Source organism: Trematomus bernacchii, unplaced genomic scaffold (genome assembly GCF_902827165.1).
Source record: "Trematomus bernacchii unplaced genomic scaffold, fTreBer1.1, whole genome shotgun sequence".
Lineage (NCBI taxonomy): Eukaryota > Metazoa > Chordata > Actinopteri > Perciformes > Nototheniidae > Trematomus > Trematomus bernacchii.
In genome coordinates, this window is record NW_022987876.1 from 2,372,857 (window position 1) to 2,517,035 (window position 144,179).

Below are 144,179 nucleotides of genomic sequence, written 5' to 3' on the forward strand. Positions count from 1 at the left end.
GATAAAAACTGATCCAAATTTGAACACTGTCCTGACGTCAGGACGGTGGCGCTACGGCTATTGGGCCAACTCCACCAATCAGGAGGAGACAGCCACGGCCATTGCCGTTCGAAAGCGCTGGAGACGCTGTAGTACATATGCCAGGCCTGTAGGTGGTGCTGTTCTCACTGAATCTGCCCAGAGCTAAAACATGTCAAATTGAGCAAAATGAGGCATGGCTAAAATGCATGATCTGTTTGGTATTTTGAAAACAGAAACGTATAAATATACCTTATATAGGTATGGCCCTACAATATATCATTTAAATATACCATGATAGGTCCACTTTAAGTTATGTGAAGGGATATAAGGGATGCACTGTACTTCACTTTCATTAATAATGTATGATGAAAAGCGTATATATATTACAGCACGATTTTTTGTTGAATAGATTTGAGTGGTTCAAAATTTCGGGTCGCGATTTATTGACAAAGGAACAAGTGGGTCCCGAGGCCTGACCAGTTGAGAACCACTGGTTTAAAGTCTTATTCAATACAGCATGATGTTCATTTCTTAAATTGAGATCACATTTACAGTTAAAAAAACGAAAAAACAGGGGATGCTTTTGGGCCGAGAAGGTGACAGACAAAATGTCGAAGTTGAGCACACACCAATTGGAGACGTCACAGTGACTACGTCCATTTTTTTTTTTATATATACAGTAAGGTCCTCAATCTACCCACATGAGAAACATAGATATAACTATAATAACTTTTACTTGTAGGTTTGTTTACTTGCTGTAAAGAGTTACATTATAGTGACATCATGTTTGAAAGCAGTGTTAATGTTTTGTTTTTTGTTGAAACTAAAACACTTCGTAGAGTTGAAGCGATACTAAGATAAATGATAATTCTTTGGGTGTTTGTCACTACAATAAACCCTTTCACATTACACATATTTGATACTGTACATAGATATTTATGATCAGTGCAGCTTAGATACTGTATGATCCTCATATTTCTGTCGGCAGCTGCAGGTCATTATCGCCTAGTTGTGGATACAGAACATTTAGCAGACAAAGTTCTGTGTGTGTTTCGGGCTGGGTTTCGCTGTCTCGCAGACGGCCACTGGGCTCATAGGGAGGGGGGGGGGGGGGGGGGGGGCAGGAGCTCCAACAAGGCGTTTAGGACAGAGAGTGAATACACATACTATACAGAGATGCTGTATGAGAAACCAATGTGAGTTTGGAACATTGAACAATATAAATCTATTTTAGTAGACCTCAACAATGGAATTATGATCAGTAGAAATGGCCACGACATGGGACCTTTAAACTTTAATGAGGTTCATTATATGAGTAGCTGAAGTGGCAGTGTTCAGGGAATACCTGTGCACCTCATGGTTACATTAATTATTTAAGCTGTTCTCCACACTAGAGAGGACACACACTAGAGAGGACACACACTAGAGAAGACACACACTAGAAAGGAGACACACTAGAGAAGACACACACTAGAGAAGACACACACTAGAGAGGACACACACTAGAGAAGACACACACTAGAGAAGACAATCACTAGAGAAGACACACACTAGAGAAGACACACACTAGAGAAGACACACACTTGAGAAGGCACACACTAGAAAGGACACACACTAGAAAGGAGACACACTAGAGAAGACACACACTAGAAAGGACACACACTAGAAAGGACACACACTAGAAAGGACACACACTAGAAAGGACACACACTAGAGAAGACACACACTAGAAAGGACACACACTAGAAGACACACACTAGAGAAGACAGACACTAGAAGACACACACTAGAGAAGACACACACTAGAGAAGACACACACTAGAAAGGACACACACTAGAAAGGACACACACTAGAGAAGACACACACTAGAGAAGACAGACACTAGAGAAGACACACACTAGAGAAGACAGACACTAGAAAGGACACACACTAGAAGACACACACTAGAGAAGACACACACTAGAGAAGACAATCACTAGAGAAGACACACACTAGAGAAGACACACACTTGAGAAGACACACACTTGAGAAGACACACACTAGAAAGGACACACACTAGAAAGGACACACACTAGAAAGGACACACACCAGAGAGTCTCAGAGTCTTTTGAGGACACTTCCCGCAGAAGTCCCCCTCTATCAGGTTGCATTTCTTCATTTCTGGCACACTTCTCACCAAACTCCCAAAGCCATTGTAGTTGTTGTTCCTTGGCATTGCTAATCCAGCCAAGTGAAAAGAGAGTCATCACTGCAGACGTGCAGGGCTTCATTAAACACACTCACATTCACACGATGCATTTTGAAGGACACTACAGATTAGTCTAATTGTATTACATTATTGGCTAACTCACATTATGCGGTTCTTACATTATCGATGGTTATGATGTCAGTAAATGCTACAAGGCTTTACAAATAAGTGCTTCTGGCTACAGCAGAACATTTTCTTTTGTGCATTGTCACTGCAGCAATTATGTAATATGCAATAAAAATATGTCTACTGTAGGATCCATTGGTGGCCCCTTGAGTTAGTGTTATTTGATTGTAGTGTCATTATCTTCCCTAATGATCCTGCTGCTATGTGAGCCTGCCATCCTTTTAGGAAAACAAACGAGTACATTAAAGTGAACACATTGTTACACATCTATATCTTTGGAAGATAATTCAAGAAAGCCAATTACTAGCAAGGCTTATGATGGAAGAAATATTGATTTTTCTTTTTTGTTGAAGCAAACAATAATACAAGACCATATATAACTATGCATGTCACGGGGGAAGAAAATCAATGTTACTGAGCAGAGCGCTGTCATAGTTAGGAGCCCGAGGAGCTGCAGCAAACTGTGTAGGAGGAGGAAGAATACATTATCAGTGATATGGAGGACATTGCTTCATTAAACAAAAGTGAAACAACCTTTTGCATGCATTCACTTAGTTTTTGTCCACTGGGGGGCAGCAGAAACGAGCTGTGAACACAATACTGACATGGCAAACTTGTTAGCAAACAACTAAATACAACACTATTACACATATTACAAAGAGTTATTTAATGGATTGTTAAAGGGGCCCTATTCTGCATATTTTCAGGTTCATATCATATGTAGTGTCTCTACTTTAAAGAGTCCTCTCCTGCTGATGTTCAGGTGCATATCAGTATGTAGTGTCTCTACTTTAAAGAGTCCTCTCCTGCTGATGTTCAGGTGTATATCAGTATGTAGTGTCTCTACTTTAAAGAGTCCTCTCCTGCTGATGTTCAGGTGTATATCAGTATGTAGTGTCTCTACTTTAAAGAGTCCTCTCCTGCTGATGTTCAGGTGTATATCACTATGTAGTGTCTCTACTTTAAAGAGTCCTCTCCTGCTGATGTTCAGGTGTATATCAGTATGTAGTGTCTCTACTTTAAAGACTCCTCTCCTGCTGATGTTCAGGTGTATATCAGTATGTAGTGTCTCTACTTTAAAGAGTCCTCTCCTGCTGATGTTCAGGTGTATATCAGTATGTAGTGTCTCTACTTTAAAGAGTCCTCTCCTGCTGATGTTCAGGTGTATATCAGTATGTAGTGTCTCTACTTTAAAGAGTCCTCTCCTGCTGATGTTCAGGTGTATATCAGTATGTAGTGTCTCTACTTTAAAGAGTCCTCTCCTGCTGGTGTTCAGGTGTATATCAGTATGTAGTGTCTCTACTTTAAAGAGTCCTCTCCTGCTGGTGTTCAGGTGTATATCAGTATGTAGTGTCTCTACTTTAAAGAGTCCTCTCCTGCTGATGTTCAGGTGTATATCAGTATGTAGTGTCTCTACTTTAAAGAGTCCTCTCCTGCTGATGTTCAGGTGTATATCAGTATGTAGTGTCTCTACTTTAAAGAGTCCTCTCCTGCTGATGTTCAGGTGTATATCAGTATGTAGTGTCTCTACTTTAAAGAGTCCTCTCCTGCTGATGTTCAGGTGTATATCAGTATGTAGTGTCTCTACTTTAAAGAGTCCTCTCCTGCTGATGTTCAGGTGTATATCAGTATGTAGTGTCTCTACTTTAAAGAGTCCTCTCCTGCTGATGTTCAGGTGTATATCAGTATGTAGTGTCTCTACTTTAAAGAGTCCTCTCCTGCTGATGTTCAGGTGTATATCAGTATGTAGTGTCTCTACTTTAAAGAGTCCTCTCCTGCTGATGTTCAGGTGTATATCAGTATGTAGTGTCTCTACTTTAAAGAGTCCTCTCCTGCTGATGTTCAGGTGTATATCAGTATGTAGTGTCTCTACTTTAAAGAGTCCTCTCCTGCTGATGTTCAGGTGTATATCAGTATGTAGTGTCTCTACTTTAAAGAGTCCTCTCCTGCTGATGTTCAGGTGTATATCAGTATGTAGTGTCTCTACTTTAAAGAGTCCTCTCCTGCTGATGTTCAGGTGTATATCAGTATGTAGTGTTTCTACATGTCTCCATGCTTTAATGTTCAAAAAGCTCTTTATTTTTCTCATACTGCCTGTGCTGCATCACCTCTTTTCACCCTCTGTCTGAAACCAGAGCCCAGTCTGTTGTGATTGGTCAACCGCTTAGAGATGTCCCACCCCTTAACCTCACGTATAAATTGGAGCGTTAACCAATAGTAGCGCGAGTGTTACATCGTGATGTCACTATGAACACAGGGATTCTAGCTATTGCAGGACATTTACATGCAAGGGCTGTGTCAAAATAATATTTGTTGCGGGCTTTGAAACTCAGTGAACTGTCACATTTTCCCGAAACGTATGGTCATTATTTAATTATTTTGAACTGTACTTTGCTAATATTGTGTAAAAAGTTACAAGGACAAAAACATTTCAAGGATTTTTTGCATTTTATTGATACGTCAAGGCAACCAAATATGCTAATAGCATATCTTAAAGACACAGTGAAAGCCCCAAGAAATTATTGATTGAATGAACAAAACAATATGAATAGACTATAGCCTATGCCAGGGGTCGGCAACCTTTTTGATATGAAGTGCCATTCAAAAGCAGTGTGTGGACCTGTCAGCGCAACTTACATGATGCCGAATTTAACAAACACATTGAAATAATTGGTTTAAACAGCAATCAATAAGGATGATCGTCCGTTCTGTGATTCTCCAGAACACACAGATGGCCAGTCCGCCCCTGTGTAGCATGTTATTTCGATGAGAGATGAGCAGATCGCCACTGGGCTTTCAACTAAAGACACAGCCACGCAAAAACTGCGGCATTTGTAAAGCTCCTTATGGGTACTGCAATTTGTGAAGTGCTTTCCTCCGTGGTGAAACGATCAGCACTGCACCACGGAGGAAAGCGGCAGAAAGTCGCCTGGAGTTAAAGAGAGCGGGGCTGCGTTGCGTGCATGGCAGGTAACGGGGAGACGCGCTCTGGCGGCGGTCTCGTTCAGGATCCGAAAATAACATTTAAATATTTTTGCACACTTATTCCACTTATTCCTATAGTGTGCCACTGGTTACGGTGCCAGGGGTTGCCGCACACAAACACACGCTATTCATCTGAGAAAGTATAATGAATAATGTGGAATAACTAGTGCCTAATTAATGAACTATTTGGACATTGTTTGGTTAATGCGTAAGTAATCAATTCTGAAAAGTCAAAACAATTATGGATTTGAATAGTGATTCAACAATAATTTCAGCAACAAAGGAATGTTTTTGCACAGAGTATTTCTTTTAGAAAACGGAAATGATGCTCTCGGTGGGTGATTTGCATATACATATAAATCGTCTGAATAAGGGCATTAAAGCAGCTAACCCCTCTGGGTAACATGTGGTGCCCTGGTCACAGAGAAAAATAACCAGTGTATGTTTTCCACTTATATTAGTATGCGAGTAAACAGCCAAATATGTTTGAATATGGAAATGTACAGAGGTGAAGCCGCCTCCACAATCCCCACCGACCGAACCGGCTGATATATAATTCACATCCTGGGTCTGGAGCTTTCAAATGATAATGACCTCTGAGCAGATGTACCACTCATGTGATCTTTGACAGCAGACATTGTCTTTATTTGTTCTTTAGAGAGTTCGTAGCAATAATTGGCAGAACCAGAATTCCTTTATTTGTCCCACAACGGGGAAATGTACATTATTACCACAGCAGAAGTATAGTGCAGATAAAGGGAAGAGAATAGACTTGCATATTGCGGGTTGTAAATAAATTGAGAGAAACAAGAAAGCATGAGGGTATAATGCACATGCTATATATTGCACAAAGTTTTATATTTACAGGCAGTGTATCAGGGGTACCAGAGTTTGTGTGTGTGTGTGTGTGTGTGTGTGCGTGCGTGCGTGCGTGGATGTAACGTCTGACCACTGCAGGAAGGAAGGACCTGCCGTATCTCTGTTATAGAACGAACACACACTCAAGCTTGCCTGTTTGATTTGTTTCTCATATGTTTAGTTTTTTTGTGTTTCCAGGAGTCTGAATGAACTGCGGGTGTTACTCCTGGAGTCTCATCGCCACTCGCGGGACATGGAGAAAGATCTGACCCGGGAAGTGCACAAGGCCGAGTGGAAGGTGAAGGAGCAGAAACTTCAGGAGGACATCAAGACCCTGCGCGAGAAACTGCTTCTGCTGGTGAGGAAGTGTGATGAACGCTGCTTCTGAAACTGCTGGGATTACTTTTGATTTCCCATATTCTAGTAATGTTGTGGTTGCTAAATCCCCAGCTAGTTTCATGTAACGTACACAAAAGCGTTGCACGTTCTACCCTAGAAATCTATTATAACTTACCAAGGTGAGTCAGTACATCATAGATTAATTGGGTGAGGAATAGGGAAGTCTTACTGGACACAATCAACATTAAGCTATCCTCCTGGTTCCAGCTTCATATTGAATGGATAAAGAGATATATCAAACTAAAAAAGAGAAGCCTCACCCTGGCCTCAATGCCTGTCATGATATACAAAATACTCTAGCAACTCTATACATAATGAAAGATGGGAAAATCATTACTTTTTAAATGAATAGTGAAAGTCAACGCAACAGATGCTAATATTGTATGGGTAAAAATCCCAAAAATGCTTGGTCCTGCATTCCCCAAAAAGCAACTTGATGGCATCTTTATGTCATACCGTGCCAAATAAACTCAACACAGACCATTGCTACATATGTGCTCAAATATATTGCCAAAAAGATTTGTATAACGTTAAATATTTACCACCAATACACAGACATTCTATCACTGTTTTCTCGACAATGACTTAGCCTCCCAATACATCATTTGTGACTTTTTTTCAACCTTATTCATGTTTCATTTTTGTAGCTGGAATGGGGTTTCTCCAGATTACAGAGTAGAGTGCTGTTTCCACAGACTGCTGGAAGGCAGCTGTTGGTTAATGTAATCACTGCTTAATCAGTGGCAGCTGAGATGATCCCTCAGAGGAAGTTCATTTGTTGAAATGTGAAAATCTGGGTAGCTTGTGGTAGGAGATTGAGGTGAGATTATTGTCACCCATGTATGTTATATGCGCAGTAACTAGTCTGCTCACATTTGAGTACGTATGCGGGCGTATTTTGTATGTATGTTATTTCAAGGCTTTTATTGTCATGTGTGCATACTGTAGCTACAGTGTAGTTATGACAATGAAAGTCTTAGGTCACAGGGTCCTCCAACAGTGCAACATAATATAACAGATAATTAAATCAAATCAAATAGAATATAATAGAAACAGAATATAATAGAAACTGTTTAAAAAAATGACAATAAAAAAAAAATATATGAAAATCTGCTCTTTACCATTTTTTACCAACATACTGACTCACTCCTGCTCTGTGTGTTTCAGGGTCGGGAGCGGTCCTCCCCGGACCACCGGCGGCACTCCATGCTGGACCCCTCGATGCTGGACTCGGAGATGAGCCGGCTCCGGCAGCGGCTGCTCGGCACAGAGGACGCCCTGCGGGGGGCCATGGAGCACAACCAGCAGGTGGACCAGCTGGTGCTGGCCATGCGCAGACACCCCGAGAAAAGCCCGGTAAAACCTCAACTCCACTTCATAATAATAATAATACATTTTATTGGTAAAGCACCTTTCATTGCTAAAAGTAATCCCAAAGTGCTACAAGGGGCGTAATAGAAAAAAGAAACACAAGTTTAATCAAAGGCTTTTTTTAAAACATGTTCAAAGCATGGAAATAGTTTGGATGTGAGGCAGCTTGGGAAGAAGCCTTTAAAGATTCAAAGGCAATGTTGGCGATGAAAATCTTAAGTCCCTGGCTCTCAAACAGTGTAGATATAGACATACATGATACTTGAAAGTCACGTCCTTAAAAGAAAAGCGATATACTTAAGCTACGTACATGTAAAATAGAATATGGAATAATTTGACTCTGCTATCATTTTCAATGTATGGAATAAATTAACGTTAGCTTAGTTTATCACAAAGACTGAAAACAGGAAAACAGCTAGCCTCGCTCTGACTAAATTAAAAATATCTTATTACCCATGCTCCTCTCTAAAGCGTATCCTACCTCCCTGCCATCAGAGTGGTTACAATCTCCACATCTGAGCTCAGCGAGAGCCAAAAATGGGTTGAAATAGTCCTTTATGTTAATGTAACTCACAACACAAAGACAATCATGTTCAGAATTGGCTTTAACCCTCCTATTGTCTTTGTTTCCCCCCTTACTTTGGTGTTCGCGGTCAAATTTGACCGGTCCTGTTTGAACTGCTATTACATTAACACAAAAACCATTAATCATCACCACATTTCATTGAACACCCTTTCAAACTGTACATATTGTATCAGACTACTGGTATACATGAACAACTGCAGTACATATACAAAGAACAGACACTGAACATGTATTGCGTGTGCCAGGTGTGATCCATGTGGGGGGATGGGCACATAAGAGCGGGAAATGTGTCAAATTGTTGTGTGTGTGTGTGTGTGTGTGTGTGTGGTGTGTGTGTGTGTGTGTGTGTGTGTGTGTGTGTGTGTGTGTGTGTGTGTGTGTGTGTGTGTGTGTGTGTGTGTGTGTGTGTGTGTGTGTGTGTGTGTGTGTGTGTGTGTGTGTGTGGTGTGTGTGTGTGTGTGTGTGTGTGTGTGTGTGTGTGTGTGTGTGTGTGTGTTTTATCTGATCCGGATGGTTACTAATTCCTTTTCTTTGTGGCGGACCGGGAACACCATGGGTGTTACAAAGTTGACTAAATCATCCAAAACTCAATGAAAGTGTTGATCAGCAATTCTCTATGTTCAAATATCTACTGTGAAGGATATCATAAAGCCTTAATGCAATCGAATGTAAAACAAAAAAGTTATGATTGATGAAAGTAGTAAATCGGTCAGATTTGACCCGAACACAACAGGAGGGTTAATCATCAATTGTTTACTGTGTTTTTCAGGTGCATGGTGTAAACTCAGCCAATGGGATTCATCATCAGGAGTCCGGCAGTACTCGAGATGTTAGTACTATTTCATTACACTTAAAACCATGATATGATTGTGGCAATATTACAACATCTGTCAGTGCTAAGACATGTTGTTTCCTTTCTTTTCAGGAGCAACACTGATATGAGCAGAAGAGATCAGACTGAACTGGGACATCTTAAAGAAAAAGCTGGTCCGACGTTTCCTCCTGACCCTTCGATGGACGCCTGAAGAAGATTTCAGTTTACACTCCAAACCAAAACAGCGAATCTCCATCTCCAGTGATTTTATGTGTTGTTGCAGAAAGCACCTATTAGCCAATCATGACGACCGCTTAAAGTACTATAAAATATAAACAGGTAATGGGACATGAAGAGATATTATCGGTACAAACTCTGTGACAATTCCTAATTTTGAACCGGAAGGCAAAACGGCTGATGGACAACGACGTGAAGAACTGAAGATCTCAGTCCCTCTGTTTGTTTTATTTATTGCTTTGACTTTGATTGAATCCTGTATGAGTAAGCTGTGTTGGCCAGTGGTACTCAGAGCAATGGCTGACTTTTATTTTAGGGAGTTTGGCTCATGTGTCACTTTACTTCATATCTAATGAGAAGTGTTAGAAACCTCATTACGGTCAGCTCTGTCCAGTGTTCACGCTGCCGCTTTAGTGTACAATATGATCAATAACTGTGGAATTAAAAAGGATTGTTCAAGTAATACTCCACCCCAAAATCTGTCTTTTATTGATAAAACACAAACACTGTTCAACCCTTCTTCGATTGTAATCAGGGCACATTTATTTATAATGGATATCAATGTCGGACAGTTTTTTGTTTGGATTTTTCTTTTTTAAACAGTCCCCGACACCTTATATCCCACTTCCTGAAACATAATCCACTTCTCCTTCACTCACCAGGGTACAGCAAATACTCTGCTTCTGTTTCAGTCATCACAAACCATTTGATACTGAAAATGTGTCTTTTAAAGCATTTTCAGTCAGACAACTCACGTGTTTCTTAATATACAGAAGCAGCATATAGTTTGAGTTTGGCGTCTAGGCTCGGGCCTCATCACTCCACAGATTTACAAAGAACATTGAGTGATGATTAGATAACTATCCCCCCGAGCCTACAGGTGGAAGCTGGGGTGGAAGCTGGGGTGGAAGCTGGGGTGGAAGCTGGGGTGGAAGCTGGGGTGGAAGCTGGGGTGGAAGCTGGGGCTGAAGCTGGGGTGGAAGCTGGGGTGGAAGCTGGGTTGGAAGCTGGGGCTGAAGCTGGGGTGGAAGCTGGGGTGGAAGCTGGGGTGGAAGCTGAGGTGGAAGCTGAGGTGGAAGCTGGGGTGGAAGCTGGGGTGGAAGCTGGGGTGGAAGCTGGGGTGGAAGCTGGGGTGGAAGCTGGGGTGGAAGCTGGGGTGGAAGCTGGGGTGGAAGCTGAGGTGGAAGCTGAGGTGGAAGCTGGGGTGGAAGCTGGGGTGGAAGCTGGGGTGGAAGCTGGGGTGGAAGCTGGGGTGGAAGCTGGGGTGAAAGCTGGGGTGGAAGCTGGGGTGAAAGCTGGGGTGAAAGCTGGGGTGGAAGCTGGGGTGAAAGCTGGGGTGAAAGCTGGGGTGGAAGCTGGGGTGGAAGCTGGGGTGGAAGCTGGGTTGGAAGCTGGGGTGGAAGCTGGGGTGGAAGCTGGGGTGGTGGTGGGGCAGGCGAGCAGCAGCAGCAACATGAAACACAGCAGCAGGAACATGAACGCAGCAATAGCAAGTGAACACAACAGTGGCAGCAGCATGAGCGAGGCAGAGGCAGGACGACCTGGCAGCTTCAATAGAGCGGCATGTTTAGGAGAATGTGTTTGGTTGGTTGTAAGAGGGACGAGGTGCGCCACGTGTTAATGTATCATTGGTGCTCGAGTTGACTGCCTGAACTAGCTCGCAGGCTTCGCCACATTTTATGTAATTTACAAAAGCTTGCAAAACCCTGTAGGAGCGAGTTACAGTTCTCCCAAAGTGTCTTGAATGAAAATCGTATACTCTGAAATTGTTCCACGTCTAGATCTGGGTCTTTAAAGTAAGCCATCAAGCACAACATGGTGTCTTGATATAAGAAATAAGAAAGAGAGAGAGTCTTGTTGTTCCCTCTGGCAGCCTTTGAGTGCATTATCACGCTTATATAACAGCCACTTCTAAAATAAAACATTAAAGGAAAATCTGATTCCCTACACATCAAGTTAAAATCAAACAGTACATTCTGACATATGTGGCCTCCATGTTTACTTCAGTCAGACAGCAGAAAGTGTATTGTTCCTTTTTAACGTGGTACAGTTCAGCCGAGTTGACCCTGGAATCGGATTTTAGCCGCTTTTTAAACGTTGTTATCCAAACCAAATAAGTAAATAATCCCAACTGAGGACTTTGACATGCATTGTGACACTGACAACTGTCGATTATACATTTAAATCACCAATGTGCACTCTAAAGTTATCTGTAAACAGGACTGAAAGGTGTCGGGTAAAGTGGCTTTTGGACCAATATTCCTTTGAAATAGTCATTTGTTTTGCCATGTGCAAAGGACTTCTTGACAGGGCTTCTCCTAAATGTATTTCTGATTTATGTTAAAGAATGCTTAAGAGATTACAGTTAATTATTCAAGACTTTTGTGTTCTCTTATATCAAAACACATCTTAGCAGTATCAGCTTTTTTTTTTACGTATCAGCAGGGCCGTCCCTCCCTACAGGCCAATCATGCAGACTGCGTGGGGCCTCACCTTGCGGAGGGGGCCTCACCTTGCAGAGGGGGCTTCACCTTGCGGAGGGGGCCTCACCTTGCGGAGGGGGCCTCATCTTGCAGAGGGGGCTTCATCTTGCAGAGGGTGCCTCAACTGAGCCGAAAATGTGGCGCACCTATGCGCTTATGTGGCGCAATTAGTGAGGCGCGGCACGGTTTCGCCGCTGCGAGGCTCCACTAGCACCCCCCCGTCGACGCTCGTGAAACACAGGGCCTCATCATATAATTTTGCGTGGGGCCTCATGTTGGCCAGGGACGTCCCTGCGTATCAGTACAGACTCCATCCATACACGAGTATTAACTTATTAAATATGTTACAAACCAGTCTTATTTGATGCTGTATCTAAATGTACTGGATTACTTGACTGACCTTTTGTTAAGTAGGGCTACTGAAGGGCTGCCACAGGAGCTAAAACCCAAACAATGTGTAAAATGTTACTCTCATCATTCCCCAGGTTAAGAACATCTGGATTTTATTCACGAAAAATGTCCAAATATTGTTTTATCCATAAATTCACTCTGAGATCCTGTTTGTATTGGTCAGAGGGAACTGTTGCTGTATAGGAGACATTAATCCTGGGCAAAACATGAAGGGCAGACGCTGGTCGGCGACAATAAAACTTACATTTTCCATTGGATATTGTACATGGCCTTTTATGCTGGAGGGTTATACCCTTTGGATTATTGCTGCAATGGTTTCGGAGATTGAATCATTAAATATTAACAATGTGGGCAAAGACTGGTGGTGTTTTATTTCACACTCTTTCATACTACCGTCTGTTTTTAAGGGCAAAACATAGCATATTTCTACAGATTCACACAGAATACCACTAAGAAGTTGGTGGTTTGGGAAATTCTGCCAGTAACCATGTATCCATTCCTAAGCAAAACACACAGAAGACACAATAAATCCTGTTAGAAATCTCTCGTCTCAGGCAAATATTTGGTATTAAAGTGACTTGATGAGAATAGTCGGCAATAACTGAAATGTGTGGAAAGATGGGCTTACCCTCCTGACATGCAGACATTGCATGTTTATTTACAATTTCTGGATTTATAACCTCCACACATATCACTTGTACTTGTCGGCCTTGGCAAATGTCAGGTCTTATCCAAACGTCCCAGTTTTTTTGCTAAAGGGCAGATGGGTTATGCTGGTGACATTTGAATAAATAAGTGATCACTTTTTTGGCAGAAGCAGTACAAAAAAAGCACAGGCACAAATCCATGTGTTACTCTTGGTTTAACTAATTATTTCATAGCAGTTTAGGGGTGTATCAATGCAACCAGAACTAACCATATTATAGTGATATAGTGGATTATATACCATTTATGATTGGGTTTAATATAAATCTGACTGCATTTATTATAAGATCACTTTTATTCCCCTTTCACTAGGATATGAACTTTCCCCTATATTAAATTGACAAGCTATTTTAGGCACAAGAGCTATGGTATTACAGTAATTACCAGAAGATCAATGCTGTATCCACTTTGGACTAATCCTTAAACATAATTTGCATACTATCATGTCAAACCACTTTCATGCAGTCTGAAAGGATTTTTTTTTGTGTAAACCAAAACTGACAGTGTGTGAAGTTGCAGCCAAAGTGGCAGAGAGGAATTTAATCAGTCACACTAATAAAATAAAAAACAATATATCCCCTCTCCATGTAAATGTAGTTCCCCGAGGGTATTTCCAGAGGTTCCTCCGCTAATCCTGTATGTAAATTGCAGCCAATAGATGCTGTTGTTGAGTTGGGCTTGGATTAGCAGGAGGCGAATGAGTTTCAATTTTACTAGATTACAGAACAAAGAAAGGGGAAAGGGACACCCTGCTCTGTTAAAGGGAAAAACAGACATAAATTTAGATTAAATACATATATAGTAGACTGTAAAACGTGTCATTGAAGTCCACAGTGTGATGTTCCGGATTACGACGTTTTAGAGGACATTGTGGATGAGAATTGCGAGTGTTTCTGATGGATTAAAACGGGGGAATAAACCTATTCCGGGATTGACAGCAGCAACAAGGCTATTTAATCGCTAATTAAGGTGAGATTTCGCTATCCCTTTTAATATTCATGACGAGTTACATGGCTTGCTTTCATTATACGCGTAGTTTTGTATTACTGTGCATTCAGAAATTACAGATTATAACCTAATTTCTGGACTGGGGAGGAGGAGATGAAAGGAAAGTGCTAACGCTAGGTAGCCACAGAGCTAACGATAGTAAGCTAGCTAGTTAGCTAACCCAACGGTTATTATGATACCTTTAGCTAATTAGCCAGCGTTGATTAGTTTGACATAACGTTACGGTGAGTAGCGAAGAAAGGGTTATAGTTATTTAGGAGTTAAGTTAACCTCAGAGGTACGTCTCCATGTAACCTTGTGCTAGCCTGTGTTTATGATTAGGACACTGCTTGCTAAATTATACCCCATATATTGCTATCACTGATAAGGTTACCGAGCTACTACAACAAAGCCAGCTAGCTAACGTAGCAAGTGTAAAGAAAAACAACACATGTGAAGTTCAGAAAAGCTATTTTAATATAGAAAGCTTTAACTATAAGCCTTGCTGAGTTAATTACAGCCGTGTTACACCCTATTAAACTGCAGTAAACAATGGGTTACTCATTACGTTATTATTTATTACCAGTGGTGAGTAGTAACTAAGTACATTTACTGAAGTACTGTACTTTTACTGTACTTGAGTATTTGTTGTTACTTTGTACTTCTACCCCACTACAATTCAGAGGTAAAAAGTGTACTTTTACTCCATTGCATTTCAAAGATCCATAGGTTTTATTGTCATAAACACAGTATCTACAGTGTAGTTATGGACATCCTTCAACAATGCTACATAGATATATATATAAGACATAAACATTACAAATTGTGCAAAAAGAAACAGATAAGAAATAAAATAGTGCAAGAGAATGCTGCAAGTGAGAAGTAATCTATCCACATGTGTTTATTTAATATATATAGTTAGGCTACTGTGCAGATTTGGATTAATGTTGTGACATATAATCTTTAGTTACACCTGGAGGACAATTCACAAGCTACCCAAATGAATTAGCTCCACCTTTAATTATTTTTATAAGATACTTGAATGCATCAATAATTATAAACAAAACATTTACTGCTTATAATTCTTAAATGGGACAATCTGACAATCTTGCAATCTGCAATATTACAATACTTGTAACAGAGTATTCCTGCACTCTGGTGGTTCTACTTTTCCTTAAGTACAACATCTGAGTACTTTTCCCACCTCTGTTTATTACAGTTTCTACTAAAAGTGAATATGTTAGTAGTGTTTCCTAAACTAAAAGACACTGGATCTAAAACAGACATGAATTTAGAGCAATCTCAAAGGTGTTTGGTGTCTAAATCTGAATCGAGACTTTATTTAAACTGTTAATTTCTTGTTGTTCATTCTCTCAGCTGTTTTATAAGAAGTTATAAAAATGGTGACTAGCCTTAAACTTTGACAGCTGCATCTGTCAGGCGGATTTAATTCACAAGAGACATTTGCACACACGCTCATTTCCTGTGGAAGAACAGACCCTGACTTTATTTATTGCACCCAGGTCTCATATCCTGTGGTTTCATGCTTTATCTCCTGGGTCCAGCTTGTCAAAGTAATGCCTCTCCCCTCTCATGTGATGTGAACTTAATAGTAGATATCGTGCCAGAATTGACCAGCATGAGAAGCTCTCCCCACAAATCCTGGCCCTGTATGTGCCTTAAAATATCTTGTATGAATGCAATGTCGTGCCAACTATATTCAAAATATGCAAGTGTAAAGTTACTCTGTTTGCAAAAATACACAAGATGTACAGTATGTCCTTTGACCAGATATATGTTCTCCATATATAATTATGTCCAAAGATCCCAAGTTAAATATTGCCTGTAAATGACCAGGATCAGAATATAATTATGTGTGATAATCCCATCTAATTGTTGCATGTTATGACACAATTACTCTTATTATAGCCTTTGAATCATACAATATTAGTGTATAAAAGGATAACTCACTGTTTTGCATGATTAGTCCTATTAATTGATCATGTCATATACAATATTGGCATACAGTATGTTAATTGTATTATATCTAATCCTGTCTGGGAGGGTTAGACCCTTTTATTCCCTCATATGTAAATCTTTTTTTTGACATTGTATCCTGCTTTGACTTCCAGCAGTTAAACATTATATCATCAGTAATGATTTATGAACATGGTAAACAGCCTCAGGCACACAGTGTAAACAGAGATTATGTTGTTGTATGTTGTATTGATTAATTAGACAGTAGCTGAGAAACCACACCCTGACTTCCTGGCAGTTGTAGATATGTAAAAACTACAGTCATACTTCTACTTCTTTCAAGACATAATTATGTAAAACATTGATGACATTGTGTGGAATGTAAACAAACGTACACGTGTACCAACAGCATGATAAACAACCTACAGCCTACTTCATATTGCTTGTCATGGCTGAATCCAAATGATAAATGTACTAGAGATTAAATGAGAGCCTGTGAAGTTATCTTGTCAACAAACACATTTTCAGTTTACACTCAGTGCTACTCACCAACTGTCAAAGCTGTTGAAACATTAGCAATGCTGTCTCTTTGCACCTTACAGCCACCTGTTGATCCGAAGAAAAGTTTGAAACCTTTGGCAGCAATGTGTATTGTGTCACCTGCATGCAAACAAAGTAGGTATCACTCATTAAATCATGAGAAAAAGTCATTTTTAAAGCTTAACGCAGCTACCTACCAACTTTAACCTAAGTAAAGGGCTAGTTAACCAGACTAAATGTTATGGCGCTTTTCCACTGCAGGGCCTCGCTCGGCTTAGTACGGTATGGCTAGGCCTCGTTATGCCTTGTTAGGACTGGCTCACTTTATGATGCGTTTCCATTACAGTTTAGGAACTGGGGCAGTAACTATAGTAACGCAGCGTAGGCGGAGCCGTGACGTCATCTTCAATGCGAAACACAAAACCAACATCAGCCGTTAGCTGTTAGCACTCAGAGCTCACAGCTCCTCATATCTGTTCAGAAACTAGACAAAAGTTAAACAAGTACAAACCACAGACTGCCTGTGTCATGGCGAATACAGTCGCTGGTTTATTTATGTCTGTATAGGCCGTTGTTGTGAGTGTGGACGGTCGGAGCATATACTGCGTTAGCTTAGCCGATCTCCATTCAGAAAACACGCATTTTAAAAGTCTGCAGACTTGTCAAAGCATTAATTCATGGTTTTTACTAACCGGTATCAGTATGTTGTTACTTCGGCATCATTTTGAAACGTGTATTACAATTAAATCACGGTCAAATATGTTCATTTTGTTGTAGTTGCCAGCGATTCTCTCACTAGTTTAGCATACTCAGAAAACTGTGAAAAAGTACCCGCTAGCCGGAATTGCGCCTAGTGGAAACGCAACCAAAAAAGGGCCGGGCACGGCACGGCACGGCACGCTTAAACTGCGCTCCGTGCTGTAGTGGAAATGCGCCATTAGTGTGCAGAGAATTTGAATGCCAATAAACATCTTGAAATGCTCGAACGTCCTGTGAAGCCATGTACTGTATGGGCTATGGTGACCTTGTCTTTTACCACGATATCATGTTTTCGAGGGTATGCACTAACATGTATATTACAAGCACATCGTGTCTGAAGTAAAAGCGAGACACAAATGTTTGGCCATCAAAAACACAGATTTGACCATGTGACAAATGCCCCATTTACTATGAAAGCAGACTTCATGTGTAGTAATTTGACAAAAGAAGCATAGTAAGAGGTTAACTTCTTAATCGTAGTAGAGTATTAATATGTAAAGTTTAAATTCTTCCCAAAAACAATAGCATAAAACAAAAACCTTGGTTAGTTGCTGGTGTAAATATAGACTTTTTTTTACTTTCCCCCTGTTTCAGAACTCCAAAGACCCAGAAATCCCGACATAAAGCTGTTATAGCGTTTCCTAAGTGAACATAAACCTTCATTTGGTCACCTTCACTGACTCCAGTAGATATTGATATTTTTGGAGCCAAAGTAGCCCTCTGTCAGCAAACAGCTTCATCGCATTACAGACCCCTTTTTAGGTCCTCTGGTTTAATCCAGTTCCTGAGACAATTTAAATTCACTTTTAGAGGTTAGCTCCAAATGGCACTCCGGCAGAGTGCCCAGGATCTTAAGATGCAGGAGAAACCCTGCAAGATGCACACATCGTAAAAAGACATCAGTAGGAATGTTGAAAAGACGAAGCAGCTTCTAGTTCATCTGTCTTTCTAATCATCTTCCTAGCAAACAAGTTTCACGTCAGCAGGTAGTAGACACCAGACAATCCATTAGACTATTAGTTGGCATGTCACTCTCAACAACTGCAGGATTTGCTTAGACGAAAATTCGTTTTTCTTTAGTGTTGTGTTTCGAGTAGTTTTTGCATACTGAATAGTTTAATATTCACAGAGAGTAGGGCCGTGACATTGTGCCTCCTCGACTTGGCATTATTCTGAGCTGATGCTTATCCCCACCTTCCTCCTCCTCCTCCTCCGCCTCGCTACTTCCTTTGCCTTTTAAATATGTGAGGGAAAGAGGCCATCTATTTCGAGGCCGCAATCATTTAGGAGGGAGGGGGGCTAATGTTTGCTGTGGCCCCAGGGGACGCACATTTAGATGGCCAATAGACTTGGCATGTTGAGACTGGTGCAGCTGAACCCACCACACCCACCCTCCCCTCCGTCTATCTCTCTCTGCCTCTCTGTCCTCTCTCTATTGAGTCAGTGGTGTGGGGCTGCCAGAGGCGAGTATAATGGTTCTCAGTGTCTGGAGAGATTAAAGGCCAGAGCCGCATTGTTCAAATGCCCCGAGATTAGTTTCCAAGGAGACGGGTTTCAGTTGCCATGAGAACATAGTGCCTGGCTTTAGCCGAGCAGTATTTCATATCTGTTTGCTTCTTAATATACATAGAGTGTCTTGTTATTTGTAGTTATATGTCATTATGTTCTTTGACAGGCAGTTTAAATGTATGATGTTAGCTAAACCTTGCCTTAAGTGGTCATGGAAACTTAAGGACTTATCTAGATAATCTAAAGTCAATATCTCTTTTTCTGGCGCCATCTGTCAGCGAGGGAAAAACAGGATGTAGGGGCTCATATGACATCATTTGAGTGCTCTAACAAACCCCAAATGACACACATAAGAGCATGAAACCATAGGTTGCTGAATACAGATGGATTAGCAATGCTAGAAGTGTGGCTGTAGGGATGTTGGCCAGTTCATTGCTTTGGTCGAGAATACCTGAACAACTATTGACTTTCCGTTGCACCAGCAGCTCAAAAGTCTTTACTTGTCTAGTAAAATATCTTAACTACTACTGGAGGCATTGACATAAAGTTTTATAGCAAAGAAGGGTGAATCCCAAAGATGTTGTTGAACTCCTGATTTACCCTCTGGCGCCATCATGACATTCACATTTGTTGTTTTTAACGACCTGTCACGACGGCTATTGGATGGATTCTCAAATGATGTTCAGTAATTGCATTATCCCCCCCAAATAGAACTTTGGTTATCTCTTCATACTTTTTGGAGCGCCATCATCACGCCATAAGTGTCTAAAACTATAGTTTAGACCTAAAAAAACAATATATAAACCTATAACTAAAGGTCATGCATTACTAGTAACACCGATGGTTTAAAACGGTTTACACTTCCTATGCTGTCTTGTGTATTTATTACACAGCTAACAAACATATTTACCATTATACATATTAGTAAGCTTGGTCTATTGCAAATTTGAGTTGATGTTAGCTCGTGAAATATTCACTCTGTTGCTAGACTTCATGAGATTTTAATCCCGAGACAGAAAACCTCACCGATTGGTCTCTTACTAAATTACTTTTCTGTCCATATAACTATACAAATGTCAGTTGGTTTAGTTCTTACTAGTTGATACCCTTATGCAAACATTACATGCAAAACATCACCACGTTAACAACGTCATTAGGAGCTCCTAAGTAATGCAGAACAGAGCTGTTAGCTTGGCTGTAGAATCTGCCTGTTAGTAGATTAAAAAATGATCCCTGAGATAATAAAAGCTTGATCCCTTGCTTCCTTTATTCATCTCCTAGTCTTGGATCGATGCCTTGAATACATGCTAATATTTGCTTAAAGTCAAACACAATGGAGTCAGCAGAAAGTACTTTGAATGCAGGTCACCTCTGCGTGTGTTTATGGATGCACGCTCACGTCCGTTTTTGTTCTTCCATGTCACGTTGTGGCTGCCTGTCTAAACTGTGTTAATGTCCTCTCCGCAGAGGCATGGCTCAGATGAGGAAGCTGGCCTGTGATGGCATCAGGACCAACTCTCGGGGGGGCGACTCCACGGCCCCGCTGGTGTCCGCCCGACAGGAGATCCTCACCAGCCTGGTGTCCGCCCTCGACTCAGTGGTACGTCCCACGAGACGCCTCACACAATGACTTAAAAAGCATACCAACACAGCCTGCTAAATGTATCACATATCCAAATATCAAAGTACCACAGCAAACTACACCAGAGACAGGAAGGGAACATCACAGAGGGAGAGCATCATCCATGGACACTATGTCTTTTCTATTTGGAGAGCTTGTGAAAATCCACCCTGAAACATGATGCTGAATGCTTCTTGTTTTTTTTTTGTAATACTCTTTTTATTGTCATTTTTGTAAACATTCAGACATAACATGCATACATACAACATACACCCTCAAATGTGTGAAGAATAGTTACTGCACATATAACATACATCTCTCCATGGGGGACAATAATCTCACCTTCATCATGTAGCAAGATATCTATGCATATCTCATCTTAAATACCAATTACTGAAATAAAAGCACAGAGAGAAAATGAATATGAATAATACATTATAATCTTAATGGCCTGAGGTGTGGCCTCATTACAATGAGAAACATCAAGAATGCTTCTTGTTTATATGAATATGCATTGATAATGTGCACAACATCGCTCAGTCATGTCACTCAAACAGGGATATTCACAGTTATCTCAATAATGGCAATTCACCTTGATATCGCTATAATTTTTATATATTAAATTATAGTTATTTTAGTAATGGTCTACATTGCTTCTTAATTTTTACAATGTCATATTGAGGGCTCAGTTATCTCTAACTGACAGGAACTATACTTCCTTTGTTATTCGTGGTTATCAGATTGAATTTTTGAACAGAGTTTCCCTTTAAATTGTATTGTGAATGTTGAAATGGTCCTTTTTTTTTTTAAAGAAGCAGCAGGATTGAATTACTGAGTCCTATTTCCTCCTTTAGTGGGGTAGTATATTTGTTTCACAGATAGAGCATAATGTGTTATTGACAGCTAGGTTAAACAAAATGCATCTTTAAAAAACGTATAAAGTGTTACATAGAGAAAAACAAACTTTTGATTGGTATTAATATCTGCAAATACTCAAGGTGTCATTATCGGACTGGAAAAGTGGTGTCAAGCCATCCCTAGAATACCTTGTTCCATCCCAAGAGAAAACACAATGCAGCTCTTCAGTTTTCTTAATAGACTCTTGAGTGGAGCTCAGAGTTTATGGTAATGCCTTGAGAGTAACCGATGCCTCCTTGTGTTGCAGTGCATGGCGATGTCTAAACTCAACGCTGAGGTGGCGTGTGTCACCGTACACGAAGACAGCGTGATTGCAGTCGGCACGGAAAAGGGCCGAGTGTTCCTCAACTCCAGGAGGGAGATCCAAACAGACTTCTACAAGTTCTGCCGTGAGTTTAATGGTGAATGTTGAATGGAGTATTGATTAATGTCGTTATACCGTACCTACAGCTGTTAGCCAGTTTCATAAAATGGCACTGATTGTCCCTGTAGGATTTGGAAGTTATGTCGTTGCAGAATTGCAGATTCAGCCGAATGCTTCAATAATTTTAGCAGCTTGCAGATGTCAGGTTATTTCCACAGAAAACTAAGTAGTTGCAGTTTCACACATTTTATCACATAAAAAAAGATATCAACAAAACATATTGTCACATTGGATGAGATACGTTTATGTAACAACTGCTCACAGTCATATGAAATGCTTATTAAGATTAAAATCAACTTTTTTACGTTACTTTTTAAACAGTAAATTTGTCAGAGGCTTGTTTAGGAAAAAAAGTATTCCGTCCACACGGATACGGCTCAATAAACGTGTCCCTTCACACGAGGCCGCTCGAAAGCGCTGGAGACGCTGTACTACATATGCCGGGCCTGTAAGTGGCGCTGTACTTCCGCCACAAAATACACCAAAAGCAGCGAAGAAGACCCCCGAGCATGGTTGCCCTTCTGTTTATTCTCCGCGGTGTATTTAGCAACATGTAGTTCATGTAGTTCTCCATGTCCACTTGTTGCTGATGGTTGTGGTAGAGGACCTGTAGATGTTGCACTAACATCTGTAGCATGGTCAGTAGCTACTGACAGTAGCTACTGACCATGCTACAGCAGTGAGCAGCAGAGGCGGGGCTATGGCTTCATCGTTATCAGGAAATGATCGTATAGGACGTACACACGGAGACGTTTGGCCCCCCAGAGCGTTCCGTTTGCAGATCTATCCACCTTGGGACCCATTATCGTTTTAGGGGTCCGTTTCCGCGGTTCCGTTACGGCCTCGTGTGAACGAACGGGCTATACGAAAGAGAAAAGTAGCGGATACAACCCGTTTCGTTCCCGTGTAAACAGCGCCTTAAACAGTACGTTTGTCAGAGGCTTATTTAGGAGGAGATTAAGGCCCCGGCCCCACGAGGACGTTTGCGTTTACGCCGCGTATGCGTTTAAAAAAAGTCTTCCGTTCACATGCATTCGATTCATTTAACGTGTCCGTTCACACGAGACTGCTGGAAACGCTGGAAACGCTGTAGTACATATGCCAGGCCTGTAAGTGGCGCTGCTGCCGCCACAAAATACACCAAAAGCAGCGAAGAAGACCCCGCCCCCGGAGCATTGTTGCCATGGTTGCCCTTCTGTTTATTCTCCGCGGTGGACGGCGTGTGGAGTCCACCGGTGTTCTTCATCTGCTGGTGGACTAACCAGTCCACCAGCAGATGAAGAACACCCACCTCTCCGCCTCTTCCAAGGGACGAGGGGACCATGCGGCAGAGTTTCCGTTTACATTTTTTTTCGCCGGTCAACATGTCCGTTAAAGTTTAAATCTGAGCAGGAGACGTGGGGAGAGGGAGGCGGGGCTATTTCATCGTTATCAGAAAATGATCGTATAGAGGCGATTACACGGAGCCATTTGACCCCCCAGAGCGCTCCGTTTGCAGATCTATCCACCTTGGGACCCGTTATCGTTTGCGGGGTCCGTTCCTATCGTTTTGTTTTACGGCCTCGTGTAAATGAAAGGGCTATACGCAAGAGAAACTATGCGGATACAACCCGTATCGTCCTCGTGGGGCCGGGGCCTAAGTGCATTGTTGTAATTAGGAGGTTTAAAATCAAGTGGCCTCTCGTTCACACAAACACTCACTTCCAGTATACATCTTACACAAACTGTAAGCCTTAATTTCCTTCAAACAAACGAGTATGCAAGTTTGTAAGCCGAGCTGTGTTTAAGAAAACAGCCTAAGCCCCACCTATTAACACTCATTTGAGGGCAGGTTGATTTCATGAGGCTGGTTATTCAAGGGGAATGAGTTTTAATGCAAGTTACAGGGAACAATAGCTCCACTTCCTCTTGCTCAGTAAAGAAATACAACTGATATTTAGGGCTGAATGGTCTGATGATGCGCCATGACCACAGATAAAGATGAGACTAATATTATGAATTGAATTAGATTCCCGTGGTGGTTATGTTTTTCAGATTGTTTGACTCAAAGATTTACAATAACTCCAAACTATTTTGAGTCCAAACATCAACATTTATAGACAAATAAAAGATTAAGTAATCTCCAAGATTACCAAGATGTTTTTATCTGATCAAAGATTCTGCTTCAATTTATATTCGTTGGCTTTTAGACTTTCAAAAGAACATTTTCACTGCTGTCTAAAAAACGTTTTTCTCCTGCTTGTTTTACACAAAGGTAGGCATGTCATCGAACAGCACCATGAATAAAATATATATGTTTTTAATTAAGGGTGACGCGGTAAGGAAATAAATAGAGTGTAGAAATATAAGTATACATATTTAATCTATTTAAGTTGTGTAAGTTATTGGCCCTTAACTAAAACACATGATGAGTATTTGAACAGAATGCCTTCACCAATTGTTGAAGATACTTAAAGAGACCCTATTGTGCTTTTTTTGGATAACATGGAACTTTTAAAGTCAAAGCGATGACTCAGTTAGAGGCAAAAAGTTAAAGTGGACCTATCATGCTATATTTGAATAACATAGTATAGGACCATACCTATATAAGGCATATTTATACTTAAAAAAAAAAAAAATACCAAACAGATCATGCATTTTAGCCATGCCTCATTTTGCTCAATTTGCACTATTTTACCCCTGCTTTAGCAAGGGCTGATTCTGTGAGAACAGCACCACCTACAGGCCTGGCATATGTACTACAGCGTCTCCAGCGCTTTCGAACGGCAATGGCCGTGGCTGTCTCCTCCTGATTGGTGGAGTTGGCCCAATAGCCGTAGCGCCACCGTCCTGACGTCAGGACAGTGTTCAAATCTGGATCAGTTTGTATCAGATCCGTTGCAGCCCCTTTTTTAGAGATTTGGGTATGGAGGAAAATAGAGAGGGTTGTGTTTTCTGACACTTGGTGAGTTCCCTGGAACACCGGGGACACATATTCATGTAGAAAAGACGTACAAAAGTGCATTTTGCATGATAGGTCCCCTTTAAGTTGCATTAACTATTTGTTAAACTAATACTGCAGGTCATCTGAACTAACAATCATATTGGATGTTCTTGTTCACTTATTATGTGGCTTTTGTCCTTTTGTCTTCAGGGGGGCCCTGTCTGCAGAATGTCCCCTCAGCTAACGCCCATACCAAAGAGCAGGAAGTAGATCTGAGCAAACTGAGTAAGGACGGAGATCACGGGAAACCCAGAGCTCCGTCAGAAGCTCAGTCCAACATCTTTGTTCTGAGGAAGATGGTGGAGGAAGTCTTCACCGTTCTCTACAGTAAGTGTGACTCAGCAGGCCTTTATGTGCCATAACACTCTTAAAGGTCCCATGTCATGCTTTTCTGGTTATTACCCGTCCCCTTGTGTGTTATGTAGCTTTTTCTGCATGTGAACGGTCTGCAGAGTCACAAACCCTCAAAGTACACCCTGTAGCGAGTAAAACTCTAACACAGAGAAGACCTGTCTATGCTGCCCCAGAACGCCTCGTTGGACATTTCTCTTTTTCTTCCTGGGTACAGTGACGTATTTGGGTATAGTGACATAACGTAACGTAACAGCTCCGCAGATTGGTCCGCGGACTTCCTCACACACACACACACACTCGGCGGGACGTTGCGAGGCTCGCTGCTGCGAGGAGCGGGACACTGTGAGCGGGCTCACTGGTGTGGGGTCGGCGAGACACCGCGGAACTCAGCCTGGGCACACACACACACTCCCAGCCAGGCTGCGGGTGTGTGTGTGTTTCGGGCTGGGTTTCGCTGTGTCTCGCTGTCTCGCAGACGGCCACTGGACTCACAGGGAGGGGGGGGGCAGGAGCTCCAACAAGCCGTTTAGGACAGAGAGTGAATGCACATACTATACAGAGATGCTGTTTGAGAAACCAATGTGAGTTTGGAACATTGAACAATATAAATCTATTTTAGTAGACCTCAACAATGGAATTATGATCAGTAGAAATGGCCATGACATGGGACCTTTAACTTAATGCATGACTTACATCTTTCTCGACAAGCGAAAATGTAATATTTATCTTACCCAATCATAATAGGATTTTATGTTCTAGTCTGCACCATGTAATGTTGTACAAGATATAACACAGTAGGTTGCAAATGTCCTGAATGTTTGGGGTAGAATCTAACTAGCAAAAACTAGCATAGGGTGTCAACGAGTTTTAAATGGTGTACTTCGCTCTAAGCTTACCCACTGAAATATCATACAAATATGAAATATGTTAATTTTAGTAATATAATCAGAACTCACATGAGACTCAGTAGTGATGGAAGAACATGGCGAACATGTGATGATGCTGAATGCCATGCATGATTTAAAATTCACTTTAACGGCCATCAGTTTAAACCGAAACAGGCCTTAAGACTAGTAATGCTTTATATGTGTTTCCCAAATAAATTCACTATAAAAAGGTACACATTTTAAATTGAAATTAACTATTACATGTTCATGAGTATGATGCCAATACCACTTTACCAAACGTACACTTTTAACACTTAACAAGGTACAGTACAAATTATGACGGTGATTGTAGTTACGTGTGAAATGTGTTTCAACCTCAAACAGATACACCTTAAACATTATTTACTTTAATATATGGGGTGCTAATGACATACTTATAATAAAGAATGCCACATGTTTCACTTGGATGATTCATATATTTATAGAAACAGCTGCCATGTGAGCCAAAACATACTTACTGTCACTACAAAGCCTAAAAACATTGTGCAAAATGTCCACAATCCCCCCCTTGCTTAACATCCTCCTGGTGGTCTCCGCAGGTGAAGCTGTGGGGAAGAGCAGCCTGGTCCCTGTGCCTTATGAGCGGATCCTGAAGGACCCCGGCTGTGTGGTGGCCCACGGTCTGCCTGAGGGGGCCTCGCTGAAGAAGCCCTCTGAGTACGACACCAAGACCCTGATGAAGATCCTGGAGCAGAGCCACCGCATCCAGTTCACAGTGAAGAAGTGAGGAGGGGGGGGGGGCTGTGTGGGGGGGGCTGTGTGTTGTTCTTTCTGTTCAGGCAGCAGTGCTTCTATCAGATTATGAAAGCAGCTGTTTCACATTACATCGCTCCAGAACGGGAACATAGGAAGTTTGGCCGAGATATATGCATGTGTGAATGAAAGAACATTCCTGGCTTCTTAATAGCTGGTTATTGTTATTGTGTGTGTGTGTGTGTGTGTGTGTGTGTGTGTGTGTGTGTGTGTGTGTGTGTGTGTGTGTGTGTGTGTGTGTGTGTGTGTGTGTGTGTGTGTGTGTGTGTGTGTGTGTGTGTGTGTGTGTGTGTGCCAGGTGTGATTCACATGGGGGGATTGGGCACATAAGGGGACACACACACATCTAGAGTGTGTGTGTGTGTGTGTGTGTGTGTGTGTGTGTGTGTGTGTGTGTGTGTGTGTGTGTGTGTGTGTGTGTGTGTGTGTGTGTGTGTGTGTGTGTGTGTGTGTGTGTGTGTGTGTGTGTGTGTGTGTGTGTGTGTGTGTGTGTGTGTGTGTGTGTGTGTGTGTGTGTGTGTGTGTGTGTGTGTGTGTGTGTGTGTGTGTGTGTACCAGGTGTGATTCACATGGGGGGATTGGGCACATAAGGGGACACACACATCTAGAGTGTGTGTGTGTGTGTGTGTGTGTGTGTGTGTGTGTGTGTGTGTGTGTGTGTGTGTGTGTGTGTGTGTGTGTGTGTGTGTGTGTGTGTGTGTGTGTGTGTGTGTGTGTGTGTGTGTGTGTGTGTGTGTGTGTGTGTGTGAACAACTGTTAGGTCAGACTGTTCTGTCTTTAGTAAGAGTTACGTTGATGCGGGGGTGACAATGCAGAGTTATCTTGCAACAAAATCGGATGATGTTTCAATTAAACAAACTGTTTTTCAAATGTTACAATCAATCTAAATGTTATCCAAATTGAAGCATGGACTAGTGCAATATCCAAATTGCAATAAGCACAGTATTTGGTAAAGGCAAAATACGGGAAAATATCTGATTGAAGTATTGCTGCAGAGATATTCTAGAAATAAACCGTATTCTACAGACCAACAAAAACATCCTTGTTCCTTTATCTTTCAATAAAAAGGCACATTTTGGTTTATAAATGGTCAATCCCTCAGTCATGGTGCAGCTCCAGTGCAGATGTGTTTGTGGACTGTGGCTGGTGGTATTTGTCGTAGGGCTTCAGGTTAAGTCAACATTTATTTTGGAGGTCAGCGTATCAACACAGCATAATAAACAGGTGACAGCAGGGAATGTCATGCAGTGTTTAGACTTTGAGCCTGTTGACAGCCACGATGCTCTGATGATGTTATTGTGAGGACAGGAGAGGGTTGGGATGAAATAGACGGGTCAGGGTCATCAGGGGGGTATACTACGAAGCCGGATTTTCGCTTAGCCGGTTGACTTCAGGGAAAACTCGGGCTTTCCGGTCCTACGACGCTGGTTCTCTTTTTAGCGGGCTAGATCTCCATGGTAACTTATGCTGAGCGGCTAACCTGGTCCGGAGCAGGTTAGGTTGCAGGCTAAGAGATCAACTCAGTGAAAGCACCGCCTGCTGACCAATCAGAGCTCCGTGTGCGGAGTTTAAAGCGATCAATTCATATTACAGGATAGAGGAAATACAGAAAAACTGCCGTTGCAGGAGAGACGGCCGGCAAAAATCAACTGACTGTGTGAACGTGAAAATGAATAGAATATCCCCTCCCATCTTCAGAGCAATCTGACTATTATAATATTAGCGTTAAGAAAGCTTACTTAAATATCTGCCACAACATAAGTAACCGGATCAGAGTAACATTAAGTACAGTCCGCGGCACTGTGAGTGCAGACGTAGATGTGTCCCATTATCATTCATATCACATCACATCATAATGTATCATATATTTCCTTATCTGAGTCAGCTGAGCCGTATCTGGCCGTGCAACACTCACAGTGTCACATACTGTATGCAGAAGTATTATTTTAAGCAACACATTAAGTTGACGAAACACTCGAGTCAAATGTAATTAAAGTCAGATCCACTCGTGTCTTATACGGGGCAGTGATATCATAAACCTGTTAATGTACGCATTCAAACACTTTTTCTGTTACCAGCTGTATTCACCTTGCAGGTGCAGCTATGTGGCTTTTATCCTGGATAAAGTGTTTAAGTCATGGATGTTTAAAGTTTAACTTCTTCATATTTGACTAATATTAAAGATCACTTTTCATTCAGGAAGTATGACGCTGCGCTGTCAGTAGCCTACGCTTGTCCGTGTTTGTGATTGGTCGAATGCTCCAAATACCACCCCTTTCATGTGAACGCGCACCTAACTAGATAGGACACGGCTGGCTTGAGCGATCCACTTGATAACCAGCGTCGTAGGACCGCTTAGCGAGAGCGCGTATGTTTTGGATTGGGCCAACCGGCTAACTCAAACATATCCAGGTTAGGAAAATCCGGCTTCGTAGTACAGGCCTCTGATTAGGCACGATCTGAAAACATCCTGCATCTAAATGACTATTGTTTTATCTATTTGTTCATTTAGTTTTGCTTCTCTGTAGTTGGAAAACTGCTTGTGTCTGCTCCATTAGCTGCCACTGCCACATGTCTTTGCCCAGAACAAATTGGGGGGTTTTCCTGTGTCTAAAACGGCGTAATACAATTTAAATATGATTTGTGTTTGGTATGTTGTTCTCAGTAAAGCACATAATGAGAGATAGAGAAAACTAGGGCAGGGTACCATTCACATTACAATCTGGTATTTGTTACAGATAGTAACTAATCCCATTTGTCTTTGAGTGACTTCTTCTCTAAGCCAGCAAGAGGATGTCTTAATGGAACAAATACATTTGCTCTCCTCTGAAAGAGTTGTTGCAGCTGTACATGTCGATATAAGCAAGGAGACACTTGGCAAACACAAAGCTTGATGTCAGGCCGTGATGAATGTCCCCCTCTAAATTACTTTCCTCTTGATTTTGTGTCTGTGTGCAGGCCAGCAGAAGATTTGTCTCGAGAAGCCAAGTCCAGCACTGACGTTAATCACAACTGCACGGCCCCTCTGACCCCAGGGAGCCACGGATCGGGGAAGACGTCTTCTTCACAGGGGGTCTCCTCCCCGAGCCCCGCCTCCTCCAGCAACTCTGTGCTGTCCAACTTCCTGTACGGCATGCCCATGTCCTCCAAACCTCACCCCGATGGGAAGCTGGACTTCAAACCCATGTCCCTCCTCAACCTGGGGACAGACCGGCTGAACAACTGGACCGCAGGGACGGACAAGATGGCGTCGGTCAAAGACTGTCCAAACAACGGTGAGATGTGTGGAGAGTGGGTGTTATGTTACATTATCCAATCCAACTTTATTTGTATAGCACATTTAAAAACAACCAATAAATATATATAAAAGCAGCATAAATATATTAAAACAAAACCGATAGGACAAAAAAACAAATGTAAAAGCACGAGACAATAAAACAGAGTGAAAAACTCTCATACAGGATGTAAAAACATTTTAAAACACAACAAAATAGAAAACCCCAATTGAGAAAACAGAGACTGATACGTCTCAAGGTCCTGACACACCAATCTGACACCAAAGAACACGTCCAGACGGACCCTGACTGTTGTGTCGCCTCACGTCTCCTGCGTCTTGGCCATGTGTCGCACTGGAACACACCGCAAAGACTTCAGCCGACGGCCAAGAAGCACGTACGAACTGCGCATGCGTGAGTGGCAATAACTCTCCTTACCAGCAGGCGGCGGTAGTGTGTCTTCATCATTCAAAAGAGGCAACAACCGGAAGACAGACTGCGTGGTACACCGAGAGAAGAAGAACAGACTGCGTGATATAAACAAACAACAAATAGCGTGTGCGTTCCATGTTCACTCTACAGCGAGAAGCTCATGGGGCTTTCCCCAACCTGTGTCGAGAGCTGGAGTTAAATGAAATCTCACATTTGCCTTCTTAATCGTTTGTTTGGGTCCCTCACTTACGTTTCGCTTCTCATGCACTGATTCGCTAAGCTGATCAGCCAATCAGAGTGATTTCTTTTACCGACAGCCTCCCGATTCAACATGTTGAATTGGCGGCGGAAGGTGTCGGCACGGCCGAAAAGACACAACGGGGCGGGACACACCAATCTGACCCTAATAACGGAGAGTAACATCTCTATATGAATCAAAGTATTTCAGACTAAGTGCTTTGAAGGCCGATTATTACACCGCTAATTATTTCATTCAAAGCAGCAATTTGCCTTGATAGCACATTTCCTTCGTATACTCATATCTGCAAATTAGTCATTTAACTCACAGCCACTAGTAGTCAGCTGGACCTGCATACCTATAATTAAAAAGTGTTATAAAAGAAAGAAAACAACTGCAGACAAGACCAACACATAGTCGTTTTTCCATCCTGGTACTTTTGTGTCTTGGACGTTACTTAGATCAGTTAGTGTATCTGGTTACTGAGTGATAGTGCTTGATGATTCGGAAAGAATTACACATTTTGGCTGATATTCAACTTGAGATATGATTCACGGTATTTGATGAATTCATAATTTTTACATCATCAGGATCTGTACCAAACAAATATCTTTGTATAAGTCATTCAGATGAATATTTACACATATTTTGTGTAACATAACCGTGCGGCAGAGTTTCCGTTAGAAATGTTTTTCGCCGGTCAACATGTCCGTTAAAGTTTAAATCTTCCGGCCAAAATTAGAAAAGTGTCGGTCAGAGGTCTTCTTTGTTATTTATTGAGCTTTAAGACAAATTGATAACGACTCTATATAATAATATAAGAATACAAAACGGACCCTCTCTTTTCCTCCCCCTCCCCTGACAGCCCAGCAGCTGATCTCTGAGCAGGAGAGGTGGGGAGAGGGAGGCGGGGCTATTGCTTCATCGTTATCAGGAAATGATCGTATAGGCCAGGGGTGTCAAACTCAAGGCCCGGGGGCCAAATCCGGCCCGCGACTTCATTTAATGTGGCCCCACAAGAGCTCTGAAAGAATATAATACGTTTATTATACGGTTACATGCCGATTTACAGAAGCACGTTGCCCATAAACTACATGTCCCACAATGCATCTCAAATATGAATGTTGTTCAGAATTTGACTTTTTTCTCAGAATTCGACTTTTTTGCTTCAAAATCTCACATTTTTTTACATTTTCAAATTTTTTCCAGAATTTGGCTTTAAAAAAAAAATCATTTTGTGACATTCTCACTGAAGAGACTTCCAATTATTTGCCCTAGACTTCTGCTTTCAGACGTAGTTAATTATTAAGTTATTACCCTATCCCATAATAATCCAATGCAGAGGAAGGAAATATTGTAATATAATACATACGTTTATATATATTAAATATTGATATATGTATTTTTATATAGTCTTAAAGTTACAACCGGCCCTTTGAGTGCAACCATAATGCTGATGTGGCCCGCGATGAAATTGAGTTTGACACAGCTGGTATAGGCGTAGGCACAGAGCCGTTTGCCCCCCCAGAGCGTTGCGTCCCCAGATCTACCCACCTTGGGACCCGTTATCGTTATCTGCGTTTCCATGTCGGCCTCGTGTGGCCGAACCGTCTATATCAGCGGTTTTCAAAGTGTGAGGCGCGCCTCCCCTGGGGGGCGCCAGAGAGCTTCAGGGGAGGCGCAGCTTGAGAAAAAGAACAACGAGAAAAAGACGAGTAAAGTGACACTTGCACACTTTTGGCTGTCTGTGGAGACCGAGTTCCCCCACCTCGCCAAAAAGGCTGTAAAAGTGCTCATTCCCTTCACCTCCACCTACCTGTGTGAGTGCAGGTTTTCCGCATTGACTTTGATCAAAAGCAAGTGCCGGTGAAGGCTGCAGCCAGAGGATGATCTGCGTTTATTCCTGTGTGCATCAAAGACGCAGACTCATTGTTCCCACTAAAGTAGGGGTGAGTGTAATAAGGAGGCAAAGTTGACGTTCAGTGTGTTGCCGGGAGCATATAAGGATTTATCCACGATGTTGAAAATGTTAATTTAAAAAAATATATATGTGTTGAGAACACCGTGCGAAAATATACGGGTCGTGCTGCAGCTAGATTTGCCTGTCCTCTGTAAGAAGGTGTCGGCGACTGACATGCAAGGAAGAACGGCTGTCCACAGGCTGTTCCAACTTTAACAACTTTATTAACTTCCATGGTAGTGAATTGAACATGCTATTGTAATTGGGTGTGTGGTATATTTTCATGCACGCACACGCATGTTCCACAACACACTGAACAACACTCAATTGTCCGATCGCTACCAGTGTCCTTGCGATCTTGTTATAAGTTGAGACCATTCGGGCTTATTCTAGAGGGGTGCAAGGAATAGTCCAAGTAGTGGGGGAGTTTTATACAACATGTTTAAAACATAAAGATAAAAATGTTTTAAAAAGTTATTGTTTAATGTTTTAAGGAGGTGATGCTACTCAGCCAATCATATCGGTGCACTCAGTGAGTCAGCACGATAGATTCAAACACACACACAGAGACGAGACAAGAGGAGAGAAACAGTCTTCATTTTCTCTTACTGGACCTCTTTGAAATGCAATTGAATACCCCTGCATTATAGCAACAACAACAATAATAATAATAATAGCAATAATAATTGGGAGGGGGGGCGCCGCTGTTCTTATGTTCTCTGAGGGGAGGCTCACCTTCCCACACTTTGAAAACCCCTGGTCTATATGATAGAGAACTGTAGCAGATACGACCGTTACCGTCCTCGTGTGGCTGCAGCCTCAGTCTACAGCTGAAAGTGCTCCGGTAGGAAACCCGTGTGGCATTGAACTGATTAAAGTTTGGATGTTTTGCATTTTCAGACGAGACAACGAGACTACCTGGGGAGCAGGGGCAGAGTCCTCCTGGCGTCCACATCTCCAAGAGGCTGCTCTTCTCCATCGTGCATGAAAAGTCAGGTGAGATTCAACATGCGACCAGTAAGATCTACTTTGCTTCATTCAAAATGCACATCACAGACTTATATCTATTAGTCATTAGAGACAGACTGAGAACATCTACTACCTTCACATTTTTTATCTTAGACATCAATTGTATATTTGGATTTATAACTTATATTATTACATTCAATTACAGAATATTTTGTCCTTGCTTTGAAAGTCATCACTAAAGAGCAGCACTTCAATCATATTTAAATGTGTCTTTGACACAGATTGTAACGGCACAAACCCTAAAGTTCCTGATATTCGCCTCAAATTACCTCTTAATTGGCTTCAAAGTTAAACACACCTACATTAAGTTCATTTCTCAGTTTTAAGCACTTTTTTTTAATAGTGCCTCAAAATATCAAATGGGAAAATGTGTAGATTTATTGTGCAATAAATTAATTGAATGGTTGTCATATTTGACATTGCATAAAGGTAGTTCAATTATAATAAATGCCTTTTACTGCATATATAGCTCTGTGGACTTACCTAGATAACAACCTGTCCTTCACCGCAAACATCGCTGCTACAACCCGCTGCTGCAGATACACTCTTTACAACACCAGGAGGATACGTCCCCTCCTGACCCAGAAAGCGACCCAACTTCTGGCCCAGGCTCTCGTCATCTCACGCCTAGACTACTGCAACTCCCTCCTGGCTGGTCTACCTGCATGTGCCATCCGTCCTCTGCAGCTCATCCAGAATGCAGCGGCTCGTCTGGTCTTCAACCTTCCTAAATGTTCCCACACCACGCCGCTCCTCCGCTCCCTTCACTGGCTTCCAGTAACGGCTAGAATCCACTTCAAGACACTGGTGCTTGCGTACCATGCTGTGAATGGATCTGGCCCTTCCTACATCCAGGACATGATTAAACCATACACCCCAGCACGTGCACTCCGCTCTGCATCGGCCAAACGGCTCGCTGCACCAGCACTGCGAGGGGGACCCAAGTTCCCATCAGCAGAAACACGTGGGTTTGCTATCCTGGCTCCAAAATGGTGGAATGAGCTCCCCATTGACATCAGGACAGCAGAAAGCTTACACATCTTCCGGCGCAGACTGAAAACTCATCTCTTTCGACTCCACTTCGAGCGATACAATTGCTAACAAAGCACTTATATACTAATAAAGGACTGGCTTATCTAAAGCCTGTTGAGTAGCACTTGAAATGTTTTGGCTCTATTGGCGCATTTCCACTACAGCGCGGAGCTCGCTTTAAGCGTGCCGTGTCGTGCCGTGCCCGTTTTTGGTTGCGCTTCCACTAGGCCTAGTTACGGCCCGGCCCGGCCCGGGGCCACTTTTTCACCTCTTTTCTGGCCCGACAAAATTGTGGTTCTATCGGGGCCAACAAACAGGGCTGAGTCGGGCTGAGTATGCTAAACTAGAGAGAGGAGCGCTGGCAAGAGGGCTACAACTACAACAAGATGGACATATTTGACCGTGATTTAATTGTAATACACGTTTCAAAATGATGCTGAAGTAACAACATACTGATACCGGTTAGTAAAAACCATGAATTAATGCTTTGACAAGTCTGCAGACAGACGGCAGGCGAAAAACCTTTTAAAATGCGTGTTTTCTGAATGGAGATTGGCTAAGCTAACGCAGTATATGCTCCGACCGTCCACACTCACAACAACGGCCTACAGACATAAATAAACCAGCGACTGTATTCACCATGACACAGGCAGTCTGTGGTTTGTACTTGTTTAACTTTTGTCGAGTTTCTGAACATATATAAGGAGCTGTGAGCTCTGAGTGCTAACAGCTAACGGCTGATGTTGTGTTTCTGGAGTTCTCATTGAAGATGACGTCACGGCTCCGCCTACACTGCGTTACTATAGTAACTACCCCAGTTCCTAAACTGTAATGGAAGCGCAGCATGAAGTGAGTCGGCCCTGTTAAGGCCCAACGCGGCCAAGCCGTACCGAGCGTGGCCGAGGCCGACCGTGTAGTGGAAATGCGCCATAAGAAACCTCATGTTCTTCTATGATTCTGTTTTCTTCAAGTTTGTATCTTCTTGGTCGAATGCACTTATTGTAAGTCGCTTTGGATAAAAGCGTCAGCTAACTGCAATGTAATGTAATCTAATTTAACAATTTGTATTTTTAAAACATATAAAAAGTGTAATTAGTCAACTTTAGAGGTGATGATTTTGGAGGCGTGTGGCGCAGTGATAAGAGCGTTGGTGTTCGGATCAAGCGAGCACAGGTTCAAACCCCACTGCAGTCAGCATGTCGTTGTGTCCCTGAGACACTTCACCCCAAATTGCTCCTGTGGGGATTGCCCACAGTATTGAGTATGTAAGTCGCTTTGGATAAAAGCGTCTAACATGTAACATGTAATGTAATGATTTTATCACTTTTGCACAGATTTATATTTACAGACATCAGTGGGGTTTAAGTCTTCTTATTAAGTTGTTGTTTTTCATAAAGTCTTTATCACAAATAAAGTAAATAACACAATCTTAGGAATCTTTATCCAAAAATAAGGGTTCCTTAAGGATTTTGGTTTCAGGATCAGCCGTTAAAATTCTCAATAAGTCTGTCTATAATATTTTCGTTATTAATGAATATTCTAAATAACGCTAGAAGTTCAAATCTCCTTTCCCTGAGGAGTTTGTTGTGCATTTATGTTCCTCCGTGCTCTCCTGTGCCCTGCTAAGACTCACACACAGTAGCCAAGCATTGTTTACCAAACAAAGGCTAAACTATAATAAACCTGAACCATTAACGGCTAAGCTACTAAGACGTCAAGAGTAATCCTATAAGAAGATTGCGCTTATTTCCCAAGTTGACATTGAGTAGATGGAGAAGATTAATTTCAGCACTTAAATGAAATGAAGCTCATTTGAATGTTAAAGCTCCAAAAAACTTTAATAAAAAAAAGCAGGTTTCTCTTTCATTGTATGTAACGCATTGACAGGAGTTTCTATTCTGCAGAAAAATGGGATTCTTTTATCCGGGAAACTGAAGACATCAACACGCTAAGAGAGTGTGTTCAGATCTTGTTCAACAGCAGATACGGTGAGTCAAGCCTCTCTTTGAATTCATATTTTCTATCACATATAGGCAGTGATTTTCAAAGGTATCCCTGCCTCCTCGAGCTATTGTTCGAGCTCCGTGATGTTCTGAGCTTATCTGTGGATGCTGATGGATTGGGGTCAGTGCCGTGGTTTGATCGCCTTCTCCTCAGGGATGCACACGACACGCATTTGTAGCTGCAGTACACGGAAAAAAACCTACAGAAAAATGTCTGAAGACAAGCTCAACCAGAGGAGTAACACAGCTGATTAAAAGGAAATATGTGCCACTTATTTGAAGGTATTCAAAAGATGCATGAAAGCAGGCATTCAGTGGATACTGTGGCTACAAGCAGACTGTACACGTTACGACTCATTGGATCTGTTTCCGGAGTTTTAATCAAATCCCACAGCATCGATTATCATCCCCTCAAAGTTTAAATTCTCATTTAGCTGGAATTATACTTACTTTACATTGGGTGTGCAATGCATCTGCTTCTCCTTATGTAAATGCATGAATGAATAAACTATAGATACACCATTTGCAGTTTGATTCCAGTCCGATTTCAATATCTTAAAAGTCCTAACCTTTTTTCCAGTCCAATGCATCCTAAACCCTTTTCATTCAAATCCTACTTGTTAAACCCTACTGGGACATAGCGCGTCTATATGTGTGTGTTTTCAAACCTCTTATTGCCAATGACTGCAATTCATCAAAACGTTCTCAATTTGTACTGATTCTTTTTCACTTCATTCACGGTAACAATGTATAATTTCAGGATTGAAGTATTCCATGTAAGGTTGTTTCTCCATGGCTTATTTTTTCAGCTTGCAGGCGTTAACATAGGGCGATTTATGTGTCCTAACCTCGTGCTGAGAAAACGTCCACACTGATGACTTGTATGTGTCGTTAGTGACGTTACTGTCATATGGCACGTGTGTGAATTCCCTGCATCAGTGCATCTCTAGAAAGACCAACTATAACCTACAGTTAAAGTGAATATTTAAGTCAGGGGTGTCCAAACTACGGCCCGGGGGCCAAATGTGGCCCGCGGGACACTTTGAAACGGCCCTCAGCTAATTCAAATAGTATAATGAAATATGGCACACAAATTAAACTTGTCATATATTGTACTAATTCAATATATATATCGCAGTATTCATGTGTGCCCACTTTTCAAATAAATTACCCAATAACTTATTTTCATAACAAGCTTGAAATATACCCTTTCTATTTCCTGTTATTATAAGCACTCTGAAGTTTCTGTTTTAAGGCATGAGCTCTAAATAAATGAAACCCTCTGGAGAGCTGGCTGTTGTGTTTCTAATAAAGGATTTTCAAGTATCAAGAATAAGTTACCTACATTTGATAGATATTTTCCAAATTATAACTTAACTTATAAGGCGATATTAATCACCTCTATAAGTCTGATTCTGATTCTGGTTCTGGTTCAGATTCTGTCACAGTCGCATCACAAACTATATTAAATGATATATTCTAATAATCCTGTTTTCCCGCCTGCAGCTGAGGCCCTGGGTCTAGATCACATGGTGCCTGTCCCCTACCGTAAGATAGCATGTGACCCCGGGGCCGTGGAGATCATCGGGATCCCCGACCAGATCCCCTTCAAGAGGCCGTGCACCTACGGAGTCCCCAAACTCAAACGCATCCTGGACGAGCGCCACGGCATCCGCTTCATCGTCAAACGGTAAACTACGCTTAGAGAGCAGAAGCCATATTTAATAATGTGTGTTGTTATAGCATGATGGACATTAATCGTTGGGATGAATTTAAAGTATTCAGCTCAAGTAATCCGCAGTCTAGATGTTCAAGGACATACAACTTTATGACTTGATTATATTTGTTGATAAACTATGAGTTTTCAACTATATAAAAAATAGTTTTCACAATAGTTTTCGACATATGTTATGAACCAAAAAAGATGCTACATGCTATGCTATGTCTTTTCACATTACAAGATGACATTGTTCACTAGCTATGTCATTTTTTAATATATTTTTTGGCACATACTATATACTTAACCTACTAAACAATTTCATTAATACTTTTTTGGACAGTCAATACTAAGACTTTTTAAGATTGTTCACAATATGTTTTGCCTCCTGCCTGATGTATAATGAATTCTACTTTACCCACCGAGTGCCAATCATAATTTACAAACTTGGAACTTCCACAAAACTACAGTATGCATTTGCCTCTCATACTTTTATTTTGAAAAGATAATTAAATAAGCAGTCAGTGAGCGATGCAGCGTTCACCATCTGTCTGACGAACGTCTGTTTCCGCATCCCGCTGACTGGGAAACCGTTCCCACTCGAGTCCCAAATGACTTCCCTTTGCAGCATATTGCTAACGGCTGCTCTCCCAACCATTTGCTTTTCGCTAATTTAAATGAGCCACCATGCCTTGTTTGAGATAACACATCTCTTAACCAATCCTGCAGGCAGCTCATTAGTGTTAATAGAATTATAAAAGATTGAAAATGCGATTAATTCAGAATTACATAACATTGTCGCTGAGAGACTTTCCAGATGTAGGCCCTGATGTTTATTTTTTGGCATGTTCCCTGTTGACAGACTGTGCTCGGTTTGAATTTAAGTAATTGGTAATTATAACTCTTGGCAGCTTCAACTGGAGACACATTTTTTCATTTAAAGCCTCAGACAAGCTACTAATTATGCCACGATCACATGTAATAAGATCAAATAAGTCCAAGTTATAGGCCAAAAATGTAACTATACGAAAGTAAATAAACACTTGCTGGCTTTTGTAAAATTAAAAATCTAATTTTTATTTATTTTTTGGTTATTTTTGGTCCAGAGTGAAATATCTTGATAAAAAGGATTGGACATTTTAATTAAATTTGACATAAATATTCATTTTAAGTGGCTGCAACTTCCACTTTTCCAACACTTCATGCCATCAAAAGAAATCCTTTTAGCCTCAGATGTGCTTTCAGTTAAATGCTTACATACCGTAGGACAAGTCAAAGCAAACGTGGCACTAAGGTAACAATACTTAAGGCTAAGCTGTTAAAGTATGTGAGTTCTTATTGGCAAGAATACACGAAAAAAGGTTGTTTAACCTTATCTCTCTAACTTTTCAGATTTCTCCGTATCTGACTGTGTCACGAAGCCCTAGAGCTGCAACAGTGAAATATAATCAACAACTATTTTGATAATGGACTAGTTGTTTAATAGATTTTTCGTTCTAACATTTCAAAATAAATACCGTGTTTAGAATCTCAAATATGGAGATTTACTGCTTCTCCCTGTTTTACATCATATCAAATTGAATATATTCGGGTCTTGGATTGACAAAACAAGACATTACGGAGCCCCTAAAGGTTCATGGAGAAGAAAAAAAAGTATCTCGTGCGCACAATATACTTTCTCGTGCGCACTAAATACTTTCTCGTGCGCACGAAATACTTTCTCGTGTGCACGAAATACTTTCTCGTGCGCACGATATACTTTCTCGTGCGCACAATATACTTTCTCGTGCGCACAATATACTTTCTCGTGCGCACTAAATACTTTCTCGTGCGCACAATATACTTTCTCGTGCGCACAATATACTTTCTCGTGCGCACAATATACTTTCTCGTGCGCACTAAATACTTTCTCGTGCGCACAATATACTTTCTCGTGCGCACGAAATACTTTCTCGTGCGCACGATATACTTTCTCGTGCGCACGAAATACTTTCTCGTGCGCACGATATACTTTCTCGTGCGCACGATATACTTTCTCGTACGCACTAAATACTTTCTCGTGCGCACAATATACTTTCTCGTGCGCACGAAATACTTTCTCGTGCGCACGAAATACTTTCTCGTGCGCACGAAATACTTTCTCGTGCGCACGAAATACTTTCTCGTGCGCACGATATACTTTCTCGTGCGCACGATATACTTTCTCGTGCGCACGATATACTTTCTCGTGCGCACGATATACTTTCTCGTGCGCACAATATACTTTCTCGTGCGCACTAAATACTTTCTCGTGCGCACGCAAGTTACTGGTGCGCCAAGTAGGAAGTGGAGCACACAGGAGACAACCGTTTCATTGCAGACTGTTATGTTTATGTGGAGAAATGGCAGTGCATACATTATTTGAGATATATTTCAACTCGGACTTCATTTAGGGACATTTTGGCCAGGGGTGTAGAGCTAGTCTCTGTAAACCAGTCTGCTTTGATATATGAATTCATGTCCGTGACTCACACACACACACACACACACACACACACACACACACACACACACACACACACACACACACACACACACACACACACACACACACACACACACACACACACACACACACACAGGCGACCGGACATCTTCTTCATAAAACTAATTATTTAGCGTAATAATCGGGCAGTTCGATGTGCCTAACCATAAGAAAGTATCTCGTGCGAACGAGAAAGTATATCGAACGAGATACTTTTTTTTTTTCCATGAACCTTTAGGGGCTCGTAAGACATTAAAAGACATAACCAACTTTTCTTGCAGCCTTTCTCAGCCCCAAGCTTATTAATTCCCACTAAAGATATACATCATTAAAAACAGGTCACAAATGTATAGTTTCCACTAAACAGCTGGACACTGAAGTTTTTAGCAAAAGTTATTAAACAATTTAAACTGGGACTACTTTCAGCGGCACATTAATCAATATGTGTTGCCCTGGAGATTATCCACAGCAGATGGACGGTGTTTGTTACATTACATTACATTACATGTCACTTGTTAGACGCTTTTATCCAAAGAGACTTACATACTCAATACTGTGGACAATCCCCACAGGAACAATTTGGGGTGAAGTGTCTCAGGGACACAACGACATGCTGACTGCAGTGGGGTTTGAACACCAACGCACAACCCACTGCGCCACACGCCTCCCTGGCCTTTGAGGGAAAAGCTACAGTTCCCAGGTTCATCTTAAACAAGAAGACATTTCCCAGTGAGGCTTGTTGATGGGTGGAGTTTCCAAACAAAAAGGCACAGAGAAACTAGAGACCATATTGCAAAAGGATCAGAGGGGCGTTATTTACACGTTTTTATTGATGTTTTCGAGGAACTTTCAAACAATTAACATCCAAAAAAACACATTACATTTTTTTAATAATAAAATAATAATAATAATAATAATAATATATTAAATAAATAAATAAAAACAGGAAAGCACCCATAAACAGTACTCTTCAAGCTCAATTTTTATATATTTCCACTTTAGTTTTTATTCATATTTTCTGAATTTTAAAACTAATAACAACCAAAAAAAACACATTAAAATGTTTAAATAATAAAATAATAATATCTAAAATAAATAAAAACAGGAAAACACCCATAAACAGTACTCTGTAAGTTCAATTCTTTTTATTTCAACTTGAGTTTTTATTGATGTTTTCAGAATTTTAAAACAAATAACATTAAAATAATAAAATAATAATAATATATTAAATAAATAAATAAAAACAGGAAAGCACCCATAAACATTCTGTACTCTGTAAGTTAAATTCTTTATTTAAAGGGGACCTATCATGCAAAATGCACTTTTTGATGTCTTTAATACATAAATGTGTCCCCGGTGTGTCAGGGAACTCACGCAGCGTCAGAAAATAAAACCCTCTCTTTTCCTCCGTACCCAAATCTCTAAAAACGGGGGAACAACGGAGCTGATCCAGATTTGCGTCTGATATGACGTAATATCTGAAATGTGGACCCACGGCCCTATCAGAAACGTTGCTATCAGAAACAATGCCCGACTGTTTTGGACGTAATATGGTCGGTGTTTACATTAGCATCGCTAACACTCAGAGCTAACCTGTACTGGAGAGCATGTGTGTGAAGAAGCAGGAAATAAAAAGGAACTCACCTTGTGGTATAACCGGCAAGAGAGAAAGCCTTTGAGCTCCATACTGTTTCAGAGAGAATCCTTGATAATCCATGATATGGCGTTTCATCACGGCAGTATTTAGTTTAGACAGTAGCTGCCGGGTCCCGCATGAGCTCAGCCCCCTACTTTTTTATTTATTAAAGCTTTATACCCCAAATCAGCACTTTTAAAACAGGAAGTGAAATAGAGGGATATGAGGCATGGCTAGAATGGGTGATCTGTTTGATATTTTGAGCAAAACACTTCATAGACATGTTTTTTATATTATATATCTGAGACCTATGCTATTGCCTACAAATAGCATGATAGGTGACCTTTAAGTTTTTATTGATGTTTTGAGAATTTTCAAACAAATAACATCCAAAAAAAACATATAATTTGTAAATAAAAACAAGAGAGCACCCATGTACAGTACAGTGTAATCATTTTCTATCCACATAGTTAATAACCTAGCCTCAGAGAAATAGCTGTGATCAAAGATGAATTTGGCTCACAGCAGGAGAGGAGCATGTCGTCTTTACTTCACTTCCTCTCAGTTACTTTCAGTTTCTTCAGTGCTAACAGAGCAGCGAGTCATTTGCTGGGTTGCTGAACGGAGACTGATTGTTTGAAGAGGAGTTAATGTGCTTATAAATCTGTTAATGATGACTTGTGCACATGTACACTGCTTGCATCATGCATTTAGCCCTGAGAGCTGAGTGAACTCTGTGTGACTAATGGCCTGTTTCCTCTCTGTGTTTCAGAATGTTTGATGAGAGGATTTTCACCGGTAAGAGTGGGATTCATTTTGCTTTCTTTAGCATTTTCTTATGCATATGAGCTGTGATTTGGCCTCGTTTATAAAAACTGCTGAACTGAGTGTTTATGGATTTCACACCATTGCTTTTATCCAAAGCGACTTGCATACATTCGATACTGTGGACAAATCCCCACAGGAGCAATTTGAAGTGTCTCAGGGACACAACGACATGCTGATTGCAGTGGGACTCGAACTTGGTATCCCCTGATTCGAAGTCCAGCACACTATCCACTGAGCCACAGTTGTTCTTACAATTCATAATGATAGGAAAATAAATAAACAACTTGTTGGGTTGATAATTAAAATTCCATTTGTCCTTCAACAAACTGAAAGTTCTATATAAATGGATGGATATTTAGATTACAGTTAGCAATGATATTTATTTACAGAAACTTCAGAATTTACACTTTTCCATCACTGAATGCCATCAAAAGTAATCCTATAGGCCTCAGCTGTACATACGGTAAATGCTAATATACTATGAAATGTCAAAGTCAACATGCTAACAATCTTAAAGGATAATGTTGGTGCATATATATATATTTTTTTCATACAAAAATGTCATAAAAAGCTGTTTTTGTTGGACTCTCAAATATGGAAATGTCCTGCTTTCCTCTATTTGACATCATATCAAAGTGCATATTTTTAACAAAAGTTGTAATTTTGCATCAAAATGTGCCAGTCTTTGTGGAGTTACATGTTAAAGAAATGGTGGCAGCAAACAGGGAGGAGAGATTGATTTTTTAAAACTTTATTTTAAAGGGATTTCTATGCCTTCACCTGCTAAATTCATCACATTAGCATACAAGTGTGTAGGGCTGTGCGATTATGGCAAAAATCATAATCACGATTATTTTTGGTCAATAATTGATATCACGATTATTAAAAACGATTATCCATTTACTTTGAAAACATCCATATATTGAAAAAAATATAACAGTTGATTACCCTGAACTTTAAGTATAATTCGACTGAAAAAAAAAAAAAAGAAATTACATATATATATTTTTTAATAAAAATAATAGTCGTTTTATTTCGATTACATTGTTTTCGTAATCGTTGCAAGCCAAAATCGTAATCGAGATTAAAATACGATTAATTGCACAGCCCTACAAGTGTGTCTTCATTGCACTTACTATCCCTCCCTTTCATTATGTGCACCTACCTGGAAGTAATGCAGTCTAATTAGACGAAACCCCAGCTCATTTGGATCAGCGCCTGCATTTCATTCAGATAACAAATGATCTTTTAAACGGGAGCTTTGTGTAAAATGTTATTATTTAGTTAGGATTTGACGTGTGCTTTGTGTGGAACCTGAGCCAGACATTAAGCCGCACAATATTTGTCAGAATACTTCCAATTAATTACAGTTACCGACTAACAGAAAGTCTTTATTTATATATTTACACAGCCCACAGATGTTCTCCGCTAATGGGATGCTCTGTTTGTTTATTTTCTGTGTCTTCTTGTTTGTCGAAGCTGCTGGCAAGATAGCGAGAGAGGAGGGGAAGCTCGACCCTGGATCGCTGCCAGAAGACGGTTTCCTGGACAACACCGAGGGGGGGGGCCGAGACCCTCACTGCAGCAGGTCAGACACACACACACACACACACACACACACACACACACAGACAGACAGACAGACAGACAGACAGACACAGACACAGACACAGACACACACACACACACACACACACACACACACCACAGACACACACACACACACACAGACACACACAGACAACACCCACACACACCACACAGACAGACAGACAGACAGACAGACAGACAGACAGACAGACAGACAGACAGACAGACAGACAGACAGACAGACAGACAGACAGACAGACAGACAGACAGACAGACAGACACACACACACACAGACACACACAGGAAACACACACACACACACACACACACACAGACACCACACACAGACACACACACACAGACACACACACAGACACACACACACACACACACACACACACACACAGGCACACACAGACACACACACACACACACACACACACACACACACACACACACACACAGACACACCACAGACACACACACACACACACACACCACACACACACACACACACCACACACACACACACTGAGCATCACCCTGCAGACTTGGCTCATAATGTGGAAATATGAGATAGTGGCCCGCTCAGAGTGTGCACTGAATCAAACATTACTATCGTGAGTGACACTACCTGTTGTAAGGATATGGAGAAAATTAATTATCATAATATTTCTGATCAACTATCCCAACGATATTGTAGCATTCACTATTGGTGCTTTCATTACATATTAACACAATGAGATGTTTGATAAATATTCATCATCAGTAATGTGGATGTAATGATTGATTGGGTAAAGGAAATTAGTCATATCACTATATTGATATCATTTCTATATATTGCCCAGCCCTAGCTGTGACATTTAAGCAGTAGCCCTGTATGCATATTTTGATATAAATATATACATCAATTGTATACATCAACTGACAGGATGCAATTTAAAAAAAAAAAAATCAGAGTAAGTTCAATCGAATCTTAGAATAACAGTTGTGTTTTTTGTGTTGTTTTTTTTTTACAAATGTTAAGGCTTATTTGTACAATTTAACACATCTCTTTTTATTTTAAGTGTCATTATTATTAGTAGTAGTATTGAGCCCATGAGTATTTATTTTGCCCCAACACAAAATTGGTTTTGGAAGTCACCTGAGTGTGTTTTCATTTAATCTCACAGATCAGCGAGTGCATGCGTGAGTCCCCTGGCTGACTGTGAAGCAGGTACGTGCAAATAAATAAAAGCATTTCTGCATTATAAAAAAAAAGGTGTTAGCTTTTTGTTTCAAGCCTCGAGAATCAAATGGAAATCTTAAAGGTCACCTATTATGCAGAATCCACTTCTTCATGTCTCTTCTACATCAACATGTGTCCCCTCTTCTTCATGTCTCTTCTACATCAACATGTGTCCCCTTCTTCTTCATGTCTCTTCTACATCAACATGTGTCCCCTCTTCTTCATGTCTCTTCTACATCAACATGTGTCCCCTCTTCTTCATGTCTCTTCTACATCAACATGTGTCCCCTCTTCTTCATGTCTCTTCTACATCAACATGTGTCCCCTCTTCTTCATGTCTCTTCTACATCAACATGTGTCCCCTCTTCTTCATGTCTCTTCTACATCAACATGTGTCCCCTCTTCTTCATGTCTCTTCTACATCAACATGTGTCCCCTCTTCTTCATGTCTCTTCTACATCAACATGTGTCCCCCTCTTCTTCATGTCTCTTCTACATCAACATGTGTCCCCTCTTCTTCATGTCTCTTCTTCATCAACATGTGTCCCCTCTTCTTCATGTCTCTTCTACATCAACATGTGTCCCCTCTTCTTCATGTCTCTTCTACATCAACATGTGTCCCCTCTTCTTCATGTCTCTTCTACATCAACATGTGTCCCCTCTTCTTCATGTCTCTTCTACAACCAACATGTGTCCCCTCTTCTTCATGTCTCTTCTACATCAACATGTGTCCCCCTCTTCTTCATATCTCTTCTACATCAACATGTGTCCCCTCTTCTTCATATCTCTTCTACATCAACATGTGTCCCCTCTTCTTCATGTCTCCTCTACATCAACATGTGTCCCCTCTTCTTCATGTCTCTTCTACATCAACATGTGTCCCCTCTTCTTCATGTCTCCTCGACATCAACATGTGTCCCCTCTTCTTCATGTCTCTTCTACATCAACATGTGTCCCCTCTTCTTCATGTCTCTTCTACATCAACATGTGTCCCCTCTTCTTCATGTCTCTCTCTTTCATCAACATGTGTCCCCTCTTCTTCATGTCTCTTCTACATCAACATGTGTCCCCTCTTCTTCATGTCTCTTCTACATCAACATGTGTCCCCTCTTCTTCATGTCTCTTCTACATCAACATGTGTCCCCTCTTCTTCATGTCTCTTCTACATCAACATGTGTCCCCTCTTCTTCATGTCTCTTCTACATCAACATGTGTCCCCTCTTCTTCATGTCTCTTCTACATCAACATGTGTCCCCTCTTCTTCATATCTCTTCTACATCAACATGTGTCCCCTCTTCTTCATGTCTCCTCTACATCAACATGTGTCCCCTCTTCTTCATGTCTCTTCTACATCAACATGTGTCCCCTCTTCTTCATGTCTCCTCGACATCAACATGTGTCCCCTCTTCTTCATGTCTCTTCTACATCAACATGTGTCCCCTCTGTGTAAAGAGACTCTGAAAGTTTCAGGAACAAAGACCCTCTCTCTTTTTGTCCTGATCCATTTCTATAAAAACCTGTCTGAAAATGAGCTGATCAGATTTTGGCCACTTTATGATGTCATAACGATGTTTTGGCTTGTGTAACCATTAGCCAATCAGCAACCAAGGTAACCCCCCCCCCCCCTCCACCTTATCACCTGAATCTCCTCCTAGAGCTCCATTGAGTTCTTTGTAACCAAATCTCTCTCAGAGGGGCGTGGGGAGGGGCTCCTTATTTTCATCTGAAGTAACAGACAGAGAATCAGCACTTTGGAAACAGGGCTGAAACAGAGGGGATTATGGGTAATGCTGCAATGATCTGTTTGGTGTTTCAGCCAATCAGAGACCGGCTCTGTATATATCTGAGACCTGTGATATATTGATAAGAAACAGTCAATGTGAACAGTGCCTCCAGAAATGTGCCCTGTGTTATCAGTTCAGTCAGTTCACACACATTAGATGTGTTTAACAGCCACACACTGATCTCAGACATAATGTAGTATTAAATCCCCGCAGGTCCTTCAGCCGATTGCATTCCTCTGAAAAGGATTAAAACAGAGCCTCCAGACGGGGACATCATTCAGGTCACAGTGCCAGGTGAGTGTGAGCGCTGATGGTGAATTTAGTCTATTTAGTGTCTGACTTTATTCACGAACAGTTAAAAATACAAGTACAGAATTGAGAACACCATTAATCAGAAAATACTGCAAAATCATTGCAAGAAATATCCTCAGCCTCAGCCTTCCTGTTGCCCTTTTGTGTCTCGAATCCAAATCGGGGCGACATCTAAACATTGCTTCTCCTCCAGATGCTGTTCCAGGTGTGGAGGAGGCCGCTGACTCTGTGTCTGAGCCGGTGGCAGCAGCTGCAGCGTGCCCCCCCCACCATCCCCCCCACAGCCCCCCCCCTCTGCCCCCTCTGCTCCCCCCACTCCCTCGGCCCCCCGAGAGCAAATGGAAAACCATGCAGGTAACCAGTCACCCTTCCTCCATTTCATCCTCCTCTTCCTCACTACAGCCACTGGAAACGCCTCCTCCACGCAGCCCCCCCCCCCACTGTTAGGGAGCTAAATAACGCTGCCACACGTATGAAAAAAACACTTTTCTCACAAGCCTTTTTCTCCCACTTCCCCACAACCAAACCTCCAAGTAGCTACAAACCCACCTTTTAAACCCCCCCCACTCCCAAACTCTGTAGCTCCCCCCCCTCTCACAAACACCTCCTCTGGGAAGCGCTCCATGCATCAGACTGACTTCATTGAGTCATGTCAAACACTGATGCATTGTGCTTATTTCCAGATGTTGAGTTGTCCTGTAGTCCCGCTGCCCAAAATGATTGGTAGATAACGTGTTAGAGACCAAACTGCTCCTCAAAGACCCCAAACCCCTCCTCTATCTAACATGGACCTGCACCTTTAGACTAAGGCCCCATTTACACGGAGACGGAAACGAAAATGATCCGAATTCGATATCAAAAAAGTCTTCCATTCACACGCAATCGGCTCAATAAACGTGTCCGTCCACACGAGACCGCTCGACCCGCTGGAGACGCTGTAGTACATATGCCGGGCCTGTAAGTGGCGCTGTACAAAATACACCAAAAGCAGCGAAGAAGACCTCCCAAGCATGGTTGCCATGGTTGCCTGGTTGCTCTTCTGTTTTTTTCGCCGGTCAAACACCCACCTCTCCGCCTCTTCCAAGGAACGAGGGGACCGTGCGGCAGAGTTTCAGTTTCAGTTTGTTTCGCCGGTCAAGATGTCCGTTAAAGTTTAAATCTTCCGGACAAAATTATAAAAGTGCCGGTCAGAGGTCTTCTTTGTTATTTATTGAGCTTTAAAACAAATTGATAACGACTCTATATAATAATATAAGAATAATAAACGGAGCCTCTCTTTTCCTCCCTCTCTCCTGACAGCCCGTCAGTATCGTCTCATGCAGCTGGCTGATCCAGTAATGAGTGACCCGATAGTAAAAATAAACATATTTATAACTAGTTTAGGTAGTTTGAGAAGTAATTCAAATAAATTCATCACAGCGGTCGGAGCTGCAGGTGATCACGCAGAGCTGCAGGTGATCACGCAGAGCTGCAGGTGATCACGCAGAGCTGCAGGTGATCATGCAGAGCTGCGTGTCTCCGTCAGCAGCAGCTGATCTCTGATCTCTCTCTCCTGTCCGATTAGACTTCACTCGCGTTTATGTCCATATCGATCAAATCTAGCCGGAGGCTCCTGCTGGGTGCACTGTCCTGCGAGATACCGGGACCTGGCTCGAAACACTCGGTTGTTGTTGTTGTTGGCGAAACACATCAGCAATGACGCGGGTGACACGGGGGTGAGCAGGAGAGGCGGGGCTATGGCGTATCGGGCGTACACACGGAGCCGTTTGACCCCCCCCAGAGCGTTCCGTCCGCAGATCTACCCACCTTGGGACCCGTTATCGTTTGAGGGGTCCGTTTCCGCGGTTCCGTTACGGCCTCGTGTGAACGAACGATAGAAAAAAGTAGCCGATACAACCCGAACCCTCTCCATGTAACGGGGCCTAAAGTGACTAGAGTGAGACCACCAAGACATCTGAGTAGACTGCTCTCTTTCTAAGCTGCCTCATTTATAAATAAACATCATTTGCAGGATTTTATACATTACATTTACCATTTACATTTTGCCAGTTCACCCAAATGACAAACACATTATTTTCTATCTCTGGTGGGATAAATACTTTTGCTTTTAATAGTCCAACATTGAAGATACAGCATCTCAGATTCCTGTACATTTTGTAAAAGCCAAAAACTAAATTCAATCACCTCCATTATCTTTGGCGATGAAGCAGAAATCTTTGCTCCGATGTTGGTCAAATGACCCTTTAAACCAGGGGTGTCAAACTCAATTTCATCACGGGCCACATCAGTATTATGGTTGCACTCAAAGGGCCGGTTGTAACTTTAAGACCAAAAATACATATATAAATATTGAATATATATAAAATAATGTATTATATTACATTATTGCCTCTGCATTGGATTATTATTATAACTTCATAATTAACTACGTCTGAAAGCAGAAGTCTAGGGCAAATAATTGCAAGTCTCTTCAGTAAGAATGTCAAAATATGATTTTAAAAGAAAAGCCACATTCTGAAAAAAAATAAAAAAATAAGTGACATTTTGAAAAAGAGAAGTGACATTTTTTGAGAAAAAAGCTAATTTTAAGAAAAAAAGCATATTTTGAAAAAAAGTCAAATTCTGAGAGAAAATCTAATTTGAGATGCATTGTGGGACATGTAGTTTATGGGCAACGTGCTTCTGTAAAGTAGCATGTAATCGTATAATAAACATATTATATTCTTTGCAAGCTCTTGTGGGGCCACAGAAAATGAAGTCGCGGGCCGGATTTGGCCCCCGGGCCTTGAGTTTGACACCCCTGCTTTAAACCTTTAAAGGGTCATTATGTATTTACTACAAGTTAAACCACAGGAGTAAATAATTCGATTTTTGGAGATATTTTCTTTTTTTCCTTAATGAAATGAACCTGAATGAGGATTTATTTTTTTTAATATCCGATGTAGCGTTGGAGAGAATGAAGAGTCTACTCAGTGGTCTTGGGTTTAGCGTTTTGTTTTATTTTGTTGTTTTGATTGTGCTTTGTTCAAGTTTTCTTTTCTTTCACAAATGACCTCTAAAGGAAAGAACATGAAGGTAAGTGCAGCAAATGTCATATTTAGAATTATTTGCTGTTACACTCTCTTAATTTCAGTATTCAGTTGCATTATATGTAGTGATTCTAAAGAAATGTGGGTTTCACTTTGGCCCAGAAAACTAAAATAAAAAACCTTTTTTGTAACCATTTTACAAAAGACGAATCAGAATACCTGTATTAGTCCCACGGAGGGGAAATGTGCGTAGTTACAGCAGGGAAAAGAGCCACAGACAGCTTAATGTCACATATGTTCAATATGTGACATGCATTACAAAAAAGTACTAAGTTATGATATAATAAAAAGTTACATAATTAAAAAAAATACACATCCTGTAACAGTTCTTAGGATTTAGCAGCCAGGTATATATTACACAGTTATTAACGGTGGGGTAGGTAAGTTTGAGAAACCGGCTCGAGATACACTTTTTGTTATATTCCATGGAATGCTCTTAACATCCCGATAGCAATGAATATCTGAAGTGCTTTGACAAAAAATCCATAAAGAAATATCATCTGTGGAAGCCGTAGTACTGTAAAAAGCACGACCAATCATCTGAGCCGGCCCGGCTAAAATAACTGGATGGCCTACCTGCCTGTCAGCCTTCCATCGGGGCACAAACTTATCTCGTGCCCTCATTGGTCATGTGCGCGTTCGTGTGTGTTGGAGGAGGGGCTCTGTGAGGAAGTGGCAGATTTTCTCCGGTTGTGTATTTTCAAATTCTAGCGATCTCGAGCTGGTTTCTCCAAAATTACCTACCCTACCTTTAACGGCATTTATATATTGCACATAGTTTGTTGGTATTTAGCAGCAAGGGGTGATATAGTCTGTGTAGGGGGGGGGGTCAACTAGGGGCTGTGCTGGTTTTATAGTCTGACCGCTGCAGGAAGGAAAGACCAGATATTATCAGTGTGTTTTTCACAGTTCTGTTTCCTTTGCTGAACACGCCATTTTGTGTCAGTCAGACCTACTTTGCATAATTAGGCACCAAAGTGAGGACAAACAATAAAACTAAAACATCATAATTAAAAATGTGTCTTTCTGTGAGCTCAGTTAACAGAAAACCATGACAACATTAACGACTGTGGTTCACCTTTGTACCTGGATAATATTTCACATATCTGGATTCTCTTTTCTTTAACTGTTTGACAGCTTCTGTGTTTGCTCATGTTTCTCTTTCCTGTTTCAGCTGAAGCTCTGTCACCAAGTGCGACCTCGCAGAGCATCCCAAGATCCTCTGAAGGTGACGACTCACTCACATTTCTGTTCATTAATTCAGTGCATTTGACCTCTTTATGACTGCGGCAACATATTATACTGTTGGACAGACCGACTGAAGTACAATAAAACGACTTCTGAGCTTTTTAACCGAGACACAACCCACATAATATATATATCATAATCTTCAACAGGTCTTCAATCTCACTTAGACTGCACTCTTGAACCCAGAGATATGACAAAACCTGATATTCGTTTCTACAGCAGTACAGAATAGTTGGAAGCTTCATTCATAACGTTGACTTTTTACGTCTTAATCAACATTTAAATGTTGCGCTTTCCAAACTAACTAAGTTTACCAAACCATATATTCTTATTCATATAATAAAAGTTTGTGTTCAGCCTTTTCAAAGAACGTTTGCACCGCTCTCAGAAAAAGTTTGCTCTCCCAATTTCCACAAATAAAGGATGCACACACCTATATTGCCAAAAGTATCATAACTTGCATCTAAATATGACCACAAGAACAATACAAAACACTTGTATTTTTCAACATTTTTAGGCCGTCAACGTCATAAAAAATCCCAATCAAAGATTTTTTCAAAAGATGTATAGAAGCTTTCAAAATAAAATGTGTTACAGACCCAATTCTTTGAACTTACTTGAAGTGCAGCACATTTATTTTGATTTAAGTCACATCCGCCTCAAAGAAATATGTTCCCCCCCCCTCTCACTAACACCTCCTCTGGGAAGCGCTCCATGCATCAGACTGACTTTTGAGTCATTTCAAACACTGATGCATTGTGCTTATTTCCAGATGTTGAGTTGTCCTGTAGTCCCGCTGCCCACAATGATTGGTAGATAATGTGTTAGAGACCAAACTGCTCCTCAAAGACCCCAAACCCCTCCTCTATCTAAGGCCCTAGACCCACGATTTTATGAGGCCAGAAAAACTGTGAATTAGGACCCGCCGGCCGGTACTAGGCCAAGTGGAAACGCAACCAAAAACGGGCCGCTGACGTCACAGCCCTCTTAAACCGTGCTCCGCGCTGTAGTGGAAACGCGCCATTACATGGACCTGCACCTTTAGACTAAGGCCCCATTTACACGGAGACGGAAACGAAAATGAACCGAATTCGATATTAAAAAAGTCTTCCGTTGACACGCAATCGGCTCAATAAACGTGTCCGTCCACACGACACCGCGCAACCCGCTGGAGACGCTGTAGTACATATGCCGGGCTGTAATTCTTTGAACTTACTTCAGGTGCAGCACATTTATTTTGATTTAAGTCACATCCGCCTCAAAGAAATATGTTCCACTTAATATTTTAGCCCCATTTCCACCTTTTACCATCTGTCTTGAACCTGTCCATTTGTTATGGTCTGCAGTGATTAATACAGCGCACAGTGAGTTTGTCATTATCAGGTCAGAGAGGGCGGGGGGGATTCATCAAAACCAAGCTGCTGAGGGGGGGGGGGGGAGTAGTAATGTTCACAGGTGGGAAGACTCCCCCAGCTGCTCTGCTGTAATAACTCTCTTTAATGCTCTCTTCTGTTTGACTCGCTCAGCAGGCAGCCTGGTGGAGGACATTGGTGAAATGATCCTGCAGCTCCGGAGACAAGTGGAGAGTCTGTTCAGCGTGAAGTACGGTGAGTTTCGGTGGGAGAGGCAGAGGTGGGAAGTAGTGGAGTACAAATACTTCGTTACTGTACTTAATTACATTTTTCTGGTATCAGTACTTTTATTTTTATGACGACTTTTTACTTTGACTTCTTACATGTTGAACACGAATACCTGAACTTTCTACTTCTTACGTGTTGAACACAAATACCTGTACTTTCTACTTCTTACATGTTGAACACAAATACCTGTACTTTCTACTTCTCACATGTTGAACACAAATACCTGTACTTTCTACTTCTTACATGTTGAACACAAATACCTGTACTTTCTACTTCTTACATGTTGAACACAAATACCTGTACTTTCTACTTCTTACATGTTGAACACAAATACCTGTACTTTCTACTTCTTACATGTTGAACACAAATACCTGTACTTTCTACTTCTTACATGTTGAACACAAATACCTGTACTTTCTACTTCTTACATGTTGAACACAAATACCTGTACTTTCTACTTCTTACATGTTGAACACAAATACCTGTACTTTCTACTTCTTACATGTTGAACACAAATACCTGTACTTTCTACTTCTTACATGTTGAACCCAAATACCTGTACTTTCTACTTCTTACATGTTGAACACAAATACCTGTACTTTCTACTTCTTACATGTTGAAACCCAAATACCTGTACTTTCTACTTCTCACATTTTCCAAACAGGCTGGTTCCTTTAGTTTGAATGTGTGTTTGGTGGCGTGATCATTATTATTTAGAGTCATTGCGTGCCTATTGATTTGAACACGATCCGTGTATCCATCATTTCCTGGTCTTCTCTAAAGAAGAGGGACCAATGAAAACGTTGTCATGTTGCCGTTGTTCAGCATGGAAACATTCATTAGCTAACAATGACATTATTGTTCTATTAATATAAAGGGAGGTCAGGTACTCTTTAAAACAGCTGCTAGTTATGGGTACTTTTTACTGAAGTACATTTCAAAGCCCTCTTTACTTTTACTTGAGTAAAGAAGTTTAGTCAGTACTTCTACTTTTACCAGAGTATTTTTAAACACGAGTATCTGTACTTCTACTCGAGTAAAGGATGTGTGTACTTCAACCATCTCTGGGGAGAGGGTCAAATGTAAGGCAAGCTTGTATAGTCCATTTAAATATTAATATTGTAACGTTTAAGTAGTTTAAATGATTTAACACTTCAGAATTAGTCTTCTAAATGTGCGGCAAATTAAAGGATTTAAGTAGATCAAACGCAATTACGTGTCAGAGGAGTTTAATCGGAGGGAAGCTCCCCGCACAACAGGAGGTCTGATCGTAAATATTGAACATGTGTTATTCTATTAAAAATTAGTGCAGCCACGATGGATTTCTGAGCCGTTTGAGGTATTCCACAGACCTTAGGCTTTTAACACAAAACACATTCAAAACCTAATTGACTTCGAGACAAGAGAATCTGAAGGGATAAAATGTTGACTCATTCACAAACTAACCTCTCTCTCCCCCCCCCCCCCCCCCCCCCCCCCCCCCTCTCAGCTGACGCTCTGGGCCTACCTGAACCCGCCAAGGTTCCCTACTCCAAGTTCCAGATGTATCCGGAGGATCTGTACGTCACCGGGATGCCCGAGGGGATCGCCCTCCGGAGGCCCAACTGCTTCGGAGCGAACAAACTGAGGAAGATCCTAGCCGTCGGCAGCCAGATCCAGTTTGTGATCAACAGGTGAGAGAAGTGGTGTGAGAAAATCACATCCTGTACCACTTCATTTATCACCTTTGTATTAACAGTTAAACAAGGCTGTGTTTAGACGAGATGCTTTAAAGGTCCCCTATTCTACTGTTCTTCATCAATATATCACAGGTCTCAGATATATCCAGAGCCTGTCTCTGATTGGCTGAAACACCAAACAGATCATTGCAGCATTACCCATAATCCCCTCTGTTTCAGCCCTGTTTCCAAAGTGCTGATTCTCTGTCTGTTACTTTAGATGAAAATAAGGAGCCCCTCCCCACGCCCCTCTGAGAGAGATTTGGTTAAAAAGAACTCAATGGTGCTCTAGGAGGAGATTCAGGTGATAAGGTGTGGGGGGGGGGTTACCTTGGTTGCTGATTGGCTAATGGTTACACAAGACACAACATCCTTATGACATCATAAAGTGGCCAAAATCTGATCAGCTCATTTTCAGACAGGTTTTTATAGAAATGGATCAGGACAAAAAGAGAGAGGGTCTTTGTTCCTGAAACTTTCAGAGTCTCTTTACACAGAGGGGACACATGTTGATGTAGAAGAGACATGAAGAAGAGGGGACACATGTTGATGAAGAAGAGACATGAAGAAGAGGGGACACATGTTGATGAAGAAGAGACATGAAGAAGAGGGGACACATGGTGATGAAGAAGAGACATGAAGAAGAGGGGACACATGTTGATGTAGAAGAGACATGAAGAAGAGGGGACACATGTTGATGAAGAAGAGACATGAAGAAGAGGGGACACATGTTGATGTAGAAGAGACATGAAGAAGAGGGGACACATGGTGATGAAGAAGAGACATGGAGAAGAGGGGACACATGTTGATGTAGAAGAGACATGAAGAAGAGGGGACACATGTTGATGAAGAAGAGACATGAAGAAGAGGGGACACATGTTGATGAAGAAGAGACATGAAGAAGAGGGGACACATGGTGATGAAGAAGAGACATGGAGAAGAGGGGACACATGTTGATGAAGAAGAGACATGAAGAAGAGGGGACACATGTTGATGAAGAAGAGACATGAAGAAGAGGGGACACATGTTGATGAAGAAGAGACATGAAGAAGAGGGGACACATGTTGATGAAGAAGAGACATGAAGAAGAGGGGACACATGTTGATGAAGAAGAGACATGAAGAAGAGGGGACACATGTTGATGTAGAAGAGACATGAAGAAGAGGGGACACATGTTGATGTAGAAGAGACATGAAGAAGAGGGGACACATGTTGATGTAGAAGAGACATGAAGAAGAGGGGACACATGTTGATGAAGAAGAGACATGAAGAAGAGGGGACACATGTTGATGAAGAAGAGACATGAAGAAGAGGGGACACATGTTGATGTAGAAGAGACATGAAGAAGAGGGAACACATGTTGATGTAGAAGAGACATGAGGAAGAGGGGACACATGTTGATGTAGAAGAGACATGAGGAAGAGGATTTTGCTTATAAGTGACCTTTAACAGATTCATTCACTGTTTCTAATGTTGTCTTGTTGTCTGTCTGCAGGCCGGAGCTGCTAACTGAGCAAGTCAAACAAGAGATGCCTTCAATGCCCATCTGTGATCCAGGTGTGTTTTGTTTGGCTTTTATCCATGATGCATTTTAACTGAACAATAACTGAAACAAGCCTTTTCCCTTTTCAGTGAGATAGGAAGACTTTGTTGAGTCATTTTGCTGAAATTCACGCCTCAATAAGGTTTATTTTTGTTGAGGAGAATGTCTTAAAATATGACCACTAAACCAGGAAGGGGTTCACTAACTAACTGCACCAAAAAGAGAAGTTTACCTAAAAGCCATGATTAAAGAATGAAGCCACTTAGCGCATGAATTTGTAATTGTTTGTTTATTGTTCCTACATTAGTCATTAGTCATTTAGATCATGCAGTAGCAGAAACGCTTAAGTGTTTCTCTGCATGCAAGATTACGCAATGTGTGGCTCCAGATCACTACATATACCATGATGCTTTGGGGTTCAGAGGTGTGTGATTCTCATTTATCAATTTGTTCAGTTGCTTGATCAATTTGGGGGTTTCTTTGCACCATATTTTTTAACAAGAAAAACTCTCCTTAACACTAGAACCGCCAGGGGTCGCTGTATACCTAAAACCGCCAACGGGTAAAATGTACCCGCTATTAGAATGCATTGATTTTCAAGGTACAATGTTCTTTTATTTATCATACTAGAACACAGGGTTAAGAGTGAGTTTTGATCGCACAGTGATGAAACTTATACCAACAGAATCTGTGGACTCTCAGCTTTCATATGATAGCTAGTGTGCAGATAGCATGAAGTATAAAATATCACTAAAAGTGTCTCTATCTATCTCTCTCTCTCTATCTATCTATCTCTCTCTATCTATCTCTCTCTCTCTATCTATCTCTCTCTCTATCTATCTATCTCTCTCTATCTATCTATCTATCTATCTATCTATCTATCTATCTCTCTCTATCTATCTATCTATCTCTCTCTATCTATCTATCTCTCTCTCTCTCTATCTATCTCTCTCTATCTATCTATCTCTCTCTCTCTATCTATCTATCTCTCTCTCTATCTATCTCTCTCTATCTATCTATCTCTCTCTCTCTATCTATCTCTCTCTATCTATCTATCTCTCTCTCTCTCTCTATCTATCTATCTCTCTCTCTCTCTATCTATCTCTCTCTCTCTATCTATCTATCTCTCTCTATCTATCTATCTATCTCTCTCTCTCTCTCTATCTATCTCTCTCTATCTATCTCTCTATCTATCTATCTATAAGGAACCGCAGTAAACAACAGGCATTGCTATAGCAACACGTCATATTTATGTTTTTGCACGAGATCAATAGCGCGAAAATCACTACATTTTCTACGAGGTAAACATTACCCGCTGGCGCTAATGGGTATAAATGGCAATTCTGTTGGCAATTTTTTTAATCTGACTTCATATTGACCATTTGTAACAACAGAGGGTGCTCCATAACACACTTTCAGGAAAAGTCACGGACTGGGAGACTTGAATATTTTATTGAAAAAAAGTTACATACAATCAAGCAACAGCTGCGGGTCAAATGTACCCGTTGGCGGTTCTAGTGTTAAAGGTGAATAATCTGTGATTTGATTACCTTCACAGTAAATCTTCTTGATCAGTAATATTGAACCTTGAAGTCATTTTTCCTTCTTCTGTACATTTCAAAAGGACGTTGCCGTGCCACAGATTTTAAAACTGAAAGTGTCATCTGAGCAGAATATTGCTCCATCTGCACAGCTTGAAGATTTGCTCTGTCCTCTGCGTGGAATGATGAGGTTACATCCAGTTCACGTGCTATTTTTAAAACCTCTTTCTGAGGGGGGGAAAGAGAAAGTCCTTGCAGCTATCTCTACCTTTCTTTGTTCCAGAGCTAAGCTGCTGGAACAGAAGAGGCTCTTAACGTTTGTTGTCCTCAGTAAATCTTAAAGCAACCACAACAAAAGTTTAACCTTTGAAATGTTCTTCCCAAAGAGCTGGACGCCAAGGATGATTCTCCAGAGGACGCTGCAGCGCTGAGGCCGGGCTTCCCAGGTACACACACTTTAAATATATATATATATGTTAGACATGAATGAGCTCTGTGTAGTGATGTTTATGACTATCTCTTTCATCATCTTTTAGAACATTATTTACTTTCAAGTCTATTTTTCATATGTTTTAGTACAAAATAAATAACAGCAAATACTTAAAAGACACACAAAACACACACACCATGGCTCAAAGGAAGAGAGGGGGATAACCAAGGGCCGGGTTGAATTTTTTTATCTTCTGTTGAGTCTGTCTTAAAGAAGTTTCAATTGTTCAAGTATTTGCTAAATGTATGGGATCAGGTCTAAAATGTGTCCTTTTTATAAAAAACTTTAAATTAATGATGTCCTCATCACTTCTCACTGTCTACAAAAACATCTGTAGAATGCTGAGTAACTAAAACAGACTTTAAAGGTCACCTATTATGCAAAATCCACTTGTTCATGTCTCTTCTACATCAACATGTGTCCCCTCTTCTTCATGTCTCTTCTACATCAACATGTGTCCCCTCTTCTTCATGTCTCTTCTACATCAACATGTGTCCCCTCTTCTTCATGTCTCTTCTACATCAACATGTGTCCCCTCTTCTTCATGTCTCTTCTACATCAACATGTGTCCCCTCTTCTTCATGTCTCTTCTACATCAACATGTGTCCCCTCTTCTTCATGTCTCTTCTTCATCAACATGTGTCCCCTCTTCTTCATGTCTCTTCTACATCAACATGTGTCCCCTCTTCTTCATGTCTCTTCTACATCAACATGTGTCCCCTCTTCTTCATGTCTCTTCTACATCAACATGTGTCCCCTCTTCTTCATGTCTCTTCTTCATCAACATGTGTCCCCTCTTCTTCATGTCTCTTCTACATCAACATGTGTCCCCTCTTCTTCATGTCTCTTCTACATCAACATGTGTCCCCTCTTCTTCATGTCTCTTCTACATCAACATGTGTCCCCTCTTCTTCATGTCTTCTCTACATCAACATGTGTCCCCTCTTCTTCATGTCTCTTCTACATCAACATGTGTCCCCTCTTCTTCATGTCTCTTCTACATCAACATGTGTCCCCTCTTCTTCATGTCTCTTCTTCATCAACATGTGTCCCCTCTTCTTCATGTCTCTTCTTCATCAACATGTGTCCCCTCTTCTTCATGTCTCTTCTACATCAACATGTGTCCCCTCTTCTTCATGTCTCTTCTACATCAACATGTGTCCCCTCTTCTTCATGTCTCTTCTACATCAACATGTGTCCCCTCTTCTTCATGTCTCTTCTTCATCAACATGTGTCCCCTCTGTGTAAAGAGACTCTGAAAGTTTCAGGAACAAAGATTCTCTCTCTTTTTGTCCTGATCCATTTCTATAAAAACCTGTCTGAAAATGAGCTGATCAGATTTTGGCCACTTTGTGATGTCATAACGATGTGTTGTCTTGTGTAACCATTAGCCAATCAGCAACCAAGGTAACCCCCCCCCCCCCCCCCCCACCTTATCACCTGAATCTCCTCCTAGAGCACCATTGGGTTCTTTGTAACCAAATCTCTCTCAGAGGGGCGTGGGGAGGGGCTCCTTATTTTCATCTAAAGTAACAGACAGAGAATCAGCACTTTGGAAACAGGGCTGAAACAGAGGGGATTATGGGTAATGCTGCAATGATCTGTTTGGTGTTTCAGCCAATCAGAGACAGGCTCTGGATATATCTGAGACCTGTGATATATTGATGAAAAACAGTATAATAGGGGACCTTTAAAGATGTTGTAAAGTAAATGTCTCGGCCCTCAGAGTGCCTGGAGTCCAAGCTGTCCCGGATCGACCTGGCCAACACGCTGCGGGAACAGGTCCAGGATATGTTCAACAGGAAGTACGGGGAGGCGTTGGGCATCAAGTACCCGGTCCAAGTGCCTTACAAGAGGATCAAGAACAACCCGGACTCGGTGATCATCGAGGGCCTCCCCCCCCGGCATCCCCTTCAGGAAGCCCTGCACCTTCGGGTCCCAGAACCTGGAGCGCATCCTGGCCGTGGCCGACAAGATCAACTTCACCATCACCAGGTGGGACTTCCTGTCACATTTGATTTGATTTTTGATTTGATTAGATTTATTTCGAATGTGTAAAACAATAATACAAAAATGTAACATGAGAATTATTATACAATACAAAATGTGTCGGTGTCAAATTGATATACAAAAATATTACTGATTCTAAATTATGTATAAACAAATAGTCTACTTAATTACACATCCCAAAAACTAAATTACTAACATATATATTTTATCTGAGGATTTAGCAGCCAGGTATATAGTGAACAGTTATTAACGGCATATATATATATTAGGGTGGTCCGGTCCTACGACGCTGGTTCTCTTTTTACCGGGCTAGATCTCCATGGTAACTTATGCTGAGCGGCTAACCTGCTCCGGAGGAGGTTAGGTTGCAGGCTAAGAGATCAACTCAGTGAAAGCACTGCCTGCTGACCAATCAGAGCTCAGTGTGCGGAGTTTAAAGCGATCAATTCATATTACAGGATAGAGGAAATACAGAAAAACTGCCGTTGCAGGAAAGACGGCCGGCAAAAATCAACTGACTGTGTGAACGTGAAAATGAATAGAATATCAGCTCCCATCTTCAGAGCAATCTGACTATTATAACATTAGTGTTAAGAAAGCTTACTTAAATATCTGCCACGACATAAGTAACCGGATCAGAGTAACATTAAGTACAGTCCGCGGCACTGTGAGGGCAGACGTCGATGTGTCCCATTATCATTCATATCACATCATATCACATCATAATGTATCATATATCTCCTTATCTGAGTCAGCTGAGCCGTATAACACTCACAGTGTCACATACTGTATGCAGAAGTATTATTTTAAGCAACACATTAAGTTGATGAAACACTCGAGTCAAATGTAATTAAAGTCAGATCGTGTCTTAGACGGGGCAGTGATATCATAAACCTGTTAATATACGCATTCAAACACTTTTTCTTTTACCAGCTGTATTCACCTTGCAGGTGCAGCTATGTGGCTTTTATCCTGGATAAAGTGTTTAAGTCATGGATGTTTAAAGTTTAACTTCTTCATATTTGACTAATATTATAGTTCACTTTTCATTCAGGAAGTATGACGCTGCGCTGTCAGTACGCTTCTCCATGTTTGTGATTGGTCAAATGTTGCTAGCCCCGCCCCTTTCATGTGAACGCGCACTCAGCCGGACAGAGAAACTCTGGCTTGAGTTACCGAGTTGATAACCAGCGTCGTAGGACCGCTTAGCGAGAGCGCGTTTGTTTTGGATTAGGTCAACCGGGTAACTCAAACAGATCCAGGGTCTGTTGAACTGGATTCGTAGTACAGGCCTCAGGTCGATGAGGGGGGGGGGGGTAAATGTTGTCAGATTGAGGAAAAAAATCACCAGGAGAGTTTTCTTGACTATCATAACGAATTCCGGTGGTTGGAGCTTAAAATAAATGAATTTGAAAATGTACATGGCACTATAAGGACCACCTTAATATATATATATATATATATATAGCACATATTGCACCAGTTACTTATTCCATTTCCTCCTAGTAAACTTCTCTTTAAATGTTCGCAAAGTAATACCTGAGCTTTCCGATTCTTCTTTGTTTTATTATACATTGTTCACAGTGGATAACAAAAGAGTTTACAGAACAAAATGTTATTTACAACAGTAAGCTTTCCTATGTTGGCCTGTCATGATAATACGTTTGCTTTACTAACGCATAATTAAAGAACTTATTATTGCCTTCAAGTTTAATCCCTGTACTTTTAATTTCACATTTAAAAATAACCGTGGAATTCAAAGGTTTAAAATGATATATTATTATTGGGCGGTGAGAATCAGGACTGGCGTAACATGATGTAACATATCATTTGATGGCATTTCTTTTCAAAGTATGTATCAGAGTAGCTTGTAAAGGGGCACCAGAGTTTGAACATGTCTGCTTCATTATTTTCAAAAGTGAAATCTATGACTTTAGATGACCTGTTATCTCTTTTCTTCTTTGCAGACCTTTTCAAGGACTCATTCCAAAACCAGGTAAGAACGTCATACAGTTGATTAAATAACCCTCATTGAGCACAGACACTAATATGAATGTCAGTGTAATATTGAATAACAATGTCCTATTTATCCTTTTACCAGCACCTCGACGTGTCACTTTACTAAAGAAGGCGTACGCTTCAATAAGTGGTGAGTAGGAAATGTTTTATTGCCGTTATTCTCCTGTTGTTGCTTCAGCAGGAACTTTATTTAACTCAAACTCTCCTCCTCACAGACGATGATGATATAAACCGCATGGGAGAGAAAGTAGTTCTTCGAGAGCAAGTCAAGGAACTGTTTAACAAGAAATACGGTAAATACACTTCCAACGTTAATTATGTTGTTTATTTTAGCTGCTTTTATTGTAAATGTATGGTATTATAGACCATTCAATGTTTACTCTAAGAGGTAGCAGCTTGTCCTTTTGAATGCTCATTGACATTTGATTAATAGCTACTGTTATGTGCTGTTTACACGAGAACGCAAACGGTTGTATCCGCTACTTTTCTCTTTGGTATAGCCCGTTCGTTCACACGAGGCCGTAACGGAAACGCGCAAACGGACCCCGCAAACGATAACGGGTCCCAAGGTGGATAGATCTGCAAACGGAACGCTCTGGGGGGCCAAACGGCTCCGTGTGTACGTCCTATACGATCATTTCCTGATAACGATGACGCCATAGCCCCACCTCTCCCCTCCTCTGCTGCTCACTGCTGTAGCATGGTCAGTAGCTACTGTCAGCAGCTACTGACCATGCTACAGATGTTAGTGCAACATCTACAGGTCCTCTACCACAACCATCAGCAACAAGTGGACATGGAGAACTACATGAACTACATGTTGCTAAATCCACCGCGGGGCATAGACAGAAGGGTAGCCATGGCAACCATGCTCGGGGGTCTTCTTCGCTGCTTTTGGTGTATTTTGTGGCGGAAGTACAGCGCCACTTACAGGCCCGGCATATGTACTACAGCGTCTCCAGCGGGTCGAGCGGTCTCGTGTGAACGGAAGACTTTTTTGATATCGTATTCGTGTTCGTTTGCGTTTCGTATGCGTTTGCGTGTAAATGGGGTCTGAGCCTCCCTGAAATTCCTTTAATTAACATAAAGGGACTCCATGCTAAATACGTGAGCAGTATTAAAAAAGTGAAAAAGCACCTTGTATCAGACACATAATATATTTATTGCAGACCAGCAGCTCCCACTAGAATAATTAGCTTTATATATTCACTTAGTTTTATTCCTCAGGCAGCTCCACATGCTCGTTCCCACAGTAATAAGTTACTGCTCACATCTCAAACCTTTTTATTCCTAATTACATTTCACACTTTTAGCTTTATTTTAGGTTATCCAAAATACACTTTGAAATACGTTTGGAAGTAATCCCTTCCCACAAGTGACCCGAGACTTTCGCACAATTAAAAATGTATTTTGTGAGATTCAAAGATTCAAAGGCTTTATTGTTAATAAAGTTAGTAGCTTTCACAATGACAATCCTATATCCTAGGCTCCTCTAACAATGCAACACACAGTATACTCAAGACATGCAAATAGTAAAGGGCAAAATAGAAGTAAATAAGCTGCAATAAGTCACACAACTATAGACATGTAAAATTAAAGCAAGTATGTTAAATAATTTGTAAACACACAAACAAGATAAATGAGGCAGACAAAATTAAATAAGATTGAGGGGTTAGAGCAGGGGGGTCAAACTCAAATACACAGTGGGCCAACATTAAAATGGGGACTAGTGGAGGGCCGGACTGGTTCAATGTTTATTGCAAAACGTATTGAAATGAACTTATTGCACATATTAAACCTGGAACTAACAAAGCTTAAATTATTGCCTATAAAAACAACATTAAACATTAAATAATCAGTTGCATTCATTTCTTATGGCTCTATTTGCAGCTTCATTTCTTATGATTACATTTCTCCACAGGCCAACAACAGCTTCAAAAAAACTATTTCCCTCAAAGAACAAACCAAACATGCCCTGTTGTCGTGAGAGAAAAAGTGCAGAAGGAAACATCCATGTAAACTCAGTGTGCTGCTCTGTGATGCTAGTTCAAGCCAGATACTTGGCATCTCATCTTGGGTGCAAGGTCATCAATGTTTGGGGTCAGGCTCTGAGCGGAGGAGACCCTCAGGATTGAGTGAAGGTGTGCGTGCAATATACCGGCGGGCCAGATCTAATAGTAATTAAAAATTATCCTGCGGGCCGAAATTAAATCCACCAAGGGCCTGATTTGGCCCCCGGGCCTTGAGTTTGACACATGTGAGTTATATCCATACAAATATCTAAGGCGGTCTTCTTTCTACCTAATCAAAGGTAGATAAAGGAATAAATGCTGAAGGCACAGCCTCTTGTAGCATAACACATTTTTAAAGGTCAGATGATGCATAAGATATCTAATTATAGATACAGAAAATAGAAGAAGTTAGTCTCTCCATTAAAGCAGTATGAGTCTTTAGCCAGGAGCAAAGCGAAGGACATGGTGTTCTTGCTGTGTTGGTTTATTTGCATATACTTGTATCTGTATCTTGTGGAGCTTTGAGAAAAACAACCTTTTGTCCTCTGGAGCTGATTTAAAACAAATGTGTTTTTGATCATGTTGTGGTGCTGTGTTCAGGCGAGGCTCTGGGATTGGACCGCTCCGTGGTGGTCCCGTACAAACTGATCCGAGGCAGTCCGGAGTCGGTAGAAATCAGTGGCCTTCCAGACGATATCCCCTTCAGAAACCCCAACACCTACGACATCGTGTGCCTGGAGAAAGTGCTTCAAGCAGCAGATCAAATAACGTTCAACATCGTGAGCCAGCTCCAGTGAGTTCAGTCCGCTGTCACCGCCTCACCGTGGGGGTTCTGTGCCGCCTGCTAGTTAAGCTCATTATGGTTTATTTATGCTTTGCATTTCAACCCAGCCTGAGATGTCACAGAGTAAATCCACCTCAGCAGCAGATGTAAACAAAAGGAAAAAGTGAACAATATTGTGACGTTATTGATGAAAGAATGGACGACTGACTTAAAGCATGCATCATTTAAGGTCTGAGCTATAATGAAAATGATCCAATTGTTTTTCATTGTAAAAAAAGAAGCTGTTTCTCTTTCCTCTCACGCAGACCTTTTGCAGAAATCTGCAGCCAACCTTGTAACACTGGTAGGTGTCGTTTCTTTTGTTAGTAAAAGCAGAACTCTTTAAAGGCATGGCAAAGTCAAAGTGGTTGTGTCTTTAGCAGGAACAGAAGCCTCGACTAATCGGCGAAAGCGTAAGAGAGTCCAGGAGAGCAGCCGAGGCCCCGCCTCCTCTGAACACGGGATCTCAACCAATCAGATTCCAGTAATGGTACGTTTATTCAATACAAAACAGGAAAGCATCTGTTTCCTACGACGGAGTATTTGGGCCATTGTTGGTGAAATGAATAAATGCGTTGCAGAGCCAGGGGAAGAGGCCGATATGCTGACGACATCTTAACACCCAAAACCTAATGCTAATAAAATGTACAAACAAAAGTTCCTTCACATGAAATTATTTACTATTTTTGTCTTTTTTTTTACGTGTTATTTAAATATCAGAATTTCTTAAAAGATTATTCTAGTTTTTTTAGAACATTAATCTCAGAGATGATCCAAAAACAACTCACATAAATGTGTGAGTTAACCCTCCTATTGTCTTCATGTCCCCCCCCCCCCCCTTACTTTGGTGTTCTCGGTCAAATTTGACCGGTTCTGTTTTAACTGCTATTACATTAACACCAAAACCATTAATCATCACCACATTTCATTTAACACCCTTTCAAACTGTACATATTGTATCAGACTACTGGTATACATGAACAACTGCAGTAAATATACAAAGAACAGACACTGAACATGTATTGCGTGTGCCAGGTGTGATCCATGGGGGGGGATGGGCACATAAGAGCGGGAAATGTGTCAAATTGTTGTGTGTGTGTGTGTGTGTGTGTGTGTGTGTGTGTGTGTGTGTGTGTGTGTGTGTGTGTGTGTGTGTGTGTGTGTGTGTGTGTGTGTGTGTGTGTGTGTGTGTGTGTGTGTGTGTGTGTGTGTGTGTGTGTGTGTGTGTGTGTGTGTGTGTGTGTGTGTGTTTTGTCTGATCCGGACCGGGAACACCATGGGTGTTACAAAGTTGACTAAATCATCCAAAGTTCAATGAAAGTGGTGATCAGAAATTCTCTATGTTCAAATGTCTACTGTGAAGGATATCATAAAGCCTTAAAGCAATCGAATGTAAAATAAAAAAGTTATGATTGATGAAAGTAGTGAATCGGTCAGATTTGACCCGAACACAACAGGAGGGTCTCAGAGAAGTTTTTTCTTGGTAAATTAGATCTTGGACATTTTGACTTTCCTCCAAATATTAGTTCCCTTCTCAGACATTTGTTTTCTCTTTTAACCAAAGGCCCAGAATATGATCTGAGTAAAAGAAACATTGAACTCATTATTGATAAAGATAATGTAATATGATACTTGATACGTATTTTGTCCTGCAATCCATTTTGCAGGAGTCTTTTCAAATCTTACCTTAGGGTCTTGGTTCATTAAGTTTTGTGATATTCCATATTCTTGTTATTGTCAAAAACCATATTTAGTGCCTTTCAGTAAGAACCAATGGGCTTATAGCCGAGTGCTACAGGAGTCGTGAAAGTCATTGTTAAGTATAATCATGCCTTAACTTTCTTATTTCACTTCTAGAAGCAAAATCTACTCAAACTGAATATGATACTGCCATCCTTGAGGCAAGGTCAAAACCCTATTTGTACTAATGAGAGATTTTCTCCCACATCACGACTGACTTTGCTCGTTCATTGTCTCTCTGCAGCAGTGGCCCATGTACATGGTGGACTACAGCGGCGTGAATGTGCAGGTTCCTGGGAAAGTGAATTACTGAAGGACACAGCTGGACTGCAGCACAGTGAAGAGACGAGGAGGAGGAGTGTGTCAAAGTGAAACTCTTCCACATGCCACGCTATCACTTTGTCAGAGCGCTAAGACTTAAAGTCTGCAGACTGAATAATGACTCTGTGAACGAGGAGCAGCAGAATGTACGGACAGGACAGCAGTCACTTTTTGTTTCCTCTCCACAGCTCATCATCATGACAGTAATATTGTTTTTTTACGAGACAAAGTCATGCCATTTGCTCTTGCTTTTACCAAGTGTCCATCCACTGTTGGGTTGTATTACTGACGCAAAACATGTCTTTGATAACGATCTGGTTCCATAATATTCAGATATTTGTACTTTTTATTTATTATATTTATTGAAATATACCATTATGTGCAGGGATGTAAAATACATTATTCAGCTCCTTGAGGAACTGTCACAACACTAACACAGAAGCTACTCACTCAGTAACCACAGGAAATCAAATGAACAGCGATGAAGTGTCTTAATTGGAGAAAATGAGGGAGATGAAAGGACTCTCAGTTTGTCTGACAGGTAGAACCTCAGCTGTTCAGCGGCAGGAAGTACCTGCAGGAAACACCAGACCTTCAGTTAGACTGAGCCTTCTTATGTTAGCGCCACATTAACAATATGTAAAATATAAAGTCAGCCTGAATGTATCATGTAAAGGAAGGAATGGTATGTTATTCTGCGATGACCGTCTCTGGACTAACAATATTTAATATGCTGTACCTTAACGCCAATTAGGCCTTTGAAATAAAATGTGTTGCCTTGCACTTTCATTTGGTTGGACTTTATTTCTTCCCGTAGGCCTACTGTAGGGTTTATGATCTCCATTAACAAGTCTATATCTGTTTTATTTGAGTCAAGTCAGAAATAAAGCTGTGGAATAGTGACAGCTCCACATACCGGCACATTTCTTATAGATTATTTAAGGATAAATATGAAAAATAAGCTTTTTAAGAACGAGCAATGAATCTATTATTATCAATAATGATGTCACATTTCCTTAAAGGGGACCTATCATGCAAAATGCACTTTTTGATGTCTTTAATACATAAATATGTCCCCGGTGTGTCGGGGAACTCACGCAGCGTCAGAAAATAAAACCCTCTCTCTTTTCCTCCGTACCCAAATCTCTAAAAACGGGGCTACAACGGAGCTGATCCAGATTTGCGTCCGATATGACGTAATATCTGAAATGTGGACCCACAGCACTATCAGAAACGTTGCTATCAGAAACAATGCCCGACTGTTTTGGACGTAATATGGTCGGTGTTTACATTAGCATCGCTAACACTCAGAGCTAACCTGTACTGGAGAGCATGTGTGTGAAGAAGCAGGAAATAAAAAGGAACTCACCTTGTGGTATAACCGGCAAGAGAGAAAGCCTTTGAGCTCCATACTGTTTCAGAAACAATCCTTGATAATCCATGATATGGCGTTTCATCACGGCAGTATTTAGTTTAGACAGTAGCTGCCGGGTCCCGCATGAGCTCAGACCCCTCCTTTTCTTTTTTAACGCTTTATACCCAAAATCAGCACTTTAGAAACAGGAAGTGAAATAGAGGGATATGAGGCATGGCTAGAATGGGTGATCTGTTTGGTATGTTGAGTAAAATACTTCATAGACATGTTTATTATATATTTGTATATATCTGAGACCCATGCTATTGCCTAAAAATAGCATGATAGGTGACCTTTAAATTCAGATGTAGCCTTTGAGTGAAAAAGCTCTATTTTTCTATGGTAAGTTAATTTAAAAAGCCCATTTCAGACAGAAATGCAGAGCTACGCATTAACACACGAAACAAATGAATCATAGAATGCAATTCATGAGAGAGGAGATAGTTAAAATCTAAATTTGAAATACAGAATTCTTCAAGAAATGCAGTGTTTAATCATTTTTAAATAACTTTGGGAAAAGGAGTTGCAAACAGAAAAGACTCCCAATGTTATTGAAATGTTTTTATAGATTTAAAAATGACATACATCCAAATAAGAAAAGTAGACCGTTTTAACCGTTGGAACTGCGTAGCAACGGCAGGAATTGCTTCCATAGCAACAACAAACTACGTAGCCTGTGAGGTTAGCCTTTTAGCATTAGCTGTAATTAAGATTAAACACGTTTCCATGTAGAGTACAATGAAACATGGTGAACGAGACATCTTTTGGAATATTCAGATTGTCCTTTCTGACCTCATTCCTCTCCCAAACGCACCCCTGATGAACAGGTGCATGCTGGGAGTGGCTAACATGCTAATTGCTCATGACATTGTTGACTAATGTTTTTAGAGGAACTTTTACCTGCAGTGAGTTGTGTGAGAACTTTCTTCTTGTGTTGGAAAACTTTGAGGAGAAAAGCTGGTTTTATATTTATTTTGTGAATAAAATATCTAAAATGAGTTTAAGCTGGCGCAGACTGCAGGACTTCATGGTGCTCAAGACTCACACAAATCCATGCAGACAGGTGAGTACAACAAACTGAAACTCTCTAGAGAAGAACTGCAATGTAGTGTGTGTGCAAAACGTGTGTGATGTGTGTGTGTTTGTGTCTGCAGCTTCTGTGGAGTTTACATTGTTTAGACGTGATTGTTGTCTTGTCTGCGTTGTTGACATTGTATTCTGCTTTTGATTCGTTGCAGGTTATTTAATTCGTGTTGCCAATTGATGATCAGCTGTGTGCACAGGCGGTTTAATGCATTGTTTGTTCAGACATGGGGCTCTGTGGTGTGACATGTATTTGTTAACATGTTAACGCACTTCATTTTCACTCAGTATTTGTGTTAATCTCTTAACGTCCTTTATTTGGTTTCATTTGCTGTCTGTATAAACCCAGTGCCATTTGCACAACAATATCCCTGAGCAAGAAATAAGTTGTACAATCTCATTTCATAACATTTGGAGTACATTTCAACTTGTCTGCTTTTTACTTCTATCTAAGTATATTTTTACCAAAGTAATCGCACCTTTTTTACCGAGTACAAATTCTTTAAACAGACTATGGTAAGGTTACTTTTTTTTTCTTAACAGCTTTCCTATTATGACTCAAATCAATGCAGTATTGTATCACTACACTGAACAAGTAGGACACCTTTATCTGATTTGAGTGCTTTTTTTCTATCTTACATGAATATCTTTTTGAAAGAATCAGCTGTTTCATAATAGACAACTTTATTGTATCCTATAATATCTTATGACCCAATGACCTCAAATCAAAGCAGAATTGTATCACTACACTGAACAAGTAGCACACGTCTTATTATTGGATTTTAGTGCTTCTACTAAAGACACAACAGCTTTTCTTTTATTGAGAACTATTGGATTACTTTCCAATAGCTTCCATATCACGGGAGCCCTAATCATAGGAGCATTGTTCTACTACACTGGACAAATAAGACATCTCTTTTGAATTAGATATTATAGCGTTTTCTCACTCTTACATAAATATTATTTAAAAGTTTTTCTTTTCAAAAGCTTCCATATGAAGTGACCCAGTGACTGCAAATCAATGTAGTATTGTATTACTACACAGGACTAGTACTTTTTCACATCAATATTTTTTTATATTGAGCTCTTGTTTTATCAGTTGCAGATGTTATGTTTTCAGATTTAGCTCAATACATAAACCCACATGAATGTACAAATGTTTCATGAACCAGATCCGAACCCCAACATTGTTCATCCTCTTAGATCAAATAACAGTGAGGATTAATTTCGTTTTATTTCTTTATTGCAGAGACTTTTTTTGAGTGTTTCTTGTATACATGTCAAGACTCAGTCCACTGTACTGTGAGCAGTATTACCGTGGTGCGTTCAGGCGCTGCGTTCACAGCCGGGGGGAACATGATCATGCCGGCCGCGGCGTCACGTGTCTTGTTTAATCAAGACGAGTTCGATGACCTTGATTGTCACACTTTAAAATGTCCTTAAACCGGAGCGTTTTCCCATCTGTCGGAGCGGAGGACGTGGAGCTGCACGTCCTCGTCCCGTCACACACACTGTCACACTCTGAGGGACAAAACAATGCCTGCAGAAAGCCCGTGGGCACCGCTATTCAAAACATGAGGAATCACCATGTGAGTGCATTAGACATCTGCTTATCAGAGTAGATTAGAGAGTAACATATTACAACAGATGGTCCAATCAGAAGTAGTGTAAACGTTTAAAAATCCACAACTTTCCTCTCCTCGACTCGCGTCTGTGGACCCAACCAGTTTCTTTTTTTTAAACAATGTTCTTGTTGTTTTTATTTACATCAGTTAAGTATTGCCTCTTCTCATCAAATAGGCTAATATATACTCACTTTGCTACGACCAGTTTCAGTGTTTAATTGCATAACTTCCCAATTGTTCCTTTTGACCAGGAAATCACACATGATTCGCTAAATGCACAGTCAGAACTAAAGTGCTTCATGAGACTTTTATCCTCCGTGTAAGCTGCCACTTTCAAGGGGGATACAGATGATGGTTAAAAAAAAGAAAACATAATCTCCAGTTTGGGATAAAAACAGGCTCAGTCTCCAGGAATATGAAGGAGCAGGAATGTAAATGAATTCTTCCAGAAGGAGCAGGAATGTAAATGAATTCTTCCAGAGAGGCTTTTTATTCAGCTCCCCCTTTCTCTCACTCACTCAATGAGGGGTTGGGTGGATGCTGAATGACCGTAGGACCAGACTGAGGATGCAGATTGTGGGTTTCTGGAGCTGTGCCCTAGCTGCTGGCTCCGCCTCCTCCGCCCTGGGCTTTGAAGCAGTCCTCCGTCACGCCCTGAGAGGCCAGCTCCGACAGGACGTTGTCCAGGTAGTTGGGGTCGGGGTATCCGTGTCCCGACAGGTTGGACATCATCTCGGTCTTGTGGTGGATGTTGTTCCACACCACGGTGTCCGGCTCCCCCGTGGTGCTGGACGTCCCCACGGTGAAGATGAGGCGCCGCATCCACGCCACCTTCAGCAGCTCCAGCACCTTGAGACGGAGAAACAACATTGAGGTCACAGGCTCCTCCAACAGAGCAACACAATAACACAGATAACAGTGCAAGTAAATACAATCAAATAGAATATAATAGAAATAGTGCAGAATAGTCTAAATACAAGTCATTAGAATATTGATATTTGTAAGATGCAAATGTTATGGATGTCCCTTTCAACAGTTCAGGTGTTTAACGGTCTTATGGCCTGTGGGATGACACCAGAGGTCGCGTTAACCGAATATTTTCCGTCTATGACGGAATTTTTCCAAGAATGACGGAAAACTCTGAAAGCAGTCCGTCATTTTGACAGATTAGAACACAACTCGGAACAGCGCCAAAATGTCCACCAGCGGCCCACATTATATTACATCCTTATGGCCAGGTCGACTGAGGGCGATCTACTGTACTCTACTTTAACTATTATTTAGTAATTCACACCCCTGTCTAGTTGGTGGCGAGTGTGTGCATATTAAGTAGCTATTGTCTAGTCTTGTATTTGACCTCGTTGATTTCCTCGTTGTTTAACCGGCTTTAGCAATCGCAAAATGTCACGGCAGCTGAGTGTCCGAAGCTTTTTTAATAAGCCCAGTAATTGTGATGGTGTGGATAAACGAGGTGAAAGAAGAGGGATTGATGCAGTGGAGGATGAAGGACAAGCCAGTAAGACTAACACTGACAACGTTCAGCCAGCAGCAGAGGGACAAGCAAGTGGCAAGGAAAAAATAAATCATTCATATTCGTTTCGACATGAAAAGTGACCGCACGGTCGGTGTCTCTGTTCATCTTTTTTTTTCTCCATGCCCTTAAAAGTTCTGTATGAATCATAAAAAAAAGGAATGAATGAACATTTGCTGCTTAGTACCCAAACATAAATATTAAATATGTCTCATCATTAAAACATGAAAAATAAAATGACGGGTAATAATGGATTATGACGGAAATGTTACGATCCTGTCCGTCAAAATGACAGACAACGAAAAAGTCTAACGCAACCACTGGATGACACTGTCCCTGAGTCTGGTGGTTTTAACAGCACTAAGTGTTTATGCATTTAATTAATGGCCATAAACGTACAAAATAACATGTTAAATTAAAACAATTTAGAGCTTTTTGTTATATGGGTTTTTGTGCATGTAAATGTTCTGCAAAGGCTAAAGTCCCCTCCAGAGGGAGTTTCACTCACACACAAAGGTTTGGTCTACAGAGTGCCACAGTGACGCATCCTAAAACCCGGAAGTAAACTTTTATAATTTTCTAATCATAAATCTATCGATAAGATTTATGATTAGAAAATTCTAAAAGTAGGGTAGACATGTGGAGATTATCCGGCTGACCAAAACGTGATCCGTCTCTCTTCAATGTGTCTCAACCACAGACCTTAGTTCCAGCTATCTTCCTAAACCCTATGGAGAAATAGCATTGCGTTTTTGTCGAAGGAACCGGAAGTGGTAAAATGCTAACTTACTTCCGGGTTTTAGGACGCGTCACTGTGGCACTCGATTTGAAGCAGATATACCTGCAGATGTTCTGTGTTTTTATATTTCAATGATCGTAAGTCGATTTGGATAAAAGTGCCAGATGAATGTGATTATAGTTTAGAGCAAAACAATAACACCATAGATTAGTTGAGAGAAAATTAAGCAGCAACTATTTTTTGATTTATAAAAAATGAAGCTTAAACATTCTCTGGTTTCCAGCTTCTCATTTGCGAAAATGTCCTGCTTTTATTTCTCTTATGTGTCATACTATACTGATGGTTTTTGGGTTGTGGAGGGTTGGCTGGAAAACAAAGGAAATTTGAAGACATTATCTTGAGCTCTGGAAAAATAGTCCCAGCAATTTTTACTACTTTTACTAAATGTTCTTTAAAACATCAACTTGCTCATCGAGCTGCAACACATCCATTGCTTTACTGAAAAGACCAAAAACATTTTTGTTATTTGTGTCCTATTTTGGATAAGTTTAAAGTAATATTTGCTCGAAAATAAAATACCAAATAAAGAAACAAAATTAAAATAATCAAAATGCACTCTGCAACTACCTCCAAACGATGGTATGTTTGTTGTGTATATATATACGATTCTGTCCAATTATATCAAAGGGAACATTTGGAAATTTGAAAAAGCAGGGGAAAAAAATCATTATTGCTTAATATTGACTTATTGATAAGTCATCTGTCCCCAATCACGTGACTTTGTTTACAATCTGACAGCTGATAGCAAAGGAAAGCCCTCCGAGTCCGGCCTCATATGGCTATGGTGAGCATGTGCCTGCCTGGCTTTGGTGGCCCGGGTCAATCTGTCCCCGTTTTTAAATATGCTTATATTGCATACTTTACTTCCTCTTGACACCGTCGGTTATTTACAAAAAATACACCTAAATATACTTGTTATTGTGCTTCTGTCTTTCTGTGTCTTTTCATCTCCCTCACCGCTCGCTCTCTTCTCTTGATCGCCCTCTCACGGAGAACTCTTCACTGTCCCGCTTCATTGTAGGATTTCTGCCATGTCTCCACTTCAGTTTGACCATCTCTGTTATTAAGTTATGGAATACTAAATAAATAAGTAATTAGATACCTTACCGTTACTGCGCTCATAAAGAATGATAAGAATAATGTGAATTGAACTGGTTTCATTAGTGAGTTTATTTAAGGTAATTAGTTAGAAGCCCTATTTTATCAGAATGTCTGCACAGCAGTTACAAAGGGCAAACTACATTAAAACAGAATTGTCCCCATTTTTTCTTTAATAGTTACTAACATTAGATATTTTAATGAGATATGGACCGCTAAACAAAAAATGTGCCTGAATAACGAATTTAGCAGTTGGACATAAAAGTCAACTGAGTGTCACTTGCAATGACAGTGTTGTGTTTTTATTGTATGAACCTCTTACATTAAAAACAAGTTAGAATTTTCAAAAGGTCTTTTTCGGGGGGGAGGGGCTATTGCTCCAGTTTAGAGCAATAGCCCCTCCAAATGTCTGTGCACGTCCTCTAACTTGGTCTGAACACATATAATGAACCTGAAATGGGATTATATAACTTCACTAAATAACAACTGGTTAATTGGTGGAAATGAATGTTTTCAAAGCCATACTCTGAATGAAACTCGTAAGAGGCAGCTGCTGTTAGTTTGGGACCCAGATAAACAAAACTGGAATAATTTATTCCACTCTTCCATTACTGAGAGTCAACAGGTTATTTATAGAAGCTGAAGTGTGTTAGCAGCGAGCAGGAAAGGAGCTTCCTATTCACCATGGAAACAACATAACTTTATAATAAGAGAGCACAACATGTTTTTAATGTAATCACAGTGCCACCTGCGGTCCTGATGGAGCAGAGAGCTGGTTTATACTTGTAGTAGTAGATGTGTATTTTAGTTTTTTCACAACTGCCAATTCTGATTCTCAAGTTGGAGTGTGTGTGTGTGTGTGTGTGTGTGTGTGTGTGACCAAAGTAAGTCATTGTCTGTCCCGCTGTGTGTGTGTTGAGTCAGGCAAGCTATTCAATGGTAGGTGAGATCATAGAGGCAGATCAAGCACAAATAATGAGTGTCTACCAACTGTTCCCTTCTCATATATATGTGTGTGTGTGTGTGTGTGTGTGTGTGTGTGTGTGTGTGTGTGTGTGTGTGTGTGTGTGTGTGTGTGTGTGTGTGTGTGTGTGTGTGTGTGTGTGTGTGTGTGTGTGTGTGTGTGTGTGTGTGTGTGTGTGTGTGTGTGTGTGTGTGTGTGTGTGTGTGTGTGTGTGTGTGTGTGTGTGTGTGTGTGTGTGTGTGTGTGTGTGTGTGTGTGTGTGTGTGTGTGTGTGTGTGTGTGTGTGTGTGTGTGTATGTGTATTAAGCTGAGAGGTGAGGTGTTCTGTACCTTGCGGCCCTTGTCGTTGTCTGGCAGGAAGCAGAAGCGAGGGAAGCCTCTGCAGCTGTACGGCTGTCCAGGGTTAGGGTGCTCCGGGCCCTGAGGAGGGAGGAGGAAGGAGGAAGGAGGAAGGAGGGAGGAGGGAGGGAGGAGGGAGGAGATAAATGAAAGACATAAAGTTTAACACAAGAACAGTGATGGTACAACAATCTAATAACAGTCGTTTGGAGATAACCTGAGACCAACAGCTCAATACAAATCTGATTCAAGTTCTTGTAACTTTAGAGCAGCGATAAACACAATGTATCTGCACTTATAGGATAATAAGGGTTTTCCCAAAAGAGCGAAACAAAGGAGGGTGTCTCTGTGAGCCAGACACAATGAGAGGAGCAGACACTGAGCGTTCATCTGTTCAAAACATCTTTGCAGAGTTTCACTGAAATTCGCTTCAGTTCAGGGTTCAGCTCACAAACTCTTTAAGCTATCAAACTAAAGCACCTGGATTCTGAGAGACCTCCCTTTTAGGAAGATGTGAAACACTTTCAGAGTAAACCTTCCATGAGATACATAAAACATAAAAAACTCAAAATAACTCAGAAGTCTGAAAGAGACTTGAGAAACAGAGTTTAAGAATTGGTAAGTCTTGCAACAAATGCTGATTTATGTGTTGCTGTGGAATCCTTTGTCAAAGTTCAATCAGAGAAACTCACTCCGGAGGGAACAACATAGTTGTCGTGTCCTTGACAGTTGAATGACCGCCACTTTTCAATCACAGTTTTGGTTCAGGAGGAGAGACTGTGGCATCTGGTGTGCCCAGATTTGATGATTTTGCAGCCCCGCTACACATATATATATAAAAGATGTGAAATAAAGACTGTGGGTATAATCCAAATGAAGTTGGACTCGTATCATTGGCTCAGACGCACCTGTAGGCCCGGAGGGATGCTGTAGATGATCTGGATGGTTCCACAGTCGGGGTGTCCTGGCAGCGACTGGCCGATGCTGTAAATCTCCATCTTGCCTTTGGGCTGCGTGCCGGTTTTCTCTCCGTAGATTGTCTTACACGAGGGGCACTGCAGGCTGCCGTCCTGAGGAACACACAGAGAGTGAGACCATCGATACAAACAGGGCCGGTTTTTGGCATAGGCGCCATAGGCAGTCGCCTAGGGCGCCAGATCTGGGGGGGGGGGGGGGGGGGGGGGGGCGCTGCGCTGGGAGGGAAAACATATTTTTTGACCGTTGGTGCTCATCCTAATTTTCGGCCTTCAAATCAAATCAGGCCTTGATGTAACAACATTCATAATTAAGTCAAGGTAACACCCTTTTCACTCCGGTTACACGTTTCCTTTGCCCTGTACGATGGGCGCTGTAAGTGATGAAAGTGGGGGATGTTGGCTTATCAGGCGCCCGCAGACAGACAGACAGACAGAGAGAGAGAGAGAGAGAGAGAGATTTGTATACTATAGGACAGTGAACCAAACATATCCTTTAAAACTGGAGATAAAAAAATATGCATTAATAAATGTTAAAGTGGACCTATCATGCTATATTTGAATAATATAGTGTAGGACCATACCTATATAAGGCATATTTATACTTTTTTTTTTTCAAAATACCAAACAGATCATGCATTTTAGCCATGCCTCATTTTGCTCAATTTGACAATTTCTAGCTCTGGGCAGATTCAGTGAGAACAGCACCACCTACAGGCCTGGCATATGTACTACAGCGTCTCCAGCGCTTTCGAACGGCAATGGCCGTGGCTGTCTCCTCCTGATTGGTGGAGTTGGCCCAATAGCCGTAGCTCCACCGTCCTGACGTCAGGACAGTGTTCAAATCTGGATCAGTTTTTATCAGATCCGTTGCAGCCCCTTTTTTAGAGATTTGGGTATGGAGGAAAATAGAGAGGGTTGTGTTTTCTGACACTTGGTGAGTTCCCTGGAACACCGGGGACACATATTCATGTAGAAAAGACGTACAAAAGTGCATTTTGCATGATAGGTCCCCTTTAAGGTAAAATAAGATATGAATGAACAACAAAAATAAAATAAGTGACATGTATTTGTTATTGGCTATGGTGGGTTATTGGTTATGTTTGCATACTTATTTGATATTCAAATGTAAACCGATCTTTTTCATATGGGTGTTTTAGAGTTGTACCCCCTAGATCAGGTCTCTAGTAATTCTGCTCAAAGTGCACCAGATTGAAGCATTTTACTTTAAAATGTTCAAACGGTGATGCCCACCCCCCAATTCATACAATACTCCTAAAACCTCGCCGAGGGCAGCAAACTGGCTAGAACCGGCCCTGGATACAAATGAAGATATACATCGGTCCAGCCAGGACTCTGTGTTCTCCTCGCCAAGGAACAATACCTCCAGTACCACATTGTTGCTTGTATGTTACAGTATAATATAGTTATGTGTAGGCGGCGCGTGGCGCAATGCACTAGTGCGTTGGTGTTGGGATCAGGGGGTCACAGGTTCAAACCCCACTGCAGTCAGCATGTCGTGGTGTCCCTGAGACACTTCACCCCAAATTGCTCCTGTGGGGATTGTCCACAGTATTGAGTACTGTGGGCATACTGGATAAAAGCGTCTAACAAGTAACATTGTGTATTGCCAAACATCTTTAAAGGACCACAGTTGTACACCTTTAAGCTCTTTGTTATTCTGGCTTTAAGAGCATGCTTTGGACATTTATAATAATGTACATTTTTACTCCAGTTTGCAACACACAGCCTGTTGCAGGGCTGGGTGTAAACTTTTCTAGACTTAGTGAGAAACATGAGGATATGTACAAATATTGCAACAGCGACTTTTTCAGAAAGGTGGTTGAAATAAAGAAGGCTGTTTTGTGTTTTACATTAATCGTAGTACGCTTGTATGTAAATGGAGATTTAGGTATAACTTTTAGTAGCAGATCTACAGCTGCCCTGATAGGGTTGTTCCTGTTCTGCATGGTCAAATTACAGCTTTTGTCCATGGAGTCTGGTGTCTTTGAAGAAAGCATAGATGGCTTAGTCTGACAGCAAGTTAAAGCCCTCAAAATATTCTAAATGTAGTGTAAACATGCAGGTGTTTTTGTAGGTGGCTCAAACACATGCTCCCTGTCCTCAGCAGTATTCTGTTCAGCAGAGCAGCTCCCCTGCATCCTCAGCAGCTGCGTACCTTGGTCCCGTTGTTGTACATGGCCAGCATGCAGAGCATGTGCAGGGTGTGTCCACATTTGATGAACTTCCCCACGGTGTCTGGCAGGACGCTCGGGCCCTCCTCTGTGGATTGCGTCTCATAGCCGGATGCGTTGGACAGCTGATCCATGCAGATAATGCAGTCCTGAGGGAGAGGGGTGTGTTCAGAGGCAAAAAGGCACGTTTTCCAAGTTTAAGGCCAACAGCTGCAACATGAACTATCATCAAAATGCTGAGCTGAATGTTTTCCATTTATGTTTTGACCCTTGAAGCAATAGCATGTGTGTGTGTGTGGAAAAGACTACAATAAACCTCTGATGTCTAGGAGGAAAAAAACATGAAACATTTACCTCATCCTGCACTCCGGCAACTACCTCCATGTAGCGCTGAATCACCTCCTCAGGTCTCTGAGCGGAGGCTGAGAGGAGAGAGAGCACAGAGTGATCAATGAGCTGCAACACACCAACAACCTGTCGTACGAACAGCTGAGGCTCTGCTGAGGTCAAAGGAAACCACTCGCAATCTTATTTTAGATTTTCAGTCAAACGTAAGCTACATAAGATATGGATTTCTACTCTTGCTGCAAAGATTCAGGCTGCTGCTAATCAAACATCCAGACAATCAAAAACTGTGCGTCTGAATACACAAGATAAGAGACAAGCACAGAGACAACTTGGATGAGGACAGAATGAACACTAATGGCAGCATGAGGGATGGGTGCATGTATTCTCTCTCCATGTGAGTGTCAAATCTGTTCAAGAAACTCATTCCTGAACATTTACGAAACCTTTTTGGTTTATTATACAAGAAGGCTCCATTTAAATCCATCATTTTAAAAAGGGGAGGAGGTTGTTTTTCTTTCCTCCCCCGGCTGAGGAATAAGAAGAAAATATATTCATTGTTTCCAGACATCAACACTTTTTATGCTTTTGTGTCTGAAGTGTCAAGAGCATTAATTCAAGTTGAAGTGTCAGACAAAGAGGTGTTATTTATAGTCATGCAGAGAAGAACAAATTACATCAAGCAGAAACAAAGAGGCAGCAAAGAAGCTTAATATATGCAATTGAGGCGAGTTGCACGACACGTCCTTCACTACAGCTAATTCACCGACAGTATAATCTTATCTATGAGCAAGAGCGCTTTGAGGTTGTCACGGTGAATGTGATACAATCCGTGTAAAGGTTGATTTAATCTGGCTCAATGCTGCGTTCATTTACCCCCCATTTGATCCAAAATGGAACAATCCAAGTGTGCTTGATCAATACATTTAACAAGTGTCAAAGATTGAATGTCGATTGACTGATTGCAGCTCGATCCTGCAGCAGTGGCTTCTGGGACATTGAGATCTGTTGGCTGTGAAGGCTATAACGTGATTATTTCAATTAACCACATGTTTTGTTAAATACTAAATACATCATGCTACATTTTCACAGTTTAAAGGCACTGTTTGCACAAGTCCAAGTGTTGCAAGGTCTCGCACAATGTTCCGTTAAGAGTGCTGAACATTAAATCTTTGTAGAATGAAGAATGAGGAGAAGAAGGCTTTTATGGTAGGTGGGGTTATTGTGATCCTTTGCTTAGTTAGAAGTACTAAGCACACACTGTGAAAATACTCCTGCAATCAAAGTAAAAGCATTCAAGTCATTCATATTATTGTGGAGTAAAATATTCCCCGTCATAGTCTTTATTTGATGTATTATATATTCTTTTTCTGGATTAGTAAAACTGCTGCATCGATGTGGATGTCATTACCTCCTTTTATATACGGTTGGCTAGTGAAATCTACAGCAGTGCATCATATTCCAGACGTTTGATTGTTTTGTCCGAGGTAAAGAACTTGAGTAATTGTTCTTAGTTACTTTCCACCACTATTGGAGATAAACACACTGCCATGATGGCCGCTGAATAGAGAGGCGAAGTCCCTCCCTTTCCGGGGGACCTCCATGGGACCTTATTTCAGAAAAAGTATGTATTGAAGTCAATGGAGAGAGAAAGATTATCTTTCTATCCCGTTTGAATTGAGCCACGAACTACACACATGATGTTTGTCAATTTAAAAGATAATTTTGCAAGTCAAAAAAATAACAATGTGTGGTAAAACTGTGAAGTAACACTTTTTTTTGTGTGAAACCGCTCAATGAACTACATCTCCCGTCTCGCACCACACACCAAGACGGCCGTCACGTTGGCACATTTCATTTCTTTCTTTCAGAATGAGGCGGAAAGTATTAAAAGAGGTGAAAATCACTCCAAGTCTGGGCATGTTGAGAGCTGTGCATACACACAAGGGGAGTTAGTCGGTTCCTAAGAGCCAGCATGCGGGACCGGGACTCTGGGATTTGTAGTCTTTCTAGTTGCGTATTTTTCATAGTCTTATATTTCAACAGTTTTACGACAAACTGTGACTTTTTTGACATGGAAATTATTATTTAAGATTAACAAACATCATATGTGTAATTCGTGGCACAATTCAAACGGGATCGAGAGATAATCTTTCTCTCCCCATTGACTTCAATACATACTTTTTCCGAAATAAGGTCCCATGGGTCGGAAGCAGAAGGGCGTGACTTCGCCTCTCTATCAGCCAAAGGTCTTTGAAAACTCAGTTTAGAGACTTCTGCACTTCTTCCACAGTTGCACAAAAAGCCACACTTCCCCCCCCCCCAGCTAACACCAAAGTGAAGCACACGTCACAAACACATGGAGACAAATGAGAGCGAGCGGATGCAGGATGAAATGTTCCTCAAGCCTGTGGTGGTGATAAACGAACGGAAAGAGAACGATGGAGGAAAGAAAAGAGGCCCGGTGTTTTGGTAGCTACCTCTCCTGTGCTGCCTCTTTGCTCTCCTAACTGAACTGCTGCTGCTGCTGCTGCTGCTGCTGGGGGGGGGCCGGCTGGGCCTGCTGGCGGGGGGGAGGAGAGGAGGAGGAGGAGGAAGCGAGAAAGGAGCAGGCTGCTGATGCTGAGGATGCTGAGGATGCTGAGGTTGAGGATGCTGATGCTGAGGTGGAGGCTGTAGCTGCTGCGGATGCTGCTGCTGCTGCTGCTGCTGAGGGAGGGGGGCATTGGTGAAGTGCACGCCGAGTCCCACTGCTGACATCAAAATGGAGGCCATGCCTGGAGCGGGGGAAGGGTGGGGGTGAGGCGGGATGGGGTGGGGTGGGGTGGGCGGGGGGGTGGGGTGGGCGGGAGGGTGGGGCAGGTGAGGGGTGAGAGCAAGTGGAGATATGCAGGAGTAGAAAGGAACAAATCAAAGGCAAAGGTATGAGAAATGTAGCAGCAACTGATGTTCCCTCCTTGTCCTCCACATACAAAATTATTTCAAATTAAAACTCAAATGTCTCCTCTTTTTGATTAGGGAGTCATCAGGACTTTACACTAGCAATAATTGTGTGAGCTAAAGTGAAATCTACAGGTTATCCTGAGAAAAGATCGACTAAGAATCGATGGTTTCCAGGAGCTGGAAGTCAGACCTGTCAATCAGCAGACTATGAGGAATGGTTTACATGAAAACCCGCCCTCCTTGTGAACAGCTTAGCAATGCAGATTAGGCGTTGCAGAAATAAGATCGTGGGACAATCATATTGCTATTTCCTACATTACAAAAAAAATGTATTTCTTTATTTGAAGGGGACACGCTTAGCCTCTTGTTAGCATAGCACGCAGCGCTACTTGCATCACGTTCCACCCGCATTAACAGGCTTTTCTTGTCAGGTGTTTAGAATTGATGAGGTGAGAATTGAGTGGTGCAGTGATGATGTATTTTTGGAAGCTGACCCGGAAGTACACAACGTAAGGGCTCACTCGAAGAAAAAAAGCGTTCATGATTTTTGAATCACAGGGAACTACAGCAAAGTCACATGACTTCACGTCACCACTGCTAAGCTAATGGAAGCTAATTTCAACGCCATGTGTAGAAGCGTCATTTAGTCTCCTGTTGACAATTTTAAGACTCACAAAGCTATTGACATTCATTTAAATAAATAACCCAGTTTGACAATGGAAGCAGAACTCAATGACTGAATGAACAGGTTGCATCAGTCACCTTTTAAAAAGGCAACAATAATCTAGACTTGTTTAACTAATCTAACTCAAGCAGATGCAAATTGAACTTTCCCCGTACCTATCATTTCTACCTCCAACAGAATTGGATGCAGTTTTGTTTATCGAAGTGTTTCACGCTGAGAGAAATATCGAGCAGATAACCAGTATTGTTCATTTGTGACTTAAGATCATGAGAAGAGTACGTTTGGAGAAGACGCCGCATGAATGACCTTCAATTTTAAAAGTCATGGTACGCTGCTTTGCACTAATGAGGTTCTGGTCCAGTAGCTTCCTCCGGGCTGATTGTATTGATTCAGTCGGCTTATCAGCGCCCAGAGACGGAGAGTCATCAGAGAGCGGGGAGAAAAGAGACGAGCGCTCACTGTGCATGTCAATTCTGTCGTTTTGTGACAATTACGACTTTCCTGCCATATGTGAGCATTTAAAAAAGGTGTGTATTTAAGTGTTGATTGGCCATAAATGTTCTTTACTGATTCTCTAAATATATATATATTTGTAATGGTCCATTTAAATAGTATTTATTTTGGCATGTTTCCTTTTTACTGTTTTAAAATGCCTGTTTGCTTTTGTTAAGATATGTTGCATTTTAATACAAATTCAAATTAAAATATAATAATTTTACTATAACTTTTTACCTTATTTGACCATCTAGCTGAATATGATTTGTGGCTCTAACAGATTACAACACAGTGGTTAATTGAAAGAGCAGGAATCTTCATGATGCAAAACAAGCAACAGTGAGGATAGAAAAACACTTTGAGAAAAGCGACGCAGAGTTAATCCATAAAGCAGAGGAAGCATGCGGGAACAAAAATACACACACTGAGGCATTTGTCAGCAAAGGTTTGTTCTGTGGATTTCAAATTGTCTAACCATTAACAGCAATTATGGACATTAAATCTGAGAGCCTGATTAAGGTTAATGTTCCTTTTTTAATGTTTGGCTAATGTGATTAGTCAAGAGTTCAGTCCAAAAGTTCAAGGTGTGTGTGAAGGGTACGCCTCTGTGCTTATTTTAAAAACATTTATTACACCATGAACTCAAATGAATTACATTTGGCTTTCCATTAGTCATGATGACTGCCAAAAACCTGCTGACTCATTTCTGCCATCACAAAGACAGTCAGCGTTTAGTAGTATCACTTATAGCCGTCTACATTAACACTGCAAGGTATTTGATTTAAGAAAACGTCTGAATTATATATGATGTTTAGCTATGAGACCCAAAAAAGCTCTTTATTTTTCTCATACTGCCTGTGCTGCAGCACCTCTTTTCACTTTTTTTGTCCGGCAGTGGCTCAGTCAGTAGGGGCTTGGACTGTGAGCCGTAGGGTCGCCGGTTCAAGTCCCCGACCAGACCTAAAATATGGAGTGTGGACTTCTACTTGGAGAGGTCCCAGTTCACCTCCTGCCCTGCCGTGGTGCCCTTGAGCAAGGCACCGGACATCCCCCTTCCCCCCCTCACTCCCATTGCTCCCCGGGCGCTGTACAATAGCTGCCCACTGCTCCTAGTACTAGACTCCTGGTACTAGGATGGGTTAAAAGCAGAGGCCAAATGTCACTGTGTGTGTGCTGTGTGCTCTGCATGTGTGACCATTAAAGAGGGTTTCATCCCTCCCAATTCTATTCTATTCTATTCTATACCCTCTGTCTGAAACCAGAGCCCAGTCTGCTCTGATTGGTTAGCTGGCCGGCTCTGTTGTGATTGGTCAACCAGCTTCAGGGTATATGCAGAAACCCTGAAGTCACATGTAATCCCTTTTAAGACCTTTTTTAAGACCCTTTCCATACATTTTAAGACCTCATCGCCACTTGGAGTTTTAACCGGTTACCTTGGCGACACACTTTACCTCACATTGACTATATACAGTATTGATTGTCCTTCCTCCTTATCTTCCAACCATTTGGACGCAGACTTGCATTTCCCCATAACGATGTTGTTTAACAACCGGCGTAAACGGACCTTCGCGCGCTATCAAGCAGTGAGCGTGCGATGTCCTGTTCAGATGACGTCAAATCCAACGGGATGCCATAAATAAACTACACAGAATCACACTACACATCTACGCAATGATTACATTCAGGCACACTGTAGAATACAACCTCTTTGGACAATTTATATACTTATTGAAAACTAGCTACAAAATGTAATACCTTGGAAAATGCCGTTTAATTAAATACTTTTTAATAGCCTTCATTTTCGCTAAATTGATTGATCAACTTTTAATACTTTTTAAGACCCCGCGGACACCCTGAGCTTAGAGATGTCCCAGCCCTTATCCTATCACATAGAAAGTGTTGGACCGCTAGCCAATAGAAGTGGGAGTGTTACATAGTGATGTCATTATGTTACTGAAGTAAACAAAGGAGTCCAATGGAGGTGTTTCACTCACTTTTAATGGCCCAGACTTCCTAAATTGTTTAGTTCTCATATGCACTCCTCCAGAAATGCATATATTAGTTAAAATGTTATTATAAATACAATTTTTTTTTTTGTCAGATTCTCAGGTTTGGCACCGTCACGATGCGTCTCTGGATTACAAGTCGAGCCACGACGGTGTTTCTTTTATTGCGGCTGCAGCACCTTCTTATTCCAGCGTTTTGTGTGGCATTCTGTTCTTAAACAGACTTGACACTCACAAGACAAATGCTGAGGGAAAAGACACATAAACCAAAACACACTCTCACTGATTGAAACCAGCGACTGACTCTAGAGCGCGCTGCAGAACAGAGCGGAGGAGGTACGGATGGTCGGTGACCCGTTTACCTGCCAGGGCGGAGCTCACACTGGTGGATCCGTTCAGCTGCACAGAGATGGAGGGGACGCTGCAGGACGGGAGACAAGGACATTCAGTCAGCACACAGAAAACAGCTCTGGCACCAGATCAAGACCAAAAACCTGACTGTGGATGTACTGTGAACGTTTATATACATTCACTTAGGGTTGAACACATCCAGAGATTGATTAGTAATGACTTAACATTTGCAAAGTGCTAATACGGGGCATGACTCATCAATATATTGAGAAATATGCAGCTGAAGAATCTGCTTACTATGGGAAATAGCCTATTGTTGGTACTGAAGTATAATGGAGCTCGAAACTAAATCCAGTGAAAGGCACTTTTTTATGAACTGCTCAGTCTTAGTGACGCCTTTAAATGTTCTTGTTTTGTTCGACAAGAATAACTTGTTTTCAAATGTAATAAACGTATGGAAAGCAGCTTATCCTTACAATGACAGACATTGAGTCAGCTAATTAGTTTTGTCAATTATCAAAACATGTATTCACCTTTTAACAGCCAAATGACCAATTCATTTGGTAAGTGTTTTAACCCCAACCCTGTTTGTCTTTATTTACTAGTAAGGGAATAAAATGCTCTAACCTCCAACACACAAGCACTAACAATGACAAATGATAAGTTCCTGAGAAAATGTAGATATGTAGAACAACCTTCAGATAACTTCAAAACCACTGCAGATGTGTTACCCTCTGATCAGACAGTTAAGACGACTTGGTACGCAAAAAAGGAGGGTTTGTGTCACTGATAGCATAAAGCCTGTTTGACATGAGCTACGGTCAAAAGAACCCGCAACATAATTGACTAAGTAGGTAACCACTTATTTTAAATGATACAGCTTTGCTTTTCTTCATGACATGTGTGCATTTGCATATGTATTCTAGCATGTTGTGGCATTTAGCATCTGCTATGAAAGAACTTAAAAAAATACAAATGCAGATCAGATAGATGTGTCAGACAACCTGCATGTGTGCATCTATATTCAATAGACACACCTTTCACAGCGATCATGTCTGAGCAATGACTGCAAAAGAAAGAATTAGGAACAGAAAGAAGGAAGGAGATGACACCTCCCAACAGGAAGCCAACACACACACATACCTCTGCAGGGCTGGAGCTGCAGATAGTGTTCACTCACTCATTCCTGTTTTACAACATAAGTCAAAGTGGAAATGGACAGGAAAGACAAAGGGAAGGGAAGGGTGGAAAAGGGGCCCTTGACCTATAACCCTGGACAGATAACAGAGGGTTTTTCCTATTCCTATTCCTTACTTTTGTCTCGTGTGTGACGAAGGAGCAGAGTTAGTCAACTGTTTTAAAGTTGCAGTTTTTAGTTCGGTTATAGTTTGAACACTAGTAAGATGGTTTCAATGAGTTATATTTCGTTTCGGTCGAGTTTGAAAGAAGTGTGTTTAAAGGTGGGGTAGGTAAGTTTGAGAAACCGGCTCGAAATACACTTTTTGTTATATTCCATGGAATGCTCTTAACATCCCGATAGCAATGAATATCTGAAGTGCTTTGACAAAATATCCATACAAAAATGTCATCTGTGGAAGCCGTAGTACTGTAAAAAGCACGACCAATCATCTGAGCCGGCCCGGCTAAAATAACTGGATGGCCTACATCATGGCATTGGGGAAGAAACATGTTGCTTATCAAACCGGATGTCATGTTTACATTACATCACTGTAGTTTGGAGCTGGGGACAAAAATACAGTGACCCCTGCACAGTTATTTGTCCCCAAAAAAAGCCAATCTTGCAACCTTTCCCACTGAAGACAGAAGCCAGATGTGAGTGGTTTATTCTCCACCTTATCTTTCTGCTGTTGATAGACTCTAGCCTGACTGAATGACACTGCAAACCAACACACAATCCATCCCATCAGAAACACACCTTAACCCGTTGGCACTGGCCGAGCTGGGCAGAAGCGGCGCAGACAGTTGACTTCCAGAGGCTGGTGGAGGCCAGGGGCTGCCCCAGGACATCCCCCCCACAGAGAGGGGTCTCCTTGGGTACGGGGAGTACACAGAGGTGGGGTGGGCCGCCACAGCCCTCCCTGTGACCTGAAGAACGGGCCGGTTCAGACTGCCTGATGAAAAGGAATGTCGTGAGCGGCTGGGCATGGGTCCTGTGCTGCTGTGGCTCAAACACTGCTGGCAGGAGCAGGCCGCGCCGGAGGAGGGGATGGCCGGGGGTCCGGAGGAGGCCAGGGGGTACGGGAGGTTACACTGCCGTCGCACCTGCCGTCTGAAGCCGCTCGCTTTGTTCACCTGGGCCAGAGACGTGAGGTCAACTATGTAGTTGTATCCGTGCGGGCCCAGGTCCGCCGTGCCTTGGCGGGCCTGGTAGCTGTGCTCCAGGAGGATGGAGGTGCGAGTCTCGTATGGAGTCCATCCCCCCTCATCGTTCAGCCATTCCCAGTAAACACCACTGCCCAGGCCTGAGGACTGGGCGAACAGGGAGCGACGCACTGACCGTGTCTTTCCTGCAAATAAAATAAAACACCATTATTAAAAACACTTCTTTAAAGCTCATTACGCAAGCCTTATATGTACACATAAATCCACATTTTCAGTCAAAATCACATAAGGGGACCATGACACAGAAAATATCCCAGAGAACCATTTAAATATAGATGTCATTAATGTAAACATCATAATCCTTAATCCATAAGATTTTCCTTTTGGCAGCCTGCTCTGTTATTTAGCCAATGGTGTTTCATGGTGATGTTTATTATAATTATTTAGAAAAGAGAAGAGCACTTCAGCTATAATAACAACTATTCCCAATACTTGTTATTGTTTGAACGAATCAGCACATATGTATAATAGTACATATCAACAGTGAGATATACCTATCTGATACCTAGAGTATTTCTATTGAACTCAATATTAATATACAGATTTAACATATAATTGAAGTCAGTGTAATGTGATAGGCCAACCCACAACTAACTAACTAACTGTAAACAATGTCAACTTTTATATTATACTAACTTAGCAACGTATACTAGCCTATATACAAGTAATTACAGTTTGGAATAGACAATATGCTAATGTGACAAGCAATTTGACAGGTTATAGAAAGCCTATGTGGACAAGTTAGCTAACGTTGAATACAAACTATTAAACAGGGTAAGTTTAATAATGTTAAGCTGAGTATTTTGCTAACCTTAGCTAGCAGCTATGTAAACACGCATCAAAACAACAGCGTCCCTGTAAGCTAATGCTAAGTAGCTAACTAGCTTTATCTGTTAGCCTGGCCTGATGGTGTTTCCAGGACAGGTGCAACATTTGAACAAAAACACCGAATAGGAAGCTCATAATAGAAGTATTAAATATCATAGTGTGTCATATTCTCACCTGTGTCCTGTCGAAACTGCTTCAGGCTCGGTATGTCGATGAGATAAGGCGTCAGGCTGGGGTCTGATTGTCCGAGGCAGATGCTCGTTGATCCGGCTGCTCCTCCTCCTGCTGCTCCTCGCTGGTTCCTCGTAGACAAACACCGCTCGATGTGGGCGCTCACCTGTCCGCTATAAGGCCTCCAATAGCCCAGGTCATCCTGCCATTCCCACACCGCTATCATGGGCTGAGATTGACCCACGGATCCAGAAGGAGTAGCCGAAACTGTCGGCCCATTTCTAGACCCGTTTACCCTGGCACAGGATCCAGACACAATCGCCATATTCACCCAAGCTAACAAACAGCTAGTTCTGGTTAGCTGGTGTAACTGCTATACGACGAAGGAGAAAGACGTCTGCTAGCTTGGTTCGTTAAAAAGTGCCATGGTGAATTTGTTAAGAGGAAGGTATGAGGTAGAGATTAGATGGTTGATACACAGTTAAGTGCATGTTGACAAAGATGGTGCATTCAGAGGCTTAGCGGATAAACGTTAGCTTTGTGACAGCAGCGTTGCCAGGGTTCCTTCCGTCCTCTACGGCCGCCTTCAGGGACCTCCGTGAAAATCGTAATTCTAACCACGTTTGTGGGAAACCAGAAGCAGAGTATTGCGAAGTAGGTTTCACTTACAAGGAATTTGCCTTGGTGTTTGATCCATTCAAAAAAACAGAATATGGGGAACTGCAAAAGTCAAGAAGATACATGTATATTTCATTTCCTTTTTATTTGTTCTGCTCATGGTACGCAAAACCCAATGTACAATAATTGCCAACAAAACATGTCTCTACAAACACACCATTGAGCGAAAAGGAGCAGGGAGAAGAAACTAATCTTATTACCTGCCCCTTTCTAAAAAAAAATTGAAATAGATGGTCTGTCCTTCATATTTCTTTTTCATAGCCAAACTTGACAGTATCTTAGGATACAAAGAGAAACACAACAAATACTTATTTCCCACTTGACGGTTAACGGAAACAAACAAAACAACAACACCAACACATCACATGTATAAGGAACAGGAAAAGTGCAACACCCTCATCTGAGTCCTACTGGAGAAGAAGGTGGAAAGCGGCGCATAATAATAATAGCCTAATAATAACAATAACAATGGGACCTGCAAATAAAGAACAGACATCACATCAAAGACATCAACAATATTTACCACTGCAGGACCAGAGTACATCGACTTATTCACATTCTGCTTCATATAGTCCCAGTTTTCTTAATTTATACAATTTCTTTAACTGAAAAATACACATACAATTATTTAGATCCTTCTGTTGAGAATTCCACAATTTTACACCAACCACCGAAATACACATTTGAGTAGTCCCTGCATAAGGATGCTTAAAATTAAATGTCCTTCTGTGGTCTTCCTTGTCTGATCCAAAAACAAACAACTGTTGTAAATAAACTGGTAACATTCTGCTTCTGCTATACACGAAGAATTGCATGAAAAATCGGGAAATAATATCAACATTCAGAGGCTTTTTTTGTCATATGCACAATAGATAAAGTGTCGTTTTTGTCACTGAAAATCTAAGGTCCTATGCTCCTATAATAATAATAATAGATTAATTTTGTTAGCGCTTGCAGGTGCTCAAAGACGCTTTACAGATATAGTGAAAAGAAAAGAACAACAAATAAATATATATAGTTGAAGTCAAATTAAAATCAAGCGATACAAAAACAATCACACATTAAAAGCCAGATTGAAGAGGTGAGTTTGTGTGAGTGCTTTGAAGGTGGTGAGGTCAGTGCAGTCTCTGATGGGCTGTGGGAGTGAGTTCCAGAGGGAGGGGGCAGCGACGGAGAAGGCTCTGTCCCCCCAGGTCCGGTGATTGGTGCGGGTGGGGATGGATAGGAGGTTGGCATCTGATGAGCGGAGGCAGCGGGAAGGGGTGTGGTGGTGCAGCAGGTCTGTGAGGTGGGGAAGGGGTGTGGTGGTTCAGCAGGTCTGTGAGGTGGGGAAGGGGTGTGGTGGTGCAGCAGGTCTGTGAGGTGGGGGGGGGGGGGGGGGGGGGGGGGGTTGTTGAGGGCTTTGTAAGTAATCAGGAGGACTTTGAAGTGGATTCTTTGATGGACGGGGAGCCAGTGGAGGTTCTGGAGGACGGGAGTGATGTGGTCTCGGGAGCGGGTGTGGGTGAGGAGGCGGGCAGCAGAGTTCTGGATATGTTGGAGTTTATTGAGGAGGTTGGATAGAGGATCCTATAAGAGTGCAATATACAATAAAATATACAATAAACTTAAGAAATTAAAACAACTGCATCATATAACAAATATATAACTGTTAGAATAAGAGCCAACATGACGAATGAATATTTATTTTGTGTTAAAAGTATTAATGCCACACAGCACTTAAGGATAATATATGTGTAAAGATTATTAACTATATTGTTTATATTTTATTATACTATAATAAACTTAAATTCTTTATGTTGTATTCCTATTTATCATAGTGTAGCTACTCTTACCTGATTTATACTGTGTTTTTAGTATTGTTCTTATTGCTGCTTTTATACCCGAGTTGCCATATGGGGATCACTTCATACATTTTTAATTATAACTTTAATGAAACAATTAAAGGACCACCAAAGAGACCCTGTTTTTACTCTTGCTGTAAAAAACTGAACACACAGTCCGGCAGTGGCTCAGTCAGTAGGGGCTTGGACTGGGAGCTGTAGGGTCGCCGTTTCAAGTCCCTGACCAGACCTAAATATGGAGTGTGGACTGCTAGGTCCCAGTTCGGCTCCTGCCCTGCCATGGTGCCCTTGAGCAAGGCACCGGACACCCCTCCTTCCCTCCTCACTCCCATTGCTCCCTGGGCGCTGTACAATAGCTGCCCACTGCTCCTAGTGCTAGACTCCTGGTACTAGGATGGGTTAAAAGCAGAGAACAAATGTCACTGTGTGCTCTGCATGTGTGACCATTACCTCTCATTCTACTCTATTCTCATCGCTGCATCAGTAACTTACAGAGTGCACCTGAAGGTTGCATTCTTCTTCTTTTACATCAAACTTCTTCATCGTCCATCCTCCACGTCTTGCTCTGCCTCTTTATTCGAAGGAGATAATATCACTCTCAGCAGTATTGCTGCCCTCAACTGGAGAGTAATGGGTATGACACAAATAACACTTCGGGAAAAAAAACCTGGTGAAAACTTTAGGTCTGTTGCATTGCAAACATAAAACTCGATGTGAAGCTTGGACACGCACTTTCATGAACACAGCTGCACACTAAGCTGATTTAAAAGAACAATATGTTTCGATTTGTACTTTTGAGAAGTCTGTGACCTTAATACATGCAAAGCAGGCTGGACTTAATTTCATGGCAGCACAAATTATGCATCATGGATTATACGAAATACTAAAGATTAAACTGCTTTTGTAATCTTCGTGCCATTGTCTACTCAACCTTGTTTATCTGGAGAGTCTTCATTAAGCTCACATAAAAGATCATAGAAGTTGAAAGCTCTGACACCGGAGTGAAGAGCGTTTTGAAATAGAGCAGAGTGTGCATTAACCCATGAACTGACACATAATCAATAAATAAGTCCACGCCAAGTCGTCTCACAATGACAAATGTAATAATCTGAGTCCATTTCAAAGTATCATGTTGCATTTTAATATACTGTTCACTTCTGCTTTTTTGCAATATAACCAGGACACAATACTTTCACACATATTAAAGAATAAAATGAGAAAGAGACGCATGAAGCCAATAATGGGATCCAAGTCAGTGAGTCAAATGATTTAACTTTGAGAACGGGACTTTGATTTATCATTCTGCAAGGTCTTCATCTCAGAGGTAGAACATTTGAAAGTGCTGCAGTTTAAGTGACGTCTGATAAACTGACCTCTGCAAACAGGAGAGAGAAGAATTTCGATAATGGAAATAAAGTCCCACCCTCCTATTGTCTTCGTGTCCCCCCCCCCCCCCCCCCCCCCCCCCCCCTTATTTTGGTAATCGCGGTCAAATTTGACCGGTCCTGTTTTAACTGCTATTACATTAACACAAAAACCATTAATCATCACCAAATTTCATTTAACACCCTTTCAAACTGTACATATTGTATCAGACTACTGGTATACATGAAAAACTGCAGTAAATATACAAAGAACAGACACTGAACATGTATTGCGTGTGCCAGGTGTGATCCATGTGGGGGGATGGGCACATAAGAGCGGGAAATGTGTCAAATTGTTCTGTGTGTGTGTGTGTGTGTGTGTGTGTGTGTGTGTGTGTGTGTGTGTGCGTGTGTGTGTGTGTGTGTGTGTGTGTGTGTGTGTGTGTGTGTGTGTGTGTGTGTGTGTGTGTGTGGTGTGTGTGTGTGTGTGTGTGTGTGTGTGTGTGTGTGTGTGTGTGTGTGTGTGTGTTTTATCTGATCCGGATGGTTACTAATTCCTTTTCTTTATGGGAACACCATTGGTGTTTCAAAGTTGACTAAATCATCCAAAATGCAATGAAAGTGGTGATCAGCAATTCTCTATGTTCAAATGTCTACTGTGAAGGATATCATAAAGCCTGAATGCAATCGAATGTAAAACAAAAAAGTTATGATTGATGAAAGTAGTAAATCGGTCAGATTTGACCCGAAGACAACAGGAGGGTTAAATAATGAAGATATTTTGCTGTAGAGCTGCAACTATTAGTCATGAACCTTTATCTTAATCAACAGAAAAGTAATCACCTATTTTTTTTAATCATTTAATCGTAATTGTAATGACAGCAAAATGCTGTTTTGGGAATCTTATATCTGGAGAGTTCCTGTTTTTATATCATATTAAAGTAAATATCTTAGATTTCAGACTGAAAAAAATACATTTTTAAACTTCACCTTGCACTTTGAGAAACGTAAATTAACATTTAAAAAAATGTATTGACGTTTTATAGAGCAAAGACTATTACATTCATCAAGAAAATTATTTGTCTTCATAGAAATTAATCTTAAAATACGACTTAAGTCCCAGGTAAATACAAACTAAATATTAAATTGATCTGATGCAAGATGATGCAGTCAGCTGAAATGTTCCACGAAGGAAAAATAGACATACCGTTGATTTTGTCTAGGTTTTAAAAGATGTGCTTCATCTCTCCAATACAATAAAAGTGAAAGTACTTCGTTGGTGGTAGTCACTGCAAGAATGGAAAGCATACATCTTAAACATTCAATATCAACACCAACAACAGTTTCCCTGAAATGATCAGGAGGTTTCACAGGGGCTATGTTCTCTAATACTGAGTTAAACACTCTGGATTGTACCGCAGCTGAAAGGTCACACATTTCTTAACAATTTTGCAATGAGGGAGTGCCAGCAAGTCAAAATGACTGTGACCGACAGGTGCTGCACTCTAAAAAAAAATACGCCGGCTCTACTTAAATAGATTGAGGTAACAATTTGCGTTGATCTTTTTAAGTATTTCCAATTTAATCGATTATTAAATTAATCCGAGTACCCATTTATAATCTGATTAACTCAATTAGTTCAGTACTACAAACATAATTTGCTTTCAACTTTTAAAAACTAAATTAAGTTGAACCAATTTAACGGATTAAGACGGAGTGATATTAAGTTGCATTTTGTTTAATTTAAGCTATTGTAATTTATTTATTTAAATCCATACTACTCAAAAATGTCCATGCAAATTGTTACCTTAATTTGTTTGAGTATTAGAAACTCATTTCTTTGAGTCAAAAATAACATACACATTTAAGTTCCACTTGTTAACAGTTTATTTTAAAATGTTCGTTACACAATGACCTTTTTATAACAAATGTTCTCAAATATGAAATAAAAGTAAATACAAAAATTAAAATAAAGGCATGAACGTCAACGTTTTTAACATCTGCTTTAGGTAGTTCAGGTTGAGTGTGTATTAGCCCCATGAGCATGGCACAGGCTCTGGTCGCATCTGAGATCTGAAGGACTTCTGTTCCTTCAATCCCTATTCTTGCATCCGCAGCCCTGGTCAAGACAGTCTTCAGCACCTCATTGCTAACTTCCACTTCACCATCCTGGAATAAGTAGATTAGAAAATACATTTCAGTGTTTTTGGTGCAATCAGATTTGAAAACATTGCATTGTGTTTCAGGTTAACACAAGTTACAGTATGATTTAAGCATCGTATTTACTTACTTAAGTTGTCCTTGAAGAGATCCTCCTTTTCACGAAGACACACCACCAAGCACCGGATGGCAACCTCTCTTATTCTTTCCACCGAATCATCCTTAAAAAGGAGAACATCTTAATGTTGAGAAAGAAAAACAAAGGCTTGTTTGCAAAAACTGAACATGCCGAGCATTGTCAGTTGCTGTTCATATTTATTTTAAATAAGTTTTTATCAAATGTAAGGTTAATTCTAACAAGAAAATGTATATATACATCTGTATTACAAATAATGAACTTTGACTGCAACTATGAAACAAAGGACACAGGAGGATACAAACAGCTAGCTAATCAGTATGCATGCATGCTACAGTAGCTTAAAACAAGTAGCTAGTGACTATACCTTACAGCTTGTGTTACACTGTATATGCAGTAAGCAGCTGTTGTAAATTAAGCTGAACAAAAATAGCTACTTACCAGGTAACTTGATAGATTATTAGGTTAAAAGCCTGTTGTTCCACTGCTCAAGAGTTCCACTTCCAGGATGAACGCAGATTGCTCCAACTCAACATGCGGTCTAGCAAAGTCCGGGCAAGTCCAAGCGTGTGCTCAGTTTTGAAACTATACCGTTGAAACTCAAAAGATATGAGTTACTCTAATTGAGTATATCCCTATAGTTGAGTGAACGCAGAAATATTTTTTCAAAATCATTACATTTGTAAGTAACATTTATTTTTGTTCTTTTTCAGTTTGAGCGACTTATTAAAATGAGTTGTAAACTAACTAAAATAAGTTGAAAACGGTTTTTTTTTAAAGTGGAATCTACTAACTTTAGAGTGCCCAACAGCCCAAAACACTTCCATTAAGGAAACGCACTGAAGCTTCAGAAAAGATGCAATTATAAAAACACAAATGTGTCAACTTTATAACCCCCAAACAGCAACAAGTGCTCTGGTCCCAGCTGTGTATCACCTTTGAGTATCGCCTGGAAACAGCTTGTTTTGTGTTTTGAGCTTCTGGCAGCGTGATTTTTAATTGCAATGTTTTGTATTTGCAGTGTTTTTTGTTAGCCTGTGCACGTTTCGTCAAGTTGGTTTAGATGTTACCTCAATGGCATGTGTTTTGGCACATTTGTGTTTTTATATTTGCATGTTTTGGGCCTTTTATAACGCGTTAGCACCTGTTGGCCACCGTGGAAAATAGTGTTAAGACAGAAGACAGACAGAAGAACCACATATCTCCACACACATGTTCAATATGTAAAATGTTGTATCCTCCAATTCATAATGCAGTTACCTACAGGTTGACGTATTACACCTCACAATTCCACAGGCTCCCGTATAAATTAAATAGTATAACTTTATAAATAGTCTCTGAGAAGGTCACATGTTGCAGATGCCACAATGTAAAAGTCAAGCTGTATATCATGTCGTGTGTTTGGATGATGAAGCAGCAGTAGACCTTGGTACAAGCGATCAATAGAGCACCTGCAGAGGATGATGCACTGCATAAAGAGATAACACAGGTGCAGGTGTGTGTGTGTGTGTGTGTTGTGTGTGTGTGTGTGTGTGTGTGTGTGTGTGTGTGTGTGTGTGTGTGTGTGTGTGTGTGTGTGTGTGTGTGTGTGTGTGTGTGTGTGTGTGTGTGTGTGTGTGTCCTGGTGTGTGTTTCATACCACATGTCAGAGCTACATTGAGAAATGTGTGGATTGGAGGTGAATCTATGGAGAAAACTTGATCTTTGTGAGAGTCTCACTCCCCCCACCATTTTCCCGAAGGCATGCCACCTCCATCGCTGTCAACACGGGCGAGATTAAACGCGGTTCAGCAGTGAACAAGGGGATTGAAGCAGGAATGTGAGGAATGTGGAGGAAAGAAGTTGAGGAGGAGGAGTGCTTGGAGCTGTGCCCATTTTATTCCTGCACACCTGGCAGCTGTTTCGGAGAGTACAGAATATCTATTGATACAGATCTGCTTTTTGTCCGATAGGAGGCTTACACGGTACAAATCGCCAGAGATGGCAACAGTACACACATCCTTTACTCAAGTAGAAGTACAGATACTCGTGTTTAAAAATACTCTGGTAAAAGTAGAAGTACTGACTAAACTTCTTTACTCAAGTAAAAGTAAAGAGGGCTTTGAAGTGTACTTCAGTAAAAAGTACCCATAACTAGCAGCTGTTTTAAAGAGTACCTGACCTCCCTTTATATTAATAGAACAATAATGTCATTGTTAGCTAATGAATGTTTCCATGCTGAACAACGGCAACATGACAACGTTTTCATTGGTCCCTCTTCTTTAGAGAAGACCAGGAAATGATGGATACACGGATCGTGTTCAAATCAATAGGCACGCAATGACTCTAAATAATAATGATCACGCCACCAAACACACATTCAAACTAAAGGAACCAGCCTGTTTGGGAAATGTAAGAAGTAGAAAGTACAGGTATTTGGGTTCAACATGTAAGAAGTAGAAAGTACAGGTATTTGTGTTCAACATGTAAGAAGTAGAAAGTACAGGTATTTGTGTTCAAAGTGTAAGAAGTAGAAAGTACAGGTATTTGTGTTCAACATGTGAGAAGTAGAAAGTACAGGTATTTGTGTTCAACATGTAAGAAGTAGAAAGTACAGGTATTTGTGTTCAACATGTAAGAAGTAGAAAGTACAGGTATTTGGGTTCAACATGTAAGAAGTAGAAAGTACAGGTATTTGTGTTCAACATGTAAGAAGTAGAAAGTACAGGTATTTGTGTTCAACATGTAAGAAGTAGAAAGTACAGGTATTTGAGTTCAACATGTAAGAAGTAGAAAGTACAGGTATTTGGGTTCAACATGTAAGAAGTAGAAAGTACAGGTATTTGGGTTCAACATGTAAGAAGTAGAAAGTACAGGTATTTGTGTTCAACATGTAAGAAGTAGAAAGTACAGGTATTTGTGTTCAACATGTAAGAAGTAGAAAGTACAGGTATTTGTGTTCAACATGTAAGAAGTAGAAAGTACAGGTATTTGTGTTCAACATGTAAGAAGTAGAAAGTACAGGTATTTGTGTTCAAAATGTAAGAAGTAGAAAGTACAGGTATTTGTGTTCAAAATGTAAGAAGTAGAAAGTACAGGTATTTGTGTTCAAAATGTAAGAAGTAGAAAGTACAGGTATCTGTGTTCAAAATGTAAGAAGTCAAAGTAAAAAGTCGTCAGAAAAATAAGTAGTGGAGTAAAGATACCAGAACAATGTACTTAAGTACAGTAACAAAGTATTTGAACTCCACTACTTCCCACATCTGGACATCTGGGGGTTATTAGGGGGGAAGGCATGGCATGCTGCCTGGCACACTGTCATCATATGATAACTTATAGTTATTAAAGGGAACACTCAGCGGTACCTTCAGAAACCTCTCTGTCATTCCTCCAGCCAGGTGGTCCTCACTCATGATGTCTGAACTCATGATTGATACTGCACCCCCCACATTTACCTTGCTTTACATCACAATGTTGCTGAGACAGCTTTATTATAATATAGGTTACTGGTTATCCAAGTTTTCTGTGTCTCACTATGGGTGTATGCCATAGATTGCAGATAAGAAGTGGACGTAGTCACCATAACGTCACCCAATGTATTTTGAACTTCTGCTTTGAAGCCTTGTTTGGCATTTTTGATCATCAACATCTCGGTTTTTTTACCCAAAAGGATGGAGCTATGAGTTGAACTTTGAGTTTAGGCATTATAAAAAACTGTTAACAAACTGTCAATCAAAAGCTAGCCTTAAAGCATTCAATGCTTTATTATTTATTTTACTCTGACCATGATTTACACATTTCAAATCATACCATATGGAAATAAACTAGAACTCACTGATTGAGACCAAAAACTTCTGAGCAAAATGTTTACTTGTGTAAAAAATCAAGTGAGAAGTGGGGTCATTTTCTCGTAGACATAATATGCAATCTGACTTCTACTTGCAACTAGTGGACTCTCCCCCTGCTGGACATTAGCGATAATGCAAGTTTCTTGGCTTGGTATAAACTGTATAGAGAGGCGAAGTCCCGCCCATCTACTTCCGACCCATGGGACCTTATTTCGGAAAAAGTATGTATTGAAGTCAATGGAGAGAGAAAGATTATCTCTCGATCCCGTTTGAATTGTGCCATGAATTACACATATGATGTTTGTCAATTTAAAAGATAATTTCCATGTCAAAAAAGTCACAGTTTGTCGTAAAACTGTTGAAATATAAGATTATGAAAAATACGCAACTAGAAAGACTACAAATCCCAGAATCAAGGTCCCGCATGCTGGCTCTTAGGAACCGACTAACTCCCCTTGTGTGTATGTACAGCTCTCAACATGCCCAGACTTGGAGTGATTTTCACCTCTTTTAATACTTTCCGCCTCATTCTGAAAAAAAGAAGTGAAATGTGCCAACGTGACGGCCGTCTTGGTGTGTGGTGCGAGACGGGAGATGTAGTTCATTGAGCGTTTTCACACAAAAAAAAGTGTTACTTCACAGTTTTACGACACATTTTAATTTTTTTTACTTGCAAAATTATCTTTTAAATTGACAAACATTATATGTGTAATTCGTGGCACAATTCAAACGGGATCCAAAGATAATCTTTCTCTCCCCATTGACTTCAATACATACTTTTTCCGAAATAAGGTCCCATGGAGGTCCACCGGAAAGGGAGGGACTTCGCCTCTCTATATACTGTTTATAGGGGGGGTAGTGGTCTGAATCAACACCAAATAACCTTCCATTACTTACAGAATTCTTAAAAATGATAACAAATAATTTGAGCTCTTATCAGAAACATGCGCCATGGTGTGCGCTAACAATTTGTCACGTTATTTTAGAGCCCAATCAAATTGTGAAAGGCACACTTTTGGTAAAGGTATAAGGAGTACAATTTCCCAAATTGCCGCTTCCCCGTGACGTTTGAAAAGCTTGTTCTGGACACAAAAAGAGTTATTTAAATTGTTAAAAATTGCATCTTATATTTACAATGCCTTTCCTAGAGCCATTTCTTTAAGGAAAATAAACGTTTCTGTAAAATTCAATTTGTCTAAATCACTGGTCTTCAATAGAACAAAGAAAAGGCCCTTCTCTTGTTTTTGTCTGCTTTTCCAGAATGTAGGAACTAAACACATTTATTTCCCGACAGCATCGTGGTAACTGTCCCAGACGTCAGCTTCAATTTAAACTTTATTGTTCACAAGAGAAAACGTATCTTGCTGCGGGGTATATAGCCGCACAGACAGTTCGAAAAAACACAATAAAATACATTAAGTGACAACAGGAAATCTAGAGTATGCCATTCCTAAAAGCATCATCAGCTCCCAGAGGCTAAATGTTAAATCAGTCGGGGCATCTAGAGCATTAGGAAATACAGGAGTTATTCAGTCTGGTAGACCTGGCTGTTGGAAGTCTAAATCAGATATAGGAGCTTCAATTCTTCAAACAGAGGATACAGAGCACATTGTAAAATGCCTTGAGCCTTAGAAATTGCTCTCTTACAGGAAGATATGAGATTTATTGGGCAGTTTAACCTCAATGGTCTCGCTGGCACACTCTGAACTTCTTGTTTCCCAACAAACAGTAAGACCGTTAATACTACCTTCAACTGATATGCTATAAAATGAACTTTCCAATCATTTGTATTTTTTACGAGGCACATCAAAAAACAGTATAGTAGAAGAAGTAAAGAGGCAAACATGTTCTGATGATCATGAGTTCAAAACGTGACGAATAGGCAGAGGGTCTCCACCTTGAGAGTTTGAAGAGGTAATAATATGCTAATGTTCAGGTTTACATGCACAACAACCTATATAACGCACTACAGGGAAGGGAAGCCCCCAAAAAGCATAATAGCGTTCCTTTTAGGGCTTAGCATGGAGGGTATAGTAGTTTTCTGACATCAACATCGACCCTATATCTCACTACAAAGGTGTGGATCACCGCACATTAGCATAACCCACATGACAGCCTGATACAGCGAGGATCTGTTGATGTACGTTGGATCCACTATGAACTCATTTCACACAAAGCTGCTGTCACGTGTTCTTCTGCGGCTGCTATCGATAGCAGAGACTCTCCAGTGTACACTTCACTTCTGAACTATAGCATCTGCACACAGCGCCATTACACAATTGTCAAATTAAGTACGTCCTTTACTTGCTCTCTCATCGGGGGAGTTAGATAAATGACTTTTTCACGTCAAGGTCATCCCTAGTAGAGACGTCTGATCCCCACCGTTTTGCTGCATGGATTTGACACGTGTCTCTTAGTCTGAACGGTGGGAAAAGACTCGTCCTCATCCAATATTTCCGTAAGAAAATGAGAGTTGCGTGTCACAGAGCAGTGAAATAACCTTTAATTTTCCACATCATGGTTCAAAACCCTGGATGTGGTCGTGGCCCCTTTCGTTGACCGTGGAATAATGAAATATCTCCTCCCGAGAACCCGGGTCCCGGCTGGCAGAACAATCTCCATTAACCAATGGCTCCTTGCCCACATGGAGGCATCAGTTTCAATGTCCTCTCCCTCACTCTCGTTAGTGTTAAAGAGTCAGGGCCAGTGGGCTAAGTGCTCCGAACAGAACCTGCGGCCAATCACGTGCCAGAACATTTATTCCCAAAGGAACATCCAGGAAAAAAATATTCAGCACTGAGGAGTCACCTGAGAGAAACAGGTTGACTTAATGGCAGACCCTCGGTGATAATAGAGTCAACAGATACCACTTTGAAACGTTCCCACTACATTATTTGCTTTAAGATAATTATTTTTGATAATTTAGAATACATTTTCTAAACATTTTAATTAAAAAAAAGCAACTATTAAACTCACCTTGGTAATTACTGACATTAGAACACTTTTTTTATTTGAAGTTTAAATAATGCAAATACAGCTGAATCTTATTAACCCTCCTATTGTCTTCGTTTCCCCCCCCCCCTTACTTTGGTGTTTATTGTATCAGACTACTGGGATACATGAAAAACTGCAGTAAATATACAAAGAATAAACACTGAACCTGTATTGCGTGTGCCAGGTGTGATTCATGTGGGGGGATGGGCACATAAGAGCGGGACATGTGTCAAATTGTTCTGTGTGTGTGTGTGTGTGTGTGTGTGTGTGTGTGTGTGTGTGTGTGTGTGTGTGTGTGTGTGTGTGTGTGTGTGTGTGTGTTAATGTGTGTGTGTGTGTGTGTGTGTGTGTGTGTGTGTGTGTGTGTGTGTTAATGTGTGTGTGCCAGGTGTGATTCACATGGGGGGATTGGGCACATAAGGGGACACACACATATAGAGTGTGTGTGTGTGTGTGTGTGTGTGTGTGTGTGTGTGTGTGTGTGTGTGTGTGTGTGTGTGTGTGTGTGTGTGTGTGTGTGTGTGTGTGTGTTTTATCTGATCTGGATGGTTACTAATTCCTTTTCTTGATGGCGGTCATGTTTGACCGGGAACACCTATGGTGTTCCCGGTCAAACGGTCAAACGGTCTTTTCTTTATGGCGGTCCAGGAACACCATGAGTGTTACAAAGTTGACTAAATCATCCAAAATGCAATGAAAGTGTTGATCAGCAATTCTCTATGTTCAAATGTCTACTGTGAAGGATATCATGAAGCCTTAATGCAATCGAATGTAAAACAAAAAAGTTATGATTGATGAAAGTAGTAAATCGGTCAGATTTGACCCGAAGACAACAGGAGGGTTAAAAACATGTGCTAATTTGCATACATTTCCAGAACAGATATCTGAATATAAGATGAAGCCATGTTCAACATTCTTATTTCACTTTATTAAAGCTTAGTCAAAGTCATTACAGAGGGGAATGTCTTTGAAATACTCAGAAAATACTGAACAAAGCAATAAATTCCCCAATTTCCAACCATTTTAACTAAAAGATGCCACTATGAAACTTCCCCGTTACATAACTTACATTAAGACAATTATTTTTTGTTTTGCAAGTTTTCTGAAATTGTGATTTTAGATGTGCAAATTAATCATTATATTATATGTCTTAATTTGTAGACATTTCCAAAAAGGACATTTTTCAGAGTTAATTATTATGGATATGTTTTTGTATCCTTCCATAAATCAGAAAAGTATCGTCAACAGAAATAAAATTGTATTTCAATAGACATCTAAATAAATAAATGCAATCGTGAAACGCCCCCAGGTTATTACATTAAGACAATTATTTTTTGTATTTAAATTCTTCTGAAATGTTATGATTAAATATACGAGTGTACTAAGTCATGCTAAGTTTTGGTGAGTTTAAGATACATTTACAAATAGATAAAGTTTGGTAAAGCACCTAAATGTGTATTTTGTTCATATTTTTCATGTGATGGAAGCAAAATAACCCCCATTCTCAAAGTTGACCATAAAAACAATGTATTTTCCCGAGGTGTCTCTCCACATGCCTGTACATGTCAGAAGTTGAAGGACAGGACTGTGGTATTTGTACATTTTCCCACAAGATGCAAACCTCAGAGTTTCCAGCGAGGCTGTAAATCGTAGTGTGGAATAACAACATGTCGTTGGTGTCTGCCGGTGTGAGGAATTGTCAGGGCGTTGTCTTCTTCCTCCTCCGACATGTGATGCCCCCTCAGGAAGATCCAGAGTGCCTCGGAGCGTCTGACAGGGCCAACGTGCCAACAGCTGCTGTCAGGACCATCAATCAGGAGAGGATTGAATCCATCTCCTCCGACTGCAGCTCCTCTTCATACCTGAACACCTCCACCAGAGACACTCAGATATCTGCACTGGAAAAAATGCAGCTCCAAAAACAAGTTAAAAAATAATGAAAACAAGCTGTTTTCACTTGAAATAAGTAACAACAATCTGCCAATAGAACAAGTGAACATTTGCTTGGTAAGATTTCTTGAAATAAGAAGGGATATTTAGATAAATCAGATCTTGTAATTAGCTGGCAGAACTCATTTTGAAATATATTTGACCAGAATCAGGACATGCTGTGTTTCAATATGTGCTGCAAATGCTCAAAGGTTTTCTGTTTTCTGATGTTAGTTGGTGATTTTCGAATAAATATGTAAAAAAATATGTGTTTCATCTGAGATACGACTCAAAATAAGATGTTTTGACTCAACAAGATGATGCATTGTCTAAAAACAAGACCCGATATCTCACTGCAGTGTTACTTCTGAAGTTATTGTGTCTTATATCAGGAGGAGAGACATATTCTGACTAGATATTAGACACATATACTTGGCAAGATTTTGAGTTGTTGTGGTGTGTCTGACAGAGCGCTGTGCCACGGTGTGACGGGGTTCCTTTAGGAAACAAGAGTGTGTTCATACCGGTATCCATGCTTTAATGTGCTATTCAAGATGCAAGGGCATTATCTACATATTATTAGTATGTATTTATTTCAACAAGGGCCATGCATACAAATACATTAATCTCAGAAAAGAGGAGAGATTAATTATGCCAGATTTGAGCTAATAGCTCATTTCCATCTGCAGTCTTTACATAGGTACTGTACACAAGAACTAACACTAAAACATTGCATAATCTCTATCACACAAACAATTATAAAACATGATTTAGGTACAGGTCAATACAATAATACATAGCACAGTTAAAATATAATATTACAATACAGTTAAAATTGAAAAACTCAGATCCAAACGATGCTGCAAGTGACCAATATGCAAGTCAATGCAGAAATATGTCAAATAGAATAGGATAAAGTCATGTGAAATTAAATAGTGTAAACACCTGGTTGAGGGTTGGGTCTATCACCATATCTTGAATGTTTGCTATAGGAATAATGTACCCCAAACCTTTGAGTATGAACATTTCAGAATGTGTTTGACAGATTGTCTTCGAGCGTCTGTACTCGTGGATTCTCAGCAGTTACACTGGCGACCCAGATTCACTCCAAAAACTTGTCAAAACACGTCAAAATGTCAAATGTCATCGTCAGGACGGCAGCTGCACGCCAAGTGGCTTTATCTGAGAAACCTATGACAACTGTTCGCACCATGTGAAATCTGTTTCTCTGTAAACACACATTTATTTAAGATGAATGTGGAAAAATGTGAGTATAATATGGAAAATGTAGTCTTTAAATATGTAATTTATTGGTCATTGTAGGACTTATGTCAGGTAAGTGTGATATGATATATGATGTCGACAATAATACATATTATTTTAATTTAATGTTGAAATATATAGTAGTACAATATGCACATGTTTAAATATGTTTGTATTTTATTGTAATATAATTTAACTTAAAGAAATTAATGTATCTGTCAGTTTTTTTCATTTAATTTTTACATGGAGCAAATGTTACGAAATCTAATTTTAAATATTATTTCTAAGGTGACTTTCTGTTGGGAAACTGCAGTGAAAAGAAAACCTTTAAAAAACCTGAATGATCCACAGGGTCTTTGTTGTGGCTTTCTGGATCTATTTCAGCGAGGACATATCTATGCTCTTCCCTTTGTGGTTTGGTAAACAAAATTATCAGACGCTCGTGCCTTTTTGCTTTCTGGATGAGGCCTCAACACGGACAAAACCGTCACACAGCCTTATCAGTCCTCTGTGCCTCGAAGAATCTCCAAAACCGAATAGCTGGCTGGCAAAAGGACGTAGAGACTTGTGTGGATAACTCTGAGAGAGAGAGACAACCAAAACACATTTCAGAAAGAGAACAGCTGGCCAGAGAAAAGGTTCTGATGTGAAGTCTCGTCACCCAGGAACTGGCTGACAGCTTAATGGGATTGTTTAGTTTACTTATGAGATCCAGAGTGTGCTATGAGTAAAGCAATAAAAGAGATTAGAGGCTAACAAACAATGTGACACAACAATATGTCACACACATGCGTCCCAGTTTCCACACAGAGGGGACAGCTTTGAATGTGCTGCACATGCAAGAGGTAGAGAAGATTAGTTATGGCTGTGCAGTTTCTTAGCAACTCAATTCTTTCACCTGACAACAAAAGTTACATAAAGCAAATAAATACTGATTTCCTTGACATTGATGTTTTTCAGAATTTAAAGGCGCCCTCTCCTGCTGATGATCAGGTGTATATCAGTATGTAGTGTCTCTACTTTAAAGAGCCCTCTCCTGCTGATGATCAGGTGTATATCAGTATGTAGTGTCTCTACTTTAAAGAGTCCTCTCCTGCTGATGTTCAGGTGTATATCAGTATGTAGTGTCTCTACTTTAAAGAGTCCTCTCCTGCTGATGTTCAGGTGTATATCAGTATGTAGTGTCTCTACTTTAAAGAGTCCTCTCCTGCTGATGTTCAGGTGTATATCAGTATGTAGTGTCTCTACTTTAAAGAGTCCTCTCCTTCTGATGTTCAGGTGTATATCAGTATTTAGTGTCTCTCTATCAACAATAACGAATTTCACGAGTGAGGAATAGCAGGTCTGTCTGTGCCGTATAAATCATATCTGAAAATACATCCAAAAAGGAAACTCTGAAACTGAGAACCTTCTGTTTAGCGATAAGAAAGGGCGGCCTGTGAGTATCTCAGTTATATCAGATGTTCTGTTGAAAGCTTGAGACGGCTCAGACGCTGAAGTTGGAGGAAGCTGCAGGAATTTGGAGTTCAAATTGAACGTGTTGAAGAACTCCGGACAGTGAAAATAATTCCTCCCGTCTTGTAAACAGGATTATTATTATTATGGTATCTTTCTCTGCAGCTTAAGCAGCTTCACAATGTCTCGTAGAGTTTGTTGTATTGCATAACAAGGTTAGCTGTCACTGCAACTAGAAAGGAACTCCTCGTGCGTATCTTTACACGCAGAGAGCATGGCGACAGGGATTTGAGTTCCTCCAAAAAAACGTTAATTCAAATGTAAAAGGGATTCATATATTCAGCACCCAAAGGCATGAATATACACAAGCAAAAAGATACATTAAAAACACAAATTGAGTGCTGTTTATTCACGCTCAGCCGTTCCCTGACACTTCCATTTTAAAGGGGTGCAGGTCTTTGTGCCATCAAGCCAATTTGATACCCCTACAAATCAATTATTCGTGCTACTCTCTCTAGCATCTTTCGTACAACTTTGTCGTGGAATTAACAGGGCAAGTTTATCTATACCTATCTATATCTCAGTGAGCTACTCAGATGAGTACCTGGAGTCAGTGTTTGGTACTCCAACTTCTGGCGATCGTCAACAGGGGGGCGTGTGGTAATGGAGTACAGCGCTTCGCGATTGTCAACGGGGGGGGTGGTGGTGGATTACAGCGCTCCGCGATTGTCAACGGGGGGGGGGGGGGGGGGGGGGGGGGGGGGGGGGGGGGGTGGTGGTAGTGGAGTACAGAGCTTTGTGATCAGCTGTTTTAGCGCTAGGCTGCTGTACAGACCGACGGCAACAGCAGCCCTGTCTGTGACCGGTGATCTAACCGCCTTCTGGAAAAGCTTCACCAGTACGTCGGTACGCAAATGCGCTTTGTGACACAAGTGACGGTACGCATTTCAGATTGTTGCCGCGCATGCGTACCTGCGTACCAGTTATGTGCACCCCTGTTTATACAGCACCTTTCAGCACACGGCAACCCAAAGTGCTTTACAAAATGAAATAAAAGACATTTAAGAACAAATACAGTGGAAGCACATTTAAAAACAGGCATTTAAAAAGCAAAGATAATAAAATAAACCCAACACGTATAAAATACATGGATAAAAAGCCAAACTGCAGTTTGAACCTGAACAACTCATCCAAATGCAGCGTCAAAAAGATATGTTTTTCGATTTAAAAGTATCAACAGTTGCAGCTGACCTGCAGGGTTCAGGCAGCTTGTTCCAGATGGTCGGGGCATAACAACTAAACGCTGCTTCTCGATGTTTAGTTCGGACTCTTGTAGCAGAGAGCAGACCCGTCCCAGAAGACCTGAGACTCCTGGATGGTTCATACTTCTGCAGGAGATCGTTAATATAATTTGGTCCTAAACCATTTAGTGCTTTAAAACCAGCAATAGTACTTTCAAATCAATTCTTTGACAGACAGGAAGCCAGTGTAAAGACGTCAGAACTGGACTGATGTGATCCACTCTGTTAGTGTTTGTGAGGACTCGAGCAGCGGCGTTCTGAATCAGCTGCAGCTTTCTGATGGATTATTTTGTGAGCCCTGTGAAGACACTAAACAAATTGTAGATTGGGTTAGGGTTAGCCTAGCATGTTACTTTAGAGACAGAAAAGCAAAGACAAGACGAGCAAGTTCAAATGTATTTCCCAACCATTACTCCGAAAATCAAAACTAAAAACGCATCTTTTTAGAATAGCCTTTTACTAAAACCCCCACTTGTTGCCACGCCGGCGTAAACGTCGCTGCTTTGATTTTGTTGTTTCATTTGTTTTTGTTGTTTTGGTTCAACCATTTTATTCTGTAGCACTTTGAGTTTTGTTTACTCAAATGAAAAGTGCGCTTATAATTTGTTTGTATTATTATTATTATAAATACAACCGTAGCTTAACTTTCTGCTGTGTTGATGAATTCATGGCGCTGTCCGTGGTGCTGAAGTACAAACAACATTTCTAACATTTTATTCCTACCATAATGTCAGTTCATTCAGACAACTCACGTGTTTCTTAATATGTTTATTAGAGCAGCATATAGTTGAGTTTGGCGTCTAGGCTCGGGCCTCATCACTCCACAGATATACAAAGCACATTGAGTGATGATTAGATAACTATCCCCTGAGCCTACAGGTGGAAGCTGGGGTGGAAGCTGGGGTGGAAGCTGGGGTGGAAGCTGGGGTGGAAGCTGGGGTGGTGGTGGGGCAGGCGAGCAGCACGTGAACGCATCAGCAATGTAACAGAGCAGCAGCATGAGCGAGGCAGAGGCAGCAGACCTGGCAGCTTAAATAGAGCGGCAAGTTAAGGAGATTGTGTTTGGTTGGTTGTAAGAGACGCGTCACGTGGTAATGTATCATTGGTGCTCGAGTTGACTGCCTGAACTAGCTCGCAGGCTTCGCCACATTTTTGTCTTGAATCTGTTATATTCTCTAAACTATATATTAACACGTGTTAAACCAATACGCTGATATGGACAATCTTGCACTATGTACCCTAAGATATTGAAGTGACTGTTATTTTGTTATTTTGTATATATCAATTGTTGTGTTTTATCTTAATGTGTGCACATGTGTAAATGTATCTGTTGATTGTATATATAGAGGATATACATATTTGTATACATATTTGTATATTTGTATTATTGTATTTTGTATTCGGGATTGTTGGAAACGTTATTTCGATCTCTCTGTCTGTACACACACACAGAAACATTGACATTAAAGTTGACTTTGACTTACAGAAAAATACAGAACAGAAAGACGTGTTTATTGGGCTAATCAATGCTCATCTTTTTGCTAAGCTTTACCTATTTGAACCCCGGTTAAAACTGATCAAATTCCAACAGGTTGATTTGATAGAGTATTATTTCATGAGGACTATTTTTGTGTTGTTTTAAAAAGTCTATGCCATAAATAAAGAAACATTTGACCAATTCTAGTCTATAGTCTTTTTGGACTATATTTGAATGTCATTTTACAATTTGTTTCTTTTGCCATTTTGTTTGAATGCTTTTGTCTTGACCTGCCTTGCCTGGCATGACTACGTTTTTTTTTAGCTGGGCAGCTTGTTCCCGCCCGGCAGTACAAAATTAGGTTGATTCCCCCTGGCTCGTACAACTTTAGCTAAATCCTTTAAAGTGTAAACAATGGATTTATCCAGAAAACACAATTAATCCAACAAAAAAGCATCTACTGGGATTACAAAGTGCTATAAATAACAATGACAAGCTATGAGTGTCACAAAACTTTGTTGCCGAGCCAGGACAAGCAAAAAGAGGGCTATTTATTTGATGGTTGTCAACATGTATGAGACTCTCTCTTTACACAGAGGGGACACTTGTCTCTTCTACATCAACATGTGTCCCCTCTTCTTCATGTCTCTTCTACATCAACATGTGTCCCCTCTTCTTCATGTCTCTTCTACATCAACATGTGTCCCCTCTTCTACATCAACATGTGTCCCCTATTCTTCTGTCTCTTCACATCACATGTGTCCCCTCTTCTTCATGTCTCTTCTACATCAACATGTGTCCCCTCTTCTTCATGTCTCTTCTTCATCAACATGTGTCCCCTCTTCTTCATGTCTCTTCTACATCAACATGTGTCCCTCTTCTTCATGTCTCTTCTTCATCAACATGTGTCCCCTCTTCTTCATGTCTCTTCTACATCACATGTGTCCCTTTCATGTCTCTTCTACATCAACATGTGTCCCCTCTTCTTCATGTCTCTTCTACATCAACATGTGTCCCCTCTTCTTCATGTCTCTTCTACATCAACATGTGTCCCCTCTTCTTCATGTCTCTTCTACATCAACATGTGTCCCCTCTTCTTCATGTCTCTTCTACATCAACACATGTCCCCTCTGTGTAAAGAGACTCTCTCTTTACACAGAGGGGACACTTGTCTCTTCTACATCACATGTGTCCCCTCTTACTTCTTCATGTCTCTTCTACATCAACATGTGTCCCCTCTTCTTCATGTCTCTTCTACATCAACATGTGTCCCCTCTTCTTCATGTCTCTTCTACATCAACATGTGTCCCCTCTTCTTCATGTCTCTTCTACATCAACATGTGTCCCCTCTTCTTCATGTCTCTTCTACATCAACATGTGTCCCCTCTTCTTCATGTCTCTTCTACATCAACATGTGTCCCCTCTTCTTCATGTCTCTTCTACATCAATATTGTGTCCCCTCTTCTTCATGTCTCTTCTTCATCAACATGTGTCTCCTCTTCTTCATGTCTCTTCTACATCAACATGTGTCCCCTCTTCTTCATGTCTCTTCTTCATCAACATGTGTCCCCTCTTCTTCATGTCTCTTCTACATCAACATGTGTCCCCTCTTCTTCATGTCTCTTCTACATCAACATGTGTCCCCTCTTCTTCATGTCTCTTCTACATCAACATGTGTCCCCTCTTCTTCATGTCTCTTCTACATCAATATTGTGTCCCCTCTTCTTCATGTCTCTTCTTCATCAACATGTGTCTCCTCTTCTTCATGTCTCTTCTTCATCAACATGTGTCCCCTCTTCTTCATGTCTCTTCTACATCAACATGTGTCCCCTCTTCTTCATGTCTCTTCTACATCAACATGTGTCCCCTCTTCTTCATGTCTCTTCTACATCAACATGTGTCCCCTCTTCTTCATGTCTCTTCTACATCAACATGTGTCCCCTCTTCTTCATGTCTCTTCTACATCAACATGTGTCCCCCTCTTCTTCATGTCTCTTCTTCATCAACATGTGTCCCCTCTGTGGAAAGAGACTCTGAAAGTTTCAGGAACAAAGATTCTCTCTCTTTTTGTCCTGATCCATTTTTATAAAAACCTGTCTGAAAATGAGCTGATCAGATTTTGGCCACTTTATGATGTCATAACGATGTTTTGTCTTGTGTAACCATTAGCCAATCAGCAACCAAGGTAACCCCCCCCCCCCCCCCTTATCACCTAAATCTCCTCCTAGAGCACCATTGAGTCCGATTTTGGCCGACGATGAGCGTCGGCACGCCCTACTCAGATTGGTGTGTCCCGCACCTTTGTGTCTTTTCAGCCGTGCCGACACCTTTTCGGCCGCCTGCCCACCGATTCAACATGTCGAATCAGTGGGCAGTCGGCCAAAGGCTGTCGGCAAAAGAAATCACTCTGATTGGCTGTTCAGCTAGCGAATCAGTGCATGAGAAGCAAAACGGAAGTGAGGGACCCAAACAAACGATTAAGAAGGCAAATGTGAGATTTCATTTAACTCCAGCTCTCGACACAGGTTGGGGAAAGCCCCATGAGCTTCTCGCTGTAGAGTGAACATGGAACGCACACGCTATTCGTTGTTTGTTTATATCACGCAGTCTGTTCTTCTTCTCTCGCTTATCACGCAGTCTGTCTTCTGGTTGTTGCCTCTTTTGAATGATGAATACACACTACCGCCGCCTGCTGGTAAGGAGAGTTATTGCCACTCACGCATGCGCAGTTCGTACGTGCTACTTGGCCGTCGGCTGAAGTCTTTGCGGTGTGTTCCAGTGCGACACATGGCCAAGACGCAGAGACTTGAGGCGACACAACAGTCGGGTCCGTCGGGACGTGTTTTTTTGGTGTCAGATTGGTGTGTCCGGGCCTTAAAGTAACAGACAGAGAATCAGCACTTTTGAAACAGGGCTGAAACAGAGGGGATTATGGGATGCTGCAATGATCTGTTTGGTGTTTCAGCCAATCAGAGACAGGTTCTGGATATATCTGAGACCTATAATATATTGATGAAAAACAGTATGATAGGGGACCTTTAAGTTATATAAGCTATGTAAATACAGGAGGAGAGACAGCATTAAGGTTACACGTAAACACATATAAAACATGCCAGTATTCAAATGCAGCATTTCGTAGGAACTGCCATTACGCTTAAGGTAAACATACTCGTTTAACACTGACAAAGAGGCCATTTCAGTGCTTCTGAGGCCTTGCGGGGCTTATAAAGTGACATTCACATCACAAAGAGAAGATTCAGAGGTTAACTCAGGGTGTGATTACAGGGTGAGTTTTATACAAGGTCACTGCTCTGAACACGCTGTATAATGTACACACATGTCCATGGAAATTCAACTTTTATCCTGAATCCTGGATTTAGACAGGTAATTATAATGGTATTTATTGATGTATTCATGCTTTTTTAAACATGGAGGCGCCCTTTGAGATGCAAGACAGCAGCATAGGCAGTTTTTTTTTAAATTAAAAACAATTTCACACGTACAATACACAAAGGCAACGGGGGGAAATATGAAATGAAGAGAGGTCATAACCAGAAAAATCCATATCATATTCCCACTGTTTCCTAGAAATACTGGGGTAATGTTTAAGTGATATTGTTCAATGCTAAGGCACAGTATGGGTGATATATTTGAAATACTGTAAAATAACATATTCACATAACAGAAAGACTTCAAAACAATTGATCTTTACACTAAATCAATGATTTACCGTTTATTTACTTTAATAGATCCCAGTGCTCAATAGTAAGGCTCACGATGTATTACATGTAAAGTGCTTTTTGTTGTTTTGTTATTATGATCTGAGTGTAATATGTGCGTGTAGATTTTTAATAATTGCTCAAATAAAGGTGAAATAAAATCAGTTTAAAATCACAATTAGTAACTTCCTCTCTCTTTAATGTCACTGTTTCTCTATTGTTGTTTGTTTTGTGTGTATTTATCCTGTTTTAATTGTAATTCTCCTCAATTATTTATCACGTGTATTAATTCTGTTTTAATTGCTCTCCCGACATTATTGAAAATGACATCACCCCCGTAATGAGTCCTGGAGATTTAATTAAAAGTTGAAACGTTTTCAGCCTCAGTGAGTGTCCTTAGTGGCAAACGAGTGTTTCAGCGCCTGGCAGCTTCAGCATCTAAAGCAGGGGGGTCAAACTCAAATACACAGTGGGCCAAAATTCAAAAATTGGTACTAGTCGAGGGCCGGACTGGTTCAATGTTTATTGCAAAAACTTATTGAAATGAACTTATTGCACATATTAAACCTGGAACTAACAAAGCTTAAATGATTGCCTATAAAAACAACATTCAACATTAAATAATCAGTTGCATTCATTTCTTATGGCTCCATCTGCAGCTTCATTTCTTATGATTACATTTTTCCACAGGCCAACAACAGCTTCAAAAAAACTATTTCCCTCAAAGAAAAAACCAAACATGCCCTGTTGTCGTGAGAGAAAAAGTGCAGAAGGAAACATCCATGTAAACTCAGTGTGCTGCTCTGTGATGCTAGCTCAAGCCAGATACTTGGCATCTCATCTTGGGTGCAAGTGCATCAATGTTTGGGGTCAGGCTCTGAGCTGAGGAGACCCTCAGGATGGAGTGAAGGTGTGCGTGCAATATACCGGAGGGCCAGATCTAATAGTAAATAGAAATTATCCTGCGGGCCGAAATTAAATCCACCAAGGGCCTGATTTGCCCTTGAGTTTGACACATGTGATCTAAAGAGTACATTAAAATAAGTTATTCAGTTATTTTCAAAACGTTTAGCTGCTTTTAGCTACCCCCAGTGTTTCATCTGTGTCCCCTGAGGGGTTTGGGCTCAAATAAAGAAAGGGCAGAATTGCAGGGCTGCTAACAATCTTTCTATAAGTCTATATAGATCGATGCAGTGATGACGTATTTGTTAGCATCGCGAGGGCTCGCTCAACAAAAGCAAAACAGTGATTTTTCCATTGGATTATCTCCACATATTTACACCACTTTATGATTTGGAAGCATACATGCAATTGCCAGAAGTAGAAAGCTAACGTAAGGCTAAAAACAAACTACATAACGGTCCCATGGCTGCACATCACCAATATGCTAAGCTAAAGGCGGCTAATGTTGGGCGTGATGACTTTTAGTAGTCTCATTAAGCCACTCGTTAGCAACCGCCATAATTATGAAACCTAGAAGCTTCGGACCTTCACAAGTTGAGTATTTACTGACTTTTTTTTTTGTCGTAGAGCATGAGATCTTCAGCTTGTGTCATGACAGACCTTATGCCAGGCGTCTATCCCAAAATATTTTAAAAAGCTAAATTCGAGACAAGGGAACCAAAAGTTTAACCCAGAAGTCTCTGCTTCCTTGAAACTAATCTCCACCTATAGTGGCTGACATAAAGAGCTGTGACTTAATAACGTCTCTGAAATGACTCAGAAAATTTGAACCAATTAGAATTTGGAAAAGTCTTGATGTTGTTGCACATATTCGACTGTATGGGTCCAAACATGCCGAACTCTGATAGCTGTTGGGGAATAATTTGCTTAGGTATTCAACCTTTGACACAGTTCATCTCCTTTCTCATGGCATAGGTCTACGGCCTGGGGTATTGCTGCTATCTCTCTTAAGGAGGGGCAGCTTGGGCTCATTGTTGTTGCCAGCTTATGACCGAGCACAAGCTGACCCGAGATAGTTTATTGTTCAGGGACATCTAGAAGCCCTTCTTTTTAGGAACGTAGGTTCCCTGGCGCACATTCTTTTCTAACGACGACAGCTCTAGTTAGATTCAGGGTCCATATTGCTTTAGTCTCGCTGATAAAGAATGTTGATTATTACAATCTGAACTAGTTAAAACCTGGAACTACAGAAGAGTTCTTCAGAATTGATTGTGGCATCTCAACCGTGTGGTCAGATCGTGGCCCGTGACATGTCTTGTGAATTCTCCGGCCGAAGCTCCAAATAAACAGTCAGTGTTTGCCATCAAAGCTCCAGCTCTCCTCGTGTCTCTCTGAGTCCTGACTCCATAAAAGCTCCAGCTCTCCTCGTGTCTCTCTGAGTCCTGACTCCATCAAAGCTCCAGCTCTCCTCGTGTCTCTCTGAGTCCTGACTCCATCAAAGCTCCAGCTCTCCTCGTGTCTCTCTGAGTCCTGACTCCATCAGAGCTCCAGCTCTCCTCGTGTCTCTCTGAGTCCTGATTCCATCAAAGCTCCAGCTCTCCTCGTTCTCTTAATCCATCCAAACAAACCTCCTCCCTGAAGAGTAGAGTAGTAGAGTGGCACGGTTTGTGAAAATACTGAATTCAAAATCGGGTTTACGCTTCAGGCAAACATTTCATCTTTCAAGACGGATGGTAGACACCTGCACGATGTCATCATGAGAATTACTTTGAGATGCCATCTCTCCGGTTGATGAAGCGTAAAAGCTACCTGGTGACTTTTCCCCGGGGTTTGGGAATGTTGCGATGGAAAGTGCTGAGGTCACAAAGGTCAAGGTTAATAGTTGTGGAAGACTTTGTTTTTTTGTAGTTGGGAAAATTACCTAAAATCAGAAACAGGTTTTTTCTAAGAAGGTTTGCACATACAAGGATTTAGCTTTAGTGTCTAATGATGCAGACATAAACAAAGTAAGAGAAATTCACAATCAGAGGATCTTTATTGTCCTTATACTCAGGTACAACGACATTTCCCAGGCTTTTTGCGATGCATTCAACCTTCGAAATAAATAAATAAAAGCAGTGATGAAAGTAGTAATACAGTAAAAACAGTAATGCTTTTAAAAAAGGAGGAAATGTAAAACTTTAACTATTAAAAACTATTAAAAACTATTAAAACTATTATCAAATAAGATAAATAATAAAACCACCACCCAAAAATAATACAGAAATAATGCAAGAGATATAAAAATATATACAAAAGAGGGAAAAACAAGTTACTTTGAAAACTCTGTACCTGAGCATGATATTATAAGTGTGCATGCCGTCCTTATATCACATCTATGAAGGTAACATGGAAACACATGGCCTAATGTGTTCCATTGGGATACATTACTCATCTATTTGTACCAGCGATGGTTACATTAAATGTGTTTACTGCACTAAGTAAGGCTTTCAGCATACAAGGCTTTCTAATGGTGCCCTTCACTTACACTCCTAAAGTACACTTCAAAGCTTTTATTACCTTAATGTCTGATGTTGTTGAGATGCAAGCCAGTGTTCTGTTGTTGACGAAGGTGTCCTGACTCCATCAAAGCTCCAGCTCTCCTCGTGTCTCTCTGAGTCCTGACTCCATCAAAGCTCCAGCTCTCCTCGTGTCTCTCTGAGTCCTGACTCCATCAAAGCTCCAGCTCTCCTCGTGTCTCTCTGAGTCCTGACTCCATCAAAGCTCCAGCTCTCCTCGTGTCTCTCTGAGTCCTGACTCCATCAAAGCTCCAGCTCTCCTCGTGTCTCTCTGAGTCCTGACTCCATCAAAGCTCCAGCTCTCCTCGTGTCTCTCTGAGTCCTGACTCCATCAAAGCTCCAGCTCTCCTCGTGTCTCTCTGAGTCCTGACTCCATCAAAGCTCCAGCTCTCCTCGTGTCTCTCTGAGTCCTGACTCCATCAAAGCTCCAGCTCTCCTCGTGTCTCTCTGAGTCCTGACTCCATCAGAGCTCCAGCTCTCCTCGTGTCTCTCTGAGTCCTGACTCCATCAAAGCTCCAGCTCTCCTCGTGTCTCTCTGAGTCCTGACTCCATCAAAGCTCCAGCTCTCCTCGTGTCTCTCTGAGTCCTGACTCCATCAAAGCTCCAGCTCTCCTCGTGTCTCTCTGAGTTCTGACTCCATCAAAGCTCCAGCTCTCCTCGTGTCTCTCTGAGTCCTGACTCCTATTGCTTCAGAAGTTTCCCCAACAAATAGCCAGTTTTGTTTTGTGTAAAAAATCAAGACACAAAGATATAGGCAGCCTGTGTGGAAGACGCCGACGAGACAAAGTTAAGAAACAAAGTCAATCTGAATTTGTTTATCACTTTATCTGAGTTTTATGGACTCTTGGAGAGGCCTATTTTCGCTAGCCGCGTTCACACCGGAGTACTTTTCACCGTACTTTTCGCGTTTAGTTCCGTTAGTACCCCTTATGTCGCGTTCACACCAAAAATCGTACTTAATCTCGGGTACTTTTACCCCCATTTTTAGAGCCGGCTGAGAGAGCGTACTTTCCTGAGGGTGAAAAGTGCCCCAAAAGTGCCCCAGTGCTGATTGGCTGGGCGAATTGCAAACCACGCCCGTACAACTGTGAAAATGTTGTGTGGAGACGCCATTGTTTTCCCTCGCTACAAAATCCCAACGCACCGACGGAGCGTCGGAAGTTTTTCTTCTTCTTCTCTTGTTTTGCAGCGGATTGCAAACAACTTTAAGGTGCATACCGCCACCTACTGTACTCGCCGTGAAGTGGTTTGTGGCCTGCCAGTAAAGCCAAAGCAGAAGAAGAAGAAGTGACGTCAGCGGCTCATTTGCGTAATCTTCCCTCAGGGAAAAGTACTCCGGTGTGAATGCGATCTGTACTAAGTGCCCTGGGGTTAAAAGCGCCGGGGCTCTTAGTGCCGGAACTAAGTACAGGAAAGTACTTGGTGTGAACGCGGCTCTTGTTGAATGTGTGTGGAAACAGCACCAGCACCAGCGACTGCACAACATGAAGTGTCGTAAAAAACGTTTGAAATGTATTTTTTACAAGACGTCTGAAGTGGTTTTTAGAAACCTAGTGAAGGAAGCTGTTAGGAAAAGTCTCCCAGTGTTTGGTGAGCCACATTTTCTTTGAACGGTTTATGTAGTTCTCTTAATCCATCCAAACAAACCTCCTCCCTGAAGAGTAGAGTAGTAGAGTGGCACGGTTTGTGAAAATACTGAATTCAAAATCGGGTTTACGCTTTAGGCAAACATTTCATCTTTCAAGACGGATGGTAGACACCTGCACGATGTCATCATGAGAATTACTTTGAGATGCCATCTCTCCGGTTGATGAAGCGTAAAAGCTACCTGGTGACTTTTCCCCGGGGTTTGGGAATGTTGCGATGGAAAGTGCTGAGGTCACAAAGGTCAAGGTTAATAGTTGTGGAAGACTTTGTTTTTTTGTAGTTGGGAAAATTACCTAAAATCAGAATCAGGTTTTTTCTAAGAAGGTTTGCACATACAAGGATTTAGCTTTAGTGTCTAATGATGCAGACATAAACCAAGTAAGAGAAATTCACAATCAGAGGATCTTTATTGTCCTTGTACTCAGGTACAACGACATTTCCCAGGCTTTTTGCGATGCATTCAACCTTCGAAATAAATAAATAAAAGCAGTGATGAAAGTAGTAATACAGTAAAAACAGTAATGCTTTTAAAAAAGGAGGAAATGTAAAACTTTAACTATTAAAAACTATTAAAAACTATTAAAAACTATTAAAACTATTATCAAATAAGATAAATAATAAAACCACCACCCAAAAATAATACAGAAATAATGCAAGAGATATAAAAAAATATACAAAAGAGGGAAAAACAAGTTACTTTGAAAACTCTGTACCTGAGCATGATATTAGAAGTGTGCATGCCGTCCTTATATCACATCTATGAAGGTAACATGGAAACACATGGCCTAATGTGTTCCATTGGGATACATTACTCATCTATTTGTACCAGCGATGGTTACATTAAATGTGTTCACTGCACTAAGTAAGGCTTTCAGCATACAAGGCTTTCTAATGGTGCCCTTCACTTACACTCCTAAAGTACACTTCAAAGCTTTTATTAGCTTAATGTCTGATGTTGTTGAGATGCAAGCCAGTGTTCTGTTGTTGACGAAGGTGTTCCAGTTTGTAGGTCAGGATGTTCCCTTTCCTGTAGTTGTCACAGAGACACTAAATGCAAACCTGAAGATGAACATAATACAAAATGTTCCTGATGTACAATAAATTGGCCGTGTGTCCACCCATATCTCAGCCGTCTTTGTGGAGAAAACTTTTAATTTTGTTCCTGAGAGTGACCAAACACAGGACCCAGCACTTGATGTGTGTCCTTTAATAAAGTTCTGCAGTTATTGCCACTCTGGGGAATAAGATTACTAACATATTTTCTCCGGCAGCCTGAAGTGTGACATTAAATTGTCAGTAATTCCTTCATGCGAGAATGAAAAACAAGTTTATGACGCTTTCATTTATGTTGCGTCTTACCACAATCTTCTCTTAATAGCGACAAATCTGCTCATCGAAGCACAGACAGCTGTTTTTAGCTGGATTAAAAGAGCGTAATATCTTCTAGCGCTGCCATGAGAAACATGTTAAATAGTCAATTAAAATCTAAATGAGTAGTGACTGAGAAGTGAATTCATGACAGTGGGGCTGCTCATCATGCTGAAAGTCACAAGAGGAAAACTAAGGGTCATTATCTGTGTCGATTACCTGCTCTGGAATAATGTGTGTGAAAGGCTTCTCCTATATTAATGTAATGAGCTAATTAATCCACATGTGACTTTCTGAGCTTTGTCTTTTAAAACGGTAGCATTACTAATCTCCTTCCTTTCATCATGCTTTTATAGAGAAGGTTTCATATATAATATAAATGTATCTACAATATAAAGTGCCCTCATACAATGGTTCGAATGATATCTGATGAAAAGATATTTCCAATTTGTCACGATTTATCCTATGAATATAAAGCAAGACGTGCCAATGTTCGCTTGTTATATGTTCCATTAAGCTGACACTTACATTTAGAAGAGACTTAGTAACTAACAATTAGTGCAGGGGTCGGCAACCCGCGGCTCTCGAGCCACATGTGGCTCTTTAAGCCCTCTACTCTGGCTCCCTTGAGCTTAGACAAAAATAAGAAGGAAATAAAATAAAAATATTTGTAGGACTATTTATATTTTGTTGCACGGTTGAAAATGTTTCGTATCTTGTACTTTGAGGTGATACTGTGACACATACAAATAAAAAAATAAACGGTTTTAATTAGGTCAACTAAGGCCCCGGCTCCACGGGGACGAAAACGGGTTGAATCCGCATATTTCTCATGCGTATAGCCCTCTAAGCTCGACGACGCCGTAAGGGAAACGTAGAAACAGACCCCGCAAACGACAACGAGTCCAAAGGTGGATAGATCTGGGAACGGAGCGCTCTGGGGGGTCCAACGGGGCCGTGGGGTCGCCTATACGGTCATCCGTTTCATAGCCCCGCCTCTCCCCACCTCTCCCCACCTCTTCCCACCTCTCCGCGTACCCCGCATCATTGCTGATGTGTTTCGTTAACAACAACAATAGCTATTTTAATTACCTCTCAAACTACCTAAACTAGTTATAAATATGTTTATTTTTACTGTCGAGTCATCATTACTGGATCAGCTGCTGCATGAGACAGACACTGACGCTGTCAGAATAGAGGAAAAAGAGACAGGCTCTGTGTATTTTATTTTCATATATCATTATATCGTCGTTATTCATTTGTTTTAAAGCTCAATAAATAACAAAGAAGACCTTTGACCGGCACTTTCATAATTTTGTCCGGAAGATTTAAACTTTAACACACGTTGACCGGCGAAAAACTCTGCCCGGTTCCCTCGGCCCCCACCACGGAGAATAAACAGAAGTGCAGCCATGACAACCATTCTTCTTCGCTGCTTTTGTGGAGGAAGTTGCTGCTTTTGGTGGAGGAAGTTACAGCGCCACGTACAGGTTCGGCATATGTACTGCAGCTTTTCCAGCGGTTGGATGTAAACGGAGCTGTCTCGTGGAGCTTGACACAATCCGGTGTATATTGCGTGGGGACGGAAGGTTTTTTGCGGTTGCATTTGCGTTACTCCGATGCGTTTTGCCGTTTTCGTCCCCGTGGAGCCGGGGCCTAAAAGATGCGTCGCATCCTGCTACGGTCCCGCGCCAGCGCCTTTTCTTGCAGGAGAATAACCTGACCCCCGGCTCGATGAGCGAACTATGGATAAATCAAAGAAAGAAAAGTATCGGAGGAACACAGAGGGTTTAATTCTGCGTGGACAGAGTTATCTGCTTTCACAGCAGACGATGCAGGCTTACCGGGATGTTTGATATGTGGAGAGAAGTTGTCAAAGGTGCTGCAGCCTTTTCGTATTGGAGGAACAACACGGAAGAGGAAGACAGCTGACGATCTTCAGTCATAATTCAATCAGTTAACTCTTTTTAGGGTGCAGCTATGTTTTATTTATTTCAAAGTGGGCCCATTTTAATTATATTCATTTTCTTCAAATGTGCAGAGGACTCCCCAAGTGCTGTGTTGATTTATTTTAAAGTAGGCCTATGAGTAAGATGGGTTTTCAGTTGTTGCCTCGTTGAAAAGAGATGTAAGCTCAACTGAACACTTGAGTGACAGCGCAAAACAGTCGAGAGCATGCTTTGAAAATGCACAGCTCAAAGGAGTCTCCGTGATGATGGAAAAGTCAGAAGTCTGATAAAAAAGTCGGAAATCTGCGAAAAAAGTAAATTAAAAAATATAATCTGAAATCAGTGAAAAAAGTCAATGTAGAAAAAAACTGAATTCGAGCGAAAAAAGTACATTTTGAAAAATTCGGAATTCTGAGAAAAAAGTGAATTTTTAAAAGAAATCTGAAATCAGCTAAACAAGTACATTCATTTTCTGAGGAAAAAGTTGTAATTCTGGGAAACAAGTACATTGTGAAAAAAGTCAGAAGTCTAAGAAAAATGTCAATTTTGAAAAACAAACCTGAATTTTGAAAAATGCGGATTTTGAGAAAAAAGTCGGAATTCTGAGAAAAAAGAAAAAAAAAGTTCTGAAGTCTGAGGAAAAAGTGAATTTTGGAAAAAAATGCTGAATTGTAAGAAGATTCGAAAAAATATGAATTTTTAGAAAAAGTCAGAATTCTGAGAAAGTAAACTATTAAAAAAACCGTTTTTTCACGGGACTCAAACAGTTACACAGAGTAGTAATCTTCAGCAGCCGAGCACAGATAAGCATCTACCAAATCCGTCAGAAGAGCCATTCAAAGACTTGTCTGAGTAAGATGGGTTTTCAGTTGTTGCCTCGTTGAAAACAGATGTAAGCTCAACTGAACACTTGAGTGACAGCACAAAGCAGTACGAAGCATTCTTTGAAAAAGCACAGCTCAAAGGAGTCTCCGTGATGATGGACTGCACTGATGTGAATGCACTTTGATCTCGCTGGCAAAGAGACTGCAGTTGTTGTTTTTCCTGTGATTGTTGATGTCTCCAGTGATTGCACTTCATCTGAAAAACATAATGTTTATATACATTTCCTTTTAGCTTTGTATTTTACTCACAGAAGGCAGCCGTGTCCTGACAAGAGGGGAAATGTTTGAACTGGGCAAAGTTTACCCGGGAACCGTTGTAACACCTCAAGAACACTTTGACTACTGCTCCTCTTGTTTTTCTACTCCATGTATCTTTGTTCATGCTTTTCAATATGTGTGCAACAGGAATCTGCTGGCTATCTTCCGCTAGCTGCACAAACAGCTCCTTGCCCATAGGATAATGAATCTGCTGAACATTAGTTTTATCACTAGCCTAATACTTATCTCTTGGGGGCCACGGTTCTGTTCCTCTAATTGCCTGGAACAATTTCCTGCTGTGCACTTACACATGTCTCCTTGTTCCTCTCCCCCTCTCCAGAGGTTAGAGATGTCTGTGAGATAGGATATGAAAAAGAGAACCTGCATTTATACGAGGCTTGTCGGAGCACATCCTCAAATAATTGTGCTACTAAAAATAATTGAATTGAATCCTAGGGAGATTTCAACAAGTCCTCCAACCTGATACGAATGTACATGTCGCTTGTTTCTATACCTCGAAACCAATGAAATGGAACATGTCCTAATTTAGAATATCTATAGCAAATATCTGTTATAAAATATGTAAGCTTGTAATTTTTTGGGGAAGGACATTTGTGGAGTTTATCACCAATGATGCACTGAATCAATATGGCAAACAAAATATATATAAATACTAATAACACAGACTTAAAGATAACCTTGTCTCATGATAACAAAAACCCAACAGTGATATATACATTATGCTAAATGTCAGGATGTCTCCATGCTTTAATGTTCAAAAAGCTCTTTATTTTTCTCATACTGCCTGTGCTGCAGCACCTCTTTTCACCCTCTGTCTGAAACCAGAGCCCAGTCTGCTCTGATTGGTTAAGTTGACCGGCTCTGTTGTGATTGGTCGATCGCTTCGAGATGTCCCGCCCCTTAGCCTATTATGTACAATGTGTTGGAGCGCTTGCCAATAGAAGCTTGAGTGTTTCATAGTGGGATACACAGGAATGTTAGCCTTTGCAGACCATTGACATGCACTAAAACCTATAGAACACACTACAGGAAAGGGAAACAAAAGCATTGTGCAAAGCAAAGCCTAAATGTTCAATGGAGGATGCTGCAAGCTACGGCATATTTGTATTCTTCCAAATGTTGTCCTTTAACTGAAAGTAATTTCATCTTTGGCACCCAAATAGACTGATGTGTATGAGGCATCATTTTGCTCAGGGATGTCTTCATGTGAATCACTGCAGCTCACAGTCAACTTAAAGTCATCAAACCTGGGAAGGCTTGAATGGCAGTAATCTATTTATTATCCATTTCACACCAGCAGGCAGGATATGTGTTGACGAAACCAAATTACATTGTCAGGGAAGCAAAGAAATCTAGAGAAAGGCAAAATAAAATGTGTGACTTTTTCTTGACATGATGCCTAATGAGAGTCCACACATTGAATCTGGCTCCTCAGCTCCACAGGAAGATGTATGGATCGGGTGAGTGGATAATTTTAATTGCTCACAGTGTGGACTTTGGGTCATTTGCTGTCAGTTTGTGGAAAGATTCAGACTGGGATGGGGGTCAGAATTTATTCTTCACATTTCAGCTGTAAAATAGTGCATGGACTTGCATACTGACACAGATAGCAATCACACAATACATCACATGAATACAAGCAGAGTTTCACATTCAGAGAAGTATTTAGTTCACTCACATCATTAGCTTTTTGATTATACAGTAAGAGCGGGGTTGCAGGCAAATATGTTGCTGGAGCATCTGCAGCATTCAAAACTAAACACTGCTTGATGTGCCTTAAAGCATGCAGTCATTGCCCACACTGCACATAAATTAACTTTGTGTTTTAAAGAAATGTCTCCTTATTATATTGCTGCTGTGACTGCGGTACACAACGAATGACCAGTGTGATGGTCTGAGGTGGTGAAACTAAGCCACATGCTTGTAATAAAAAAAGTTTTGTTTTCATGTCTTTCTTTAAAACAATGACATCTCTGAAACAATCAAAGAGTGAAAACTGAATTCAGAGCCGTGATTTTAACCTCCTATAAAATAACGTCCCCTTACAACTACATTTCCAACGATAGCCAAACACATGGCTTACGTTGTAAATTGAAACAAAAGATGACAAAAAAACAACAAAATGACTAGGTCAGATATTGTAAAAGATTAAGGTTTGGATTAAAATAAGTATGTTTGTTACGCTATAAAAAGGTCACTAGGAGGTCTAAAAATAGACAGTATTAAAGGTCCCATGACATGGCCATTTCTACTGATCATAATTCCATTGTTGAGGTCTACTAGAATAGATTTATATTGTGCAATTTTCCAAACTCAAAATTGGTTTCTCATACAGCATCTCTGTATAGTATGTGTATTCACTCTCTGTCCTAAACCCAGCCCGAAACACACACTCACCCGCAGCCTGGCTGGGAGTTTGTGTGTGTGCTCAGGCTGAGTTCCGCGGTGTCTCGCTGTCTCGCCGACCCCACACCAGTGACCCAGCTCACACTGTCCCGCTCCTCGCAGCAGCGAGCCTCGCAACGTCCCGCCGAGTGTGTGTGTGTGAGGAAACAGGTTTTTCAATACATTTGCACCATCTTCAGATTGATGTTTGAAGATGAAAACATTTGTCTGTAAAAAAAAAACCAATACAAACTTGAATAGGACACGTAATAAGACACAATATTCAAGTAGAAAAATATTCAAATCCACAAAAATGAATGGATTCTGGAAGGATAAGATACTAACTAAGTGGGAATACAACCCACTTCTTTTGAACATCAAACAGAAGCAGTGTTATGTGGTTGACAACAGAAACCGAAAGATATGTCAAACACTGAAAATGTTTCCTAAATGACAATGTGACAGCATGAAACAGCAGCATTCAGTGATGCCAAGAAGTATTCAGTACAACAAGATGTGATGTGTATCCGTTAGTATCAAAGGTAGCATACATCTGATGTGTAAGACTGTAAGCAAAGGCATTACTCACATGGAAATATGATAAACAAAAGAATGTGTTAAATCTGGAAGTGACAATAGAAAGGTGTAACAAGAGGAGAAGGTTTGATTTAAAAGAGTAGCCTCCATTGTGCTGGAATAAAACAAGACCATTTTAATGTTTAATTGCAGGCGGTACTAAATTCCCGCACGAAGCACTTCCTAATTTATCTCCATGAGAGACTCTTATGTCTTCTGAGGCACAAGAGTTTGAAGAAATAAGTTCTCCATTTGACAATAAGTCTTGGCCAAATGTCAGAGGATAAAAAGCTAAATTACAAAGTCAAATGCATTAACATCCATTACCAGCCATCTCAGACTCTGCAACAGTGAAGCGAATTATCCAATCTACTGCCTGGTACAGTGGGGACCCTCAGTCTGTTGCTTTCTGCTGCTCTTTATACTAATAATAATAATACTACATGTTATCTGTAAAGCACCTTTTATTGCTAAAGTAATCCCAAAAGTGCTGTCTGTTGCCAGCTGCTGATGTATTTGGCTGCTGCCTACTGTCAAGATGCAAGGCTTTTACTGTCATGTGTACATCAGCTACAGTGGAGATATGTCAATGAAAACCATAAGTCACAGGCTCCTCCAACAGTGCAACATATATCACATAGAACAGATACAACAGTGCAAGTAAATACAAATAAAATAGAATAGTGCAAGGAGAGTCTATATACAAGTACATGGAATATGATATATTAGATAAATAATTTGTAAGATGCAAACAGATGAATGTTATGGATGTTCTTCCAAAAGTTCAGGTGTTTAACCATCTGAGTCTGGTGGTTTTAGTCCTGGTCTTTAATCTGCTGCTGCATGGAGCATGCTGTCTTCAGAGGTGGGAAGTAGAAGAGTACAAATACTTTGTTACTGTTCTTAAGTACATCTTTCTGGTATCAGTACTTTACTCCACTACTTATTTTTCTGACGACTTTTTACTTTGACTTCTTACATTTTGAACACAAATACCTGTACTTTCTACTTCTTACATGTTGAACACAAATCCCTGTACTTTCTACTTCTTACATGTTGAACCCAAATACCTGTACTTTCTACTTCTTACATGTTGAACCCAAATACCTGTACTTTCTACTTCTTACATGTTGAACACTAATACCTGTACTTTCTACTTCTTACATTTTAACACAAATACCTGTACTTTCTACTTCTTACATGTTGAACACAAATACCTGTACTTTCTACTTCTTACATGTTGAACACAAATACCTGTACTTTCTACTTCTTACATTTTAACACAAATACCTGTACTTTCTACTTCTTACATGTTGAACCCAAATACCTGTACTTTCTACTTCTTACATTTTGAACCCAAATACCTGTACTTTCTACTTCTCACATGTTGAACACAAATACCTGTACTTTCTACTTCTTACATGTTGAACACTAATACCTGTACTTTCTACTTCTTACATTTTAACACAAATACCTGTACTTTCTACTTCTTACATTTTGAACACAAATACCTGTACTTTCTACTTCTTACATTTTAACACAAATACCTGTACTTTCTACTTCTTACATGTTGAACACAAATACCTGTACTTTCTACTTCTTACATTTTAACACAAATACCTGTACTTTCTACTTCTTACATGTTGAACACAAATACCTGTACTTTCTACTTCTTACATTTTAACACAAATACCTGTACTTTCTACTTCTTACATGTTGAACCCAAATACCTGTACTTTCTACTTCTTACATTTTGAACCCAAATACCTGTACTTTCTACTTCTCACATGTTGAACACAAATACCTGTACTTTCTACTTCTTACATGAGTGATTCTATAATTTAGGGTGCATTTCACATCAACAAAACAGTACAAAGAAAGTGTTCTTTCTCAATAGAACAATCAGTGGTTCAAGTTAGTATATTCCTCAGTGTAACATATCCACTAGTTGCAAAGCTTAAACATTTTTTTATTTTATTTTATTTTAAGGGAAAGGATGTTTTCACTACTCAGTTTGTCAACTATGTTACGGACAAACTTGATGTCATTACAATCATTTGATTAAGTCCTGCACTTCAAGTAAAATCACATTTGAAAGGCTCTTGAGTCTATTCTACCATATATCCAAAGATTTTTTAAAGTTTAAAAAATAATTGTATTAAAGTTTTGTTTTTTCATGTGATATGTTCAGCACTGTCATTAAGTTTAGGGATATTTTGTATTATAAAACTACCATACAGGTCATTTTGATAGTTTTAAGAGATGTCATGTAAAACTCCAACCTGTGTAGATATACATTATACTATAAAGGATATCAGAAGCACTATTTTAGATATTTTAAATTTGAAAAAATGAGGTGCAACATAGTTGACAATGAAAGTCAAACATTTGACGCAAATAAAATAGTTGACTGGACACATTATTAACCATCAGCACTATGTTAATTTCAAGGCAGAAGTGCAAAATTCCATTGATAATGATGTGTAATGACGTCTACATGTCCTACAAATTGTCAACTAGGTTACCTGTCAACTAAGTTACTACAGTTATTACAGTACTGGGTAACTTAGTTGACAGGTAACTTAGTTGACAATTTCCCTATTTTGACCCATCATTTCAATGGTAGGCCTTGCCTGGATGACCACATGTCATTTTCTTGAACAGGTTAACATCACATTTGAACATATAATTGAATTAAAATCATTAAACAATTGTAAACCATAACAATGTACGTAACATTGTTGATTGTCAATGAGTATATTAATTGACCATGTGCTATTATACATAAAATATTGTAAAAAATTAGAGGACAATCACCACAGTGTGTTCAAAATGTCTGCCAAAGAGGAACATGGCATCATGTGATGCTGGTGACATGGTATTGGGACAAACCATTTTTGAGTTAAAGGGGGGAGTTCTCTTAGTAACATAGTTGACAGAACTTTTGCGGACATTCATATATTAAGATATTTAAATTATTTAAAGGAGGAAATCAATTAAAAAGATGTTATTATTCTTTAGTATTTAGACTTTTGAAATAAATGAATACTTTTTTTTATTTACTTTAATGGTTTTTATTCATTATTTTGAAACCAAGACACCCTCAACTGAAAAACGGACAGAGCAAAAATTGACAATTTAAGAACATCATGACACATTTCAAGCTAAATAAAGCATAGGATACACATAATGTTTGTGTGATATTATAACATGCTTTCCAATAATAGGCTAAATATGATATTTTTGAAGAAAATACTTAGAATAATTATAATTATCATCAATGGACATCAATGGACATGGAATACCCTAAATTGTAGAATCACTCACATGTTGAACCCAAATACCTGTACTTTCTACTTCTTACATTTTGAACACAAATACCTGTACTTTCTACTTCTTACATTTTGAACACAAATACCTGTACTTTCTACTTCTTACATGTTGAACACAAATACCTGTACTTTCTACTTCTTACATGTTGAACACAAATACCTGTACTTTCTACTTCTTACATGTTGAACACAAATACCTGTACTTTCTACTTCTTACATGTTGAACACAAATACCTGTACTTTCTACTTCTTACATGTTGAACCCAAATACCTGTACTTTCTACTTCTTACATTTTGAACACAAATACCTGTACTTTCTACTTCTTACATGTTGAACACAAATACCTGTACTTTCTACTTCTTACATGTTGAACACAAATACCTGTACTTTCTACTTCTTACATGTTGAACCCAAATACCTGTACTTTCTACTTCTTACATGTTGAACCCAAATACCTGTACTTTCTACTTCTCACATTTCCCAAACAGGCTGGTTCCTTTAGTTTGAATGTGTGTTTGGTGGCGTGATCATTATTATTTAGAGTCATTGCGTGCCTATTGATTTGAACACGATCCGTGTATCCATCATTTCCTGGTCTTCTCTAAAGAAGAGGGACCAATGAAAACGTTGTCATGTTGCCGTTGTTCAGCATGGAAACATTCATTAGCTAACAATGACATTATTGTTCTATTAATATAAAGGGAGGTCAGGTACTCTTTAAAACAGCTGCTAGTTATGGGTACTTTTTACTGAAGTACATTTCAAAGCCCTCTTTACTTTTACTTGAGTAAAGAAGTTTAGTCAGTACTTCTACTTTTACCAGAGTATTTTTAAACACGAGTATCTGTACTTCTACTTGAGTAAAGGATGTGTGTACTTTTGCCATCTCTGACTGTCTTCTTCTGAGTCTCTGCCTGGTGCTTGCTATCTGTTGCCTCTTTCTGCCTGTTGCCTCTTTCTGCCTGTTGCCTGCTGCTGCCGACTGCCCAGGTGTTCTAACTGGAAAATGTAAAGTGACTCGATTTGCATAAGTGGTCCTGATAGATTAGCTTCTTAAGCAGAGAAAGCTGCTCTTGGTTAGTTCTTAGGCACGAAGGAACTAAGTGTGCCTGTTAGCGTCATCCTGCAACAGGTTATTAAAAAAAAACAATCAGCTCTGCATCTTTGTGCAGCAGACAGGCTACAAGGAAGGGATTTAATATCTAAAACCAACTGTCATGGGAATTTCAACTGATTTAGATGTTTATTATGTTTTGTTAACCAGCCTTCCACAAAAAGCTGCATGAAGGTTAATATGCCATATTCATAGGACCAATTATTTATCTATTATTCATTTAGCCAATTCCAGCAGAGGCCCCTACAGTCACATTGTTCAGTTATTTTTTATTTATGTATGGTTATAAATTGCCGTTGTCTCTTAGAAACTAGGAGATGCTGCTATCTCCTGATAAATACTGTTGTTAAGTGCTACGTTTTTACTTGTCAACACATGTTGGTAGAGGAAGAACTAGAAACACAACATATGCTCTCAACTGGAGAAAGGTTGTTTTTATATCACATTTTTATGCATTTTTGGTCGTTATCAGATGGCGCCATTAGAGAGAAGACAGGAGAGAGTGATGCAAATGTATGTCCCCAGATGGACTAAAATCTGGGGTGCTGTTGTTCATGGCATTATGGAACATTTACATAATGGACGGAGCCAGAAACACCATTTATTCCATGTCTGAGAATGGCTTTAAAGGTAGGGTATGTGATTTATTTCAGAAACACTTGTTGTTATATTCCATGGAATGCTCTTAACATCCCGATAGCAATGAATAAATTAAATGCTTTGACAATAAATACATAAAAAAATGTCATCTGTGGAAGCCGTAGTACTGTAAAAAGCACGACCAATCATCTGAGCCAGCCCGGCTAAAATAACTGGATGGCCTACCTGCCTGTCAGCCTTCCATCTGTGCACAAACTTATCCCGTGCCCTCATTGGTCATGTGTGCGTTCGTGTGTGTTGGAGGAGGGGCTCTGTAAGGAAGTAGCAGATTTCTTCCGGCTGTGTATTTTCAAATTCTAGCGCACTCGAGCTGGTTTCTCCAAAATTACCTAAGGAAACCAGGTAGGCCATCCAGTTATTTTAGCCGGCTAAAATGATTGGTCGTAGGGCTGTGTTGGTTTTTCAGTTGAATTATACTTAAAGTTCAGGGTAATCAACTGTTAAAAACATACTGTTCACATTTTTTTTTTCAATATATGGATGTTTTCAAAGTAAATGGATAATCGTTTTTAATAATCGTGATATCAATTATTGACCAAAATAATCGTGATTATGATTTTTGCCATAATCGCACAGCCCTAATTGGTCGTGCTTTTTACAGTACTACAGCTTCCACAGATGACATTTTTGTTATGGATTTTTTGTCAAAGCACTTAAGATATTCATTGCTATCGGGATGTTAAGAGCATTCCATGGAATATAACAAAAAGTGTATCTCGAGCCGGTTTCTCAAACTTACCTACCCCACCTTTAAGTAGATACAAATATAAAACTAAATACGATACAACTATTTTAATGTCAAGAATTGCATGTTTGTCAGGTCAACTGGGAGAAAGCTCTACTGCCTAATAATGAAAAGTCTCCTTTTCATATTAAACTTGAAATACAGATGATCTTATTGCCAAACCAACAGGAGTGAAGAAGCTCTTTTATTTCTCTGTCTGATGATGATGATGAGGAGGAGGAGGAGGAGGAGGAGGGTAAGACACTCACGTGATTAATTTTTGTCTGTGATGCCCGGTTTGAGCTGCGTCAAGTTAGACACTCCTAATATGGAGTAGACCGGATGTCAGCCCTGTTTCCTTAAAAATAAAAGCGTGCAAACTTAATAATTTAAACTTAAAGACATCTCAGAGCCAGAAAACTGCCTGGTCACAGCAACAGCTGAGGCCTCAAAACAAACCTGCGAACAAATGTTGTTCAAGTATAGTGAGTCTCTTCAACATATGGATGCCATTAGTGACCATGATAAAGGGATAGTTAGGGATCTATCTTGAATGTAATATTAAAAGTATCTCTTAATGCCTGCATCATCTTATGTTTTGCTTTGGTTTTAATATTTACATTGCATTATATGTTTGTGCAAGCCTTGATACAATAAGCGGTTTGTTCGGCATTTATAAAAAGCAGAATGTTAACTTCTAAACTCCAACATTTCTACCAACAGCAATAATAATCATATCTCGACTACCACTATCTTAATAACAATTGTAACTAAAATAGTTATATCAAGAAAATATTCATTAACCATATTAACTAATGAAAATAACATTGATGGTACTTTACATTACTCAAAATAAAAATGTTGAGCCTACAAGTAGATTTGTTTTACTGGATTTTATTTTGGAAATGATTACCGGAAATGGGTCTTTACAGTATATTGCAGCTGTCTTCACGGGGGCGAGCTGCAGCTCTGTACATTTTAAGGTGAGCACGTTTAGTTTGGAGCGGAGTTAAAACACCGGACAGACAGCTGTGGACAGACAGTCAGAGAGACAGAGAGACAGACAGCTCTCTGTGCGCACCGCAAACACCGCACACAGGTGCAGTCGTTTGGATTTGAAAACGCACATAACCGGAGAGTTTTTGGGGACTTGGCTTTGTTTCAGACTCCCGGTCAGCGACGATGCTGCGCTCCGGTTCTCCGGCTTGACACCACAAAGTAACGCGGAACAAGAAAGTAGGAGGACTTTTCTGGATATTTGCGCTCCGGTGGTTCCCATCTGAGGGACTGTCGCAACCCGCTGCGGTAGGTGAACTCCTGGAAACCTCCGGGACATGTTTCGGTGTGTGTGAGCAGCTAACCAGGACCTCTCCGGCTTGTGTAAAGGTGCAATTTCCCCGGTTACAGCTCAGAATGTATTCCCACTTTTTTCTCAGCTGGGTAAGTCAGTGACAGCTGAACCACAGCGCTGCGGATGCCTTTTTCGCCCTCCTCTCCAACCGTTTCCATGATTTGAGCAAGGAAATCACATTTTTTGGAAGTCCTAATTGAAGAATGACTAATCACACAGACTAATCATATTTCTCTTTCCTATTTGCTTGTCATTATTTACTCCAATCGAGCCTTTTTTGTGGCAGGATTCCTGTGTTTCGAGCCAGAGCGCGCGTCATCGCTCAACTGATGTCCATTGATTTATGATTTTTGGGGACATTCATCGGGTTTTTGCGCAAGGACTTTGATCCGTTTCAGGAACACTGTGTTTCATCTCTTTCCCCAGTTGTCCAATTTGGAGCAGGATACTTGGAACTTTCTTCTCCCATGTGGAAAGAACGCTCTGTTTCGCCTGGAAAAGACGCGGTTTGGCCGTGCCTTTTTTAGCTCTCCTGTTCGTCAAGACACAGTAAAGACTATAGCTGGACAATCACATTTTTGAAGACCTTGACAGGCGTACACAGGCTCAAATACTCGTGCATATACATTTATTTCATTACGCATTATCCAATTTAAGAGCCTCGGAAGAACTGCACCAGCATCGTGTGGAGGCTCACACCTGCAGAGGGTGATTTATCCCCCGCCGGCTACTGGGACAACTGGGATTAAACATCCTCCAGCTGGGATTTCTACCATGTCAGGTGCACGGGACTGCAGATGGACTCTCCTCGTGTGTGTGGTGGCGCTTTCATGTGGTGAGTAGGAACCCCCCCCTTCCTCCTCCCCTTCCTCCTCTTCCTCCTTCAGTAAGCTTCCAGGATCTTAATTGTGTTGCATAGAAAAGTGATGGTGCCACATTTCTGCAACATGCAACTGCAGAGGTGGCTTCCATTTTCTGGAAGATGGACACACTCACACACGCACGCACGCACGCACGCACGCACGCGCACAATGATCCAATCCTGTTACACCTTTTGGAAAGGGTTTAAGAAAGAGTGCAAGTCCCTGCAGTAATATTTTGGCTTTTTTTTTGGCATGTTTTCTTCTTTAAGGTTATTAAAAAATGACTTGCAAGCTCATTATAAATTACTATCAGACCTACCAGCATCCACCATACTGTAGCCAAAACTCACAGTCCAACAGTAAGGCTCAATGAGCAAAAATGAATATGAATTTTGCAAAGATGGATAAGATCGGAGCTGAAACACTCAAAGTACATCATGTAACAGTTGCTCACTCGTGAGAACCACAGACTCACAACATATTACACAACTGTCTGCCATCTCCTTGTGTGTGTGTGTGTGTGTGTGTGTGAAGTCGTCTCATCTGATGTGGGAGGGCTCTAACACAGTGTGTCCTACATACACTTACAATTGCAAAGTGTACGAAATCCAACATCCAAAAGACATGACTGACATGACCCAGTGATCTAGATGAACTCCCAAACACTAATCCTGCTTTAATATCCAACTCCTTTTTATATTGATGCTCCAGCACTGTCTCTAGCAGTGAGCGGAGTATGACTTTTAGCAGGGATGATCTCTCAAGTAAACTGCACTGTGCCAACATTTTTCTCCATCTTCACTGCATAACCACCCTTTCAGGCGTTTCACACAATACATCCCCTCTCCTACTCGTTTTCACTAAGTCTTCCCTTGCCTCAATTTCATTACGGCACAAAAGGAACGCCTACGTGTGCACTAAGGAATACTCTCCTTGATGGTTTCACCAAAGTGTGCAGCAGGAAACTCTTGACTACACAAATGCAGCTTACGCTCGTGGTCAGTGTTCCTTCGTCCCTTCCTGGGCCACGGAGGCGCTGCTGTCAGAAGTAATTGCAGTAACAGATTTGGCGCATGGCCGGCTGCCTCCGAGGAGGTTTCAGAGGATCTTGGCCTCGGAGACCTCCAGTCCCACGCAAATAGGAAGGCACACACTTGGTACTGCAGATAGCTGCAACCATCTTTCAAACGTGGTTACAAGCACCAACATGTCCATGTTGTGGTCATTTATTTAGAAAAGCCTGCTAGCCAATTTCCAAATGTTTCAATGAAATTAATTTCACAAACGTTTCCAGCTGAGGAAATGGTATTTAACCACAGAACTTTAACCACTGGATCAATGTAGGTGATTTTGGTATCGAGTGATATGTTTTTGACTATGGGGAAGTCAAATGTACAATGAAGTAACTTCTTCAGAGCTTTTTCGTGTCATTTTAAACACAATTTGCTAAATTGTAAACCTAAAACCCTGGATTATCGCAAAAAAAACAAGATTTTCAAATTCCAACAGCAACCATTATCTTATTTCCATGTTTAATAAACATACAGTTGACAGAGTATGATCATAAATTCACAATAATCCTGCAAAACCCTATGTCCTTGCATCAGTAAATACACCCTGCCCTCTTTATATACTGACTCCAGGCACCTGCAGCTGCATACTGCTCTACAGGTAAGACCAAAGGGGTACATTTGAATTGTTGCATTGCATTTTGACTTGCATCCACACTTGGTTAGCTGCTGCTTAGGCCCCGCTGCACTCAGCCTTGCAGTTCAAAGCGTCCTCTCCTTATGCAAAGTAAACGAGTATCTGAAGAGAAATGCAGCGGACCTGCCGGTTGAGCAGCTAAGCAGACAAATCCCCAGGTGTGAAAAAGCAATATCATGGACTTAAAGGCTGCTCTGGGGGAAAACACTGTTCTGTAATGCATCTATTATTCTTCATTTTTCTCACCTCAAATGTATATTTTCATACATATTGGCTCACGCGTAACGTTGTAAACAGGTGAGTGATTTGGTTTTCTCCAGGGATGATTAAATAAAAGTCTCACAGGGATTTGTTATCAAGATGCCGTAGTGATTGTGTCTCTCTATATCAGCTCAGGCAGGGCCGTAGCAATACCTCAGCTGAAATGGGACGCTTTATTGATGCCTTGAGGGAAATCCGCCTCTCTTTTTATGGACCCTTCTCCTCCAGGTGAAGGTCAGAGGTCAGGAGCAGAGCAGCATTCCTGGAGCCGATGGGGATTAAGGCTTTTCCTCAAGGACACTTCAGATATAGACCTGTTTGTTGATAAGAGCATCTGAGTTTCCTTGTTCTTCCTTGTGCCAAGACGGGTCCATGTTTTGTATGTTCAACAATTAAGACCTCAAAACTAGATATAACATAGGGTTGCATATGTTCCTTTTTAGAGTTTGTTTTAGAAAGCAGCACCATACTTTGATATATGCTGATACCTTTTTGTACAAAAGGCAAACTTTTATAATGCTGCCTTATCTGAAGCAGCTGTGCAAAAACATTTCTTAATATTCATTGAAAACGCTTTTAACACTAGAACCGCCAGAGGTCGCTGTATACCTAAAACCGCCAACGGGTCAAATTTACCCGCTATTGATTTTCAAGGTACAATGTTCTTTTATTTATCATACAGAACTGTCTGTCTGTCTGTCTGTCTGTCACCGCAGTAGACAAAAGGCGTTGCTATAGCAACACGTCATGTTTACGCTGCATTTTCTATGAGGTAAATATTACCCGCTGGCGGATATAGGTATAAATGGCATTTCTTTTGGCGATTTTTTTCAATCTGACTTCATATTGACAATGTTTAACAACAGAGGGTGCTACATAACACACTTTCAGGAAAAGTCACGGACTGGGAGACTTGAATATTTTATTGAAAAAAAGTTACATGCAATCAAAAAACAGCTGCGGGTAAAATTGACCCGTTGGCGGTTCTAGTGTTAAGCTCACTTAATGTACAAATGTTATCAATCATTTCTTTGCAGCTTATGGTACTACTCCATTTCTTTGGTGCCGAGAAAGTGTTGAAGCTTTAGTACCCAGTCCTTTTCCAGCCAATTTAATATTAATTATAGTTTTATACTCATTCATCTCCTCTAGAGCTACAATGATTAGTCGACTAATGGATTCCTTGATTGACAAACAAAATTGCCAACCAACCATTAACAGTCTTAATGTTTCATGCCAGAATGTCAGAAAATTCTGTAATCAGATTTAAAGAATTGTTTTTGTTTTGTATCATATTATTGTGAATATCTTTGTGTTTCAGACAAAAAAACACATCCCGTGGACATTTTGCTCAATTCTGTGTCATTTACGCCAAAAGGTTAACCTAGAAAATAATCAAACTCTTTGTTAATGGGAATGGTGGCTAGTTGCGGACATTGACTCACACAAATACTTAAGCCAAACTTTGAATTTCTAACTAAACAAAAAAACTTGAAAAAGACCCATCATGGTTTCCTATAATCCAAGGTGACATCTTGAAATGTCTTGATTTGCCGAGCCAACAGCCAGAAACACAGATGTACAATTAAGCAAGACATAAATTGACATTCGAGCAGCGTGAAAAATGACTTCAATGACTTTAAGATCAGTGGATTATTGAAGACACTGCTGATTGGACTTCTGTCGGACTAATACATCCATCAAGTAATGGTTGCAGCTCTTAACTCTGGGTAGCAGCTCAGAGGCGATAATAGGGAATTGATTATGAGTCCTGGGTAGATTACTACCTTAGCCAAAGTGTTTCCTGGGTGAAAGCATGGAGCTGACATTTTGAAAGAATATATCCTCTTTGTTAGTCTGGATAAATGTATCGGATATATTATGAGAGGCTGCACGATTTGGACATTTTGACAGATATTGCAATGGCAATATTATTCACAATTTTGGAGGGATTGGTCATTTTCGTACCATCATTGTCATTATCATTAAGGTATATATTTAGAATGACCATGGTGTGATTGTTTAAGACTGATCTGCACTTTGTGAAGTCCCAAGCCTACGATTTGTAGAATATTTACTCAGATTTTGCAACAAATATTGCGCCTCCAGCGATTTTATTATGCCTATAATGCGATTTCGATTAATTGTGTCCCCCTAGATCATGACTAACAGTGTTACATGGAGGTAGGTGTGTCGAATGTTGTGATTGAACGGCCCCGATTGCTCCGAGGTATCTGCAGAGTAACAGGGCCTGTGGAGCCGTGTTTGCCCAGTCATGGTTTGTATGCTTTTTTGGCAGCTTTCCCAGCAGCAGCAGCAGCAGCTCAATCTCTGAGAGTAGAGACACTGGACAAAGAGCACACAAAGCAGCAGTGTGACAACCCACCTCTCATGTTCTCCACTAATTGATTTACATGTGGCGAAACGAAGCCTTTGCTGTGTCGCTGTGTTTGGAGAGGTTTCATCAAACCTCTCTGCACGACCATTTTTATCCCCCTAAGAATGCAAATGAAATGCCTTTTAGTCCCAGAGAAAGCATGCCACATTGTTTTTCGTACAACTTCCATATTTGTTTGTGATCACGAAGCATATGGTTTCCATTTGATGCTTAAGGGACAAGCATTTTGGTGGCATTTACTGTCGGTGTAATAAAGTAAAAATAATCCTGTTTGCAGCACGGTAACCTACTGCAAATGGATTTTTCTTTTTAATTTCAAATGACAGATGGGCTCAAGGCTAAAACCAATATGTGCACTCTGAACAGCAGGACAGCCACCTCCTGCAAACAATAAGAAGCTGTTACTGGAAGACGGGGGGGCTTTCTTTCACTCACAGCCTTGTTCTGTAATTACAGATTTTCAAGGTGGGCCTTTCGATGTGTTTTAATTATTTTTTCTGTATGTAATTGTTGGAAAAGGCCAATGCTGGTTTTCCGTTTTAATTGTATGAAACAGTCTTTGAAGCCCAGCTAAACTTGAATCCCTTGAAGCTATACTTTTGTTCTTGTGGAGTGCTTTCCAAGGATGTTGTCCTTCAACAGCGGTGAAAGGAACCTTTTGTGAAGCGCTGGTTTCCTCAGATGTAGCGTGATGTGAGGGACCTCTACCAAGAGCTCCAGGGCTTCTTAGTAGCTCCTGCTGAAAGGAGTAGACTTCTTTTTATAACGCATTACCCCCTTTTCTTGGAAGACCTTTATGTCAGAATATTGCAATATTTCAATCGTGAAAGCACGCATGTTTGGGTTTTTGTGCAAGGCATGAATGCCACCACATTGACTAGTTTTCAATCGACTTAAAAGCCCCGCTTCTCAGGAGAGTAGATTAAGCACAGTAAATAAAATCTGCGTCATAGGTTCTTGACTTCATGGATCGGCTTGAATCCTGAGCAGCAGACGACTGTTTGCCATTTATTTCACGTCTGAGAAGACCTCGTGAGACAAAACCTTCCCTGACTTAGTCAAGGCTCCGAGCAGCGCTCCTCCAAAACACTTGATCTTGTGTCTCAGACAACTTTCTTAGGCATTGGTTATATTTAAACAGTTCCTGAATACATACATGCAACCCATCTGATACTTTCATGACTCACTTGTCTTCCAGTGTATTTCTGTGAAGTATAAAAATAAAAAGTGATCTCCACTACCTGCTTGGCTTGCGATTGTAGAATTTGCCAACATTGTACTGAATATTTAGACTGCTTGTGCAACTATTCATTTAAAGGGACCATATTAGGCTGATTTGAGGGTTCATATTAGTTTTTTGTGCCTCTGCTGTGATATGTTTACGTGCTTTAATGTTCAGACTGGTTAGCTGGCCAGCTCTGTTGTGATTGGACAACTGTTTAGAGACGTCCCACCCCTTAGCCTATCACGTACAATATGTTGTAGCCCTAGCAAATAGATTGGGAAGTACACAAAGGATTCTAATGCGGTGTTTCAGGCAGGGGGGTGTGTGTGTGTGTGTGGGGGAACACATGGATTTGAGCCCTTGCAGACCATTTACATGCACTAAAACCTATATAACACACACAAATTGGGCCCTTTTTAGAATAGCCTATGATCACTTTGACATGTCTGATGCACACACATTCGATATGGAGAATCTGAGCAAGTCTATTGAAGAAACCTTTTGATGTAAAACTTGATATTTCCAAACTTTTCAAAAGAAAAAGTTGAAGTGTTTTCTCCACCTGAGCAATCTTCAGGACATCTACACAAAATATGTTCGTAACTGCAAATCATTCTGCTGCTTCTCTGGAGGAGAGAAGGGGATGCAAGCACTTTTCATAATTGCACGGCCGGCGTCTTCCAGCTCTGTAACTTTGCTCAGCAGGGAAGCAATCTGTCTTCTCCATAAAGTTATCGCATATGTTTGGTATGAAATCAGTTGTCACGCTCAGCACCACACAGTCTGTGCCTTTGATTTGAAATAGCTTTCTCCACTGCCTGTGGTACTGTGAGTCAGACTAGGTAACGTTTTTACCAGCTAGATTCAACATTTGTGTTGTAGGAAAGACCTGCTAAAAGGGTTTGAGTATATATCTTGTTAAATCTCAAGAGTAACCCCTTCTGGGAAAACATGTTTGCTCTGTGGTCAGTTGAGCTTTCTTCAACATATTCATCAGGTTTTGTCATTGAGATGTGATGGCTCCCGCTGTAGTCTCTCAACAGTGTAATCCTTTTCTGTAATTCTGGCGACCTTTTCATTGTAATGGTGTTTCCTGTCTCCTAATAAGCTTTCTCCCCTGACAACTGAAAGGGAATGAGATTTCTGAATGAAGAAAAGGTTACACACTGTACGGTAGGTGGCCTCCTTCATTTCTCTAAGAGGAATTCAAATTCAAAACATAGGAAGTGACATTTTATCCATGCACCATATATAGACAAACGGCTATAGATGCTACATGTTCTACATGTAAGTAAGCTGCTGATGGTTCGGTTTTATTGGATGATTTCAGCAGGATTGGAAAAAAGTTTCTCAAAACAAAAACATAGAAAAAATTCTGTAATCGGATAAAGAAATAATTTAACAGATGTTGACAACCTGCATCTGAAAAAAAGTGACAATATTCAAATATATTGTAATACTCAAAAACGTATTTAAAAAAAAAAACCCGCAATAATATTGTATGTTGAGTTTAGTATTGTGATGTAGCAATGCAGTGATAGCGTATTTTTTTAGGCCAACACCAAAGTAAGCATCTCAAGGTCTACCTCAATGGGATTTTTATCATTGGATTTTGCAATATTGTGGAAAATACACCACTTTTATAATAGTTGAAGCATAAATGCAATTTATTGCCAGAAGTAAATAGCTAAGGCTAGGCTATGTAACAAAGTAAATGAAGGTCACATGACTTCACAACACCACCGCTAAGTCAAAGGCAGTTCATGTTTACCGTGATGACATTAATAGTCTCATTTGGTCACTTGTGGTCAACCGCTGTTTTTGAGAACTGTAAAAGCTTCAGACATTTAAAAGTGCAGTATTTAACGACAAATGTTATGGCATAGAACAAAACGTGTACATTTCAGGCATCTAACCAAAAGCACCTTTAGAAACCCATTGAAAACCCATTGACAGAAAGTGCTCAAATGCTCACTCATTCCCTCGCCACTCTTTTCTGGTATTGTCGGCCTCTGGTGATTCCTAACCCCGTCCTTTAACAGCATTATACATTACATTACATGTTACTTGTTAGACGCTTTTATCCAAAGCGACTTCCATACTCAATACTGTGGACAATCCCCACAGGAGCAATTTGGGGTGAAGTGTCTCAGGGACACAACGACATGCTGACTGCAGTGGGGTTTGAACCTGTGACCCCCTGATCCCAACACCTACGTACTAGTCCACTGCACCACAGCCTCCAATGAGATAATAATCTGTGTGTTAAGGATTGGTTTTACATACTGTGTGTAATGTTTGCCAGACTATAAAAGCTGTCAAGTCGAAACGTATAAAATATTTTTCACGGGGGTCTCTCTTCTGCTTCTCTGCATATCGGCAGCTTTTCCCAGTGCTCTGTTTCCAAATGAAGGATTTGTGTGCAGTGGAAATACAGCCAGAGTTTAAGCTTTCAGCGCATCTTTTCAGTATCTCCTCTCCTTCCCACACTGATTTCATGGTGCTACAAATCTGCTAAAGGACTCTGGAAACCCTCCTCTACAATCAGCCAACTCTTAAATCTTTCTCGGCACGATATTGTTTTGAGCTGCCGGATTGCTTTCCCTGCTGCAGTTCAGCGCGTCTGGCTCCAGCTCTCAAAGTTCACCACTGTTTCTCATTGTCAGCCTGTGGAAGTGCATCGGAACAAGCTACATGTTCCTGTAGATTAGTCCCGGTGTTTGGCTTTGACAGTTATTTCTATGGAGGTAGTTTGTGACATTTTCCAATGTCGTGTCACATCATGTCATGTTTAGTTT

At 40.7% G+C, this 144,179-nt stretch overlaps 4 protein-coding genes and 1 long non-coding RNA gene across 11 annotated transcripts in view; 3 read left to right on the plus strand and 2 right to left on the minus strand.

The window, feature by feature from the left end:
• Window positions 1–10,401, plus strand: part of clip2 (CAP-GLY domain containing linker protein 2) — a 55,106-nt gene extending 44,705 nt beyond the window's left edge. For all 5 annotated transcript variants that reach the window (XM_034114039.1, XM_034114041.1, XM_034114040.1 and 2 more), the window contains 4 exons: window positions 6,438–6,597; window positions 7,806–7,994; window positions 9,365–9,424; window positions 9,521–10,401. In XM_034114039.1, coding sequence (XP_033969930.1) covers window positions 6,438–6,597; window positions 7,806–7,994; window positions 9,365–9,424; window positions 9,521–9,532 — 421 coding nt within the window. In that variant the 3' untranslated portion in view covers window positions 9,533–10,401. The remainder of the gene's footprint in view (window positions 1–6,437; window positions 6,598–7,805; window positions 7,995–9,364; window positions 9,425–9,520) is intronic.
• A 3,539-nt stretch (window positions 10,402–13,940) lies between these two features.
• On the plus strand, window positions 13,941–69,589 carry gtf2ird1 (GTF2I repeat domain containing 1). Its single transcript, XM_034114055.1, is given in 30 exon segments — window positions 13,941–14,214; window positions 16,812–16,884; window positions 20,485–20,617; window positions 21,804–21,945; window positions 25,114–25,290; window positions 26,804–26,987; window positions 29,976–30,292; window positions 33,823–33,918; window positions 36,888–36,971; window positions 38,493–38,676; window positions 43,636–43,661; window positions 45,171–45,279; window positions 46,455–46,498; window positions 48,508–48,588; window positions 48,800–48,870; window positions 48,873–48,960; window positions 52,870–52,923; window positions 54,470–54,550; window positions 56,073–56,256; window positions 57,797–57,858; window positions 59,772–59,831; window positions 61,602–61,771; window positions 61,773–61,870; window positions 63,853–63,881; window positions 63,987–64,034; window positions 64,120–64,197; window positions 66,517–66,709; window positions 67,006–67,043; window positions 67,120–67,229; window positions 68,724–69,589. Coding segments are annotated over 29 exon segments (3,021 nt in total). The 5' UTR covers window positions 13,941–14,214; window positions 16,812–16,873; the 3' UTR covers window positions 68,793–69,589.
• A 2,923-nt stretch (window positions 69,590–72,512) lies between these two features.
• Window positions 72,513–91,633, minus strand: dtx2 (deltex 2, E3 ubiquitin ligase). Of its 3 annotated transcripts, none has more exons than XM_034113979.1 (9): window positions 91,053–91,633; window positions 89,584–90,175; window positions 87,659–87,717; window positions 83,648–83,920; window positions 81,177–81,244; window positions 80,807–80,971; window positions 78,562–78,723; window positions 77,645–77,734; window positions 72,513–73,771 (listed from the first exon to the last, which is right to left on the minus strand). In XM_034113979.1, exons 1-9 carry the CDS (start codon window positions 91,372–91,374, stop codon window positions 73,520–73,522), a joined length of 1,983 nt encoding a protein of 660 aa, XP_033969870.1. In that variant the 5' UTR covers window positions 91,375–91,633; the 3' UTR covers window positions 72,513–73,519. The 3 variants fall into 3 exon arrangements, with proteins under 3 accessions (XP_033969870.1, XP_033969869.1, XP_033969871.1); XM_034113978.1 differs by having other exon boundaries at window positions 83,648–83,944; XM_034113980.1 differs by lacking the exon at window positions 83,648–83,920.
• Window positions 91,634–96,928: 5,295 nt separating this feature from the next.
• On the minus strand, window positions 96,929–97,756 carry LOC117469482. The gene is made up of 3 exons (XR_004554597.1): window positions 97,673–97,756; window positions 97,226–97,316; window positions 96,929–97,104 (listed from the first exon to the last, which is right to left on the minus strand). It is a non-coding gene; the product is annotated as an uncharacterized LOC117469482 (long non-coding RNA).
• Window positions 97,757–135,252: 37,496 nt separating this feature from the next.
• Window positions 135,253–144,179, plus strand: part of LOC117469543 (transmembrane protein 132E-like) — a gene marked incomplete at its 3' end in the record, with an annotated part of 339,657 nt that continues 330,730 nt past the window's right edge. The window contains exon 1 of the mRNA XM_034113971.1: window positions 135,253–135,762. Coding sequence (XP_033969862.1) covers window positions 135,702–135,762 — 61 coding nt within the window. The remainder of the gene's footprint in view (window positions 135,763–144,179) is intronic.

Excerpts from the sequence above, each read along its gene's own strand:
- dtx2 (XM_034113978.1), bottom strand. The coding sequence starts at position 91,374 with ATGGCGATTGTGTCTGGATCCTGTGCCAGGGTAAACGGGTCTAGAAAT. Across the intron at positions 77,735-78,561 it reads GCATCCCTCCGGGCCTACAG|GGCCCGGAGCACCCTAACCC; the intron begins GTGCGTCTGAGC and ends CTCCCTCCTCAG. Across the intron at positions 73,772-77,644 it reads ACAACGACAAGGGCCGCAAG|GTGCTGGAGCTGCTGAAGGT; the intron begins GTACAGAACACC and ends CTCCGTCTCAAG.